The sequence below is a fragment of the Triticum aestivum genome, chromosome 1B (genome assembly GCF_018294505.1).
Source record: "Triticum aestivum cultivar Chinese Spring chromosome 1B, IWGSC CS RefSeq v2.1, whole genome shotgun sequence".
NCBI lineage: Eukaryota > Viridiplantae > Streptophyta > Magnoliopsida > Poales > Poaceae > Triticum > Triticum aestivum.
Genome location: NC_057795.1, coordinates 392,410,474 through 392,554,652, shown reverse-complemented (window position 1 = coordinate 392,554,652; position 144,179 = coordinate 392,410,474). Strand labels below are relative to the sequence as shown.

General features: G+C 45.9%; 1 protein-coding gene across 1 annotated transcript; it reads right to left on the bottom strand.

Moving 5' to 3' along the window:
• Positions 1–15,987: 15,987 nt before the first annotated feature.
• LOC123126762 (putative E3 ubiquitin-protein ligase RING1a) lies at positions 15,988–18,899 on the bottom strand. The gene is made up of 6 exons (XM_044546732.1): positions 18,543–18,899; positions 18,071–18,127; positions 17,147–17,376; positions 16,826–16,954; positions 16,658–16,717; positions 15,988–16,342 (listed from the first exon to the last, which is right to left on the bottom strand). Exons 1-6 carry the CDS (start codon positions 18,772–18,774, stop codon positions 16,172–16,174), a joined length of 879 nt encoding a protein of 292 aa, XP_044402667.1. The 5' UTR covers positions 18,775–18,899; the 3' UTR covers positions 15,988–16,171.
• Between the last annotated feature and the right edge of the window lie 125,280 nt (positions 18,900–144,179).

Here is a 144,179-nt window from a genome sequence, read left to right as displayed (position 1 = left end):
TCGGTGTAGGCACCACAGGAACATTTTCCTGAGCTGCACTACTTTCCGGTTCAAGAGGTAGTACTTCATCGAGTTGTACTTTCCTCCCACTTACTCCTTTCGAGAGAAACTCTTTTTCTAGAAAGGATCCATTCTTGGAAACAAAGATCTTGCCCTCGGATCTTAAGTAGAAGGTATACCCAATGGTTTCCTTAGGGTATCCTATGAAGACGCATTTTTCCGACTTGGGTTCGACCTTTTCAGGTTGAAGTTTCTTGACATAAGCATCGCATCCCCAAACTTTTAGAAACGACAGCTTAGGTTTCTTCCCAAACCATAATTCATACGGTGTCGTCTCAACGGATTTAGACAGAGCCCTATTTAAAGTGAATGTAGTTGTCTCTAGAGTGTATCCCCAAAATGATAGCGGTAAATCGGTAAGAGACATCATAGATCGCACCATATCCAATAGAGTGCGATTACGACGTTCGGACACACCGTTACGCTGAGGTGTTCCAGGCGGCGTGAGTTGTGGAACGATTCCACATTTCCTTAAGTGCATACCAAATTCGTGACTTAAATATTCTCCTCCACGATCTGCTCGTAAGAACTTTATCTTTCGGTCATGTTGATTCTCTACCTCATTCTGAAATTCCTTGAACTTTTCAAAGGTTTCAGACTTGTGTTTCATCAAGTAGACATACCCATATCTACTCAAGTCATCAGTGAGAGTAAGAACATAACGATATCCTCCGTGAGCCTCAACGCTCATTGGACCGCACACATCGGTATGTATGATTTCCAATAAGTTGGTTGCTCGCTCCATTGTTCCGGAGAACGGAGTCTTGGTCATTTTGCCCATGAGGCATGGTTCGCATGTGTCAAATGATTCATAATCGAGAGACTCTAAAAGTCCATCAGCATGGAGCTTCTTCATGCGCTTGACACCAATGTGACCAAGGCGGCAATGCCACAAGTATGTGGGGCTATCATTATCAACTTTACATCTTTTGGTATTCACACTATGAATATGTGTAACATTACGTTCGAGATTCATTAAGAATAAACCATTGACCATCGGGGCATGACCATAAAAATATCTCTCATATAAATAGAACAATCATTATTCTCGGATTTAAATGAGTAGCCATCTCGTATTAACGAGATCCAGATACAATGTTCATGCTCAAACTTGGCACTAAATAACAATTATTGAGGTTTAAAACTAATCCCGTAGGTAAATGTAGAGGTAGCGTGCCGACGGCGATCACATCGACCTTGGAACCATTCCCGATGCGCATTGTCTCCTTGTACTTCGCCAGTCTCCGCTTATTCCGCAGCTCCTGCTGTGAGTTACAAATATGAGCAACGGCACCGGTATCAAATACCCAGGAGTTACTACGAGTACTGGTAAGGTACACATCAATTACATGTATATCAAATATACCTTTAGTGTTGCCGGCCTTCTTGTCTGCTAAGTATTTGCGGCAGTTCCGCTTCCAGTGACCCTTCCCTTTGCAATAAAAGCACTCAGTCTCAGGCTTGGGTCCATTCTTTGACTTCTTCCCGGCAACTGGCTTACCGGGTGCGGCAACATCCTTGCCGTCCTTCTTGAAGTTCTTCTTACCCTTGCCCTTCTTGAACTTAGTGGTTTTATTGACCATCAACACTTGATGTTCCTTCTTGATTTCTACCTCTGCTGACTTCAGCATTGAAAATACTTCAGGAATAGTTTTCACCATCCCCTGCATATTGTAGTTCATCACAAAGCTCTTGTAGCTCGGTGGGAGCAACTGAAGGATTCTGTCAATGACCGCCTCGTCCGGGAGGTTAATGTCCAGCTGGGACAGGCGGTTGTGCAACCCAGACATTTTGAGTATGTGCTCACTGACAGAACTATTTTCCTCCATCTTACAACTATAGAACTTGTCGGAGACTTCATACCTCTCGACCCGGGCATGAGCTTGGAAAACCATTTTCAGCTCCTCGAACATCTCATATGCTCTGTGTTGCTCAAAATGCTTTTGGAGCCCCGGTTCTAAGCTGTAAAGCATGCCGCACTGAACGAGGGAGTAATCATCAGCACGTGACTGCCAAGCGTTCATAACGTCTTGGTTCTCTAGGATGGGTGCTTCACCTAGCGGTCCTTCTAGGACATATGCTTTCTTGGCAGCTATGATGATGATCCTCAGGTTCCGGACCCAGTCCGTATAGTTGCTGCCATCATCTTTCAGCTTGGTTTTCTCTAGGAACGCGTTGAAGTTCATGTTGACATGAGCGTTGGCCATTTGATCTACAAGACATATTTTGCAAAGACTTTAGACTAAGTTCATGATAACTAAATTCATCTAATCAAATTATTTAATGAACTCCCACTCAGATTAGACATCCCTCTAGTCATCTAAGTGTTACATGATCCGAGTCGACTAGGCCGTGTCCGATCATCACGTGAGACGGACTAATCATCATCGGTGAACATCTCCATGTTGATCGTATCTTCCATACGACTCATGTTCGACCTTTCGGTCTCTGTGTTCCGAGGCCATGTCTGTACATGCTAGGCTCGTCAAGTTAACCTAAGTGTGTAAAACTATCTTACACCCGTTGTATGTGAACGTAGGAATCTATCACACCCGATCATCACGTGGTGCTTCGAAACGACGAACTTTAGCAACGGTGCACAGTTAAGGAGAACACTTTCTTGAAATTATCATAAGGGATCATCTTATTTACTACCGTCGTTCTAAGTAAATAAGATGCATAAACATAATAAACATCAAATGCAATTATACAGTAGTGACGTGATATGGCCAATATCATATAGCTCCTTTGATCCATCTTCGGGGCTCCATGATCATCTTCGTCACCGGCATGACACCATGATCTCCATCATCATGATCTCCATCATCGTGTCTCCATGAAGTTGCTCGCCAACTATTACTTCTACTACTATGGCTAACGGTTTAGCAATGACGTAAAGTAATTACATGGCGTTAAATCATTGACACGCAGGTCATACAATAATTAAGACAACTCCTATGGCTCCTGCCGGTTGTCATACTCATTGACATGCAAGTCGTGATTCCTATTACAAGAACATGATCTCATACATCACAATATATCATTCATCATTCATCACAACTTTTGGCCATATCACATCACAAGGCAATTGCTGCAAAAACAAGTTAGACGTCCTTTAATTGTTGTTGCATCTTTTACGTGGCTGCAATAGGGTTCTAGCAAGAACGTTTTCTTACCTACAAAAAATCCACAACGTGATTTGTCAACTTCTATTTACCCTTCATAAGGACCCTTTTCATCGAATCCGCTCCAACTAAAGTGGGAGAGACAGACACCCGCTAGCCCTTATGCAACTAGTGCATGTCAGTCGGTGGAACCTGTCTCATGTAAGCGTACATGAAAGGTCGGTCCGGGCAGCTTCATCCCACAATACCGCTGAAGCAAAATAAGACTAGTAGCGGCAAGAAATTCGACAACATCTACGCCCACAACAGATTTGTGTTCTACTCGTGCAATAGAGAACTACGCATAGACCTAGCTCATGATGCCACTGTTGGGGAATGTTGCATAAAATAAAATTTTCCTACATTCACCAAGATCCATCTATGAGTTCATCTAGCAACGAGAGAGGGGAGTGCATCTACATACCCTTGTAGATCATGAGCGGAAGCGTTCAAGAGAATGGGGTTGAGGGATTCGTACTCGTCGTGATCCAAATCACCGGAGATCCTAGCGTCAAACGGACGGCACCTCCGCGTTCAACACACGTACGGTCAGCGTGACGTTTCCTCCTTCTTGATCCAGCAAGGGGGAAGGAGAGGTTGATGAAGATCCAGCAGCACGACGGCGTGGTGGTGGATGCAGCAGAGTTCCGGCAGGGCTTCGCCAAGCGACTACGGGAGGAGGAGGTGTAGCAAGGGGAGAGGGAGGCGCCAAGACTTCAGGGATGCGGCTGCCCTCCCTCCCCCCTCCTTTATATAGGCCCCCTGGGGGGGCGCCGGCCCTGGAGATGGGATCTCCCAAGGGGGCGGCGGCCAGGGGGGTGGAGTGCCACCCAAGGCAAGTGGAGGCGCCCCCCCCCCACCCTAGGGTTTCCAATCCTAGGCGCAGGGGGCAAGGGGGGTGCACCAGCCCACTAGGGGCTCGTCCCCTCCCCACTTCAGCCCACGGGGCCCTCCAGGATAGGTGGCCCCACCCGATGGACCCCCGGGACCCTTCCGGTGGTCCCGGTACAATACCGGTGACCCCCGAAACTCTCCCGATGGCCGAAACTGCACTTCCTATATATAATTCTTTACCTCCGAACCATTCCGAAACTCCACGTGACGTTCGGGATCTCATCTGGGACTCCGAACAACTTTCGGTTTGCTGCATACTCATATCTCTACAACCCTAGCGTCATCGAACCTTAAGTGTGTAGACCCTACGGGTTAGGGAGACACGTAGACATGACCGAGACGGTTCTCCGGTCAATAACCAACAGCGGGATCTGGATACCCATGTTGGCTCCCACATGCTCCTCGATGATCTCATCGGATGAACCACGATGTCAAGGATTCAAGCAACCCCGTATTCAATTCCCTTTGTCAATCGGTATTTTACTTGCCCGAGATTCGATCGTCGGTATCCCAATACCTTGTTCAATCTCGTTACCGGCAAGTCACTTTACTCATACCGTAATGCATGATCCTGTGACCAGACACTTGGTCACTTTGAGCTCATTATGATGATGCACTACTGAGTGGGCCCAGAGATACCTCTCCGTCATACGGAGTGACAAATCCCAGTCTCGATCCGTGTCAACCCAACAGACACTTTCGGAGATACCTGTAGTGCACCTTTATAGTCACCCAGTTACGTTGTGACGTTTGGTACACCCAAATCACTCCTACGGTATCCGGGAGTTACACGATCTCATGGTCTAAGGAGAAGATACTTGACATTGGAAAAAGCTCTAGCATACGAACTACACGATCTTGTGCTATGCTTAGGATTGGGTCTTGTCCATCACATCATTCTCCTAATGATGTGATCTCGTTACCAATGACATCCAATGTCCATAGTCAGGAAACCATGACTATCTGTTGATCAACGAGCTAGTCAACTAGAGGCTCACTAGGGACATATTGTGGTCTATGTATTCACACGTGTATTACGATTTCCGGATAATACAATTATAGCATGAATAAAAGACAATTATCATGAACAAGGAAATATAATAATAATCCTTTTATTATTGCCTCTAGGGCATATTTCCAACAGCCTATTCACCCCCCCCCCTCTAGTCAACTATATTGATCCTTTCAAATGGAAATTGCAATGATCTGAGCCAATGTGAAGGAGTCGGATAAAAAGACCATGGCTCGTTAAACCATCTAATCAAGTGGATTGAGGATTTTCAACCATACAGTAACTTTCTTGAGTTGGTACATCAAGCCACAAAGTGAAGAAACAAGTACCAGAAGATGTCAAGTGCTTCAAGTACTCTACTTGTCATCAAGAACCTAAGACACCAACACTCAAGCTCCCCCGAGTGTGATGCCTTATACTTAAGCTACCCTCTAGTGGTGGTCATTCAAGCTCCAAGGCACCGCTAACTATACCAATTACCAATATTCCAAGGGACTCAAACGACAAGACAATCAAGGTTGAATGATTCATTTGCAAATGCCCCGGCCGCGAGTGATTTGAGTGCCCTGGTACGAGTCTTTGAGTGGAGCAATCGAAGCTTTGCAATAAGTTGCTCGTCATCGCCATCTCAATCAAGACAAACATGATCAAGTGTTGTGTGACACTGATAGGAGCCCTAATCTCGTTATCTCAAAAATCTTGACACTTCAACAACACAATGATGATGACCAACATGTCCATATCATCCACACAAAGCGAGCATTCATGGAAGGTCCATCAAAGTCATAACTGATGGAGGAAGCTGCCAGAATTTGGCAAGTGAAGAACTATGATCCAAGTTGCATCTTCCAAAGAAGCGCCATCCTAGACCATAAAAGGTCCAATGGTTGAGTGATTCCGGTTGTATCAAAAGCGAACACACAGTTGAAATTACTTTCAAAATTAGAGCATATGAGGCTACCGTGAATGAGATGTGGTGCCCATGACCGTTTACCACCTTCTCTTGGGACACCCTTGGCTTTATGACCGTGAAATCATGCCAACCACTATAGCTTCAAGTGGAGGGGTGTTGGAATAAGGGGACAACCCTCCCTCTCCCGGGAGATCCGGAGTGTAGAACCAAGCCGTTTGCCAGCTCCATACTAACTTCAGGAGGCCGAGCCCCAAGCAATCAGACTACAAGCATAGCTGGATGTTAGCACCTCCGCGGTCACAGACGGCTTTGTTGTTCTTCTTGAATTTAACATGGAAGAAGTACCGCCACAACTTGAAATGTGGCTCCTTCTCAAGGAAGCATTCACATAGTGTGATGAAATTGGCTATGTGGGAAACCACATTGGGCGAGATGTGGTGCCGCTGGCGCCCGTAGAAATGAAGAAGGACGTGCACAAAGTTGTGCAGTGGCAGGAAGAGCCCTCTGCACACGAACATAGTGTGGATCACATGGTACTGGCCCTCGGCCTGACCTTTCTTCGCTGGCGACCAAGGAAACACATTTTTCCTCGACAAGAATCCCTTTTGTCGGGGATATACCCCGCGGCGTAAACCGGCCGGAAGTTTAACCCGGCCGGACTTGGCGGTTTATCTGAAGACCCGGCTGGCACTTGGCGATTCACCGGGCGACCCGTTTGGACCTGGCGGTTCACGACTCATTGGTAACCCGGCAGGTGGGTGCGAGGAGCGACAAGACTTGGTGGCCCAACGGGCGGTTCATGAAGGCCGGTTCATACTATGGTGGGCTGGTTTAAGAGGAAAGGCATAAGGAATATTTGTCTTACAAGGAGTTAGGACCTGGACTTGTATCCGGTTTGTATTAGAGATAGAGTAGTCCTAATCCTAATAGGACTCCACATGTAACCCGCCCCTTCAACATATATAAGGAGGGGCAGGGCTCCCCAAAGAGGGACAAGGGACAAGCTACAAGCAAGAAGAAACAATCTTAGGGCTAGACACAAAGAGGAGAGCCGGTTTACGGTGACTCCCTCGTGATGATAATGAGACCTAGCCTCAAACAACATGTAGGGTTTTTACCGGATGATGTTTCCCGGGGCCCGAAGCTGTCTAAATCCCTATATTGTGTTGCATCTCTCGATTCCACTCAACCCCTCTCAAGCTACCACATAGATGCGTTGGCCTCGCGACTAAGTCCTGACACTAAGGACATCTGACGTGGCAAATCCACGACAGTTGGCGCCCACCGTGGGGCCTGTGCACGATGGTGATGAGTTCTTGGAGGGATCTCAACTAGGGTTCGAGAAGTTCGCAATTTTCCGGCTCAAACCGGCGTGGAAGGATTCATCAGTCAAGATCAAAGAAGTCATCGGCGGCGGCATATACAAAATTGAGATCGCAAAAGATTAGGGTTACAGTTTTTGTCAGTCGTTGTCTCGTGATTGGTTTGTTTTCAAGTCGCCAAGACCGGCAATAATTGTTTCTCGAAGCGCTGAGACGAACGGATTTCTGAAGAAAACGCATCAACTCTGAGTCGGCCCCATGGCCTATGTCGTCAAGTTACTGTCACCGCCTCTGGCTCTGCTAGTCTCCGTCTCGGTCCCCGCAAACAAGTCGCCAGGCTACACCTCTTGAGCCGCCTGTTATTTTTTGATTCGCCGTCGCCGCCGAGCGTGGCTGGATTTTTTCTGCTGCGGCACATGCGCAACAACGGGTTAGATACTGTTCCACTGCTATTCCTTGGCATGACAACCGAAGGCTACAGATCAATCGACAAATCTGGATGGAAGAAAAGTCAAAGTTGAATCGGGCTGCCGCGGACGCCGTCCACCTCCGCTATGAATCGGGCTGCCGTCCACCTTCTGCTTGCCTAACTACTGTCGCGAAATCGCCAAGGGCTCCGTTTCACCTATGAGTCGCCGCCCCCGCCGCTGTGGTTAAACCGGCCCCGCTTCTACTTCCGTGGCCGAACCAACCCGGATTCGCCTTCACCGAGCCGTCGCCATAACCCGCCCGGTCTACGGGCCTCTGCCGCGTTAAACCGCCGCAAACCATAGCAGCTCTCTCTACTCCAAGTCGCCTCGCCAGGAATGTTTTGAGTCGCCAGCGATCAACCCGCCCCTGCTCCGCTGTGCCACGCGCCTAGACCAGCCCATAAGTCGCCACCAACACCGCTGGCATCTCCCTTTGCAGCAGCATCGGGTCTGGACTGACCCGTCACGCCTGAAGTCGCCCTTGCCGGTGTGCCGAGCCGCCGCTTTGGCCTGCCTTAACCTCACGCTTCTGCCGGCGCGGCCGCATCGAGTCTTCCTCAAAACGTAGCAATGGGAAAACCGACCTCGCTGCAGGCTCCGACCGCGCGGCGCCCGACGCCATGAGCTGCCCGTCGCGCCGGCCCCGCCTCCTGCTGCGCGCTGCTGCTGCCCTGAGTTGATTTGAGCCGGCCATGTTGCTAGGCCGCCTCCACGACTGCCGCGCCGCATCGCCGGGTTACCGCTGTTGCGGTCACGGATGCGCCATAAACCGCCTTGAGCTGGCCAGGCCGCTTGTGCTCCACCTCACCTGCGGACTCTGCCCCACTATGCCACGCCCGCCGGCTCCGGTCGCATTACTCCTGCCTTCGAGCTGCGTCGGGCCTCGCTTCTCTGCTAAACTTGGTTGCCGGGTTGAGCTGCCGTCCTCTTGAACAAAATGGGTTCTTCCAAAACCAAAACAAACGCCACGGCTGCATCTCTCTAACCCGTCGCTCGAGCCTGCAGTGCTGCTTCTAAGTCGCTCTTGACGACCTCACCTGAGTTGCCGTGTTCTTGCTGCCAAAACCGCCCCTGCTGGTTTCTGCTGTTCCCAATAGCCGTTGTTGAATCGCCGGCCCCGAGCCGTCCGGATCACCCCCATCTCCGTCGAGTTACCTCCACTGCTGCTGCTCTCGCCCGTCAATCCACCTGGAGATTTGTTGACCCGCCGTGCGGAGATGGAGATTGGCTCCTCTGCAATCTGCCAAGATGGACGCATATTTACAAATCGCCTTGGTACACACGCGCCTTGCCTGCTGCAAGCTTGCCGGCGCTCCGAGCTGCTGCCGCGTCCTGCCTTAACTCGCCGTGCCGCCCGGTTTGACCGTGCTACCGCACTCTCTACGGTTTGTCGCTGCAAGCGCCGGGCTGGGCTCGCCTCTGCCGCGACCCGCCCACGTGTGCCGTCCTCTAGCCCTGCTCACCTGAAGAAAGAGTAAAGGGAAAAATAGCCGGATGCTTATGAAAAAAAAGGTTGTATATACTTGTCGTATGGACAGAACTGGATATTCAAGGTCATGGCACACAACCTTTGTTGATGTCAAACTCCATATCAATCATCATCAACCATGCGGTTGAATATCATCTCATGAAAAATTCTAGGTGATATTTACCTTGTCTATTTTTTTGGTGCATATTTATTCTTTAAAAAGAACAATTACTTTGGTCTGCATATTTTTATGTGCAGGGCAATGATTCATTATAAGGGTGGTGGCATGCTATGCCTATGAAGTGTGTGTCAGCATCATCATGCGTTTGCATCTGCACTCGTTTGTTGTTGAATGGGTGTGTGATAGCCACCGCCCGTGCAGCTCGATCCACCTCAACTCGCTCGGACCACACCCGCGATTGATTCACCGTCCGTGCGGTATACCGCGTCTGCAATTGACTCATCTGCCTGCTGACGCGGCCGACTCGGACATGATTGATTTCAACTTAACCTAGTGATCATCAACTTCATGGCGGATTATTTCTGGCCTGGCACATTAGGTGATATCCATTTTAAATATATTTTATTGGCACATATTATTTTTGTCAAAAAGCAGTTTATCTTTGCCTTGGTCTGCAATATTGTTAATGCAGGACAATTGTTCACTACATCAAAACGACGCGATTAACTCGCCCGTCCGTGCCGGTTTACGACACCGGTGCCGATCTTCCCCGTCCGCACCGGTTTACAATGCCACGGCCGACTCATCTATCCGAGCTACCTTTGATGTTGCGGTCGTTTTTGTCGTCCGTCTCTCGCGGCCTGGTCTACATCAACATACCGGGCCGCACCTATCTGCATGAGCTTTTTATTGAGTATGAGCAAGTCACAGCTTGGGTAGCCCGGTTTTTCTTTCAACAAAAAGGAGGCAAATTATCATATACTATCAACCGCCGTCTACACTGGATGGCTCAATGGGCAGGCGCACAAGTCGCCGCCACTACAGTTTGGTTAACTTCAAATCACCAGTTGGAAGGAACCATTGGCCGAGTTGCTGACACGGCTCATACGGGATCATTTATAACTCACCGCAGTCACCTCAACCTTCTGTGGATTTACATCGTGCTATCAACACCAATGATATACAAGTTATGTCGGTATATATCATGGTCAAATATGAAGAGTTTCAAGCCAACTCCTCGAGTCACCTTGAGACTCGGGGGCTACGATGACACGACTCAGCAAATCTTGCTAGTTTCAGCAAATTTAAGAACCCTAGGACGATGGAGGGAAAGATAACCCGGTCCAGGAGGCTACTGTTATTTGAAAGCCGTCAGAAAATTTCCGGCTTAGAAAGTATATGACAGTTACAAAATCCCGGCTCAATGAAGAAGATCCGGGTCATCAGAAAGGATTCCGGTTTAAAATCCGGCTCAAGGGAAGTCAGTCTCATTGAAGCTCTCAAATATCTGGTTTATAATCCGGTTCAAGGGAAATCTGTTCTCCCACAAAGCTCTGAAGTGCCCAAATCCGGTTTAACAATGTCCGGTTCAAAAAGGAATTAACTTCTCGCAAGTTCGAGTTTAAAGACCGTCAGAAAATTTCCGGCTGAAAATGAAGATTCCGGTTTAAAATCCGGGTCAAGGGAAAGATGTCTCCCACAAAGCTTTGAAGCTCTCAATATCCGGTTCAAGATCCCAGTTCAAGAAGAATTTATCTCTTGCAAGAAAGTTAAAAATTGCCGAAGAGGACCTGCTGCCATGATGCGCGGTTCAAACATGGGTATCCTGCCTTATTGGCCTAACATATTATTGATCTCATGGGGGCTTCTGCTTCATAAAGCGGGGTCTCTGTTCTTTTTTACATCATGCGTGGTTACATGGAGTGGTTCTGTTTTAAAGCGGCCTCCGATTTACCCCTTGAAATTTGCTTTTCAAAAAAGCTTTGTGATATCACTTGGGGCCTTGGTCGTGTCCGAACCAATGCGACACCTTTTGATAGGCGAAAGCCACCAGATCACTTGGGGACATGGTCAAGTCTGAACCAGTCACGCCTCTTAATCGGCCTAAGGCCACAGAATCACTTGGGGGCTTGGTCGAACCCGAACCATTGCCACGCCTTTTGATCGGCATAAATGCCACGGTTTCATTTGGGGACCTGGCTGACTTGAACCATTGTCACTCCTATTGGGGGCTTGGTCCTGTCCGACCGTGGTAACACCATCTGATCAGCTCAGTAAAGCATGTTTTTGCAAACGGTTTTTATTATTGCCTTTGCTTCTATATTGTTTCATAACTGTTATTTGATTTTTTGTTGCGTTTTTTAAACCGACATTGTTAATCCGGTTCAAACTATCAATTACAAATTGGCGGAACACGGTTAAATCCTAATCCGGAGACTATCTGCCCGGTTTGATTTTATGTTACCATCTTATTATGGAGTAAACCGGTGTTCATTAACCCGGCTTGACTTTCAATTACAAATTGTCAGCACATGATCAAATCATAATCCAGAGACTATCCGCCCGGTCTGGTTTGACTATGAGTCGCCAGTATTATATATGGTTAAACCGGTGTTTATCACAACCCGGTACGGTTTTATCATAAACCGGCACAATGTGAAAGGAGGTATCATTACTCAAGATTGGAGTTATCACCATTACTACAAAAAGTTGGTAAACCAATGATGTGATTCAATGTCACAGGTATGATATATTTCATTGGTTATTCTTAAGTGCAGCTTGGTTACAAACCTGGGTTATATGTTGGGCATTATGACCCGTCCGGCGGTAAACCGCCAGGACACTTTAAACTTGTTGTATGCAGAGACAGGTTGAATAAAGCATGATGATAAATTATCCGGTGTTTGTTAACCCGGCCTGGCTTTGGACTATAAGTCGCCAGTACATATTTGGATTGCGCCATTGGAATCATGCGCTTATAAATCATTGGGTTATATTATTCAAATAGCCAAACTTGGCTGAATTTTCATTATGATATTGAATGAATAAGGTTTTTCATACCAGATTATATTATCTTGAATAGCCAACACGGCTGGATTTTTATTATGGTTATCAATAACCAATATGATAATTGAGGTTTTAAAAGTCGCTTTTAGAGCAATGGTTATCATATTAATAATGGATATGATTTATTCTACAATTGAAGGAATAGTCCCGAGTCGCTGCAGGCTTACGACCCGGCACTTGGGGGCTACATTATTTAAATTGAGATTACATCAAATGTGCAAGTCTCATGTCGCTACAAGCATGCACCATGACACTTGAAGGTACAAAGCTTTTTATTCATTATATTGAAGGGTCCACTGCTCAGTTGGTAAAGCACAAGGCTCTTAACCTTGTGGACGTGGATTCAAGTCCCATGATGGGGGTTACATCATATGATGTTATTTTCATTGAAGTATATATTAAGTCCCAGCTCAAAATTATCTTACTGAGCCGGCTCTTGGGGGCTACACATCATTGCTCAAATCTACATGATTATACCTACAAAGTCCCTGCTCATTATTGCATAATGACCCGGCCCTTGGGGGCTATACTGGTTGAAGTTTTTATGAGTATAAGACAATTACAAGTCCCAGGTTGCTGCAAGCATGACAACCCGACACTTGGGGGCTACATAGTATGGAGTATTCAGCTTTTACTAGTCACTGGGATGAACAACATGGATTTCTTTGAAAGTGGCAGTATTTATATTAAAGCAAAAGTCTTAAGCCACCACTTTGTTCTGCTCAAAGACTTGGGGGCTACAGGTATTATATTATTATGGAATAAATATTTTCAAATTCTCTGATTGAGCAAACTAGGTTGAACCGGCGTCACCAATCATTATGACTCTGTGGCTGCAACCCGACAGTCTTTGGCAATGATAAAACCGGCAAGTTCTGCATCTTCAAACCGGTTGAATATTAGATGAATATTTCAAGACCAATATTTCTTAAACCGGTGTTTTGGAAGCCGACTCAAGTGGATTATTTTTCACAATATTTTTTCTATAAGAAGCCAACATCAGGTTATTGACCCGGATTTTCTAGGAGGAAATGACAAGGACTAAGGATGATCAGATGCCGATTTACAAGAATTCTTAATCCGGAGCACAACCTGTCAAATTTGTTCTTGTGTTTATTTTGCAGCATAGTTTACCATGGATAAATCCAAGCTAAACTTGGGGGCTAATGTCAGGGATATACCCCGCGGCGTAAACCGGCCGGAAGTTTAACCCGGCCGGACTTGGCGGTTTATCTGAAGACCCCGCTGGCACTTGGCGATTCACCGGGCGACCCGTTTGGACCTGGCGGTTCACGACTCATTGGTAACCTGGCAGGTGGGTGCGAGGAGCGACAAGACCTGGTGGCCCAACGGGCGGTTCATGAAGGCCGGTTCATACTATGGTGGGCCGGTTTAAGAGGAAAGGCATAAGGAATATTTGTCTTACAAGGAGTTAGAACCTGGACTTGTATCCGGTTTGTATTAGAGATAGACTAGTCCTAATCCTAATAGGACTCCACATGTAACCCGCCCCTTCAACATATATAAGGAGGGGCAGGGCTCCCCAAAGAGGGACAAGGGACAAGCTACAAGCAAGAAGAAACAATCTTAGGGCTAGACACAAAGAGGAGAGTCGGTTTACGGCGACTCCCTCGTGATGATAATGAGACCTAGCCTCAAACCGCATGTAGGGTTTTTACCGGATGATGTTTCCCGGGGCCCGAAGCTGTCTAAATCCCTGTCTTGTGTTGCGTCTCTCGATTCCGCTCAGCCCCTCTCAAGCTACCACATAGATGCGTTGGCCTCGCGACTAAGTCCTGACACTAAGGACATCTGACGTGACAAATCCACGACACCTTTGCCACAAGATCCGTCAGGTGCTTACACTTGGTGGTGGAAGAGAGACACTTCCATTTCGTACTGTTGGCAACACCCTCCTTTTTGGCCTTGCCAACAACGCTGCTCCGTCCACCGCTTCCTCGGTCCACGCCGCTTCTGTCCCTGTTGTCGCATCTGTGACCCCTCGCTACACATCATTGAATGGCTTTGGCTTGGTTGTAGAGGAATAAGAGGAAACGGAGCAGCTCAAGAGCTAGCAACAATGATGGGAAGGCTCACGGGGAGGAGGAGAAGATAGAGGACGGGCAACGAAATGTGGAATGAGCCTGCATTTGTTGTGACCTCCCCTTTATAGCCGCTCAGGACGCCCAAGCGCCGGCTTGGGCGTGGTGGCACATGCCTACTGCATCGATAGATTCGCCCACTACACGTGTTGCAGGCGCAAAGATCAAGGCGCCATCATAGCCAAAAGGAAACTAAATCGACAGCATTTGGTTGTTCTCCTACACTTACGACGGCAATGCTGGGATATGACCATCGTGAAGCCCTAGGACACCTTGATCCCTGCGTGGGGCCAGACCCGTTTGATCTGGGTAGATACGACGTATCTCTTTTGACCGGATGGTCAAGCCTAGCTGCGAGGGATGACGTCACGCCACCCACAACGCTTCGCGGCATGTCCATATGGGAATCTTACAGGTCATCGTCCTCGTCAGAAGGGATATCAGAATGATTGCAAGTCGGATGATCGTTCAATTGAATAAGAAATCAGACTCCAACTAACCCGTCGATTTTCGGTCCTCGAGCTGTTAGAGAAACCAAATTAAGATGAAGCAGCTTTATCTACTCATCTAGCGAAAGGAGAAAAAGGAGACCGTCAAGATTTGCCCTGGGCGATGCAGAGAGGGTGCACGGTCAAATTCAGGACAAGCCCGAAAGCTACCGACGATACATAGTACCAGGGGTGGCCTGTTAACTGAGAAGTCGGTGCCGAGGCATAGCCCGGGCCCCTCTTCCCGCGTGAAGCGCGCCTTACAAAAAATCTATCATCTTTACATACAAATTAGGTCTACTCTAGTGCTCTATGCCGGTTAGTCGATCAGGTCTTGTCCCACTTTATAAGGGGGGTCTACGGGATAGTAGAGACAGAACAATCTCCATCCATCAGCAGTTCACCAGCTCGTGTGCTATCCCCTCTGGTACTACCAGACTCGCCCACCTTGTTAGTACAAGTATCATCAACATGCTCTCGCAATGCTATCCCCTCTGGTACTTCCAGACTCGCCCACACCCTATCAGTACTATTGCCCACATCTATGAAGCTTGATTGGCCATTCACCCTACGTGAGGGCTCCAATGAGGGTTCCCCACTTTGGACACCCATGCACCCGAACCAGTGGTTGGGGGTCAGGGGTGTTGTTGTATATACCATTGACCCTAAAGTCTCCTAACGAGAACTCCAAAGCTCAAAATATATTCCATTCTTCACAAAATTTTGCACACATTTAGAAGACATAAACATGTTTTATGTAATAAAAAAAGAGAGCTAAATTTCATTTAAGCTCATGGCCGAGAATGCCTTCCCCCAACAAATAACTGCAACACGAAGATCAAAAGCAAGCATGAAGAACCAAAGCAGACACAAAAATCATGAGCAGCATACGAGGGTGAAACTTCAACCGTGTCAAACCTTACAAATTACTCCCTCCGTCCCAAAATATAAGATCATTTTTTACACTATCGATGGTGTAAAAAATGATCTTATATATTAGGACTTAGTGTCAAAAATGATTTTATATTTTGGGACGGAGGGAATAGCAAACTTATAACAAGTTGCATGCACGATTCGATGTCCACTTTCTAGTTGTCGTATTTCCTTTCAATTTAATCTCTCAGCTTTCATCAGCTACACTTGGATCAAAAAGGAAGGCAAAACAGAAGCAGTAAAACCGCAGAAAGCTCCTAAAAATTACAACAATATAGGAAGAAATAACACGCAAGAAATATTTCTGCAGCACCCACTTATTTTTCAGTCTTGCGCCTTTTCTTAGCAGCAGTTTCAAGATTCGGCATTTTCTTAGCAGCAGTTTCAATATTCGGTATTTTCTTATCAGCAGTTCCATTGTTCGGCCTTGCACCTTCCTTTCCAGAGTTGTGTCTCTGGTCTTTGTCCTTGAGACGATTCTGCGACCTCTGTAAGAAACAACCAGTGCAAAGAATATCAGGATAGTGGGTGTGGAAGCACCAAGCAACTTTAAGAACTAAGACCAATACAGGACAAACAAAATTGGACTATTGTGGTTTCTCAAAAAAAAATGAATATATATCCGTTCGCCAAAAAAATCGGATTATTCTGTGTCCATCATCTTTTACTGTAACCTCCATGATGGCATGCTGCTGGAGATCATTTCAGCGCAGTCCAGTCTGCCTTTTAATATGGCGCCTAAAAGCCTTCGATGTGTATTGTGCCTAGATGCTAATACAACTATGGAGGATGTGATCCCATACCTTCTGTCTTCTCCGATTTTGTCGCTGCCTGCCTGAATCCTTCTTGGGCTTTTGTACTTGCTGAACATTTAGCAGGTATAAACAGATTAAATTCCATATGAAATACAAATCCAGATTTAGAAAACATTTCTGTTGCACAAAATCAGTAATTTCAACGAGTGCCAACACCTGAGCAAGAGCTATAGTTCGGGCATGTCGTTCAGCATGTGTCTCTGCCTCCTCCTCCAGCTCACCATCACTGTTGAGCACCATCTTAAGCCTACCTTCTCCCAGTAGTTTCTTTGATCGAGCATGTCTCTAAAATAGAAAAAAATAAAATGAAGAAATGTGGCAACAGTAGCATTCACAAGTGACAGCAAGTAACTCTTATGAATTTTCAACAAAGAGAGGTAACTCTTATCATTTGTCTTATATATGTAGAACAGCAAGCCTTCTTCATTTGACGTCTAACAGGTGGGAAACATTATAGTAGCTTTCTGAGTTACATACCTTTGATTCAAGATGTACCCTGACCATCTCCTCACTTAAGCACATGATTCTGGGACAAAGCTTGCACTTATACACAGATTTGCACTTCAGAATGTAGTTACTGAAATCGACCTCAACAGCGTCATCCTTGTTAACAGCACCTTTGGCAGAATCAGCATCACCACTTGATGCTTTCTTAACAGGCAAACTGATTGCTTGGTATTGTTCATACACCAGACTGCTGTTCTCATCTGAAAGTAAACCTATAGTTAGTCGTTAAAGTTGCTTGAAGAGAGTACAATCATGTGATAACACTAATTAACCAATAGAGCGACTTATGCTAATATTGAAACATTACATGGTATGTTTAGGTAATGATACTTCACATTGAAGTTGTCTAACTCTATGTTCAATCCTCCAATACCCCAACACAGTATACTGAGATCAAATTCCACACCCTACGGTCATTGACTAGTAAACTTAGAACCCATTGGTAACATCCTAAGGTAACACAGAGCAGTTCTTAGTTGCCAAACAACAAGGTGGAGGCAGCATAGGAAGACAATTGTGCTTCTCTTAGCATGAATGTAGTTTTGTGAGATGACACTAAAAGGCTAGTGTTCCTATGTTCGAAAAATACAAACAAAAGGTCCCTCAAGCCTCAAAGACACTAAACAAGGCAGTGAAACACCTGGAAAGGCAAGAAAAAGGGTGATACCACGGACCACGACAATACTTAACTCCCAACATCTCGTACGACAGAATCTAATACGGAAGACAGAAGTGTCCTGGTATGTAATCAAAGACAGTATTAGCTATACTTCACTACAAGAGAGAGGGTAACTTAGCCCAAATCACAGCTTTCTTCGAACCTCCTTTCCATCAAAAAATACAATCTCTACTAATCCAAATTGAAGGGGACATGAAAGCGAGAACGAAGAATACCTGCACAAGGACTATCAACATGATGTCCAGAGCTATCCTCACTTTGGTATCCTGAACCTGATAGACAGGAGCAACCAATGAGAAAAAGAACACATTACAATATCTGCACATTAATGTATTATAGTGATTCGTGAACCATCAAAACCAACAACATGCAACAGATATACCATGCAAGAATATTAAACAAATACTGAGGCTTTGGCAGGACAGAGCAAATCAACAACAGCAAATGATGATTACTCTACTCCGGTGGTTTTAATATGACATCACCCTCTGAGGGTTGCACGCTCAGTATATGAAGCAATAATACAGGTCGAATATGTCCATGGAATCAAAGTCGAATATGTCCATGGAATCAAAGTGAGCAAATTCACTAGTACAAACAAATCGGCTACGCATGACGCATGGAGAATGACCTGAACAGCGCATGTAAATGGCACCAAGTAGATAGTAGTAATAAAGAAGAGCTCACCCTCATCTTCCGCCTGCTCATCTACTTCCGTTTCCTGTTCTTCCCCCGACTCCACCTCCGCTTCTTCATCATCATCTTCTTCTTCTTTTACTTGTTCTTGATCCTCTTCTACTTCCTCCTCCGAGACCTCTTCTTCCGCGGGGTCGCGGTCCGAATCTGAACCCGACGAGGAGGAGGACGAGGAGGCGCTATTGTCGCCGTGGTCTTGCCTGAAGTAGCGCCTCTTGATCATCTTGCCCGATGCCGCCGCCGCCGCCGCCGCCTGTTCTCTCGGGTGAGGTGGTTTTGGGGGTTATGCTGGACGAAGCAGAAGACGGCGTAGGAGGGAGGGCTGTGTAGGCGCAGAGAAGCCCAGGCCGTTCGATCTAGGTCATACGCCAGTTCCTCTTCTTTTTATTCCGTGCGTTGGGGCTCAACAGCTCGTCCGATGGACCGCCAAGCTGAAGCTGGTTCCTTTTGCCGATTGGGTCTTCTTTCCGGTTGGGTGTGTACAGCGCTCTGCTTCTCGCCCAGGCGGCCCAGCTCGCCCGCTCGACCGCCTACGCCGGGGGGTTTTCCCGGTTGGGTGTACAGCACTCGGCTTCCTTCCTGTGCCGTTTTTCTCTATTTGCTTTTCTTTTTATAATTTATTTATTTATTATTATTTTTGTGGGTTTTTTCTATTTTTTACAAAAAATCTGTGACCACTTTCAAAATTGGAATGAATCATTTTTAAATGCTTGTACACTTCTAAATATGTATAGGGGCGTGGCCCATCACGGATCAAAAACCATGTTTGACGAAACAAAGTAAAAAATAAAACAAAAATTCTAGCCAGCTATCTACGGTAGGAAAGATGTTTCCCGGCAACGGCGCGAGGAAAAAAAGGTTGATTACCTTTGATCTGATCTCGGATATAAATAGTATTTACCTTTTCCCCCCCATAAGTAACCCTGAGTGGTTGTTTGGATACAGGGAATTAGATGTGAGATTTAGAAAACAAGTTTTTGGAGGATTTATAGGAATATCAGTTTTAGAGCATCTACAGCCGGGCGCCTCAAACCAGCTTTATACGCCCCAATGGGTCGCCCGGTTACTGTCCGGTCGCAACGGTTGCAGTTTAATTTAGGGAGTCCCAACCCTGTGAAGCTTAACACACAAAGAAAACGATAGAGACTTTCGAATATAGAGTGACGACCTTAATGAATCAAGTATTCAGGTGGCAAAGTTTTTAGACCTAGACAGGCGCCTCAAACGGGCCTCAAACGCCCGGACTGACCGGCACCCCTCATATCGAGCCCAAATATGGGGCGGATATGGGGGCGCCCGGGCACGCCTGCCACGTCGAACCAGGCCCACGCCGGCCGACCTGACCCCACATATATTCCTCCCCATCCGCTCATCGGACCAAACCCTAGCTACTTCACTCCACTCCACTTCGCCACCCAAGCTCATCCCCGGCATCGTCCGGTCGTCTCCGGCATGGCGGGCAGTGGATACGAGTCCTTCACCTCCAGATCCGTCGACCCCGAGCTCATCCCACGTGAGGGAGTCCTGGATAAAGGGTGTATCCGGACAGCCGGACTATGTACTTTGGCCGGACTGTTGGACTATGAAGATACAAGATTGAAGACTTCGTCCCGTGTCCAGATGGGACTCTCCTTTGCGTGGAAGGCAAGCTTGGTGATTCGGATGTTAGATCTCCTTCTTTGTAACCGACTCTGTGTAACCCTAGCCCCCTCCGGTGCCTATATAAACCGGAGGGTTTAGTCCGTAGGACAACAACAATCATACCATAGGCTAGCTTCTAGGGTTTAGCCTCTACGATCTCGTGGTAGATCAACTCTTGTAATACTCATATCATCAAGATCAATCAAGCAGGAAGTAGGGTATTACCTCCATCGAGAGGGCCCGAACCTGGGTAAAACATCGTGTCCCTTGCCTCCTGTTACCATCAACCTTAGACGCACAGTTCGGGACCCCCTACCCGAGATCCACCGGTTTTGACACCGACATTGGTGCTTTCATTGAGAGTTCCTCTGTGTCGTCGCTGTAAGGCTCGATGGCTCCCTCAACCTTCAACAACGCAGTCCAGGGCGAGACTTTTCTCCGCGGACAGATCTTCGTATTCGGCGGCTTCGCACTGCGGGCCATCTGGAGCAGATCGACAGCTACGCCCCTGGCCATCAGGTCAGGTTCGGTAACTTGAATTAAACGGCCGATATCCGCGGAGACTTGATCTTCGACGGATTCAGGCCCATATTAGGAGCGCCGAACAGTCGCGACGAGCACGACTTCAATCTGCTGTCGGATAGTACTTGGGATATCGCCCCTGCAGCTACTCCGGACCTAAATCCGGGGCTGATCGCATCGTCCGAGGACGGGTGGATGGACCCCACCATGGAGGCCGCATACTCTTCGGCGGTAGAGCCGAACACATACTCCACCGTTAAGGGAATCTGCGTCACCAGACCCCCGGACTTGTGTCCGGATTCGGGTTCCGAACCGCGCGCGTCCGGGCCCATCGAGTCCGATTGGGCTCCAGTAATGGAGTTCACCGCCGTGGATATCTTTCAGCACTCCCCCTTTGGCGATGTGCTAAATTCATTAAGGTCTATCTCTCTCTGACAGGAGATTCCTGGCCGAACTATGTCCAACTCGAATGGGAAGCAGGCGACGAAGAAATTCGTTACCCACCCACCACCCACTTAATAGCCACTATCGATGATTTGACCGACGTGCTTGACTTCGACTCCGAAGACATCGACGGTATAAACGACGATGCGGGAGAAGAACAGGAACCACCGCCCACAGGACGCTGGACAACCACCTCTTCGTATGATATATACATGGTGGACACCCCCAAAGAAAACAATGGCGATGAGGCAACAGAAGATAACCCCTTAGGGAAGAAACCAAAGCATGGGCGTCATCGGCGCCGGTCCGAGCCCCGTCATAGCAATACCGGCACAGGAGAAAACAACCCAGATGGTGCCGAAGAGGAATACAATCCTGATCAGCCTACCTTTGAACAGGCCGAACAGGAATACGGGCAGATCAGCCCAGAGGAACAGGCGACGGACGGATACGTGGATGATGACAACTATATGCCTCCCTCCGAAGACGAGGTGAGCCTCGGCGACGATGAATTCGGCATACCCGAAGATTCAATAGAGCAGGAGCGCTTTAAGCGCCGGCTTATTGCCACTGCGAGAAGCCTGAAAAAGAAGCAGCAACAGCTCCAAGCTGATCAAGATCTGCTCGCAGACAGATGGACCGAGGTCCTGGCGGCCAAGGAATACAGACTCGAGCCCCCACCAAGGGTTACCCAAAGCACAAGTTGCTACCTCAACTAGAGGAGGAGGCCGTAGAGCCTACACTACCAACACAAGACGAGGCTGACCGGCCACCTCGTGGCCGGGATAAAACAGCGTATCAGGCCGAATACCAGCCCGCACCCCCACGCCAGTTCACCGCGGCCCGGGGCAATACACAGGACCTACGAGACATATTGGAAAATAACGCAGGACAACCAAGATTGATCTACGGATCACGGGGGCGCGCCACAGCACATGATGATGACCGTCATGCCGGATACACCAATAATAAGTCCGGCCAGGCCGAACATAACCGACCAGACTTAGTCAGACTGCGTCGTGACATAGCCCGGCATAGAGGCGCCGCACACCCTCTCTGCTTCACCGATGAAGTAATGGATCATGAATTCCCAGAAGGGTTTAAACCCGTCAACATTGAATCATACGATGGCACAACAGACACCGCGGTATGGATCGAAGATTTCCTTCTCCACATTCACATGGCTCGTGGTGATGATCTACATGCCATCAAGCATCTCCCCCATAAGCTCAAAGGACCAGCTAGACATTGGCTGAATAGCCTGTCGGCGAACTCCATCGGCAGTTGGGAAAATCTTGAGGACGCATTCCTCGACAACTTCCAAGGTAGTTACGTGCGACCACAGGATGCTGATGACTTAAGTCACATTACCCAACAGCCCGGAGAGTCAGCCAGGAAACTCTGGACTTGGTTCCTAACTAAAAATAACCAAATTGTCGACTGTCCGGACACCGAGGCCCTGGCGGCCTTCAAGCATAATATCCGCAACGAGTGGCTCACCCGACACCTCGGCCAAGAAAAGCCAAAGTCCATGGCGGCCCTCACGACACTCATGACCCGCTTTTGCGTGGGCGAGGACAGCTAGCTGGCTCATAGTGGCACCACGCCAAGAAACCCCGGCACTTTAGATGTCCGCGACAGTAACGGAAAGCCACGGCGCAATAGACATAAGCGTCGAAATAATGGAGACAACACCGAAGATACGGCAGTCAATGCCGGATTCAGCAACTCAAAATCCGGTCAGTGGAAAAAGCCGTTCAAAAGAAACAATCCAGGACCGTCCAGTCTGGACCGCATACTCGACCGCTCGTGCCAAATTCACGGCACCCACGACAAACCAGCCAATCACACTAACAGAGATTGATGGGTGTTCAAACAGGCCGGCAAATTGAATGCTCAAAACAAGAACAAGGGGCTACACAGTTGATGTAGGGCAGAACCCTAAGTGGTCGATCTTTCACGTTTGGAGGGATCCTACGGGGAATCACGAAGAACACGCGGAAGAACTAGAGGGAAAACACGGGGAGAACAAGAGAAACACTCAACCGACATAGAATCAATCACACGAGTGCTAGATCACCGAACACAAAGAGATGCATATGATCCACAATCAACAAAGGTAAGGATACAAAGGACAGTTCATCTCCTAACGGAGGTCTTGGGGGTCTTCCCTAGAAAGGGGGCTTGAATCCGCTTGGGGGATCTTCTCCGAAGAGGTCCTGAACTCCGAGGAGAAGTATCCAAGTGGATGAGCAAAGGCTCTCTCACAAATATGAGCTAATCCAGTGCTAACCCTAATACGAAGCTAGGAGACGAGTATATATAGTGCTAAGTCACGAAGGGGTAAGTGCACTTCGCGCAGGCAGGCCGGTAGTACCGGTCATGGGGCCGGTAGTACCGCTGAGAGCTCCTGAGGGGCGGTAGTTCCGGTCGTGGAAGGCGGTACTACCGCTGGGTGTCGGGCGCTGGCTTATGGATGTGGGCGTCGAAGGAGTCAGCGGTTGTACCGGAAGTTGGGGCGGTTGTACCGGTCTTCGGGCAGAAAACGGTAGAACCGGTGCTGTACCGGCCTTGCACCGCTTGCTCATAGAATAGCGGCCGGTTGTTGGGCGGTGGCTGGCCGGTTGTTCCGCCCGGGCGGTGGTGGGGCGGTTGTACCGGTCCTCCCAGGCTGGGTGGAATGCCTCCTTGATCTCGATGTCCATCTTGCACCACTCCTCCTAAGATGCTTTCATGGTACCTGAGCACACAAAGTGTCTCCGTTTGAGGTAGTAGCCATGTCTCAATTGGGTCAAAGGGAAATTCAACAAGGAGAGAGTTAACCTCGGATTGGATGGCACGTGCTCGGGCTCTTGTCATGGGTCCTCTTGGAGCAAGTGTGGTCGAAGTAGAGTCCATGGGGATGATGGAAGGATGCTCCGCATCATCTCCCCTCCCTTGGGAAAGATCCGACCTCGGATCAAAATCTGCATCACCATGGAAAGGCGCGAGGTCTTTGACGTTGAAGATGTCGCTCACGGTGTACTTGTCTCGTGGGAGTTCAATCTTGTAGGCGTTGTCGTTGTAGCGTGCTAGCACCTTGAAGGGTCCGTCGGCTCGAGGGAGAAGCTTGGACTTGCGTTCGTTGGGGAAGCGGTCTTTGCGAAGGTGTAGCCACACGAGGTCTCCAATGTTGAATACCATGGGTTGCTTGTTGATGTTGAGCTTGGTCGCTAGTCGTTGTACTTGGCGCTCGATGGTGTGTCTTGTATCTTCATGCATCTTCTTGATGTAGCTTGCCCGTGCACTCGCATCCATGTTGGTGCGCTCTTGTAGAGGAAGAGGTAGAATGTCCAATGGTGACAACGGGTTGAAGCCATAGACGACCTCGAAAGGGGACTTGCCGGTAGTCGAATGTCTTGCACGGTTGTAGGCGTACTCGGCGATGGGTGGACACGCCTCCCACTCCTTGATGTTCTTCTTGATCAACACGCGAAGTAGAGTGGATAGTGTCCGGTTCGTCACCTCCGTTTGGCCGTCGGTTTGAGGATGGTATGCGGATGAGAACAAGAGCTTGATTCCGAGCTTGGCGCATAGCGTCTTCCAAAAGTAACTCAAGAACTTGACATCACGGTCGGAGACGATCGTCTTTGGCAATCCATGAAGTCACAAGATTTCCCTACAAAAGAGATTAGCAATATGTGAAGCATCGTCTATCTTGTTGCAAGGAATGAAATGTGCCATCTTAGAAAATCTATCGACAACAACAAAGACGGAATCCTTGCCATTTTGAGTTCTAGGCAAACCAAGTATAAAATCCATGCTAATGTCTTCCCAAGGTTGGTAAGGAATGGGAAGGGGCATGTAAAGACCATGGGATTGAGCTTTTGACTTAGCTTTGCGACATGTAGAGCAATGGTTGGTGAAGCGTGAGACATCACGAAACATCTTGGGCCAAAAGTAGTTCTTGGAGAGCGTGGCGAAAGTCTTGTCTCGTCCAAAGTGTCCCATGAGTCCGCCTCCATGAGCCTCTTGCAAAAGGAGCAAACAAAGAGAAGACTCGGGAATGCAAAGTTTGTTAGCTCTCATAAGATAATCATCCTTTAGGTAGTATCGTTCCCAAGACGTGTGTGTCAAACACTTAGCGTAAGGAGTAGCAAAAGAAGGATCATGCTCATACAAGTCTTTTATGTACTCAAAACCAATAACATTCAACTCAAGTTGAGTGACAAGCATGCATATGCGTGAAAGCGCATCCGTAACAACATTTTCTTTACTCTTAATATACTTGATCACATAAGGAAAAGATTCAATGAATTCACTCCATTTGGCATGACGCTTGTTCAATTTAGTTTGACCTTTTAGGTACTTAAGCGTTTCATGATCGGTATGTATGACAAATTCATGAGGTCTAAGATAATGTTCCCAAACATGTAGCACATGCACTAAATCATACAATTCTTTGTCATAGATGGGATAATTAAGTTGAGCACCGGAGAGTTTTTCACTAAAAAAGCAACGGCTCGTTTTTCTTGCATCAAAACTCCGCCAATTCCGGTACCACTTGCATCACAATGAACCTCAAAAGTTTTGTCAAAATTGGGTAAAGCAAGAATCGGAGCATGAGTAAGCAAAGTCTTGAGCTCATCAAAAGCGGTGGATTGCAAAGATCCCCAAACAAAAGGAGCATTCTTCTTACTCAAGGTATGCAAAGGAGCGGCAATTGTGCTAAAGTTTTTCACAAATCGGCGATAAAATCCTGCGAGACCAAGAAAACTACGCGCTTGTTGCAAATTGGTTGGTTGGGGCCAAGTTTTAATTGCCTCAATTTTAGTTTTGTCAACATGAACACCTTTTGAAGAGACAACAAAACCCAGGAAAACCACTTTGTCAACGCCAAAAGTGCATTTTTCAAGTTTGCATAAAGGCGTTCCTTGCGAAGAGTTTGCAACACAGATTTAACATGATTAATATGCTCTTTCATGGTTTTGCTAAACACAAGGATATCATCAAAGTAAACCACAACGAAGACTCCAATGTAAGGTCTAAGCACATGATGCATAAGACGCACGAATGTTCCGGGTGCTTCCGACAAACCCATAGGCATCACTAACCACTCATATAAGCCAAATTTGGTTTTGAAAGCGGTTTTCCATTCATCACCTTTTTGAATGCGGATTTGATAATAGCCACTTTTAAGATCTATTTTTGAGAAAAAGTTGGCTCCGCTAAGTTCATCAAGCATATCATCTAAGCGAGGAATGGGATGCCTATAGCGAACGGTAATAGCATTTATAGGTCTACAATCGGAACACAAGTGGAAACTTCCATCGGGCTTAGGCACAAGTATAACGGGAACGGCACAAGGGCTTAAGCTTTCACGTACATGACCGTTGTCGATGAGTTGTTGTACTTGCCGTTGGATTTCCCTTGTCTCTTCGGGGTTGACACGGTATGGAGCTTTGTTTGGAAGTGGCGCTCCGGGGATGAGGTCGATTCGATGCTCAATGCCTTGAAGTGGAGGTAGACCCGGAGGTAGCTCATCGGGGAAAACATCTTGGAATTCCTGCAAAAGAGATTGAAACACTAAAGGTAGCTCGTGAGAAGTGTTAGATTTTGGTTCTCCATCCTTGCACACAAGGACAAAGTGCATCACACTCGATGGGTTCTCATACACTTCTCTGATCTCACTTTTGGTGGCAAATAGGATGAGGTTTTTCTCTTTTGGCGAAGAGGCGCTCATATTTGGCTTGTGGCTCTCACTCGCTTTTGGGTGGGTCACTTTCTCACTCTTCTCGCCATGGTGGGTGGCTTGCTTGTCGGCTATCACTTGACTAGGAGACATAGGTCGTAGCACATACTCCTTCCCTTTCATCTTGAAGCTATAGTGATTGGTGCGCCCATTGTGGATGACACCACGGTCGAATTGCCATGGTCGACCAAGAAGGAGGTGGCAAACGGTCATTGGGACCACATCACATTCCAAAGTGTCTTCATAAGCACCTATTTTGAAAGAGACTTGGACCGTATGCTCGACTCGTATAGTGCCGGAGTCACTTAGCCATTGAACCTTGTAGGGGTGCGGGTGCTTCCTCTTGACCAATTGAAGCTTGGAGCATAGTTCTTCACTTGCCAAGTTGTGGCAACTACCTCCATCGATGATGACCTTGACGGACCTTCCATTGATGCCGGCCTTTGTGTGGAAGATGTGGCATCTTTGGTCTTCTTCTTGTTGATGTTGAAGTGTCAAGACTTTGGAGACAACGAGAGCGGGGCTCGAATCCTCATCACAAAAGACTTGATCATCTTCATATTCGTTCACGCGCCGGTGCATGGCCACTTGCTCAAGGGCTTCCATCTCCTCTTCACTCATTGAGTCATATGTGCCGTCGTCGTTGAGGATCATGGTGCGCTTGTTCGTGCATTCATAGGACTTGTGGCCTCGGCCGCCGCAAGTGAAACACTGGAAGGAGCTTGTTTTGACGGTCTCATCGGTCGGAGTAGATGATGAAGCACGCGGCTTGAATTTTCTTGTAGTAGGAGGAAGATGACTTGAACTTGTCGGATTTTTCTTGTAACTTGACTTGTCGTCATTGCTTGGAGAAGGTTTTGTTGACGTAGATGTTGGAGGAGTCGTTGAAGCTTGGATGTTGGAAAGCCGTAGGTCTTGGATGAGTACTTGGCGTACTTGAAGTCATCTTGCACTTGACGTTCCGCCTTGGTTGCTTGATGCACGAGCTCAATGAGGTTGGAATATGGTTGGAAGTCGGCGATCTTTTTGATGGGATGATTGAGTTCATTCAACAAATGTGCCATTGTTTGCTCATCATCTTCCTTGACATTGGCTCGAATCATGGCAATCTCCATTTCCTTGTAGTATTCTTCAACACTCTTTGTTCCTTGCTTGAGGAGTTGTAGCTTCTTGAAGAGATCGCGGTTGTAGTAGGTTGGTACAAAGTGTGCCCGCATGACATCCTTCATTTGAGTCCAAGTGGTGATTGGAGGTTCACCTCTTGCTTCACGACGTTCAAGGACTTGTTCCCACCATATGAGCACATAGTCTTGGAACTCAAGTGATGCCATAGCGATCTTCTTCTCTTCCTCATAGTTGTGCAAACGAAAGATTTTGTCGACCTTCAATGCCCATGAGAGGTACTCTTCCGGATCATTGCTTCCTTTGAACTTGGGCATTGTGAACTTGAGCTTGCCATAGCGTTGCTCTTCATTGTGTTGTTGGCGATGGTGATGATGACGTCCTTGACGTGGAGGGTAGTCATCCTCATGTTGCTCTTGGCGCGTAGGAAGTCCATGATCAACTTGCTCTTGTTGACCTTGAGGTTGAAGTGGAGCTTGACGAGCTTGTGGAGGGGCTTGAGGAGCTTGACGTTGCACACGCGGTAGGTAGTTCCTCTCTTGGATTTCTTCTCGAAGAGCTTCCTCTTGATTGCACCGTTCGCGGTTGCGGTTGGCGATGGCTCGACTTGATTCTTGAAGGGCACGTTGCACCTCAAGCGCTTGCGCCTCTCGTTGTTGTTGTTGAAGACGTTGAGCCTCGGCGTCTTGTTCTTCTTGGTGTAGACGCGCTCGTTCTTCTTCTTGGCGCCGTAGTCGTTGTCGTTCTTGAGCTTGAGCAAAAGCCACTTGGTTTGATTGAGGACGAGGGACTTGCTCATCGTCTTGCTCTTGTGAATGCTTGTCTTGTAGTGGGTTCCGAGATGCATGACGGTCTTGACGCGCGGCTCGTCAAAGAATGGTCGATGACGGTGTACTTGAGCCGGAGAAGGTATCGTCGGAGTGTCGACTTGAGCGGCTCCGTCTTGAGGATGAAGAAGTGGAATGATGCCGGTTCCTCATCAAGGCGCGGATCTCATCCATTCTTGCATCATTTTCTTTCTTGTGAGAGTCGAACTTGTCGTCGAAGTAGTCTCTTGTACGTTGCTCGGAGAGTCGCAAGTCGGTGGCGAGGTTGTCGATGCGGTCGCTCATAGCTTGTTGCTCTTGGTGTAACGCCCTTTGAGCACCAAAGAGGTGGCTCTTTGTGATGAATGATGACATGTCGTCGCCATTCTCGAGGAAAGGTGGATTTGTATAAGAACTTGGCCTATCCATCATACCAAGCAAAATGTAAGTGGTAGAAGGAAAAGAACGTGTAGCAAATGTACCTTGACCGATGTTGAAGATGAATCAAGTTCACTCAAATGCGGACAATGAAATAGCACTGTTGGTACCAATTCTTGTCGGTTCTCACACCTACACAAGTAAAAGCTTATGGTGGAGCTTGGTTAGGATGGTGGCACAAAATTGATTGCAATCGTTAGTTTGACTCAAAGATGTTGAAAAAGATTCGCAAATTCGCAAATGTAACAAGTAGACCAAGCAAGTAATGGTACACGGAAACACACACGCAAATAGATAAGTGGGATTGTGCAAACCAAAAGTGAGCCAAAATGTGGAAACCACGAAATGCTCTTGTTGCACAATACTAGAGAGACACTAGCACGATTGCACAATAGGCGGATACGCAAACTTGTGCACAAGCTACTAGACAAAAATGCTACGATCTCTGTCCCAAGTATGCTATATGTATGATATTTCGGTGCTATGACCCAAGATGATCGGATATGACAATCTTAATGTTGTATGATGCTATGGTTCTCGCTTATAAGCTCTTTGCTTATCTTTCTCTTTTGCTTAAAAGCTTTGGTTGCTCTTCACTTTTGAGATCTTTTGTCATGCAAAACTTCACGAACCAAGATAGCAATTGCGTATGCTATGACAACTTTGTGACACACAAGTTGATCTCAAGATATGCACCACTATGGTATGATATGTATGCTATGTTGTATGATCACTAATGTGCACAAGTCACGTTGCCGGCAATACTCAATGGCTAGTCTCGATGGGTAAGCAACGCAAAAGTAAGGCTATGTGGTTATCAATGCAATTGCAAGAGATGACAAAGATGTCGTCGATGTTACCGTCCTTGACGATGATGAGTCCTTGGCGAAGATGAGCGGTGGTGATGTTGACGACGAACCGTACCTATATAGCCGAAACACAATAGGACACGGGAACCACAACTCAAATTCTCAAAGACCAAAACAACAATGGTGGAAGCGGAAAGTGGAGGTGGATGTGGGAGTTATGCTGGAAATTGCTTGGGCGGTAGTACCGCTCAGAAGGCCGGTTGTACCGCTTGTGGTACTCAGCGGTGGTACCGCTCGGACGGGCGGTTGTACCGCTCGTGTCGGGATTCGACACAGGATGAAACAGGGCGCGATTTTGGGGCGGAATTGGATGGTTTCGGGGGCAAAATTCGGAGGGTTTCGTGGATGGAAAGAGGGGAAACTTGGGGGAATGCTAAATCTACTTGAAACCAAGCAAATCCACGGATCAAAATCAACAAAACATCATCAAACCAACAAATCACAAAAAAAATTGGGGCTATTTTTGGTGGGGATTTTCGAATTTAGGACGAAAACAACAAAATCAAGCTAGAAAACACGGGGTAGGGGCTCCAAAAACGTGATCAACGTGGCTCATGATACCAAGATGATGTAGGGCAGAACCCTAAGTGGTCGATCTTTCACGTTTGGAGGGATCCTATGGGGAATCACGAAGAACATGCGGAAGAACTAGAGGGAAAACACGGGGAGAACAAGAGAAACACTCAACCGACATAGAATCAATCACACGAGTGCTAGATCACCGAACACAAAGAGATGCATATGATCCACAATCAACAAAGGTAAGGATACAAAGGACAGTTCATCTCCTAACGGAGGTCTTGGGGGTCTTCCCTAGAAAGGGGGCTTGAATCCGCTTGGGGGATCTTCTCCGAAGAGGTCCTGAACTCCGAGGAGAAGTATCCAAGTGGATGAGCAAAGGCTCTCTCACAAATATGAGCTAATCCAGTGCTAACCCTAATACGAAGCTAGGAGACGAGTATATATAATGCTAAGTCACGAAGGGGTAAGTGCACTGCGCGCAGGCAGGCCGGTAGTACCGGTCATGGGGCCGGTAGTACCGCTGAGAGCTCCTGAGGGGCGGTAGTTCCGGTCGTGGAAGGCGGTACTACCGCTGGGTGTCGGGCGCTGGCTTCTGGATGTGGGCGTCGAAGGAGTCAGTGGTTGTATCGGAAGTTGGGGCGGTTGTACCGGTCTTCGGGCAGAAACCGGTAGAACCAGTGCTGTACCGGCCTTGCACCGCTTGCTCACAGAATAGCGGCCGGTTGTTGGGCGGTGGCTGGCCGGTTGTTCCGCCCGGGCGGTGGTGGGGCGGTTGTACCGGTCCTCCCAGGCTGGGTGGAATGCCTCCTTGATCTCGATGTCCATCTTGCACCACTCCTTCTCCTAGGATGCTTTCATGGTACCTGAGCACACAAAGTGTCTCCGTTTGAGGTAGTAGCCATGTCTCAATTGGGTCAAAGGGAAATTCAACAAGGAGAGAGTTAACCTCGGATTGGATGGCACGTGCTCGGGCTCTTGTCATGGGTCCTCTTGGAGCAAGTGTGGTCGAAGTAGAGTCCATCGGGATGATGGAAGGATGCTCCGCATCAACAGTGATGATGACGAGGAGCCCCGGCGTCCGAACACCGAGGGACAGAAGAAATTCCCCCCCCCCCAGGTGAAAACGGTAAACATGATCTACGCCACCCACATTCCCAAACGGGAATGAAAGCGTGCACTTAGGGATGTCTACATGATGGAGCCAGTCGCCCCAAAGTTCAACCCATGGTCATCCCGTCTGATCACCTTCGATCATAGGGACCATCCTACCAGCATCCGTCACGGCGGCTCAGCCGCATTGGTCCTTGACCCAATAATCGACAGATTTCATCTCACGCGAGTCCTTATGGACGGTGGTAGTAGCCTGAACCTGCTCTATCAGGACACAGTGCGCAAAATGGGCATCGATCCCTCACGGATCAAACCCACAAAAACCACCTTTAAAGGTGTAATTCCAGGCATAGAGGCCCGCTGTACGGGCTCAATAACACTGGAAGTGGTCTTTGGATCTCCGGATAACTCCCGAAGCGAGGAATTAATCTTCGATATCGTCCCTTTCCGTAGTGGCTATCATGCACTACTTGGGCAAATCGCGTTCGCTCCATTCAATGTGGTACCTCACTATGCATACCTTAAGCTCAAGATGCCAGGACCTCGTGGGGTTATAACAGTCAACGAAAACATAGAACGCTCCCTCCGTACGGAGGAGCACACTACGGCCCTCGCAGCAGAAGTACAAAGTAGCCTTCTTCGGCAGACAGCCCATTCGGCAACGACAACCCCGAACACCATCAAGCGAGTCTGGAGCACCCTGCAACAGGATCGTCAGGCACGCCAAGAGCTCGATTAGCAATCCAGCCTCCGCCCCATCCCCATTCAGGCGGCATTCGTGCCACGCGTACACAACTACGCACTCAAAATACCATGGGCATAGGTGGAGGCGAGTCGACGATGCAGGCCACACCGTGGTTTAGCCGTCACGAGGCCCGCATACACTTCTTCTTTCTTTCTTTCAGGACCCTACTTTCGGGCAGCCCCTTCAGAGAACCGGACCATCGGACTCATCACAGGAGGGAACACCAAGGAGGCAAGAGGCTTGCACACAAGGGAATACCCAGGTGGTCTCTGTCAATGATCGTTATACCTGTTTTCCATACGTGCATGCAGCCTGCCCTTGGACAGGACATGTCAAATAGTCCTATTTGTTTCTGCTTAATGCATTAATTGTACACATACGCCTTGCCATATTATACAAACAACAACAGGAAATAGTATACAACGTCAGCATTTTATTGCTATCTTCATATTTCCCCTTGAATATTTATTTAATATTGCATCTGTACACCTTGGTACGATCAGTTTGCCAGGGGCTTCTTATTGAGCCCCATAATATGGCAAGAAAAGTCCGAACACTTTCAACAGTGCGGCACCCCGAACTTATATCATTATATGCATCAGCTCCGAATCATGTCTTGGGTCAATAGTTGGGTTAGCCCGGCTCCCTTGTTTTGGTACCTTATGTTCCGTTATATCGGCTAAGGTAGCGCAGGGAGAACTACTGTGATTGTGTCTCGGTTCTTCCGGACGAGCACCTCAGTAGAGAAAGCCGAAAGCTGACTGTCATGATGCGGCAAGAGCTGGTCGCTGTTCGAGAGGTACTAAATCCCTAAAGATTTTTTTCGCTTAAGGCGAGGAATCGGCCTTGTTCGATTTAAGGCGTGTATAGCGCCCCAGTTCGGCCTTCCGAATACTAGGGGCTTCACCAAAATTTAAAATTATAGACTTCTATGGCCAAGTGAGAGTTATAAAGCCGTATAGTCCGATTGCCTCGTTCGCTGCGCCAAACACCTTCTTAAAGGACCAAAAACTTGGATAAAGAGTGTTTGGGTTTTCCACGAACACCCCAGTACTAGTTACACGGGGGCGGAAGCCAACAACTGGCCTACTTTCAGAATTTTATAAACGGCCGCACAGAAGGTAATATTTTAAATCAACAAAGCGTTATATAGCACAAACAAACTCGTTCTTATATTACAAAGACGACATGAGTACATTCACTCAAAGATCATGTTCTTAGTGCATTCATCGGCCATAAGGCGAGCGCCTTTCATAACACCATCATAATATTTTTTGGGTTAGCGATGCTCCTTACCCTCCGGGGGTCCGTCCTTCACCAGCTTCTCAGCATCCAGTTTGGCCCAATGCATCTTCGCGCGGGCAAAGGCCCGGCGGGCACCCTCAATGCAGACGAATTGCTTGATAACCTCAAGTTGCGGACATGCACTTACCATTCGCTTTATAAGGCAAAAGTAGCTATTGGGAAGAGGCTCTCCAGGCCACATCCGGACTATCAAGCCCTTCATGGCCAGTTCGGCCGCCTTATGGAGTTCGACCAATTGCTTCAGTTGGTCACTCAAGGTCATCGGGTGATCGGTTCCGGCATACTGGGACCAAAACAACTTCTCCGTTGAGCTCCCTTCTTCGTCACAATAGAACTCCATGGCATCCGATATGTTGCTTCGCAGATCTGCGAATGCCCCTGGAGAGCTCCGAATTCGGTTAAGTAAAAGAAAGGTCTCCTCCACATGCTTGCTCTGTGTTGGCCAAAGGCTATCTTCTTGGCCGCCTGGATTTCCTGGAGGGCCTTTTGGGCTTCGGCCTTGGCATCTTTCACGCTCTCGTGGGCTATGGCAAGCTCGGACCGCTTGCATCTTGAAGTCATGCTCCAAGGACTCGAACTTCTTGCCGAACTCCTGGAGTTCTTGCTGTACCTCCCCCACCCGAGCATCTTGCTTTTCACGCTCGGTGCGCTCGGTGGCCGCCTTGGCTTCGGCCTCAGACAACGCTTTCTTCAGGGCCGCCACTTCGATCGCAGCCCCTATTAAAAATCATGATGCTTTTTGTTAGCATCATCAATTTTTCTCCTCTACATGACACACGGACGGGGTATAACTTACCCTTGTCCTCCTCGAGCTGCCTCTTCACGAGGCCGAGCTCTTCTTTAGCCCGCCCCAGGTCCTGCCTGAGTCCGGCGACCTCAGCTGTGCGTGCAGTGGCGCTCAGCAGTAACGCCTGCTTATTAACATAGACAAGTACTGTCAGACTCCTGCGGATTAATAATTGACCCTCCGTTTGGCTTTTCTTTCCGAACACCAAACAGAGTATCAGGGGATGCAGTCTATCGGGTGATATTTTCTCACACCTTTTTACTTACCTCAAAGCCTGCTAGGAGGCTGGTGCAAGCTTCGATCAATCCACCTTTGGCGGACTGGACCTTCTCAATCACCGTACTCATAAGAGTATGGTGATCTTCGTCAATGGAAGCACCGCGAAACACTTCTAGCAAATTATCCGATGCCTCCGGCTGGGCGGAGGTCATCGGCACGTCCGACTCGCTCTCCTTAGCGAGGGGTTGCCCACTTGAATTCGGGACCTGTGGAGGATCCGATACAGTAACCGGTAGGGAGCCAGACTTGCTGTGGCTCCCGTCCGCGTAATCCATGGGGATCTTACCCCCCATGTGCCCGGATTTTGGGATTTTGCCTTGGGGCATCTCTAGAACCATCGCCCCCTGCTCTGGTATCCTTTGGGACAACACCTTGGTGTCATCCGCAGGTCGTGGGGAGGTGGCCGTCGGGAGTGAATTCATCTCCGACTCACTCAAGGACCCATCCGAAGAGGATACCCCGAGATTAGACTGGGCCGGACTACATACATGTGTTCGGCGTTATTACAAACTATGAAGTTAAAGTCGCACGAAAGGTATTACAGAGTGTGGATACTTATGACCTCGCCCGGGGCTTGCCCCTGGGCAGCCACTCCTCCTTGCTGTAGGAGGCCGTGGTGGAGTGATCTGGAAGGGATGCCTTTCCCTTCTTCGGCGTACTAGCCTCCCCTTGTGGGGCAGCTTTCCTTTTCTTCTCCTCCCCAGTGCGGGGAGGGGGCATTTCTTCATGTTTCCTCCCGTCTCCATGGGAGGAAACTGCCTCGGCATCCTCGGACGACGAGTCTATCACGGCCTTGCGCTGGAGACCTTTCCTGGTCCCCGCGGTCGCTTTCTTGGACCTTTCGGCCTCCTCGGATGGGGCGACCTTCCTCTTCTCCTCCCCTTCATGGGAGGAGTGCGCCTCATCGTCTTCGGGCGAGGCGTCCGGTGCAACCTCACGCCGGAGACCCTTCCTGGTCCTCGTGGCCTTCTTTTCGGCCTTCTTCTCCAGCACCTTGTAAAGCGCCGGAGCCAACATCTCCGTCAGGAGTGTCGTCGCTGGATCTTCAGGTAGCGGAGCCGGACAGTCGATTCGCTCCACCGTCTCCACGTAATCATGTTTTGTCAGTATGATGACTTAAAGTCCTCCCACGAATGCGTTGGGAAAGATACACCTTGCGATACTCAGAGGACTTACCGAATTGACAAGGCGCTTTGCACTGAGTCCACGGTCCTCGGAAGTAGGGGGAGGAACTCCGCCGGCCTTGAACAGCACCTTCCAAACGTCCTTATGCGTCATGTTGAAGAGCTCATGCAGCGTCTGGTGTTCGGACGGATCGAACTCCCACATATTGAATGCCCGTCTTTGACACCGGAGTATCCGGCGGACGAGCAAGACCTGGACCACGTTGACGAGCTTAATCTTCTTGTCCCTCATACCTTTGATGCATGTCTTGAGTCCGGTCAGCTCCACAGGTTCGCCCCAGGCCAGACCCTTCTTTTCCCAAGAAGTGAGCCGCGTGGGGATTCCGGATCGGAATTTGGGGGCCGTCACCCAATCGGCGTCGCGTGGCTCGGTGATGTAGAACCACCCTGATTGCCACCCTTTCACAGTCTCCACGAAGGAGTCGTGAAGCCAGGTAGCATTGGGCATCTTGCCCACCATGGCACCTCCGCACTCCGCCTGCTGGCCACTCATGATCTTCGGCTTCACACAAAAGATTTGCAGCCACAGGCCAAAGTGGGGCCTAATGCGGAGGAAGACCTCGCACACGATGATGAACACCGAGATGTTGAGGACAAAATTTGGGGCCAGATCATGGAAATCTAGACCGTAGTGAAACATTAGCCCGCAGACGAACGGGTGAAGTGGAAATCCTAGTCCATAGACGAAATGAGAGAGGAACACTACTCTCTCCTGAGACTTTGGAGTGGGGGTGATCTGTCCCTCCGCTGGTAGCCTATGCGTGATGTTTGCGACCAGGTATCCGGCCGCCCAAAGCTTGGTAATGTCATCCTCCGTGACGGAGGAGGCCATCCACTTGCCTCCCGCTCCAGACATGCTGAATGGTCCTACGGAGAAGGTGAGAACTTGGGCGTTGGGGCTCGAGAGTGCAAGGATGGATGAACAAAGGAGGAAGAAGGCGTGGGTAAGAATGGGGGATTCTTGTCCCTTTATAAAGGCAGTAAAAACTGTGCGCCTCCCCACTTTCTTGTTAAAATCGCTTATTTTCCAAGCACCATGTGAAAAAACACGGTTGGGTTACCCGTGCCCTTATTAATGAGAATCTCGTGACAAGGGGACACGATCTCTGATTCGACAAGACGTGCCGAGGAAACCGCCTCGATATGTGCGGTGGCCGGCTGTGAGAAAACGGCTCGAATGATGACTCGGCCATGGTGTGATGTCATGATGTCAGCAGATTTGATTTGTGAAATATTTATCTCTCTACGGTGGTATGTGAAATTTGTCTTGCAGAGCTGGACATGATCCTTGTGTTCGGAATTTATCTTGAAGTATTCGGAGATGGAACCCGCCTTGCAATGCCGAAGACAATATGCGTGCCGGACTCATCGTCATTGAAGCCTGGTTCAGGGGCTACTGAGGGAGTCCTGGATAAGGGGGTATCCGGACAGCCAGACTATGTACTTTGGCCGGACTGTTGGACTATGAAGATACAAGAGTGAAGACTTAGTCCTGTGTCCAGATGGGACTCTCCTTTGCATGGAAGGCAAGCTTGGCGATTCAGATGTTAGATCTCCTTCTCTATAACCGACTCTATGTAACCCTAGCCCCCCTCCAGTGCCTATATAAACCGGAGGGTTTAGTCCGTAGGACAACAACAATCATACCATAGGCTAGCTTCTAGGGTTTAGCCTCTACGATCTCGTGGTAGATCAACTCTTGTAATACTCATATCATCAAGATCAATCAAGCAGGAAGTAGGGTATTACCTCCATCGAGAGGGCCCGAACCAGGGTAAAACATCGTGTCCCTTACCTCCTATTACCATCAGCCTTAGACGCATAGTTCAGGACCCCCTACCCGAGATCCGCCGGTTTTTACACAGACACCACGTGGCCCCAAAGAGGAGATGGCCGTCGGCTTGCGCTCCGCCGCGCCAGGGAGGAGGCCCGTGCACGGCAGTGGTCGGACTCCTTCCGTCGAGAATCCATTGCGTCCGCCCAAATGGCGCATGGTCCAGTGCTAGGGCAGTCGTTGTTGCCTCACCAGAGGCGGTGCGGTCCATCTAGCATCCGAACGCGGTGGTGGACCTACAACCCCCTTGCCCCGTTGGCGCGCCGAGGCCATGGACGTACCATGGGTGTTGTCCGACGCAAACATGGCGAGGCATGCCCGCCGTGCGCGTCAGCGGGCACGGGACGTAGCGGCAGCGCTCACTGCAGTAAACGTCGGCAAGGTAGAGTCGCATTCTCTGGCGCCCCATACGGTGCACCAGTCCGGGCGCTGCAACCGCGTCGTGGTGGATGTCGCCGGCTTGTCCCAGGACGAATTCATCATCGATCTGTCATCCACCAGCACCCAACCCGTTCTCGGCTCCGACAAGGAAGAGTAGGGCATGGGAGACAGTGGCGTCTTGAGTCCCGTGAACCGGCTCGTGTCCCATGCCACTACAAAAAAACAAACATCCGTGACATTATGGCCCGAACGAAAAAATAATCTGTCGTGCTTATGACACTTCTATGACGATAATTGCGACAAAAACACGTATCATCATAGATGTGGTGGGCTCCTACTTCTATGACAAAAAATCATGACATAAATTGGGCTTTTCTTCCTAGGCGGGCCGGAGACGCACCTGCATGACATTCTTTGGGCCGTCCATGATGGAAAAAGTCATGGTAGAAGCAAGGGCGAGGAAAATATCGGGGAGTTCCCGGTAACGGTGGGTGGTCGGGGACGAGCGATGCACTATGGTTTGCGCATTTCTCTCGTACCCTCGTGGGTGTGAGGCGTTGGCTAACTGAACCCGAGCAACCGCACTAGCTACGTTACTGAACCCGAGCAATCGATCCTTTGCCTGTTAACTGAACACGAGCGATTCATTTGCTGTTGATTGAACCCGAGCGGTTCCTTTGTTGTTGTTGCTAACTGAACCCAAGCAATCGATCACTGTTGCTGCTTACTGAACCCGATGGAGCCCCCGTGTGAGACGTATCCAGCCAGTGTTGGGTTGCCTCTCAATGAACAATAATAGTTACTACCGTGTGCTTGATATGTAGAACGAGTCGAGACGTGGTGAGTCGAGCCGGTTGGTTATGGGGTTGGATGAACATGACCCTGTGGTAGTAGGTGGTTGTCGCTGGATGAACAGGACCCCGAGGAGGCTGCCACACCCCAGTCGGTTGGGGGTGGATGAACAGTATCCCATGGAGGTTGGATGAATAGTAGCCGGTGGAGGCAGGATGAACAGTAGCCCATGGATGAATAGTAGCTGGTGGATGCAGGAGAAAGTCGTGGTGGATCAAAAGTAGTAGGTGGAGGCTGGAAGAAGTTGACGATGGATGAACAGTAGCTCGTGGAGGCTAGAGCGATGCAGTAGATGGTGGATGAACAATAACCCGTGGAGTCCCATTTTGCGGTACGCCACACCCCTCCCAATGAACAAGACCCCGTTTCAATCACAGGTGCTCCAACAGAAGTCTGTTTCCTTGTTTTACGTTACACCGCATCCCTCTCGATCAATAGGAGTGATACGTCTCCAATGTATCTACTTTTCCAAACACTTTTGCCCTTGTTTTGGACTCTAACTTGCATGATTTGAATGAAACTAACCCGGACTGACGCTGTTTTCAGCAGAACTGCCATGATGTTGTTTCATGTGTAGAAAACAAAAGTTCTCGGAATGTCCTGAAAATCCTCAAAGGCACTTTTTGGAAAATATAAAAAATACTAGAGAAAGAATCAAGACTAGGGGGCCCACACCCTGTCCACAAGGGTGGGGGGCGTGCCCCCTGTCTTGTGGGCCCCCTGAGGCTCCGCCGACCTCAACTCCAACTCCATATATTCCGTCCCGCAGAGAAAAAAATCAGAGAGAAAGTTTCATCGCGTTTTAAGATACGGAGCCACCGCCAAGCCCTAATCTCTCTCGGGAGGGCTGATCTGGAGTCCGTTCGAGGCTCCGGAGAGGGGGATTCGTCGCCGTCATCATCATCAACCATCCTCCATCACCAATTTCATGATGCTCACCGCCGTGCGTGAGTAATTCCATCGTAGGCTTGCTGGACGGTGATGGGTTGGATGAGATTTACCATGTAATCAAGTTAGTTTTGTTAGGGTTTGATCCCTAGTATCCACTATGTTCTGAGATTGATGTTCCTATGACTTTGCCATGCTTAATGCTTGTGACTAGGGCCCGAGTGCCATGATTTCAGATCCGAACCTATTATGTTTTCATGAATATATGTGTGTTCTTGATCCTATCTTGCAAGTCTATACTCATCTATTATGTGTTATGATCCGACAACCCCGAAGTGACAATAATCGGGATACTTCTCGGTGATGACCGTAGTTTGAGGAGTTCATGTATTCACTATGTGTTAATGCTTTGGTTCGGTTCTCTATTAAAAGGAGGCCTTAATATCCCTTAGTTTCCGCTAGGACCCCGCTGCCACGGGAGGGTAGGACAAAAGATGTCATGCAAGTTCTTTTCCATAAACACGTATGACTATTTACGGAATACATGCCTACATTACATTGATGAATTGGAGCTAGTTCTGTGTCACCCTATGTTATAGCTATTACATGAGGAATCGCATCCGACATAATTATCCATCGCTGATCCATTGCCTACGAGCTTTTCACATCTTGTGCTTCGCTTATTTACTTTCCCGTTGCTATTGTTACAATTACTACAAAACCCCAAAACATTACTTTTGCTACTGTTACCTTTATTATCATATTACTTTGCTACTAAATACTCTGTTGCAGATACTAAGTTATCCAGGTGTGGTTGAATTGACAACTCAACTGCCAATACTCAAGAATATTCTTTGGATCCCCTTGTGTCAAATCAATAAATTTGGGTTGAATACTTTACCCTCGAAAGCTGTTGCGATCCCCTACACTTGTGGGTTATCAAGACTAATTTCTGGCGCCGTTGCCGGGGAGCATAGCTCTATTCTCTGAGTCACTTGGGATTTATATCTGTTTATCACTATGAAGAAATTGAAAGACGCTAAAACCAAGATCTATCCCTCAACTACGAGGGTAGGTAAGGAACTACCATCTAGCTCTGCACTAGATTCTCCTTCTGTTATGACTAAGTTTGCGACACCTAAACCTGCTACTGTTATGAATTATGATATGTCACATGTTATTGATGATGCCACTTCTGCGTTGCATGATACTTATGATGAAACTACTTCTGTGCGTGATACTACTTTGCCATTAGGTGAATTTCTTGATGAACAACTTGCTAGGGCTAGAGAGAATGAAATTATTGAAGATGCTATTATTGATGATAGTGATGATGAAAATTCTCCCAATGATTATGTATTGCCTGTTGTTCCTGAGGGTTATGTTATGAATGAAGAAGCTGCTAGAGCTATCTTTGCTTGCAATGATAGATATGATCTTAAGAAATTATTAACTAAATGGAAGCAGCAGTCTCTTAATGCTAAAATGAAACCAGACCCTGCTTTTGCTACTTCACCTATCTGTGTTACTGATAAGGATTATGAATTCTCTGTTGATCCTAAAATTATTACTTTAATTGAATCTGATCCTTTTTATGGCCTTGAATCTGAAACCATTGTGGCACATCTTACCAAGTTGAATGATATAGCTACCCTGTTTACTCGTGATGATAAATCTCGCTACTTTTATATCCTTAAGATATTTCCGTTCTCATTAAAGGGTGATGCTAAGACTTGGTATAATTCTCTTGCTCCTGGTTGTGTGCGTAGTCCCCAGGATATGATTTATTACTTCTCTGCTAAATATTTCCCTACTCATAAGAAACAAGCTGCCTTGCAGAAAATATATAACTTTGTGCAAATCGAAGAAGAGAGTCTCTCGCAAGCTTGGGGGAGGCTTCTCCAATTACTTAATGCTTTGCCTGATCATCCTCTCAAGAAAAATGAAATACTTGATATCTTTTATAATGGACTAACTGATGCTTCCAAGGACTACTTGGATAGTTGTGCTGGTTGTATTTTCAGGGAAAGAACAGTCGACGAAGCTGAATTACTATTGAAAAATATGTTGACTAATCAAAATAATTGGACTCTTCTTGAGCCAGTTCCTGAGGCAATTCCTGAACCAATTGAGCCAACTCCTGAGCCTATTCCTAAATCCACTCTGAAGAAGAGAGGTGTTTTATTTCTCAGATATGCAAGAGGCAAAGAAATCAATGAAAGAAAAAGGTATAAAAGCTGAAGATGTTAAGAATTTACCATCTGTTGAAGAAATACATGGTAATATACCGCCTGTTGAAGAACCACATTGTCTTGATAACCCGACACATGTAGTAAAGGTAAATTCTCTCTATACATATGATAAAGTTGAAATCCCCTCTACTAAATTTCATAGCCCATGCTTAGATGAATTTGATGACTTTATGGCTAGACAAGAAAGTTTTAATGCTTATGTCGCTAGAGAGTTAAAAAATAATGCTTTCAAGATAGGACGCGTGAGCGATAATATGGCTAGAGTTAAAGGTGAACTTAAACTCATTAGCAAATATGCTTCTATGGTTGCTACTCAAGCTGAGCAAGTACTTAAAGCTCAAAATGATTTGCTTGATGAATTAAATAATAAACCTGACTTTGCTGTTAGAGTGGCTACTAGAACTGGTAGAATGACTCAGGAACCTTTGTATCCTGAAGGCCACCCTAAGAGAATCGAGCAAGATTCTCAGGGAAATAATTTAGAGGCACCTAGTTCTTCTAAAAAGAATAAAAAGAAAAACGATAGGACTTTGCATGCTTCTAGTGAACCTGTTGTAGACACACCTGAGAATCCCAATGATATTTCTATTTCTGATGCTGAAACACAATTAGGTGATGAACATGAACCTAGTGATAATGTTAATGATAATGTTCATGTTGATGCTCAACCTAGCAAAAATAATGAAGTAGAGATTGAACCTGCAGTTGATCTTGATAACCCACAATCAAAGAATCAACGTTATGATAAGAGAGATTTTGTTGCTAGGAAGCACGGTAGAGAAAGAGAACCATGGGTTCAGAAACCCATGCCCTTTCCTCCTAAACCATCCAAGATAAAGGATGATGAGGATTTTGAGTGCTTTGCTGAAATGATTAGACCTATCTTCTTATGTATGCGCTTAACTGATATGCTTAAAGTAAACCCTTATGCTAAATATATGAAGGATATCATTACAAATAAAAGAAAGATACCGGAAGATGAAATTTCCACCATGCTTGCTAATTACACTTTTAAGGGTGGAATACCAAAGAAACTTGGAGATCCGGGTGTACCAACTATACCATGCTCCATTAAAAGAAATTATGTTAGAAGTGCTTTATGTGATCTTGGAGCCGGTGTTAGTGTTATGCCTCAATCTTTATATCATAGACTTGAATTGAATAAGTTGACACCTACTGAAATATCTTTGCAAATGGCTGATAAATCAACTGCCATACCTGTTGGTATTTGGGAGGATGTGCCTGTTGTAGTTGTAAATGTCACCATCTTAATGGACTTTGTTATTCTTGATATTCCCGAGGACGATAGTATGTCGATTATCCTTGGTAAACCTTTTTTGAACACTGCAGGGGCTGTTATTGATTGCAACAAAGGCAATGTCACTTTTCATGTTAACGGTAATGAGCATACGATACACTTTCCGAGGAAACAATCTCAAGTTCATAGCATCAATTCTATTGGAAAAGTTCCAACTATCATTATTGGAGGTTTTGAATTTCCTCTCCCTACTGTCGAGAAAAAGTATGATATTCTTATTGTTGGGGATTTTCATATCCCCGTTGAGGTAACTTAGTGTTATTCGAAATTTCTCCGGTTCCGTGTTATTCGGAATGAGTTTGTTAATAAGACTTGATCAACCTTGTTAGTGGATTCATTTTGACGATCATGAGATGGATGAAACTAGAAGGCACAACCTTCTGTACCCTCTTTTTACTTTCTGTTATTTAGAATAAATAAAGCAAAAATAATTTTATCCGTTTGTTTTCTGAATTATCCGTGCAATAAAAAAATATCCCGAAAATAAAAGTGCTCCAAATGCCCTGCAAATTTTGTATGATTTTTATGGAATATTTGAGGATTTTAGGCACTGAAATCACTACAGGTGGGGCAAGCATCAGGCCACGAGAGTGGAGGGCGCGTCCACCCCACCTGGGCGCGCCCCCCTGTCTCGTGGGCCCCTGGTGGCCCCCCTCCACTTATGCCAGCACGCACACACTTCATCTTCTACCCAAAAAATCCCCATCCAGCTCAAGCACGAGTTCTAGCTCATTTTGCTGCAATTTTCGATCTCCGGGCTCAAAGCTCCATTCACAAAATTGCTTTGGGAGATTGTTGCTTGGTATGTGACTGGTCCAAATAGTTTTTGTTCTAGTGCTTTATTCATTGCAATTTTTTGCTGCATAGGTGACCATGTTCTTGAGCTTGCATGTTAAATTTATCAGGTCCCAAGCATTTCTAATGCATGATATAAGCTCTAGGCACTTGTAGGAGTAGTAGCTACCATTCTTGTTAAGTTTTATTCACTTTTATTTTGAAGTTACTAAAATTTTAGAAACTTTTCAGAAAAAGAATTATGTCTAGGAGAATGTACCAAGGTGGTTCCTCGGTAAAGAAAGGGCCCAGGATTGCTATGCGTGAGCAAGATGTTGAATTACCGAGGGACGCGGATGTACGAGCTTGTGAGTGGCCATCCGATGATTTTATGGTCAAAGCAGGCTTTAAGGAGGAATTTGATGCGTATGTGCATAATGCTGAGCTGGAGGACTTCTTACAAGATAAGTGTCCTCAGTACTATCAATTGACTGATTCCTTTGTGGGGAGATTTAAATATAACTGTACGCGTAATTCTCCTAGTGTCCTATTTGATATTTATGATACATCTTACACCATGGACTTAGAGGATTTTACAACTGCTTGCAAACTTCCGCAGTGGGGTAATATTAATGATCCCCATAAATCTAAATTTAGAGATTTCCTTCCTAGTATTACTACGGGAGAATCCAGGGACATAGCACAAGCTACCATAGGGAGCATTCATTTTCCTGCTATACATTATCTCGTTCTCTTCATTGGTAGATGCATTAATGGTAAAGATGAAGCATGTCATATGTGTGTTCCTGATCTTTGTGTCCTCATGAGTGATGTGTTAGGTTATAAAGGTTATAACTTGGGGGCAATAGTTGCACTTAGGTTGCAGAATAATGGTAGAGCTGGAGATTTATTTGGAGGAATTTATGCAACTCGTGTGGCTAATTATCTTGGTATAGCCCCACGAGAGGGGGATATGATGATACCTCCTGCTTATTTAGATTATGACGCTATGGTCAATCATCATTTTCTTAGGAGGAATGAACAATTCATCCATTATCGACTAATCTATAACAGATGCAACATCGTCCATGTTACTCTTCCTGCTCCTCTCCTTTTTGATTATCAGGCAAAAGGAAGATATGTTGTTACCAGGGAGGAAGCAGCTGAACACGAGGGGAGAGCAGGGGCAGCTCGCCAACATGCCGCAGCTCAGGAGGCGGTTGCCGCTACATCTCAGTACGACCCCAGTTACAACTACGGATATCAGCCAGGCTATCCTTGGCATTAGACCAACTTAGGCCAAAAGCCTAAGCTTGGGGGAGTACGTATTTCTCACCGACTTTACATTCATGTTCACACACTAGTCATCGGTGCTCATACTCTTTCATTGTATTATCCATGCGAGTTTAGATTTCTTTTTTTAGTTTTCTTCTTGTGTGTTTGATAAACCTTAAGAAAAACCAAAAAAAATTAGTTAGTTTAATTTCCATGCTTGCAGTAGAATTAAAATTAAAACCCAAAAAGATTTCTCATTCTTCTTCTTACTTGTTGGGAGCTTTCCCATGTAAATAGTTTTATTTTCTTTTCTTTCCTTTGGGGGTCGAGAAAACCATATTGAAAATGCTTAGTGGCTCTCGTATGCATGATTGTTTATTTAACTTAGAGCCCATATTATCTTGTCTTCTCTTTTGAGTTGAATGCTTGCAGATTCCAGCTTAGTCCAATGCACGTGCACTATTATTATTATACACATCGTTCGGTCGTGCAAGTGAAAGGCAATAATGATGATATATGATGGACTTATTGAGATGAGAAAAGCTGGTATGAACTCGACCTCTCTTGTTTTTGTAAATATGATGAGTTCATTGTTTCTGATTTAGCTTATTATGAAGTAAACATATTTGCAATGACATTTAGAGATTATAGTTGCTTGTGCCATGCTTGATTAGCTATGAGTTATAATGGTTTACCTTGCGTGCCAACATGCTATTAGAATGATTATGATGTGGTATGATGGGATGGTATCCTCCTTTGGAGTGACTCTACTTGGCACATGTTCACGCATGTAGTTGAAACAAATCAACATAGCCTTCATGACATTTATGTTCATGGTAGATTATATCCGACTCATGCTTGTACTCGGTGTGAATTAATTTTAATGCATGTTTATGACTGTTGTCGCTCTCTCAGTTGGTCGCTTCCCAGTCTTTTGCTAGCCTTCACCTGTACTAAGCAGGAATACTGCTTGTGCATCCAAACTCCTTAAACCCCAAAGTTGTTCCATATGAGTCCACCATACCTTCCTATATGCGGTATTTACCTGCTGTTCCAAGTAAATTTGTATGTGCCAAACTCCAAACCTTCAAATGAAATTCTGTTTTGTATGCTCGAGTAGCTCATGTTTCAACTAGGGCTACCTATATCTTCCATGCTAGGTGGGTTATTCTCAAGAGGAGTGCACTCCGCTCCTCATTCACGAGAAAGGGCCGGTAACCGAGATGCCCAGTCCCATGATCCAAAAAGATCAAAGCAAATCAAAATAATTAAACAAAACTCCCCCAAGGGTGTTATTAGTTGGAGGCACTCGTTGTTTCGAGCAAGCCATGGATTGATGCTTGTTGGTGGTTGTGGGAGTATAAACCTTTACCATTCTATTTGGGAACTGCCTATAATGCATGTAGTATGGAATATATAGCCATCTCATAGTTGTTGCGTTGACAGCAAAAGTATGCCGCTCAAATTGTTATTCAATCTCTATTTTAAAATCGAGCTCTGGCACCTCTACAAATCCCTGCTTCCCTCTGCGAAGGGCTTATCTATTTACTTTTATGTTGAGTCATCACCCTTCTTATTAAAAAGCACCCGCTGGAGAGCACACTGTCATTTGCATTCATTATTATTGGTTTATATTGGGTATGACTTGACTGGATCTCTTTTACCATGAATTACAATTTTTAGTCAGTCCTTGATCTTTAAAGGTGCTCTACATTTATGTTTTGCGGAGATACCATTTTGTTATATCATGTTATGATTGTTTTGAGAAAGTGTTGTCATCCGAGTATTATTATTATGGCTCGCTAGCTGATTATGCCATTGATATGAGTAATTATGAGACTGAGGTGTTATTGTGAGTATGGTTAGTTCATAATATTTGCTGAAACCTGAATGCTGGCTTTGCATGTTTACAACAACAAGAGCAAACAGAGTTTGTAAAAGTTTTTCTTTATCACTTTCAGTTTATCAACTGAATTACTTGAGGACAAGCAAAGATTTAAGCTTGGGGGAGTTAATACGTCTCCAACGTATCTACTTCTCCAAACACTTTTGCCCTTGTTTTAGACTCTAACTTGCATGATTTGCATGAAACTAACCCGGACTGACGTTGTTTTCAGGAGAACTGCCATGATGTTGTTTCATGTGTAGAAAACAAAAGTTCTCGGAATGTCCTGAAAATCCTCGGAGGCACTTTTTGGAAAATATAAAAAATACTGGAGAAAGAATCAAAACCAGGGGCCCACACCCTGTCCACGAGTGTGGGGGGCGCGCCCTCCCCCCTGGGCGTGCCCCCCTGTCTCGTGGGCCCCCTAAGGATCCGCCGACCTCAACTCCAACTCCATATATTTCGTCTCGTAGAGAAAAAATCAGAGAGAAAGTTTCATCATGTTTTACGATATGGAGCCGCCGCCAAGCCCTAATCTCTCTCGGGAGGGCTGATCTGGAGTCCGTTCGAGGCTCCGAAGAGGGGGATTCATTGTCGTCGTTGATACGTCTCCAACGTATCTATAATTTTTATTTTTCCATGCTATTATATTACCTGTTTTGAATGATTATGGGCTTTATTATACACTTTTATTTTACTTTTGGGACTAACCTATTAACCGGAGGCCCAACCCATATTGCTGTTTTATTGCCTGTTTCAGTATTTTTAAGAAAAGGAATATCAAACGGAGTCCAAATGGAATGAATCCTTCGGCAACGTGATTTTTTGGAAGATTATCATCCTGGAGACTTGGAGTTCATGTCAGAAGATACTCGAGGAGCCTAGGAGATAGGGGGGTGCCCCCCCCCCACTGGGCGCACCCCCCTGTCTCGTGGACCCCTCGAGCACCCCCCGACCGACTTCTTTCGCCTATATAAGCCTACGTACCCTAAAACCATCGAAAATCAAGATAGATAGGGAGTTCCGCCGCCGCAAGCCTCTGTAGCCACCAAAAACCTCTCGGGAGCCCGTTTCGGCACCCTGCCGGAGGGGGAACCCATCACTGGTGGCCTTCTTCATCATCCCGGCGCTATCCATGACGAGGAGGGAGTAGTTCACCCTCGGGGTTGAGGGTACGTACCAGTAGCTATGTGTTTGATCTCTCTCTCTCTCTCTCGTGTTCTCCCTCGTGTTCCCTCTATGGCACGATCTTGATGTATCCCGAGCTTTGCTATTATAGTTGGATCTTATGATGTTTCTCCCCCTCTACTCTCTTGTGATGAATTGAGTTTCCCCTTTGAAGTTATCTTATCGGATTGAGTCTTTTATGAGAACACTTGATGTATGTATTGCCGTGCTTATCTGTGGTGACAATGGGATATCATGTGCCACTTGATGTATGTTTTGGTGACCAACTTGCGGGTTCCGCCCATGAACCTATGCATAGGGGTTGGCACACGTTTCTTGACTCTCCGGTAGAAACTTTGGGGCACTCTTTGAAGTACTTTGTGTTGGTTGAAGATGAATCTGAGATTGTGTGATGCATATCGTATAATCATGCCCACGGATACTTGACGTGACAATGGAGTATCTAGGTGACATTAGGGTTTTGGTTGATTTGTGTCTTAAGGTGTTATTCTAGTACGAACTCTTGAATAGATTGATCCGAAATAATAACTTTGAGGTGGTTTCATACCCTACCATAATCTCTTCGTGTTCTCCACTATTAGTGGCTTTGGAGTGACTCTTTGTTGCATGTTGAGGGATTGTTATATGATCTATCTATGTTATTATTGTTTAGAGGACTTGCACTAGTGAAAGTATGAACCCTAGGCCTTGTTTCCTATCATTGCAATACAGTTTACGCTCATTTTACCACTTGTTACCTTGCTGTTTTTATAATTTCACATTACAAAAACCTATATCTACTATCTATTTTGCACTTGTATCACCATCTCTTCGCCGAACTAGTGCACCTATACAATTTACCATTGTATTGGGGGTGTTGGGGACACAAGAGACTCTTTGTTATTTGGTTGCAGGGTTGTTTGAGAGAGACCATCTTCATCCTATGCCTCCTACGAATTGATAAACCTTAGGTCATCCACTTGAGGGAAATTTGCTACTGTCCTACAAACCTGCGCACTTGCATGCCCAACAACGTCTACAAGAAGAAGGTTGTGTAGTAGACATCAAGCTCTTTTCTAGCGCCGTTGCCGGGGAGGTGAGTGCTTGAAGGTATATCTTTAGATCTTGCAATCGAATATTTTTGTTTCTTGTTTTATCACTAGTTTAGTTTATAAAAGAAAACTACAAAAAAATGGAGTTGAGTTTGTCTCATTCGCTTCATCTTTTTAATATCTTTCGTGAGTTTGATGAAAAGAAAAATTGTGCTCAAGTGCTAGAAGAAGAAATCTATAGAATGTTTGATACTAAATCTTTGAATGATGATCATTATTGCAATGTTGTTAGTATGAATTCCTTTAATATCCATGATGCTAATGATATGCAAAGCCACAAGCTTGGGGAAGCTATGTTTGATGAATATGATATTTTTAGTCCCCCAAGTTTTGATGAGAATATTTATTATGATGAAAGCATGCCTCCTATTTATGATGATTATTAATGAAAGTGGGTTTGGAAGAATGTAAACTTTAGGAAGTAGTGATCCCACTATTTTGGAGGATGTTGAATCTTATTGTGATGAACATGAAAGTGGATTTGGAAGAGTGTCAACTTTATTTAGTGATGATTCCACTATTTCGGAAGAGGTTCCAATTGATTATGAGAACAAAGTTGCTATCTATGATGATTATTGTGATGACTTGTATGCTATTAAGAATAATGATAACCATGAAACTTGTCATCATGATTTTAGTTTTCAATTGGATTATGCTTCACATGTTAGTTATTTTGTTGAGTTTGCTCCCACTACTATTCATGAGAATAAAATTGCTTATGTGGAGAGTAGTAAATTTTCTATGCTTGTAGATCATGAAAAGAATGCTTTAGGTGCTGGTTATATTGTTGAATTCATTCATGATGCCACTGAAAATTATTATGAGGGAGGAACTTATGCTTGTAGGAATTGCAATAATATCAAGTTTCCCCTCTATGTGTTGAAATTTTTGAAGCTATGCTTGTTTTACCTTCCTATGCTAGTCGATTATTGTTCCCATAAGTTGTTTTCTCACAAAATCCCTATGTGTAGGAAGTGGGTTAGACTTAAATGTGCTAGCCATATGCTTCATGATGCTCCCGTTATGTTTCAATTCTTATCTTTTATGTGAGCATCATTGCCATCATCATGCCTAGCTAAAAAGGCATTAAAGAAAAGCGCTTGTTGGGAGACAACCCAATATTTACCCTTACTGTTTTTGTGTGTCCACATGATTATGCTACTGTAGTAATCATATTTTATAGCTTTTGTTTCAATAAAGTGCCAAGTAGAACCTTTGGGAAGACTTGGGTGAAGTCTATATGATCTTGCTGTAAAAAACAGAAACTTTAGCGCTCACGAGATTAGCTGTCATTTTTTACTGGAGAGTTATTTTAGGTTGATTCTTTTTGAATATGATTAATAGACAAATTTCTCAGGTCCATCAATTTATTTCAGAATTTTTTGAGTTCCAGAGGTATACGGTTGATACAGATTACTACAGACTGTTCTGTTTTTGACAGATTCTGTTTTCTATGTGTTGTTTGCTTATTTTGATGAATCTATGAGTAGTATCAGAAGGTATGAACCATAGAGAAGTTATATTACAGAAGATATTACAACAATATGAATTTAGAATGAGTTCATTACAGTACTAAGTGGTGGTTTTATTTTCTTATACTAACGGAGCTTACGAGTTTTGTTTTGAGTTTTGTGTGGTTGAAGTTTTCAAGTTTTGGGTAAAGATTCGATGGACTATGGAATAAGGAGTGGCAAGAGCCTAAGATTGGGGGTGACCAAGTCACCCCAAGGTAATATTCAAGGACAACCAAGAGCCTAAGCTTGGGGACGCCCCGGAAGGCATCCCCTCTTTTGTCTTCGTTCATCGGTAACTTTACTTGGAGCTATATTTTTATTCGCCACATGATATGTGTTTTGCTTGGAGCATCATTTTATTTTGTTAGTATTTGCTTTATGTTATTTATAATAATGTTTTCCATCTTTAGTTTCAATAAAAATGTCAAGGATAGCCTTTACCATGCTTATTTTGCTAGTATACATGTTGCTGTTTGAAAACAGAAAGTTTACCGCTGTTGCAAAAATTCCCTAGAAAATTAAGATCATGGTATAATGTTGAATATTTTTTCATATTGATCTCTGATAAATTTATTACAGTGGGAATTTTCTCTCATAATTTTTGGAGTTAGGGAAGTATTGATACTCTTGCATTCTTTACAGACTATACTGTTTTGGCAGATTGCTGTTATGGTTGCATTGTTTGCATATGTTCGCTTGTTTAATGATTCTATTTGAGGATATGAGTGTTAAATATGCAGAGGCATTTAGTATGCAATGTTGAATAATAATTTTAGTGATTTCCTACAGTAGAAAATGATAAGGTTTTGCATTGGTTTATACTAACCTATCTCACGAGTTCTTGTTGAGTTTGTTGTGAATGGAGCTTTTGATAAAACGAGAAACCATGATATGAGAGGAATTAAGGAGACATAAAAGCTCAAGCTTGGGGATGCCCAAGGCACCCCAAGATAATATTTCAAGAAGTCTCAAGCATCTAAGCTTGTGGATGTCCCGGTAGGCATCCTACCTTTCTTCTTCAACAACTATCGGTTAGTATCGGTTGAGCCTAAGTTTTTGCTTCTTCACTTGAGTTGTGCTATCCTTGCAATGTCATTTTATTTTGTTTTGCTTTATATTTGAATACAATACCAAGATCTGAATTCTTAAATGAGAAAGAGTCTTCGCATAGTTGCATAATTATTTAGCTACCCATTGATCTTCACTTATATCTTTCGGAGTAGTTTGTCGTTTGCTCTTGTACTTCACTTATATCTTTTCAGAGCATGTCGGTGGTTTTATTTTGTAGAAATTAATGAACTCTCATGCTTCACTTATATTATTTTGAGAGTATTAAACAGCTTGGTAATTTGAATGAAAACTATCATAGGAAGTGAATTGGATGCTATGATCAATTTGATACTTGATAATTGTTTTAAGATATGGAGGTAGTGATATTAAAGTCATGCTAGTTGGGTGATTATGAATTTAAGGAATGCTTGTGTTGAAGATAGCAAGTCCCGTAGCATGCACATATGGTTAAAGTTGTGTAACAAATTTGAAACATGAAGTGTACCTGGCTTGTGCATCCTTATGAGTGGCGGTCGGGGATGAGCAATGGTCTTTTCCTACCAATCTATCCCCCTAGGAGCATGCGCATAGTGCTTGATTTTTGATGACTTCTAAATTTTTGCAATAAGTATATGAGTTCTTTCGATTAATGTTGAGTCCATGGATTATACGCACTTTTACCTTTCCACCATTGCTAGCCTCTTCGGTACCGTGCATTGCCCTTTCTCACCTTGAGAGTCGGTGCAAACTTCGCCGGTGCATCCAAACCCCGTGATATGATACACTCTATCACACATAAACCTCCTTATATCTTCCTCAAAACAGCCACCATACCTACCTATTATGGCATTTCCATAGCCATTCCGAGATATATTGCCATGCAACTTTCCACCGTTCCGTTTATCATTATGACACGCATTACTTTTGTCATATTGCCATTGCATGATCATGTAGTTGACATCATATTTGTGGAAAAGCCACCATGCATAATTTTTTCATACATGTCACTCTTGATTCATTGCACCATCCCGGTGCACCGCCGGAGGCATTCATATAGAGTCATATATTGTTCTAGTTTCGAGTTGTAATCCCTATGTTGTAATGAATGAAAGTGTGATGATCATCATTATTAGAGCATTGCCCAAAATAAAAAAAGAAGAAGAAAGGCCAAAAAAAAGAAAGGCCCAAAAAAAGAAAAAAAAGAAAAAAAGAAAAGAAAAAAAAAGAAAAAGAAAAAAAGGAAAATAAATAAAAAGGGCAATGTTACTATCTCTTTTTCCACACTTGTGCTTCTAAGTAGCACCTTGTTCTTCATGTAGCGAGTCTCATATATTGTGCTTCAAAGTAGCACCATGTTTTTCATATAGTGAGTCTCATAGGTTGTCTTTTTTCATACTAGTGGGAATTTTTCATTATAGAACTTGGCTTGTATATTCCTACGATGGGCTTCCTCAAATGCCCTAGGTCTTCGTGAGCAAGCAAGTTGGATGCACACCCACTAGTTTCCTTTTGTTGAGCATTCATTTATAGCTCTAGTGCATCCGTTGCATGGCAATCCCTACTCCTCATGTTGACATCAATTGATGGGCATCTCCATAGCCCGTTGATTATCCTCGTCAATGTGAGACTTTCTCCTTTTTTGTCTTCTCTACACAATCCCCATTATCATATTCTATTCCACCCATAGTGCTATATCCATGGCTCACGCTCATGTATTGCGTGAAGGTTGAAAAAGTTTGAGATTATTTAACTATGAAACAGTTGCTTGGCTTGTCATCGGGGGTATAGAAGTTGGGAACATCTTTGTGTGACGAAAATGAAGCATAGCCCAACTATATGATTTTGTAGGGATGAACTTTATTTTGCCATGTTATTTTGAGAAGACATGATTACTTTGATTAGTATGCTTGAAGTATTACTATTTCTTTTATCAATATGAACTTTTATCTTGAATCATTTGGATCTGAACATTCATGCCACAATAAAGAGAAATACATTGAGAATCATGCTAGGTAGCATTCCACATCAAATTTTTTGTTTTTATCATTTACCTACTCAAGGACGAGTAGGAATTAAGCTTGGGGATGCTTGATACGTCTCCAACGTATCTATAATTTTTGATTGTTCCATGCTATTATATTACCTATTTTGAATGATTATGGGCTTTATTATACACTTTTATTTTACTTTTGGGACTAGCCTATTAACCGGAGGCCCAACCCATATTGCTGTTTTATTGCCGTTTCAGTATTTCGAAGAAAAGGAATATCAAACGGAGTCCAAATGGAACAAAACCTTTGGCAATGTGATTTTTTGGAAGATTATCATCCTGGATACTTGGAGTTCACATCAGAAGATACTCGAGGAGCCTAGGAGATAGGGGGGCGCGCCCCCCCTATTGGGCGCGCCCCCCTGTCTCGTGGACCCCTCGAGCACCCCCCAACTGACTTCTTTCGCCTATATAAGCCTACGTACCCTAAAACCATCGAAAATCAAGATAGATCGGGAGTTCCACCGCCGCAAGCCTCTGTAGCCACCAAAAACCTCTCGGGATCCCGTTCCGGCACCCTGCCGGAGGGGGAACCCATCACCGGTGGCCATCTTCATCATCCTGGCGCTATCCATGACGAGGAGGGAGTAGTTCACCCTCGGGGCTGAGGGTATGTACTAGCAGCTATGTGTTTGATCTCTCTCTCTCTCTCTCTCTCGTGCTCTCTCTCGTGTTCCCTCTATGGCACGATCTTGATGTATCCCGAGCTTTGCTATTATAGTTGGATCTTATTATGTTTCTCCCCCTCTACTCTCTTGTGATGAATTGAGTTTCCCCTTTGAAGTTATCTTATCGGATCGAGTCTTTTATGAGAACACTTGATGTATGTCTTGCCGTGCTTATGTGTGGTGACAATGGGATATCATGTGCCACTTGATGTATGTTTTGGTGACCAACTTGCGGGTTCCGCCCATGAACCTATGCATAGGGGTTGGCACACGTTTTCTTGACTCTCCGATAGAAACTTTGGGGCACTCTTTGAAGTACTTTGTGTTGGTTGAATAGATGAATCTGAGATTGTGTGATGTATATCATATAATCATGCCCACGGATACTTGAGGTGACAATGGAGTATCTAGGTGACATTAGGGTTTTGGTTGATTTGTGTCTTAAGGTGTTATTCTAGTACAAACTCTTGAATAGATTGATCCGAAAGAATAACTTTGAGGTGGTTTCGTATCCTACCATAATCTCTTCGTTTGTTCTCCGCTATTAGTGGCTTTGGAGTGACTCTTTGTTGCATGTTGAGGGATTGTTATATGATCTATCTATGTTATTATTGTTGAGAGAACTTGCACTAGTGAAGTATGAACCCTAGGCCTTGTTTCCTATCATTGCAATACCATTTACGCTCACTTTTACTACTTGTTACCTTGCTGTTTTTATAATTTCAGATTACAAAAACCTATATCTACTATCTATTTTGCACTTGTATCACCATCTCTTCGCCGAACTAGTGCACCTATACAATTTACCATTGTATTGGGTGTGTTGGGGACACAAGAGACTCTTTGTTATTTGGTTGCAGGGTTGTTTGAGAGAGACCATCTTCATCCTACGCCTCCTACGGATTGATAAGCCTTAGGTCATCCACTTGAGGGAAATTTTCTACTGTCCTACAAACCTGTGCACTTGCAGGCCCAACAACGGCTACAAGAAGAAGGTTGTGTAGTAGACATTAGTCGTCATCATCAACCATCCTCCATCACCAATTTCATGATGCTCATCGCCGTGCATGATTAATTCCATCGTAGGCTTGCTGGACGGTGATGGGTTGGATGAGATTTACCATGTAATCAAGTTAGTTTTGTTAGGGTTTGATCCCTAGTATCCACTATGTTCTGATATTGATGCTGCTATGACTTTTCTATGCTTAATGCTTGTCAGTAGGGCTCGAGTGCCATGATTTCAGATCTGAACCTATTATGTTTTCATGAATATATGTGTGTTCTTGATCCTATCTTGCAAGTCTATAGTCACCTATTATGTGTTATGATCCGACAACCCTGAAGTGACAATAATCGGGATACTTCTCAGTGATGATCGTAGTTTGAGGAGTTCATGTATTCACTATGTGTTAATCTTTGGTCCGGTTCTCTATTAAAAGGAGGCCTTAATATCCCTTAGTTTCCGCTAGGACCCCGCTCCCACGGGAGGGTAGGACAAAAGATGTCATGCAAGTTCTTTTCCATAAGTACGTATGACTATTTACGGAATACATGCCTACATTACATTGATGAATTAGAGCTAGTTTTGTGTCACCCTATGTTATAGCTATTACATGAGGAATCGCATCCGACATAATTATCCATCGCTGATCCATTGCCTACGAGCTTTTCACATCTTGTGCTTCGCTTATTTACTTTCCCGTTGCTATTGTTACAATTACTACAAAACCCAAAAACATTACTTTTGCTACCGCTACCTTTATTATCATATTACTTTGCTACTAAATACTCTGTTGCAGATACTAAGTTATCCAGGTGTGGTTGAATTGACAACTCAACTGCTAATACTCAAGAATATTCTTTGGCTCCCCTTGTGTCGAATCAATAAATTTGGGTTGAATACTTTACCCTCGAAAGCTGTTGCGATCCCCTACACTTGTGGGTTATCAAGGACCCCGTTTCGACTATAGGTGGTCGAACAGAAGTCTGTTTCCTCCATTTTGTGGTACGCTAGACCCATCCCGATGAACAGGATCCCGTTTTGACCGTAGGCGGTCGAACAAAAGGCTGTTTCATCCATTCTATGGTACGCCAGGCCCGTTTTGGCTGTTCCATCCAAGCCGGTTGACTCGCGATGAACAGGACGCATTCTGTTGCCTCCCGATGAACACCATGTTGTTTCTCCGTTCCGACCCAGCCGGTTGGCTGCGGATGAATAGGGCGTCGTTGCTGCCGTCCGTTGCCTCTCCATGTACACGAGCTCTAGCCGCATGTATGCGCGAGTACACGTTCGAGACCCCCGCCCGTATGTATGTACGTGGCCGTATTATTTGGCATGTGGCTGTATGTACGTGTACACGGTTTAGAATGGACTGCCTGAACTAGTATGTCGGGGGCTCTACTATAACACGTGTCGTTGCTTCCTCAGCCATGGTTCATCGTCGCAGAGAGACCGATCAACCAGTATGTACGTACACGCTCGTGACCAGACATACAACGCTACGTACGCTTCGACCGAGTGGGTCCCATCTGTTAGGGAGAATAAGGACGCACTTCCTTAATTACGTGCGAAGATATAGCTGTTGGGTCCCAGCTATCAGGGGAGGAATCATTTTTATTTTGCGAATAAAGAGGCACTTCCTTGTGTTGGAAGATGTAGCTGGTGGGTCCAGCTGTCAGCCTCACCGACTAAAGTCCTCTTCCAATGACTGTCGTTCGTTGACCTCGTTGACCATGCCACACCGAGAGCATCAAGGCAATGGACGATGGTGAGGCCTAGGAAGGGAACGACGCGGAACCAGGGAATACGAGCTAGGTGGATGCCCACACAGAGGGGAGTACGAGGGTTCACTGGTTTGGCTGCGGTGTAAGGCTACCCTCGCCGAAGAATAACAGGGGTGTGGGTGAGTAGAGGGAAGGCCTGGCCAATGGTGGGAGTAGGGTGGGGCGGTGAGGCCTGCGTGGCAGCACAGCCAGCCACCAGAGGCAGGAGCAGGCGGTACGGCCGACGCTAGTTTGGGCTGCTGGAGCAAGAAGATCAGAGGTTGAAGAAGTAGCATGGCTGTTGGATTAGCATCCAACGGTCACTGCTGCTAGAATCATTTGTTGACTAAGTTTACAAAGCCCTGCGTACGAGTCACCTTAGTAGGCCCACAAGTCAGCCACCTAACCTGGTGGGACCTAGCTAGCTGCAGGAGGAATCATTTTTCTTGCGCGTGATAAAGAGGCACTTCTTTGTGTGCAAATATGTAGTTGATGGGTTTCAGCTGTCAAGAAGAGGAAACTTTTTTCCCCGCGTAATAAGGAGGCACTTCCTTGCGTGCAAAGATGTAGCTGGTGGGTCACAACTGTCGGAGGAGCAATCATTTTAGTTTGCGTAATAAGGAGGCACTTGCTTTCCTGTGGCCATGGACCATGCGGGTCCCTAATGTCAGGCTCTCCACTTACATCCCTCTTCTGATGGCTGTCGTTTGTTGACCACATTGACCACGCCGCGCCGAGAGCATCAACGCGGTGGACGATGGCGAGGCCCAGGAAAGGATTGACACAGAGCCGGCGAAGCCACAATAGTGGATGCCCACGCCGAGGGGGTATGAGGGTTGTGACTAGTTCGGCTGCGGGGTGAGGCTGGCATCTCTGAAAAATAATAGGAGGTGCGGGTGGGTAGAGGGATGGCCTAACCAGCGATGGGAGTAGGGTGGGCCGGTGAGGCCTACGCAGCAGCACAACCGACCACGGGAAGAAGGAGCAGGTTGTCCCGCTGGTGCTGGTTTGGGCGGCTGGAGCAGGAAAATCAGACATTGAAGAAGCACGACGGCCATTGGATGGACATCTGACAGTCCCTGCTCTTGTGTCTTGACTAAGTTATCACAGCCTTGCGTACACGTCACCCTTTTTTCTAGGAAAGCGTACGCGTCAACCAAGTAGGCCCACAAGCCATCCTCAAATCTATGGAAAACAATATGCAACCCCATCTACCATTATTTCTAATAATTTACATCTCATTTGCTAATTCTTAAGGATTTTTTTGAGACCATATTTTTTTAGCTTTACAGCCCATATTGTGGCCACGATTAAAAAACTCAAGGAAATTCTGCATATTTCGGTGCATTCTGAACTGTTTTTAATCCCGAAATTTTGAGTCACATTCAAACTAATTTGAAAAATAAATTTATATCAATTTAAAATCCAAATAATTTTCCCCGCATAAAAATCAATGAAATTTAAAATGTCAAAATGCAAAAAAAGAAATTTGAAACTAATTATCGGTTTGTTGTGTTTAAAAAATGTACAACCGATTTCTCATTACTGATAGCCCATTTTCTGCGCAAGCCGAATGCATCCCATGCAGCCCAGTAGGGCTGATAGAAGCAAGTAGGCCTTGGTTGGGTATTCTTCAAAAAGAAACAAAAAAACTGGGCTAGCCATTTTCAGAAAGAAAAAAAAACAACTGGGTTGGTCTTGTGGTAAACATAAAATAAAAGGCTAGCTAGACTGGCAAGAGTGCCCCGCATAGCCCATTTAATACCCTGCTCCATCTCAAAAACAAAAAGAACTGGGCAAGCTGATGGGTCCCTGGTGTCAGTCGCTCATTGTGTAATTCTCTAGTTTATTGACTACGTTGACAATGGCATGGGGCCTAGATGTCAGGAATCCATTAGCAGGAACCATTTTTTGGCTTGAAATAAGGAGGCACTTGCTTGCGTACTGCCATGACCCTGGTGGGTCCCTGCTGTCATCCTCTCCACATACAATCATCTCCTGATTGTATAGGCGTCAACCTAGTAGGCCCACAAGTCAACCTCTAAAACCGTGGCGGACAAATACAACCCATTCCACACGTTCATACGGAAAGTTCAATATTCAGAGCAAAGTAACAGGTCTGATCCAAAGATAGAGTACTGAACTTCTGTTGGAAATATGCCCTAGAGGCAATAATAAAATGGTTATTATTATATTTCCTTGTTCATGATAATTGTCTATTGTTCATGCTATAATTGTATTAACTGGAAACCGTAATACATGTGTGAATACATAGACCACAACATGTCCCTAGTGAGCCTCTAGTTGACTAGCTCGTTGATCAATAGATGGTTATGGTTTCCTGACCATGGATATTGGATGTCATTGATAACGGGATCACATCATTAGGAGAATGATGTGATGGACAAGACCCAATCCTAAGCATAGCACAAGATTGTATAGTCCGTTTGCTAAGAGCTTTTCTAATGTCAAGTATCATTTCCTTAGACCATGAGATTGTGCAACTCCCGGATACCTTAGGAATGCTTTGGGTGTACCAAACATCACAACGTAACTGGGTGGCTATAAAGGTGCACTACAGGTATCTCCGAAAGTGTCTGTTGGGTTGGCACGAATCGAGACTGGGATTTGCCACTCCGTATGACGGAGAGGTATCTCTGGGCCCACTCGGTATTGCATCATCATAATGAGCTCAATGTGACTAAGTAGTTAGTCACGGATCATGCATTACGGAACGAGTAAAGTGACTTGCCGGTAACGAGATTGAACGAGGTATTGGGATACCGATGATAGAATCTCGGGCAAGTAACATATAGATTGACAAAGGGAATTGTATACGGGATTGCTTGAATCCTTGACATCGTGGTTCATCCGATGAGATCATCGTGGAACATGTGGGAGCCAACATTGGTATCCAGATCCCGCTATTGGTTATTGGCCGGAGAACGTCTCGGTCATGTCTGCATGGTTCCCGAACCCGTAGGGTCTACACACTTAAGGTTCAGTGACGCTAGAGTTGTTATGGGAAATAGTACGTGGTTACCGAAGGTAGTTCGGAGTCCCGGATGTGATCCCGGACATCACGAGGAGTTCCGGAATGGTCCGGCGGTGAAGATCGATATATTGGACGAAGGGTATTGGAGTCCGGAAGTGTTCCGGGGGTACAAGGCTATGGCAAGTGTTGGAGGGCCTCATGGGCCAAAGGGGAAGGGGAAAACCAGCCCACTAAGGGGTGGTGCGCCCCCCACACCCTTTCCCATGTTATTTGGGGAGGTGGGGCGCCTCCACCTGGCTTGGGAGGCAATCCTCCACCTGCTTGGCTTGGGGGGGCAAGTCTCCCTAGGATTTTCCCTAGGGGGATCCAATCTGCTTGGCCGCCGCCCCCTAGGGGAAACCCTAGGGCACCTCTCCCTCTCCCCTTGCCCCTATATATAGTAGAGGGGTGGGAGGGCAGCCGCACCTCTTCCCTGGCGCAGCCCTCTCCCTCCTCCAACACCTCCTACTCCTCCGTAGTGCTTGGCGAAGCCCTGCTGGAGAACCACGAGCTCCACCACCACCACACCGTCGTGCTATCGGAGTTCTCCCTCAACTTCTCCTCTCCCCTTGCTGGATCAAGAAGGAGGAGACGTCCTCGGGCTGTATGTGTGTTGAACGCGGAGGCACCGTCCGTTCGGCGGTAGATCGGATCTTCCACGATTTGAATCGCCGCGAGTACGACTCCATCAACCGCATTCTTGTAACGCTTTCGCATCACGATCTTCAAGGGTATGTGATACGTCTCCGTTGTATCTACTTTTCCAAACACTTTTGCCCTTGTTTTGGACTCTAACTTGTATGATTTGAATGGAACTAACCCGGACTGACGCTGTTTTCAGCAGAATTGCCATGATGTTGTTTTATGTGCAGAAAATAAAAGTTCTCGGAATGACCTGAAACTCCACGGAACATCTTAGAAAAAACAATAAAAAATCCTCGCCAAAGATGAAGACCAGGGGGCCCACACCCTGTTCACGAGGGTGGGGGCGCCCCCCTAGGGTGCGCCCCCTACCTCGTGGGCCCCCTGGTGGCCCTCCGACGCCAACTCCAACTCCATATATTGGCTTTCGGGGAGAAAAAAATCAGAGAGAAGAAATCACTGCGTTTTACCATACGGAGCCGCCGCCAAGCCCTAATCTCTCTCGGGAGGGCTGATCTGGAGTCCGTTCGGGGCTCCGAAGAGGGGGATTCGTCGCCGTCGTCATCATCAACCGTCCTCCATCACCAATTTCATGATGCTCACCACCGTGCGTGAGTAATTCCATCGTAGGCTTGCTGGACAGTGATGGGTTGGATGAGATTTATCATGTAATCGAGTAAGTTTTGTTAGGGTTTGATCCCTAGTATCCACTATGTTCTGAGATTGATGTTGCTATGACTTTGCTATGCTTAATGCTTGTCACTAGGGCCCGAGTGCCATGATTTCAGATCTGGACCTATTATGTTTTCATGAATATATGTGAGTTCTTGATCCTATCTTGCAAGTCTATAGTCACCTACTATGTGTTATGATCCGGCAACACCGAAGTGACAATAATCGGAACCACTCCCGGTGATGACCATAGTTTGAGGAGTTCATGTATTCACTATGTGCTAATGCTTTGTTCAGGTTCTCTATTAAAAGGAGGCCTTAATATCCCTTAGTTTCCAATAGGACCCCGCTGCCACGGGAGGGTAGGACAAAAGATGTCATGCAAGTTCTTTTCCATAAGCACGTATGACTATATACGGAATACATGCCTACATTTCATTGATGAATTGGAGCTAGTTCCGTGTCACCCTATGTTATGACTGTTACATGAAGAACCGCATCCGGTATAATTATCCATCACCAATCCGGTGCCTACGAGTTTTCCATATACTGGTTCTCGCTTATTTACTTTTCCGTTGCTACTGTTACAATAACTACAAAATACCAAAAACATTACTTTTGCTGTCTTTACTTTTGTTACCGTTACCACCACTATCATATTACTTTGCTACTAAACACTTTGTTGCAGATACTAAGTTTCTAGGTGTGGTTGAATTGACAACTCAGCTGCTAATACTTGAGAATATTCTTTGGCTTCCCTTGTGTCGAATCAATAAATTTGGGTTGAATACTCTACCCTCGAAAACTGTTGTGATCCCCTATACTTGTGGGTTATCAAGACCTTTTTTTGGAACCGTTGCCGGGGAGCATAGCTCTATTCCTTGAGTTACTTGGGATTTATATCTGCTAGACACTATGAAGAACTTGAAAGACGATCGAACTACTATTTTGCCCTCAACTACGAGGGGAGGTAAGAAACTGCCATCTAGCTCTGCACTAGATTCTCCTTCCGTTATAAGTAAGCTTGCGACACCTAAACCTGCTACTGCTATGAACTCTGATATGTCGCATGTTATTGATGATGCCACTTCTGCTATGCATGATACTTGTGATGAAACTACTTCTATGCTTGATAATACTGTGCCTCTTGGTAAATTTCTCGATGAGCAAATTGCTACGTCTAGAGAAAGAGAAATTATTGAATCTGAATACGATGATGAGAGTGATGCTGAAAATATGCCTGCTATTCCTGAGGGTTATCTTTTTGATGCAGAATCTTCTGCAGCTATTTTTGCTTGCCAGGATAGATACGAACTTAAGAGGTTGCTAGTTAAATGGAGTAAAGAATCTCTTAGAGATAGAATGAGGCCCGACCCTGCTTTTGCTACTTCACCTATCTGTGTTCCCGATAAGGATTATTATGAATTTTCTGTTGATCCAGATATAATTACTTTGGTTGAATCTGATCCTTTCTATGGCTATGAATCTGAAACTGTTGTGGCACATCTTACTAAGTTGAATGATATAGCCGCCCTGTTTACTAATGATGAGAGATCGCGCTACCTTTATTTACTCAAAATATTTCCGTTCTAATTAAAGGGTGATGCTAAGATATGGTTTAATTCTCTTGATCCTGGTTGTGTGCAAAGTCCCCAAGATATGATTTATTACTTCTCTGCTAAATATTTCCCTGCTCATAAGAAACAAGCTACTTTGAGGGAAATATACAACTTCGTGCAAATTGAAGAAGAGAGTCTCCCACAAGCTTGGGGGAGGCTTCTCAAGTTACTTAATGCTTTGCCTGATCATCCTCTTAAGAAACCTGAAATACTTGATATCTTTTATAATGGACTAACCGATGCTTCCAGAGATTACCTAGATAGTTGTGCTGGTTCTCTTTTCAGGGAAAGAACACCGGACAAAGCTGAAATTCTATTGAATAATATGTTGACAAATGAAAATAATTGGGCACCTCCCGAGCCACCTCCCGAGCCAGCTCCTGAGCCAATTACTGAGCCTATTCCTAAACCAACTCCGAAGAAGAGAGGCGTTCTATTTCTCAGTCCCGAAGATATGCAAGAAGCAAAGAAATCTATGAAAGAAAAAGGTATTAAAGCTGAAGATGTTAAGAATTTACCTCCTATTGAAGAAATACACGATCTTAATTTACCGTCTGTTGAAGAAGTATATGATCTCAATTCCTTATTCACTGAAGAACCTCCTAATCCCGATATCCCGACATAGGTAGTAAAGGTAAATTCTCTCTATAGATATGATAAAGCTGAAGTTCCTCCTACTAAAATTGCTAGTCAATGCTTGGATGAGTTTGATGACTTTATGTTTAAGCAAGATGACTTTAATGCTTATTTTGGTAGACAATTAAAACAAGATGCTTATATGATTAAACGCTTGGGTGATTATATGGCTAATATTAGAGGTGAACTTAAACTTGTTAGCAAACATGCTTCTATGGTTACCACTCAAGTAGAACAAGTACTTAAAGCTCAAAAGGAAGTGCTTGATGAAATGAATAGTAAGAAAAATGATTATGCTGTTAGAGTGGCTACTAGAACTGGTACAATGACTCAGGAACCTTTGTATCCTGAAGGCCACCCTAAGAGAATCGAGCAAGATTCTCAGAGGAATAATATCAATGTAACTAGTTCTTCTAAAAGGAAGAACAAGAAAAATGATAGGACTTTGCAAACTTCTGGTGAACCTATTACTGAACCACCTGAGAATCCAAATGATATTTCCATGTCTGATGCTGAAACACAATTTGGTAATGAATATGAACCTGGTGATAATGTTAATGATAATGTTCATGATGATGCTCAACCTAGTAATGATAATGATGTAGAGATTGAACCCGCTGTTGATCTTGATAACCCACAATCAAGGAATCAACGTTATGATAAAAGAGACTTCGTTGCTAGGAAACATGGTAAAGAAAGGGAACCATGGGTTCAGAAACCCATGCCTTTTCCTCCGAAACCATCCAAGAAAAAGGATGATGAGGATTTTGAGCGTTTTGCTGAAATGATTAGAACTATCTTTTTGCGTATGCGATTAACTGATGTGCTCAAAACAAATCCTTATGCTAAGTATATGAAGGATATCATTACTAATAAAAGAAAGATACCTGAAGCTGAAATTTCCACCATGCTTGCTAATTATACTTTTAAGGGTGGAATACCAAAGAAACTTGGAGATCCCAGAGTACCTACTATACCATGCTCCATTAAGAGAAATTATGTTAAAACTGCTTTACGTGATCTTGGAGCCAGTGTTAGTGTTATGCCTCTTTCTTTATATCGTAGACTTGACTTGAATAAGTTGGCACCTACTGAAATATCTTTGCAAATGGCTGATAAATCAACTGCTATACCTGTCGGTATTTGTGAGGATGTGCCTGTTGTGGTTGAAAACGTTACTATTTTAACAGACTTTGTTATTCTTGATATTCCTGAGGATGATAGTATGTCTATTATTCTTGGAAGACCCTTTCTTAATACTGCAGGGGCTGTTATTAATTGCAACAAAGGCAATGTCACTTTTCATGTTAATGGCAATGAGCACACGGTACACTTTCTGAGGAAACAACCTCAAGTTTATAGTATCAACTCTATTAGAAAAATTCCATCGATTATATTTGGAGGTTTTGAATTTCCTCTCCCTACTGTCAAGAAAAAGTATGATATTCTTATTGTTGGGGATTTTCATATCCCCGTTGAGGTAACTTAGTGCTATTCGAGATTTCTCCGGTTCCATGATTATCGGAATGAGTTTGTTAACAAGACTTGATCAACCTTGTTAGTGGATTCTTTTTGATGAGCATGGGATGGATGAAACTAGAAGCACAACCTTCTGTACCATCTTTATATTTTCTGATATTTAGTAGAAATAAAGTAAAATAGTATTTTTTGTCTGTCTCCCGACTTATCCGTGCAATATAAAAGTATCCCAAAAATAAAAGTCCTCAGAATGCCATGCCAATTTAATATGATTTTTTTGGGAATATTTGAGGATTTACTGTGCAAAAATTACCGCGGGGGGAGCTGCCACCTGGCCACGAGGGTGGAGGGCGCCCCCCTAGGGCGCGCCCCCTGCCTCATGGGCCCACGGTGGCCCTCATCCACTTATCCCTGCACCCATCTTCTTCCTTTGTCTCACACAAACACGAAAAACCAACTCAAGCACGAGTTCCAGCCCCCGTTGCTGTGATTTTCCATCTCCTTGCTCAAAGCACCTCTCGCAAAACTGCTTGGGGAGATTGTTCCTTGGTATGTGACTCCTCCATTGGTCCAATTAGTTTTTGTTATAGTGCTTTATTCATTGCAAATTTATGCTGCATAGGTGACCATGTTATTGAGCTTGCATGTCAAATTTATATGGTTCCAAGTAGTTTTAATGCTTGATATAGGCTCTAGGCACTTGTGGGAGTTGTTGCTATCAATTTTATTGAAGTTGGTTCACTTTTATTTGAAGTTACTAAAAATTTCAGATTGTTTCAGAAATAATGAAGAGACTGTTGAGGGGCTCGTCGAGCCGAAGCTCGAAGGAAAAACAAAAGGAAGAAGAACAGAAGCCCAAATTTAATTTGCCTCGCACCGTGGAGGTCCGGCTGTGTGAATGGCCTTCCGATGACTTCTTGAGGAGAGCCGGGATTTATGAGGATTTCTATTTATTGATTGAGAATGCTGGCCTCACCGACTTCCTGTGCGACCAACGTCATCAGTATCTCTTACTCACAAATACTTTTGTGCAAAACTTCTACTTTTTCCCTAAGAAATCACCTCCATCAGTAGAGTTTCATTTATATGACGTTGTTAAGAGAATGCCATTAGCTGAATTTTGTGAGGTTTGCAAAATACCCTTTGAGGGCACCTTGGATGAACCACACCGTAACGAAGTAGAAGCTTTTATTAACACCATCATGGTAGGAGAAACCAGGAAGGTTTTTGATGCAAGAATCACTAGCATACATTTTCCTATTTTATGCTACTTTGCCTTATTTGCTAGTCGTTGCTTGATTGGTCGCGGGAACTGTGGAAACCTCAGCGTTCCTGATATTAGCATTTTGTTCCATGGTTTATACTGCAATAACTCTGTTAGTATGGGTGGAATTGTTGCTAGATGGTTATGTCTGAACCGTACTAAGGGCCCCATCTTTGGAGGCATTTATGATTCACACCTAGCTGAATATTTTGAAATACCTATTAGGCATGAGGAGGAAGAGGAAACATCACTGCCCCATGCTTATTTAGATTATAAGAGCATGCTAGCACATGATTTTCTTGTTAAGAGTCGTGAAGGGGAGCTCAAATATAAATTGTACTTTGATAAACATCACCCTGAGATTATTACTTTGCCTGCTCCCTCCTTGTTTAACTTGTCTGCAGGTCCTCACATTGTTCCGTTGGCGGCCGTTCAAGCGTATCGGAATCCTGCACCTGCCTCGGAATCGGAGCCACAAGATGAGCCTCCACGACAGTCTGTTTATTCTTGGGATCTAGAGGTGGTTGCCAGCCAGTGGCAGTCAGAGTCTTCTGCATCACAGTATGACCCTAGCTTCACCTACGGAGATCCGCCAGGTTATCCCTGGCAATAGACCAACTTAGGCCAAAAGCCTAAGCTTGGGGGAGTACGTATTTCCCACCGACATTACATTCATGTTCACACACACTCATTGCTAGATGTCGGTGCTCATACTCTTTCACTATAATATCCATGCTAATTTATTTTCTTTTTCCTGCCTTCTTCTTGTGTGTTTAATAAACCTTAAGAAAAACAAAAACAAATAGTAGTAGTTTATTTCCTTGCTGTAGTTATTAAAAGAAAAAACCCAAAAATATTTCCCGTTCTTCTTTTGTTTGTTGGGCGCTTTCCCGTGTAAATAGTTTTTATTTTCTTTTCTTTCTTTTGGGGGTCAAGAAGACCATATTGAAAATGCTTAGTGGCTCATATATGCATGAATGATTATTTTAACTTAGAGCCCATATTACTTGTCTTCTCTCTTGAGTTGAATGCTTGCAGATTCCAGCTTAGTCCAATGCACGTGCACTCTTATTATTATACACTTCGTTCGGTCATGCAAGTGAAAGGCAATAATGATGATTTATGATGGACTTATTGGGATGAGAAAGGCTGGTATGAACTCGACCTCTCTTGTTTTTGTAAATATGATAATTCATCGTTCCTGAGTTAGCTATTATGAAGTAAACATATTTGCAATGACATTTAGAGATTATAGTTGCTTGTGCCATGCTTGATTAGCTATGAGTTATAATGGTTTACCTTGCGTGCCAACATGCTATTAGAATGATTATGATGTGGTATGGTATCCTCCTTTAAATGAATTGAGTGACTAGACTTGGCACATGTTCACGCATGTAGTTGAATCAAATCAACATAGCTTTCATGATATTTATGTTCATGGTAGATTATATCCTAGTCATGCTTGTATTCGGTGTAAATTAATTTTAATGTATGTTTACGATTATTGTCGCTCTCTCAGTTGGTCGCTTCCCACTCTTTTGCTAGCCTTCACCTGTACTAAGCGGGAATACTGCTTGTGCATCCAAACTCCTTAAACCCCAAAGTTGTTCCATATGAGTCCACTATACCTACATATATGCGGTATCTACCTGCCGTTCCAAGTAAATTTGTATGTGCCAAACTCCAAACCTTCAAATGAAATTCTGTTTTGTATGCTCGAGCAGCTCATGTTTCAACTAGGGCTGCCCTTATCTTCCATGTTAGGCGGTTATTCTCAAGAGGAGTGGACTCCGCTCCTCATTCACGAGAAAAATTGCTTGTCTCCAGGATGCCCAGTCCCATGCTTTATGCAAACTAAATCATAATAAGCAAACAAAACCCCCCTGGGACTCGTTGAATGTTGGAGGCACTCGTTGTTTCGAGCAAGCCATGGATTGATGCTTGTGGAGGAGGGGGAGTATAAACTTTACCATTCTGTTTGGGAACCGCCTATAATTTGTTTAGCCTGGAAGATATCGTCATCTCATAGTTGTTGCGTTGACAGCAGAAGTATGCCGCTCAAAATGTTATTCAATCTCTATTTTAAAATCGAGCTCTCGCACCTCTACAAATCCCTGCTTCCCTCTACGAAGGGCCTATCTATTTACTTTTATGTTGAGTCATCATCCTTCTTATTAAAAAGCACCCGCTGGAGAGCACACTGTTGTTTGCATTAATTATAATTGGTTTATATTGGGTATGACTTGACTCGATCTCTTTTACCATGAATTACAATGTTTAGTCAGTCTGAGGGAGTTCCAAACTAGGGGGTGTCCGGATAGCCGAACTATCATCATCGGCTGGACTCCAAGACTATGAAGATACAAGATTGAAGACTTCGTCCCGTGTCCGGATGGGACTTTCCTTGGCATGGAAGGCAAGCTTGGCGATACGGATATGTAGATTTCCTACCATTGTAACCGACTCTGTGTAACCCTAGCCCTCTCCGGTGTCTATATAAACCAGATGGCTTTAGTCCATAGGACGAACAACAATCATACCATAGGCTAGCTTCTAATGTTTAGCCTCCTTGATCTCGTGGTAGATCCACTCTTGTAACACACATCATCAATATTAATCAAGCAGGACGTAGGGTTTTACCTCCATCAAGAGGGCCCGAACCTGGGTAAAACATCGTGTCCCTTGTCTCCTGTTACCATCCGCCTAGACGCACAGTTCGGGACCCCCTACCCGAGATCCGCCGGTTTTGACACCGACATTGGTGCTTTCATTGAGAGTTCCTCTGTGCCGTCACCGATAGGCTCGATGGCTTCTTCGATCATCATCAACGACGCAGTCCAGGGTGAGACCTTCCTCCCCGGACAGATCTTCGTATTCGGCGGCTTCGCACTGCGGGCCAATTCGCTTGGCCAACTGGAGCAGATCGAAAGCTACGCCCCTGGCCGTCAGGTCAGATTTGGAAGTTTGAACTTCACGGCTGACATCCGCGGGACCTGATCCTCAATGGATTCGAGCCACAGCCGAGCGTGCCGCACTGTCACGGCGAGCATGATTTAGCTCTGCAGCCGGACAGTACCCTGGAGGCCGCACTCGAAACCGCTCCGATCTTCAATTCGGAGCCGGCTGCGCAGATCGAGGACGGATGGCTAGACACCGCCTCGGGGGCTGCAACCTCTACGGCGATAGAGCCGAACACTGACCTTGTCCCTCATAAAGCTCATGACTCCGAGGTGCCGGACTCCTCGCCGGACTCCGAACCTCCCGCGCCCTTCCCGATCGAATCCGATTGGGCGCCGATCATGGAGTTCACCGCAGCGGACATCTTTCAACACTCACCTTTCGGCGACATCTTGAGTTCGCTAAAGTATCTCTCGTTATCAGGAGAGCCCTGGCCGGACTGCGGTCAGGACGGTTGGGATGCGGACGACGAAGAAATTCAAAGCCCACCCACCACCCACTTGGTAGCCGCTGTCGACGATCTAACCGACATGCTAGACTACGACTCCGAAGACATCGACGGTATGGACGACGATGCCGGAGACGACCAAGAACCAGTGCCTACTGGGCACTAGAAAGCCACCCCAACTCACGACGTATGCATGGTGGATACACCAAAGGGAAGCGACAATGAGGAAAAACGGGACATGGCGAAGGACAACTCCCCCAACAAACAACCAAAACGGCGACGCAAGCGCCGCCCGAAGACCGGCCTCGATAAAAACGGCACCCATACGGACCCGGCCCTAGAGCAGGGCAAAGCAGTGGACGACGCACATGCCACCAAGCAGCCATCCGAACATGATGAACTGGACAAGCAACCCATCCCCGGCGAAGACGATCTCACATCACCAGAGCATACGAACCTTCATAAAAGGCTCGTCGCCACTGCAAGAAGTTTGAAGAAGCAAAAGCGGAAGCTCAAAACAGCGGAGGACGCACTCAGAATGAGATGGAGCAAAGTACTCAACACCGCAGATAAATATGGCGCTAGTCACCAGACAAAGAGCTACCCGAAGCGCAAGCTGTTGCCCGAATTTGACGAAGAGGCCTTAGAGCCCCCGCAGTCAAAAAAGAAAGAAGCCGCCTGGCCGGATAGACGACCAGATGACAGGCCAAGAGCAACAAGGGGTGCCGCACACAAGGCGGCACACGATCAGCATACAGATCCTCGGAAAAAGGATGACCCAGCCAGGTCTATCTATGGGCCAAAAAAGAAGACTCTAGGAAGCAACATAACCCGCCAAGCATTTGAAGACAACGGCACACCCAAATACAGGGGCGGCGCACACCCACTATGTTTCACCGACGAGGTACTGGATCATGGATTTCCAGCGGGATTCAAACCCGTAAACATAGAGGCATACGACGGAACAACAGAACCCGGAGTCTGGATTGAGGATTATATCCTACACATACATATGGCCAGAGGAGACGATCTCCATGCCATAAAATACCTACCCCTCAAGCTCAAAGGGCCAGCTCGGCATTGGCTTAAAAGCCTCCCAGAAAATACCATTGGAAGTTGGGAAGAGCTTGAGGATGCGTTTCGAGCAAATTTTCAGGGGACTTATGTCCGGCCTCCGGATGCAGACGATTTAAGTCACATAACTCAACAGCCCGGAGAGTCAGCACGCAAATTCTGGAACAGGTTCCTCACTAAAAAGAACCAAATAGTCGACTGTCCGGACGCTGAAGCCTTAGCAGCCTTTAAACACAACGTCCGAGACGAATGGCTCGCCAGACACCTCGGCCAGGAAAAACCAAGAACAATGGCCGCACTAACAAGCCTCATGACCCGCTTTTGCGCGGGGAAGACAGCTGGCTGGCTAGATGCAGCACCAGCGACCCGAGTACATCCGAAATCAGGGATGGAAATGGGAAATCACGACGCAGAAAAGATCAGCGCCGGAATAAGGAAAATGGCCCAAATAGTACGGCGGTCAACGCCGGATTCAAAAGCTCTCGGCCAAACAACAAAACACTGCCCCTCAAGGACAACAGTGACGAGCTATCCAACCTAAACAAGATTCTGGATAGACTGTGTCAAATACATGGTACCTCCGGGAAGCCTGCAAACCATACCCACAGAGATTGTTGGGTCTTCAAGCAGTCCGGCCAACTTAACGCCGAACACAAGGGGCTCGACACACCAAGTGAAAGTGACGAAACCCAAAAGCAGCACTCCGGAAAACAAAAGACTTTCCCACTAGAAGTCAAAACAGTGAACTCACTTCATGTGATAACACACAGCGCGGCACCTGCCATACCAGGACACCGTCCGCAGACTGGGGATAGAACCTACCAAAATTTGCTATAGCAGCACTTCCTTCAAAGGAGTGATGCCAGGCCTTTAAGCCAATTATACAGGCTCTGTACCACTAGAGGTTGTGTTCGGTTCATCCGACAACCTCCGTCGCGAAAAGCTCACTCTCCATCGCCCCATTTAGCAGTAGCCCTTAAGCACTACTGGGGCGCGAAGCTTTCGCCCGCTTTAATGCAATACCACATTACGCGTCTCTTACGCTTAAAAATGCCCGGTCCACGTGGCATAATCTCAAAACTCCAAGTGTCCCTCGACCACGGAGAATGTGCGGCTGCCTCGACAGCCACACACTCATCAGACCTTGCAGGTCAAAGCCCCTAAAAACAGGTCATTTAGACCTCGGACATGGTTAGACGAGTCCGGCGTAACTTAACAAGGGGCTTCCCAGCCGCATACCCCCTTTTTATAAGGGGCCGCGCGCATAAATGATGAAAGCCAATAAAGCTCAACTTTCTTCATCTTCAAAATTATACTTTATTTTAATACAACTTTTGCACGATATTTCTTAGAAACTAAGTCCTTCTCTTTTACAGATGAAGCACGTGCTACACCCGTCCAGGATACAACACAACCGAGACACAGGCGCAGACGTGCAGTAGGGACCCGTTGCAAGGATTCTTTTCAGATTAAGACCCTGCGTAAACCTTTCTCACTGTCTCTTGTTGATACACATCCCCCGGTTTCCTACCATAGCCGAGGAGGAGGCTGGCGTTTTGGCATCGGCCGCGTCAGAAGTTCCCGCCTGTACCTGGACACTAGGGGCTTAGGGCATTGTTCTGCCCGGTATTATAAAGACCGAACACCTCAGGGAGTGTTCAGCGTCTCGAGTTAGGCCTTATATGCATCAGCTCCGAATCATGTCTTTGGTCAAATGTTGGGTTTGCCCGGCTCCTGTGTTTTGCTGCCTTACGTTCCGTATCATCGGCTAACGCGGCACCAGGAGAACTACTGCGATTGTGCCCCGGTTCGGCCGGGCGAGCACCTCAGTAGAGAAAGCCGAAAACTGACTGTCATGATATAGCGAGAGACTGGTCAACCACTCGATCGACCATTGGAATGTTTAGAATTCCTCCGCTTTGACGAAGGACCGCTTCCCGGTCAGGCACATACGCGCCCCGAGTTCGGAGAAGAGCGGTGCCACCAGGGGCTATATAGTAGCCCCACATTCGAGCTCCTATGGCTAAGTGAAAGTGATAAAGCATTATAGTCCGGTTGCCTAGTTTGCTACGCTATCACCTACTTAAAAGGACCAAGACGTTGGATTAAGTGTGAAAAAGCGCTTTTCTTTTTGCAAACACCCCCGCACCATGTGCGTGGGGGCTGAAGCCAAAGACTGCCATCTTTCAGATTATACATACATATACGGCCGCACAGGAGATAGTTCAATACTTGAACGCACAAGTATAAAAAGCTATTGCATTATAAACATGATCTCAGAAATCATAAATGTCATTCAAACATAACATCTTTCGAGCACTGCGACTCTATTAAACGAGCGCCCTGCAGGACTTCCTCAAAATAGTGCTCGGTGGGGAATCGGCTTTTGTCCGAACCCCGGGATGCAACAGCGGTGGCATCCATCTCCGCCCAGTATGTCTTACCACGGGCGAGAGCCATCCGTGCACCTTCTATGCATGCCGACCGCTTCATCGCCTCAACATGCGGCACCGCCCCAAGGAATTGCTGCAACAAGCCAAAATAACTCTTCGGCTTGGGCCTTTTCGGCCACAGATGAGTGACCACGTCCGTCATGGCAAGTCCAGACAATCTATTCAGCTCAGCCCACTCAACCAACCGATCACTCAACGGAAGTGGACGCTCCGGACTATGGAATTGAGACCAGAACAGCTCTTCCATTTCGTGATCCTTCTGGCTTTGGAAGTGCACGACTACGTCCGCCGCACTCGCTGCTAAGTCCAGATAAGGATCCTCCGCACCGTACAACGACCCAGCTGAGCATACTTCGGATCCATGAACTTCCTACGTAGCATAAAGGGCTTTCCAGCCACAATGTCTCCGATCTGACGCAGTTCCTCCTTCATAGCCCGCATCGCACTACGGGCATCCTTGGCTTCGGCGTCGGCCTTCTTCAGGTCCTCTCGCTCCACTCGGCGCTCTCTTTCAAGAACCTCCTGGCGGTCGGTAGCAAATTTTAATTTCGCGGCCATTCCGGCCATCTCCTCCCTGCTTCGGCAGTGAGCAGCCTTCTCGGCTTCTAGCTCTTCCATTGCCTTCGAGGCAGCGGCCTCGCTTTTTCTGGCTTGCTCCTTGGCCCGAGCGAGTTCTGCTCGAAGGTCTTCCACAGCAGCAGCGCCATCTGCATCAAGCATACAAATTGTAAGGAATGGGCGTCAGCTCCCTTACTAGGCGACTGCGGAGCAACCACATACCTTGTGACTCATCAAGTCGTTTATTGACCAGCGAGATGTCCGCATCCGCAGCGTCAAGTTGCCTCTTCAGCTCGGCGACTCCATCAGTCCGGCTGGCCACCGAACGTTCTGCCACCTGCATAGGAAAGGCGACAATTAATAACTGAGATTATGATCCTAGGCACGCTGTCGCTTTCGACAGCATACCAAGTCTCAGGGGCTACTATCTATACAGGGCGCACTTTATGTGCAAAACTGTCAAAAGGTATGTCATTTTTTGCGTACCTCAAACCCCGTCAGTAAACTTCCGACGGCCTCATACAACCTGCTTTCGGCGGACGAGATCCTCTCAATCACATTACCAATTAATGTGCGGTGATCTTCTGAGATAGACGCCCTCTTGAGCAAATCCTGCAGCTCCATCGGCCGTACTCCAACGGGTGCCGAACTCTCCGACCCCGCCGGACTAGGGGAGACCCTCCGTGACGACACCTCAGGGTCGCCTGCCCCGCACGACGGGGCGGAAGATGGAGGCGTTTCGCTCTCCATCATCTCCAGACGAAGGTCTCCCGACGATGAGCTGTGCTGAGATGGGCTGAGATCTAAACTACAAGGTGAAAACTTCGGTTACCTTTAGACATTAAGTAGGGGTGTCTACTATTACAAAATTCCCCCTTTTTTACTTACGGCTCGCTAGAGGGCTCATTCCTCCGAGGAGACAGTACAGCCTGGGCTCTTCCCGGCACAGGACCTTCCGGTACAGATTTTTCCCCCCGCTTTGAGGCCTTGGCCTCCGGGTCTTCGGAAGCGGTCCTCTTCTCCCCCTGGAAGGAGGGACTCTCGATTCCTCCCTTACTAAAAGCCTCCTTGGCAGAGGTGGTAGTTTCCCTGTGCCCCCCTTCACCCTCCTTCGAAGGTGCAACCTCCAACATTTTGATTAACACGGGATCCTGCGTGGTCTCAGGGAGGGGGCGGACACCGTATCAGTTTTGCTTGCGCTATCCACTCCTGTCCAGGGATAGCTGTTAAAAGGCAAACCCACGATAAATAAATGGACGGTGTGTCCAGACACATGGCTACTTACTTGAGTATCCGGGTGATTGCAGCTTAGGCCAGCATCCTTGGTCAATTCCGGACGCATCTCTTGCGATCCGAAGAACAGATTGTACATCTCCGCGGGTGTCAAACCCATGAAGTGTTGAAGAGCTCGTGGCCCCTCCGGATTAAATTCCCACAGGCGGAGGGGGCGACATTTGCAGGGCAGTAGGCGCCGGATCAACATAACCTGTACCAATGCGACCAGATTGATCTCCCTTTCTTGGAGGCCTCGAATTTGGTCCTGCAACAGGGGTACGTCTTTGGGCGTCCCCCAGTCACGCCCCTTGTTGACCCATGATGTCAGCTGTTGTGGAGGGCCCGAGCGAAAGACGGGTGGCGGCCTCTGCCTGCTGCCCCTGGGAGCGGTGATATAGAACCACTCCTGTTGCCACAAGCCGAGCTCCTCCTGAAAAGAGCCCTCGGGCCATGGAGCTTCGGCCCTCTTGCTTATAACCGCCCCGCCGCACTCTGCCTGACGCCCCTCAATCATCTTCGGCTCCAGTTGAAGGTTTTGAGCCACAAGCCGAAGTGAGGGGTAGTGCGGAGGAAGGCTTGGCAGACGACAATGAATGATGAGATATGGAGGATGGACTCCGGAGCCAAGTCGTGGAATTCCAGCCCATAGTAAAACATGAGCCCCTCACGAAGGGATCCGTCGGGAAGCCTAAACCCCAATGGAGGTGAGACACGAACACGACGCTCTCGCCAGGATCAGGAGTAGGGATAACTTGCCCTCGGGCAGGCAGCCTATGCGAAATCTCGTAGGTTAAGTATCTGGCGTCTCTCAGCTTTAGCACGTCCTCTTCCGTGGCGGAGGAGGGCATCCACCGGCCTCGTAGGTCAGGGCCGGACATTGCCAAAGATCGAAGATACCCGAATCTAGAGCCCTGGGTGTTGGAACTCAGGGCGAGGGGCAGATTCGATAGAGGATTGAATAAAAAGAACGGGCCTTGGTCTCATTATAAAGAGGAAGAATACCAAGAGCCGTCCCCGTGGCCGTTTGGAACCCGCCTTCGATGGAGGGGGCGTGGCAACGAGCGCGGTTGGGTTACCCACGTCCGTATTGATGGGAATCCCAGAATAAGGGGAACACAATCTCTGCCTCGACAAGATGTGCCAAGGAAACTGCTTCGCTAAACGCGCTGAGGTGGAACAATAAAAACAATTTGAGTAAAGGCTTGGTAGTGGTGTGACGTCACGCCACAAAACACGTCAGCAGATTGAACTTGTGTAATATTATTCTCTCTACGGTGGTACGTGGAATTTATTTTTGCAGAGCCGGACACTATCCTGGTGTTCACAATCTTCTATAAATTATTCGGAGGAAGAACCCTCCTTGCAATGCCGAAGACAACATGCGCGCCGGACTCGTCGTCATTGAAGCCTGGTTCAGGGGCTACTGAGGGAGTTCCGGACTAGGGGGTGTCCGGATAGCCGAACTATCATCATCGGCCAGACTCCAAGACTATGAAGATACAAGATTGAAGACTTCGTCCCGTGTCCGGATGGGACTTTCCTTGGCGTGGAAGGCAAGCTTGGCGATACGGATATGTAGATTTCCTACCATTGTAACTGACTCTGTGTAACCCTAGCCCTCTCCGGTGTCTATATAAACCAGATGGCTTTAGTCCATAGGACGAACAACAATCATACCATAGGCTAGCTTCTAGGGTTTAGCCTCCTTGATCTCGTGGTAGATCCACTCTTGTAACACACATCATCAATATTAATCAAGCAGGACGTAGGGTTTTACCTCCATCAAGAGGGCCCGAACCTGGGTAAAACATCATGTCCCTTGTCTCCTGTTACCATCCGCCTAGACGCACAGTTCGGGACCCCCTACCCGAGATCCACCGGTTTTAACACCGACACAGTCCTTGATCCTTAAAGGTGCTCCGCATTTATGTTTTGCGGTCTCAGAAAGGGCTAGCGAGATACCATTTTGTTATATCATGTTATGATTATTTTGAGAAAGTGTTGTCATCCGAGTTGTGCTATTATGGCTCGCTAGCTGATTATGTTATTGATATGAGTAACTGTGAGACCTTTGTGTTATTGTTAGTATGGTTATTTCATAATATTGCTGAAACATGAATGCTGGCGTTTCATGTTACAACAACAAGAGCAAACAGAGTTTGTAATTTTTTTTCTTTTTCTCTTTCAGTTTGTCAACTGAATTGCTTGAGGACAAGCAAGGGTTTAAGCTTGGGGGAGTTGATACGTCTCCGTCGTATCTACTTTTCCAAACACTTTTGCCCTTGTTTTGGACTCTAACTTGTATGATTTGAATGGAACTAACCCGGACTGACGCTGTTTTCAGCAGAATTGCCATGATGTTGTTTTATGTGCAAAAAAAAGTTCTCAGAATGACCTGAAACTCCATGGAACATCTTAGAAAAAACAATAAAAAATCCTTGCCAAAGATGAAGACCAGGGGGGCGACACTCTGTTCACGAGGGTGGGGGGCGCCCCCCCTAGGGCGCGCCCCCCTACCTCGTGGGCCCCTTGGTGGCCCTTCGACGCCAACTCCAACTCCATATATTGGCTTTCGGGGAGAAAAAAAATCAGAGAGAAGAAATCATCACGTTTTACGATATGGAGCCGCCGCCAAGCCCTAATCTCTCTCGGGAGGGCTGATCTGGAGTCTGTTCGGGCTTCGGAGAGGGGGATTCGTCGCCGTTGTCATCATCAACCATCTTCCATCACCAATTTCATGATGCTCATCACCATGCGTGAGTAATCAATTTTAGGCTTGCTGGATGGTGATGGGTTGGATGAGATTTATCATGTAATCGAGTCAGTTTTGTTAGGGTTTGATCCCTAGTATCCACTATGTTCTGAGATTGATGTTGCTATGACTTTGATATGCTTAATGCTTGTCACTAGGGCCCGAGTGCCATGATTTCAGATCTGAACCTATTATGTTTTCATGAATATATGTGAGTTCTTGATCCTATCTTGCAAGTCTATAGTCACCTACTATGTGTTATGATCCGACAACCCCGAAGTGACAATAATCGGAACCACTCCCGGTGATGACCATAGTTTGAGGAGTTCATGTATTCACTATGTGCTAATGCTTTGTCCCGGTTCTCTATTAAAAGGAGGCCTTAATATCCCTTAGTTTCCAATAGGACCCCGCTGCCACGGGAGGGTAGGACAAAAGATGTCATGCAAGTTCTTTTCCATAAGCACGTATGACTATATACGGAATACATGCCTACATTACATTGATGAATTGGAGCTAGTTCCGTGTCACCCTATGTTATGACTGTTACATGACGAACCGCATCCGGCATAATTATCCATCACCAATCCGGTGCCTATGAGTTTTCCATATACTGGTTCTCGCTTATTTACTTCTCCGTTGCTACTGTTACAATAACTAAAAAATACCAAAAACATTACTTTTGCTGTCTTTACTTTTGTTACCGTTACCACCACTATCATATTACCTTGCTACTAAACACTTTGCTGCAGATACTAAGTTTCCAGGTGTGGTTGAATTAACAACTCAGCTACTAATACTTGAGAATATTCTTTGGCTCCCCTTGTGTCGAATCAATAAATTTGGGTTGAATACTCTACCCTCGAAAACTGTTGCGATCCCCTATACTTGTGGGTTATCAGTATGAAAATGCACTCCCTCTCTCTCTCGTTGCTAGTATCTCCATAGATTGATCTTGGTGATGCGTAGAAATTTTTCAATTTCTGCTACGTTCCCCAATAGTGGCATCATGAGCTAGGTCTATTGCGTAGATTCTATGCACAAGTAGAACACAGGTAGTTGTGGGCGTTGGTTTGTTCAATATGATTACCGTTACTAGTATTATCTTGATTTGGCGGCATCGTGGGATGAAGCGGCCCGGACCGACCTTACACGTATGCTTACGTGAGACATGTTCCACCGACTGACATGCACTTGTTGCATAAAGGTGGCTAGCGGGTGCCAGTCTCTCCCACTTTAGTCGGATCGGATTCGATGAAAAGGGTCCTTATGAATGGTAAATAGCAATTGGCATATCACCGTTGTGGCTTTGCGTAGGTAAGAAATGTTCTTGCTAGAAACCCATAGCAGCCACGTAAAACATGCAACAACAATTAGAGGACGTATAACTTGTTTCTGCAGGGTATGCTATGTGATGTGATATGGCCCAAAAGAATGTGATGAATGATATATGTGATGTATGAGATTGATCATGTTCTTGTAATAGGAATCACGACTTGCATGTCGATGAGTATGACAACCGGCAGGAACCATAGGAATTGTCTTAATTTATTGTATGACCTACGTGTCATTGAATAATGCCATGTAATTACTTTACTTTATTGCTAAATCGTTAGCCATAGTAGTAGAAGTAATAGTTGGTGAGACAACTTCATGAAGACACGATGATGGAGATCATGATGATGGAGATCATGGTGTCATGCCGGTGACAAAAGTGATCATGTCGTGCCTCAAGATGGAGATCAAAGGCGCAAGATGATATTGGCCATATCATGTCACTTTATGATTTGCATGTGATGTTTGTCATGTTTACATATTATTTGCTTGGAACGACGGTAGCATAAATAAGATGATCCCTCTTAAAATTTGAAGAAAGTGTCCCCCCTAACTGTGCACCGTTGCGAAAGTTCATTGTTTCGAAGCACCACGTAATGATCGTGTGTGATAGATTCTAACATTCACATACAACGGGTGTAAGCCAGATTTACACATGCAAAACACTTAGGTTGACTTGACGAGCCTAGCATGTACAGACATGGCCCGGGAACACAAGAGACCGAAAGGTCGAACATGAGTCGTATAGTAGATACGATCAACATGAAGATGTTCACCGATGATGACTAGTCCGTCTCACGTGATGATCGGACATGGCCTAGTTGACTCGGATCATGTATCACTTAGATGACTAGAGGGATGTCTATCTAAGTGGGAGTTCATTAAATAATCAGATGAACTTAATTATCATGAACATAGTTAAAAGGTCTTTGCAAATTATGTCGTAGCTTACGCTTTAGTTCTACTGTTTAAGATATGTTCCTAGAGAAAATTTTAGTTGAAAGTTGATAGTAGCAATTATGCGGACTGGGTCCGTAAACTGAGGATTGTCCTCATTGCTGCACAGAAGGCTTATGTCCTTAATGCACCGCTCGGTGTGCTGAACCTCGAGCGTCATTTGTGGATGTTGCGAACATCTGACATACACGTTTTGATGACTACGTGATAGTTCAGTGCGTAATGTTAAAAGGTTTAGAATTGAGGCACCAAAGACATTTTTTGATACGTCACAGAACATATGAGATGTTACAAGAGCTGAAATTGGGATTTCAGGATCATGCCCACGTCAAGAGGTATGAGACCTCTGATAAGTTTCTTGACCTGCAAACTAAGGGAGAAAAGCTCAATCGTTGAGCATGTGCTCAGATTGTCTGAGTACTGCAATCGCTTGAATTGAGTGGGAGTTAATCTTCCATATGACATAGTGATAGTTCTCCATAGTCACTGCCACCAAGTTATTAGAGCTCGTGATGAACTATAACATATTAGGGATAGACATGATGATCCTTGAGCAATTCACAATGTTTGACACCGCGAAAGTAGAAATCGAGTAGGAGCATCAATTGTTGATGGTTAGTAAAACCACTAGTTTCAAGAAGGGCAAGGGCAAGAAGGGATACTTCATGAAACGGCAAATCAGTTGCTGCTCTAGTGAAGAAACCCAAGGTTGAACCCAAACCTAAGACTAAGTGCTTCTGTAATGAGGGAACGGTCACTGAAGCAGAACTACCCTAGATACTTGGTAGATGAGAAGGCTGGCAAGGTTGACAGAAGTATATTGGATATACATTATATTAAATGTGTACTTTACTAGTACTCCCAGTAGCACCAGGGTATTAAGATACCGGTTCGGTTGCTAAGTGTTAGTAACTCGAAATAAAAGAGCTACGGAATAAACAGAGACTAGCTAAAAGTGAGATGACGATGTGTGTTGGAAGTGTTTCCAAGGTTGATGTGATCAAGCATCGCATGCTCCCTCTACCATCAAGATTGGTGTTAAACCTAAATAGTTGTTATTTGGTGTTTGCGTTGAGCATAGACATGATTGTATTATGTTTATCGCAATATGGTTATTCATTTAAGGAGAATAATGGTTACTCTATTTATTTGAATAATACCTTCAATGGTCTTGCACCTAAAATGAATGGTTTATTGAATCTCGATCGTAGTGATACACATGTTCATGCAAAAAGATATAAGATAGTAATGATAGTACCACATACTTGTGGCACTGCTGTTTGAGTCATATTGGTATAAAACGCATGAAGAAGCTCCGTGTTGATGGATTGTTTGGACTCACTCATTTTTCAAAAGATTGAGACATGCGAACCATGTCTATTGGTACATATGCATGAAGAAACTCCATACAGATGGATCATTTGGACTCACTTGATTTTGAATCACTTGAGACATGCAAATCATACCACATGGGTAAGATGACTAAAAAGCCTCGTTTTCAGTAAGATGGAACTAGAAAGCAACTTGTTGGAAGTAATACATTTTGATGTGTGCAGTCCAATGAGTGCTGAGGCGCGCAGTGGATATCGTTATGTTCTTACTTCACAGATGATTTGAGTAGATGCTGAGTATATTTAGTTGATGAAACATAAGGCTGAATTATTGAAAGGTTCAAGTAATTTCAGACTGAAGTTGAAGATCATCGTGACAAGAGGATAAAATGTCTATGATTTGATCATAGAGATGAATATCTGAGTTACGAGTTTGGCACACAATTAAGACATTGTGGAAATTGTTCCACAACTAATACCACCTGGAACACCATAGTGTGATGGTGTGTCCGAACATCATAACTGCACCCTATTGGATATGGTGCATACCATGATGTCTCTTATCGAATTACCACTATTGTTTACGGGTTAGGCATTAGAGACAACCGCATTCACTTCAAATAGGGCACCATGTAATTCTGTTGAGATGAGAGCGTATGAACTATGGTTTAGAGAAACCTAAGCTGTCATTTCTTAAGAGTTTGGGGCTGCGACGCTTATGTGGAAAAGTTTTAGCCTGATAAGCTCAAACCCAAAGCGGATAAATGCATCTTCATAGGACACCCAAAACAGTTGGGTATACCCCTATTTCAGATCCAGAAGCAAAAGTGATTGTTTCTAGAAATGGGTCCTTTCTCGAGGAAAAGTTTCTCTTGAAAGAATTGAGTGGGAGGATGGTGGAGACTTGATGAGGTTATTGAACCATCACTTCAACTAGTGTGTAGCAGGGCACAGGAAGTTGTTCATGTGGCGCCTACACCAATTGAAGTGGAAGCTGATGATATTGATCATGAAACTTCGGATCAGGTCACTATCAAAACTCGTAGGTTGACAAGGATATGTACTACTTCAGAGTGGTACGTAATCCTATCTTGGAGGTCATGTTGCTAGACAACAATGAGCCTACGAGTTGTGGAGAAGCGATGGTGGGCCCGGATTCCAACAAATGCCTCGAGGCCATAAAATCCGAGAGAGGATCCAAGTATAAAACAAAGTGTAGACTTTGGAAGAACTACTAGATGGTCGTAAGGCTGTTGGGTGCATATGGATTTTAAAAGGGAAGACGGACAATGATGGTAAGTGTCACCATTAAGGAAGCTTGACTTGTCGCTAAGATGTTTTCCAACAAGTTCAAGGAGTTAACTACGATGAGACTTTCTCACTCGTAGCGATGCTAAGAGTCTGTTGAAATTATATTAGCAGTTCCTACATTATTTATGAAATCTTGCAGATAGGATGTCGAAACATTGTTTCCTCAATGATTTTCTTGAGGAAAGGTTGTATGTGATACAACCAGAAAGTTTTTGTCAATCCTAAAAGATGCTAACAAGTATGCAAAGCTCTAGCAATCCTTTAAGGACTGTAGTTAGCATCTCAGAGTTGGAATATACGCTTTGATGAGATGATCAAAGATTTTGGGTTTATACAAAGTTTATGAGAAACTTGTATTTCCAAAGAAGTGAGTGGGGGCACTATAGCATTTCTGATGAGTATATGTTGTTGACATATTGTTCATCGGAAATGTTGTAGAATTTCTGGAAAGCATATAGGTTATTTGAAAAGTGTTTTTCAATGGAAAACCTGGATTAAGCTACTTGAACATTGAGCATCAAGATCTATAAGGATAGATCAAAACCGCTTGATAGTACTTTCAAATGAGTACGCACCGTGAAAAGATTTTGAAGGAGTTCAAAATAGATCGGCAAAGAAGGAGTTCCTGGCAGTGTTATAAGGTGTGAGTATTGAGTAAGACTCAAGACCTGACCACGGCAGAAGAGAGAGAAAGGACGAAGGTCGTCCCCTATGCTTTAGACGTAGGCTCCATAGTATGCTATGTTGTGTACCGCACCTAAAGTGTGCCTTGCCATGAGTCAGTCAAGGGGTACAAGTGTGATCCAGGAATGGATCACTAAACAACGGTCAAGGTTATCCTTAGTAACTAGTGGACTAAGGAATTTTCTCGATTATGGAGGTGGTAAAAGAGTTCGTCGTAAAGGGTTACGCCGATGCAAACTTTGACACTAATCTGGATGACTCTGAGTAGTAGAGTGGATTCGTATAGTAGAGCAGTTATTTGGAATAGTTCCAAATAGCGCGTGGTAGCTGCATCTAGGAGATGACATAAAGATTTGTAAAGCACACACAGATCTGAAAGATTCAGACCCGTTGACTAATAACCTCTCTCACAAGCGAGATATGATCAAACCCAATGGGTGTTGGATTCATTACAATCACATAGTGATGTGAACTAGATTATTGACTCTAGTGCAAGTGGGAGACTGTTGGAAATATGCCCTAGAGGCAATAATAAAATGGTTATTATTATATTTCCTTGTTCATGATAATTGTCTATTATTCATACTATAATTGTATTAACTAGAAACCGTAATACATGTGTGAATACATAGGCCACAACATGTCCCTAGTGAGCCTCTAGTTGACTAGCTCGTTGATCAATAGATGGTTATGGTTTCCTGACCATGGATATTGGATGTCATTGATAACGGGATCACATCATTAGGAGAATGATGTGATGGACAAGACCCAATCCTAAGCATAGCACAAGATTGTATAGTTAATTTGCTAAGAGCTTTTCTAATGTCAAGTATCATTTCCTTAGACCATGAGATTGTGCAACTCCTGGATACCGTAGGAATGCTTTGGGTGTACCAAACGTTACAACATAACTGGGTGGCTGTAAAGGTGCACTACAGGTATCTCCGAAAGTGTCTGTTGGGTTGGCACGAATCGAGACTGGGATTTGTCACTCCGTATGACGGAGAGGTATCTCTGGGCCCACTCGGTATTGCATCATCATAATGAGCTCAATGTGACTAAGTAGTTAGTCATGGGATCATGCATTACGGAACGAGTAAAGTGACTTGCCGGTAACGAGATTGAACGAGGTATTGGGATACCGACGATCAAATCTCGGGCAAGTAACGTACGGATTGACAAAGGGAATTGTATACGGGATTGCTTGAATCCTTGACATCGTGGTTCATCCGATGAGATCATCATGGAACATGTGGGAGCCAACATGGGTATCTAGATCCCGCTGTTGGTTATTGGCCGAAGAACATCTGGGTCATGTCTGCATGGTTCCCGAACCCGTAGGGTCTACACACTTAAGGTTCGGTGACGCTAGAGTTGTTATGGGAAATAGTATGTGGTTACCGAAGGTAGTTCGGAGTCCTGGATGTGATCCCAGATATCACGAGGAGTTCTGGAATGGTCGAGCAGTGAAGATCGATATATTGGACGAAGGGTATTGGAGTCCGGAAGTGTTCCGGGGGTACCAGGCTATGGCCAGCATGACCGAAAGGTGTTTCGGGAGCCCCGCCAAGTGTTGGAGGGCCTCATGGGCCAAAGGGGAAGGGGCAAACCAGCCCACTAAGGGGTGGTGCCCCCCCACACCCTTTCCCACGTTATTTGGGGAGGTGGGGCGCCTCCACCTGGCTTGGGAGGCAATCCTGCACCTGCTTGGCTTGGGGGGCAAGTCTCCCTAGGATTTTCCCTAGGGAGATCCAATCTGCTTGGCCGCCACCCCCTAGGGGAAACCCTAGGGCGCCTCCCCCTCTCCCCTTGCCCCTATATATAGTGGAGGGGTGGGTGGACAGCTGCACCTCTTCCCTGGCGCAGCCCTCTCCCTCCTCCAACACCTCCTCCTCCTCCGTAGTGCTTGGCGAAGCCCTGCTGGAGAACCACGAGCTCCACCACCACCACGCCGTCGTGCTGTCGGAGTTCTTCCTCAACTTCTCCTCTCCCCTTGCTGGATCAAGAAGGAGGAGACTTCCCCGGGCTGTACGTGTGTTGAACGTGGAGGCGCCGTCCGTTCGGCGCTAGATCAGATCTTCCACGATTTGAATCGCCGCGAGTACGACTCCATCAACCGCGTTCTTGTAACGCTTCCGCATCGCGATCTTCAAGAGTATGAAGATGCACTCCCTCTCTCTCTTGTTGCTAGTATCTCCATAGATTAATCTTGGTGATGCGTAGAAAATTTTGAATTTCTGCTACATTCCCCAACAACTTCCACGTTGACAACCATCATAGCCAACTTAACTATCTACTCCCACTAATACTCTAGTGTACAAGCACTAACTTACTCTTAGCTAACTAAACGATGCCCGCCACTGATGACCCACAAGTATATGAGGTCAATTGTAGCCTTTTTGATAAGTAAGAGTGTCGAACCCAAGGAGGAGCAAAAGGAAATGACAGGCGGTTTTCAGTAAGGTAATGTCTGCAAGTGCTGAAATTGTAAGTAACGGAGTAGTTTGATAGCAAGATAATTTGTAACGAGCAAGTAACGATAGTAGTAAAAAAAGTGCAGCAAGGTAGCCCAATCCTTTTGAGGCAAATGACAGGCCAAAACAGGCTCTTAGGATAAGCAAAGTATTCTTGAGGGTACACAAGAATTTCATCTAGTCACTTTCATCATGTTGGCTTAATTCATGTTCGCTACTTTGATAATTTGGTATGTGGGTGGACCGGTTCTTAGGTGATGTTCTTACTTGAACAAACCTCCTACTTATGATTAAACCCCTCGCAAGCATCCGCAACTACGAGAAAAGTATTAAGAATAAATTCTAACCATAGAACTAAACTTTTGGATCCAATCGGTCCCTTATGGAATAGCGCATAAACTAGGGTTTCAGCTTCTGTCACTCTCGCAACCCATCATCTAATAACTACTCCACAATGCATTCACTTAGGCCCAAATATGGTGAAGTGTCATGTAGTCGACGTTCACATGACACCACTAAGGGAATCACAACATACATATCATCAAAATATCAAACACATAACAAGTTCACATGATATCTCCCGTGACCTTAAGAACAAAAGTAACTACTCACAAATGATAATCATGCTCAATATCAGAGCTGTATTAAATAGCATGATGGATCTTAACATATAACCTTCCACCAAATAAACCATATAGTAATCAACTACAAGATGTAATCAACACTACTAGTCACCCACAAGCACCAATCTATAGTTCTGGTACAAAGATTCAATACACAAGAGATGAACTAGGGTTTGAGAGGAGTTGGTGTTGTTGAAGATGTTGATGAAGATAGCCTTCCCCAAGATGGGAGAGTTGTTGGTGATGATGATGACGATGATTTCCCCCTCCGGGAGGGAAGTTCCCCCGGCGGAATCGCTCCGCCGGAGGGCAAAAGTGCTCCTACCCAGGTTCCGCCTCGGGACGGTGGCGCTTTGTCCCGAAAGTGCTCTCCTTAATTTTTCTAGGTCAAAATGGCTTATGTACCAGAAGAGGGGCATCAGAGGTGGGCCTGGATGAGCACAACCCACCAGGGAGCGCCTGGGAGCCCAGGCGCGCCCTGGTGTCTTGTGCTCACCAGGGTGGCCCCCTCCGGTACTTATTTGCTCTAGTATTTCTTATTTATTCCATAGAAAATCCTCATGAAGTTTCAGCTCATTTGGAGTTGTGCAGAATAGGTAGCCTGACGTAGCTTTTTTAGGTCCAGATTTCCAACTGCCGGAATTCTCCCCCTTTGTGTGTATCTTGCATATTATGAGAGAAAAGGCATTAGAATTGCTCCAAAAAGCATTATTATGCAATAAAACAACATAAATAACAGTAGGTAAACATGATGCAAAATGGACGTATCAACTCCCCCAAGCTTAGTCCTTGGTTGACCGATTCGGCGTTGCAACTAGGGTTTGCATGTGTTGTGAATAGCCACCTACACTCGCCGCCGACTGTGTGAGCGGACCTAGCAGTCCGCCGCACGGTGTTCCTCCTGCACGCGCGGATACCGTTAGAGGCGGTGCACTTGCGCCGCTCCGGCGAACTTGTACGTCGGATCGGATGACCGACTGTTCGAGGGAGATCGGACGAGGAGGAGACGATCCACGTGGACGCGCTGCCCCAACTCTTCTTCCGCTGCACGGCACTGCACTTCTAGTGGTAACGAACTGTGATCCATCTCCCGTAGCATGTTCCTGTTGTTCTGCGCGTAGGAAAATTTTAATTTGCAGTCGACGCACCCTACCGTAGAACCCAACAGTAACCATGCCGGACCTCTTCGTGCCACCGCCCCCGCCTCCGCCGCCTCCACCAGCCAGCGAGCCACGGGACGAGCAGCGGGTAGCGCCGCTGGTGCCACCGGTCGACAACACGGTGGTGACGGACCTGATTCCTATGGTCCGCACACCAATGCGCCGCCGTCTGGAGAAGGCGGCCTCAGCGTCGCGGCCGCAGGAGGTCGACGCCTCAAGCTCGTTGGTCCCCGACACCAAGGCGACCAGCGCCGCACCCGTGGGTTGGATACACGGGGGCGGGACGGGCGTCTTGAACCAGGCGTCTCTTGACATCCAGGCCAAACTCCGGGCAGAAGTGGAGGCCCTCAAGCGCTGCAACGAGGCCTTCTTGGAGTCGCGAACCGCCATCCGCGTAAGTTATCTTTGGCTTTCTTCTTTGGATGATCCTTTTGCTTCTCACATGGGGGCGCGCAAGCGCACCCACTGGGTGTAGTTCCCAAGTTCCGGGCCGGCTGCTAAGCAGGCGGGTCGGAACTTTATCTTGCAATTTGTCGACTGTTGATTTTGTCTGATGTCTTTCCCGCAGGACTATCACAATCTCTGCGCGACCGCCTACAACTCTAGGGTTCGGGAGCTGGAGACGCAGACTGCCCATCTGGCCGAGAGCCAGAGTAAGTTTCTATCTTCCTTTCTTCGCGGGACCGCCGTGTGCGTAGCGCCGTGTATTTCGTACCCGACACACAAACCGGTAGAATGCGATTCTATGCATAACCTTGTTTTGCAGGTTTGATGTGAATAGTATGGCTCATGTGTATGTGATGCATGTGTGTAATTTATACGTGGCCTGCGTGTCATGTTTGTCAGCCGGCAGGAGCCAAAGTGCTGTCATTATATTGTATAACGACCTGCGTGTTGACTTGTGATTCTCTATGTAAAATTCATTACTAGTTGTAGTAGTTGGATAATAGAGATCAGGTTGGTGGCTTGGCGTCCCGGCGTGACAAATAAGATGGAGTTCCTAGATGGTCATCGGAGTCGGAGCCGACCTGGAAGAACGTCCATGAAGGATCCATACTATTTCACAATGTGTGTTTATTTGTGATTGTTATGCTTCTTTGTTTCTATGCATGTTAGAATGGTGGAAAGATCCCTCATGAATATCAAGCGAATTGCCATCCCCGATGTTGCACCTTCGCACGTCAAGCACATCTAGTAGTGGGCTCATAAAATTGGGGTGCTGCTGGGTGTCCTTGAACAGAAGGGTTCGTGTCGGACACGGACATGCACTGCATTAGGTTAACTTGACAAGGCTATCAAAATGGTTTTGGGCCTTGTGGCAAAGAAGGTTGGGAGCCGGGGTATGAGATACCTTCCCGACCGACAGGAGTCGTATAGAGATACGATTAGCAAGGAGTTGCTTACCGGATAGGTATGTTGGCTAGCAGTGATGCTAAAGCTCACTAGTCGCATGCGCTAGTCGGATCCTGAATCGCTGAGAGTTTGCGGAGGGATGCTAACTTCAGTGGGAGTATTTCTATTTAGGCGAATTACTCTACATAAACACATTGCTTAGTGATTGCATATTTTCTGTTGTAGATCAATGGCACCACCTGCTCAACCCAACTTTGCATTGAAATCAATTCTGGAAAAGGATAAACTGAATGGAACAAACTTTACCACCTGGTATAGAAATCTGAGAATTGTTCTCAAGCATGATAAAAAGGAACATGTTCTAGAGGATCCACTTCCAGAGGAACCTGCAGATAATGCTAATGCCACAACTAAGAATGCCTACCAGAAACTCATTGATGAATCAATGGAGATCAGCTGTCTGATGCTGGCTTGTATGGAGCCCGATTTGCAACAGCATTTCAAAAATGTTGAGGCTTAAGATATGATCGAGAGTCTTAAGAGCATGTTTCAGACACAGGCTAGGACCGAAAGGTTCAACGTCTGGCGATCCTTGATGGATTGCAAGCTGAAGGAAGGTGATCCACTAAGCCAACATTTGATCAAGATGACCGGATATGTGCAAGCTTTGGATCGTTTGGGCTTCCCGCTCTTGGATGAGCTGGCTACTGATGCTGTTCTGGGTTCTCTTCCGCCCAGCTATGGGACGTTCATCTCGAACTATCATATGCATGGCATGGACAAGAAGCTCACTGAATTGCATGGGATGCTCAAAGTGGCAGAGCAAGATATTAAGAAAGGCACGTAACAAGTGTTGATGGTGCAGAAATCGGCTAAGTTCAAGAAGAGTTTGTCCAAGAAAAAGGCTAAGGCAAAGGGCACGGAGACGGTAACCTCCGCCGCTGCGCCGAAGTCTGGACCGGACTCGAAGACCATTTGCTATGATTGCAAGGAAACTGGTCACTGGAAGAGGAATTGTAGCAAGTGGCTTGTAGAGCATGGCAAGAAGGCCGGAAATGCTTCTTCAGGCAAATTTACACTTGTTGCATATGTTATAGACATTTACCTTGCTGACATACCTAGTAGCTCTTGGGTATTTGATACCGGATCGGTTGTTCATATTTGCAACTCGATGCAGGGGCTGGTAAGAACTAGGCGTGTGGCACAAGGGGAGATTGACATCAGGGTCGGCAACAAAGCAAGAGTTGCTCCGTTGGAGGTCGGCACGATGCAGCTCCAGCTTCCTTCCGGATTCATTATGGAATTGAATAATTGTTATTACATTCCTGCACTTAGTCGGAACATTATTTCTGCCTCATGTTTGATGAGTCAAGGTTATGAATTCAATTTAAAGGACAATGGTTGTTCGATATTTTTGAATGGTATGTTCCACGGCCATGCACCCATTGTTGATGGGCTATTTATATTGAATCTAGAACAGGAACCGGTCTATAACGTGAATGTCAAGAGGCATAAGCCTAATGAGATAAATCCGACATACTTCTGGCATTGCCGGCTTGGACACATTAGTCTGGAACGCATGAAGAAGCTCCATGATGATGGGCTCCTAACTTCGTCCGACTTCGGGTCATTCGAGACATGTGAATCATGCTTGCTCGGTAATATGACTAAGTCTCCTTTCGCAAAGAGTTGCGAGAGGGCGTCCGAGCTGTTGGAGCTTATACACAGTGATGTGTGTGGTCCAATGAGCACAATTGCCAGAGGTAGCTATTACTACTTCGTGACTTTTACCGATGACTTGAGTAGATATGGATATATCTATTTGATGAGGCACAAGTCGGAGACTTTTGAAAAGTTCAAAGAGTTTCAGAACAAGGTTGAGAATCAGCTCGGCAAGACTATAAAGCTTCTGCAATCTCATCGTGGAGGTGAGTACATGAGCCAGGAGTTTGATGATCATCTGAAAAGTCGAGGTATAGTACCTCAGCTCACACCTCCGGGTACGCCACAGAGAAATGGCGTGTCGGAATGGAGGAATAGGACCTTGTTGGACATGGTCCGGTCTATGATGAGCAAATTGGATTTACCCTTGTCATTCTGGGGATACGCTCTAGAAACTGCAGCTTTCACACTTAACAGGGTACCATCAAAAAGCGTAGACAAGACACCACATGAGATGTGGACCGAGAAGAGTCCCAGTTTGTCTTTTCTAAAGATTTGGGGATGTGAGGCATTTGTGAAGCGACTTATGTCAGACAAGCTTACACCCAAGTCGGATAAATGCATATTCGTGGGATATCTGAGGGAAACCTTGGGATATAGCTTCTACAACCGGGAAGAGAACAAAGTGTTTGTTGCTTGGAATGGGGTTTTCCTTGAGAAAGAGTTTCTCAGTCGGGAGGCCAGTGGGAGGACGGTTCGACTCGAAGAAATTCGAGGACCACTCGGGGACGGCTCGGCTGGTGATGAGATCATACCGGAGTCAGTCAGGGAACCTGTAGTGGAAGCGGCACCGGAACCACGGAGGTTGGAAAGATTGCACAGAGTGCGTGATGTATTGTTGCTAGAAAGCGACGAGCCGGCCACGTATGCGGAAGCGATGGTGAGCCCAGATTCCGAGGCATGGCTGGAGGCCATGAGATCCAAATTAAAGTCCATGGATGAGAATCAAGTCTGGGACTTGGTTGATCCGCCGCTTGGCATAACAGCCATTGGTTGCAAATGGGTCTTTAAGAAGAAAACCTATGTGGATGGAAATGTTTAGATCCACAAAGCTCGGCTTGTTGCTAAAGGTTATGGACAAGTTCAAGGAATTGACTACGACGAGACTTACTCGCCGGTAGCGATGCTGAAATCGGCTATAGCTGCATATTTCGATTACGAGATATGGTAGATGGATGTCAAAACGGCTTTCCTTCACAGAAATTTAACCGGGGACGTGTATATGATACAGCCCGAGGGTTTTGTTGATCCGACTAGCACTAGTAAGGTATGCAAGCTCAAGAGATCCATTTATGGGTTGAAGCAAGCATCTCGGAGTTGGAACATTCGTTTTGATGAGGTCGTCATCGTCTCGGTTTCATCAAAAGCGAAGAGGACTCTTGTTTATACAAGAAGTTAAGTGGGAGCTCGATAGTGTTTTTGATCTTGTATGTTGATGACATATTGTTGATCGGGAACAATGTTTCGATGCTAAAATCGGTCAAGGAATCATTGAATGGCAAGTTTTCGATGAAGGACCTTGGTGAGGCAGTCTATATTTTAGGCACTAAGATCTATAGAGATAGATCGAGGAGGCTGCTCGGCTTAAGCCAGAGCACGTACATAGATAAAGTGTTGAAGCGGTTCAACATGAGTGAGGCAAAGAAAGGGTTCTTGCCACTCTCACATGGTATAAGGCTAAGCGAGACTCAGAGTCCTTCGACATCTGATGAGCGAAGCAAGATGAGTAGGATTCCATATGATTCAGCAATCAGATCCATCATGTATGCCATGATATTTACAAGTCATGATGTTGCTTTTGCAATAAGCCTAACAAGTAGATACCAGGCCAACCCAGGTGAGAGTCATTGGGAAGTGGTAAAGAATATTTTGAAGTACCTAAAAAGTACTAAAGAGATGTTCCTAGTTTATGGAGGTGAGGAAGAGCTCGTCGTAAGGGGTTACGCCGATGCTAGTTTCCAAACCGACAGAGATGATTGTTGATCACAGTCCAGATTCGTGTATGCCCTGAATGGAGGAGCAGTGCACTGGATGAGTTCCAAGCAGGATACGGTGGCCGATTCTACCATAGAAGTCGAATACATTGCGGCTTGTGAAGCTGCAAAGGAAGGTGTTTGGATCCGACATTTTCTGGATGATCTTGGTATTTTCCCAGTCTTGGTGAAACCGTTGGACCTTTATTGTGATAATTCTGGTGCCATCGCACAAGCCAAGGAGCCGAGGAATCACCACAAGGTCAGACACATAGATCGGAAATATCAGCTGATACGAAAGATCGTAAAGAATGGTGATGTAGAGTTATGCAAGATTCACACGGATGCAAATGTTGCAGATCCGTTGACTAAGCCGCTTCCACAACCCAAGCATGAGGGGCACGTTAGAGCTATGGGCATTCGATGTCTATTTGATTGACTCTAGTGCAAGTGGGAGACTGTTGGAGATATGCCCTAGAGGCAATCATGTATGATGATATTTCCTATGTGTTTATGAATAAAGATAGTCCTTGGACATTATCAATGATGTATATCAGCAAGTACATGACTTGTTTGTGGGACTATGCATTGTATGATGACTGTCCTAAAAGGTCCCTAGTCGAAAAGGCTGTGTGGACGCGCAGCCGACTAGACTAGCATATGACATGGTCGATGGCTTGGTCTCACTAGCCATGGAGCATTGGATGCTAACCGGATAATATGGACTTGGAAAGGTCTGGTCAGATTTGACGTAGTTCAAGGAATTGACCCAAGTCGGATAAATGCATATTCGTGGGATATCCGAGGGAAACCTTGGGATATAGCATCTACAACCAGGAAGAGAACAAAGTGTTTGTTGCTCGGAATGGGGTTTTCCTTGAGAAAGAGTTTCTCAGTCGGGAGGCCAGTGGGAGGACGGTTCGGCTCAAAGAAATTCGAGGACCACTCGGGGACGGCTTGGCTGGTGATGAGATCATACCGGAGTCAGTCAGGGAACCTGTAGTGGAAGCGGCACCGGAACCACGGAGGTCGGAAAGATTGCGCAGAGTGCGTGACGTATTGTTGCTAGAAAGCGACGAGCCGGCCACGTATGCGGAAGCGATGGTGAGCCCAGATTCCGAGGCATGGATGGAGGCCATGAGATCCTAATTAAAGTCCATGGATGAGAATCAAGTCTGGGACTTGGTTGATCCACCGCCTGGCATAACAGCCATTGGTTGCAAATGGGTCTTTAAGAAGAAAACCTATGTGGATGGAAATGTTCAGATCCACAAAGCTCGCCTTGTCGCTAAAGGTTATGGACATGTTCAAGGAATAGACTACAACGAGACTTACTCGCCGGTAGCAATGCTGAATTCGGTGAGGATCATACTAGCTATAGCTGCATATTTCGATTACGAGATATGGCAGATGGATGTCAAAACGGCTTTCCTTCACAGAAATTTAACCGAGGACGTGTATATGATACAACCCGAGGGTTTTGTCGATCCGACTAGCACTAGTAAGGTATGCAAGCTCAAGAGATCCATTTATGGGTTGAAGCAAGAATCTCGGAGTTGGAACATTCGTTTTGATGAGGTCGTCACTGGTCTCGGTTTCATCGAAAGCAAAGAGGACTCTTGTTTATACAAGAAGTTAAGTGAGAGCTCGATAGTGTTTTTGATCTTGTATGCCGATGACATATTGTTGATCGGGAACAATGTTTCGATGCTAAACTCGGTCAAGGAATCATTGAATGGCAAGTTTTTGATGAAGGACCTTGGTGAGGCAGTCTATATTTTAGGCATTAAGATCTATAGAGATAGATCGAGGAGGCTGCTCGGCTTAAGCCAGAGCACATACATAGATAAAGTGTTGAAGCGGTTCAACATGAGTGAGGCGAAGAAAGGGTTCTTGCCACTCTCACATGGTATAAGGCTAAGCGAGACTCAGAGTCCTTCGACATCTGATGAGCGAAGCAGGATGAGTAGGATTCCATATGCTTCAGCAATCAGATCCATCATGTATGCCATGATATGTACAAGGCCTGATGTTGCTTTTGCAATAAGCCTAACAAGTAGATACCAGGCCAACCCAGGTGAGAGTCACTGGGCAGCGGTAAAGAATATTTTGAAGTACCTGAAAAGGACTAAAGAGATGTTCCTAGTTTATGGAGGTGAGGAAGAGCTCGTCGTAAGGGGTTACACCGATGCTAGTTTCCAAACCGACAAAGATGATTGTCGATCACAGTACAGATTTGTGTACGTCCTGAATGGAGGAGCAGTGCACTGGATGAGTTCCAAGCAGGATACGGTGGCCGATTCTACCACAGAAGCCGAATACATTGCGGCTTGTGAAGCTGCAAAGGAAGGTATTTGGATCCGGCATTTTCTGGACGATCTTGGTATTTTCCCAGTCTCGGTGAAACCGTTGGACCTTTATTGTGATAATTCTGGTGCCATCGCACAAGACAAGGAGCCGAGGAATCACCACAAGGTCAGACACATAGATCGGAAATATCACCTGATACGAAAGATCGTAAAGAATGGTGATGTAGAGTTATGCAAGATTCACACGGATGCAAATGTTGCAGATCCGTTGACTAAGCCGCTTCCACAACCCAAGCATGAGGGGCACGTTAGAGCTATGGGCATTCGATGTCTATTTGATTGACTCTAGTGCAAGTGGGAGACTGTTGGAGATATGCCCTAGAGGCAATCATGTATGATGATATTTCCTATGTGTTTATGAATAAAGATAGTCCTTGGACATTATCAATGATGTATATCAGCAAGTACGTGACTTGTTTGTGGGACTATGTATTGTATGATGACTGTCCTAAAAGGTCCCTAGTCGAAAAGGCTGTGTGGACGTGCAGCCGACTAGACTAGCATATGACACGGTCGATGGCTTGGCCTCACTAGCCATGGAGCATTGGATGCTAACCGGATAATATGGACTTGGAAAGGTCTGATCGGATTCGATGTAGTCGGATCCGAGTCGAGATAAGGTCCGAGTTGGACAGACCCAACTATGAGACGCAGCGATATGTCATCTGTGAGTCTCTAGTACAACATACATTCTATGTCCTAAGACCTGAGCTAACGCATGTACTCGGGATGGTGACAGACTTGCTTTGGGCCGACCAAATGCTACTCCGTGACTGGATAGTTACAAAGGTAGGTTTCGGGTTTTGTCTAGTCCCATGCTGCGAGACATGGTCGAGCAAGATGGGATTTGCCCCTCCGATAAGGAGAGATATACTCTGGCCCCCTTGTGTGATCCGACCAGGATAAGCATGGCCATGCGACAAGGATTATGAGATAATCCGGTTTGTGGTCGGTATCACTAGAACGAGAAAGAGATCGGGCTATCACAAGGATGACAGTCTCGCCTTGAGCCCGACAACATATATCGTGAGGCAAAGGGAACATAAGTGTGACACGTTGTACATGTTCGCCTAACCAGCTTCATAGTCTGCTTGATGGTCGGCACACCTTGCTAGAGGCCACCACCAACCGTGCAGGTCGGCGGTGATCCGAACTATGACCAAGCTGACTTGAACCTAAGGGGTCGCATGCTTAAGGGAAGGAACCTACGAGGTCGGTTCGTTGGACACTGGTCGGATGTCATCCGAACTGGACTAGGAACGTGACCGAGTAGACTTTGGGCTTTAGGGTCCGTGCGAGGCCCAAGTGTTGAGCCCGCAACGGACGCCTATATAAGGTGGAGGTGCAGCGCACTTATTTGGTTGATCGCTTCGGCGTTGCAACTAGGGTTTGCATGTGTTCTGAATAGCCACCTCCACTCGCCGCCGACTGTGTGAGCGGACCTAGCAGTCCGCCGCATGGTGTTCCTCCTGCACACGCGGATACCGTTAGAGGCGGTGCACTTGTGCTGCTCCGGCGAACTTGTATGTGGGATCGGATGACCGGCTGTCCAAGGGAGATCGGACGAGGAGGAGACGATCCACGTGGACGCGCTGCCCCAACTCTTCTTCTGCTACACGGCACTACGCGTCTAGTGGTAACAAACTGTGATCCATCTCCCGCAGCATGTTCCTGTTGTTCTCTGTGTAGGAAAATTTTAATTTGTAGTCGACGCACCCTACCGTAGAACCCAACAGTAGCCATGCCGGACGTCTTCGTGCCACCGCCCCTGCCTCCGCCGCCTCCACCAGCCAGCGAGCCATGGGACGAGCAGCCGGTAGCGCCGTCGGTGCCACCGGTCGACAACACGATGGTGACGGACCTGATTCCTACGGTCCGCACACCCACGTGCCGCCGTCTGGAGAAGGCGGCCTCAGCGCCGCGGCCGTAGGAGGTCGGCGACTCAAGATCGTCGGTCCCCGACACCGAGGCGACCAGCGCTGCACCCGTGGGTTGGATACACGGGGGCGGGACGGGCGTCTTGAACCAGGCGTCTCTTGACGTCCAGGCCAAGCTCCGCGCAGAAGCGGAGGCCCTCAAGCACTGCAACGAGGCCTTCTTGGAGTCACGAACCGCCATCCGCGTAAGTTATCTTTGTCTTTCTTCTTCGGATGATCCTTTTGCTTCTCACATGGGGGCGCGCAAGCGCACCCACTGGGTGTAGTCCCCAAGTTCCGGGCTGGCTGCTGAGCAGTCGGGTCAGAAATTTATCTTGCAATTTGTCGACTGCTGATTTTGTCTGATGTCTTTCTCGCAGGACTATCACAATCTCCGCACGACCGCCTACAACTCCAGGGTTCGGGAGCTGGAGACGCAGACTGCCCATCTGGCCGAGAGCAGGAGTAAGTTTCTATCTTCCTTTCTTCACGGGGGCGCGCTGTCGCACCCATGGGCTGTAGTCCCCGAGGTTCAGGCCGAATGTCGAGCAGTCGAGCCGAAACTCCTTAGTTGTTTCTTTCCTTCGTCAACTACTTCTTTTCCGCGGGGGCGCGAAGGCGCGCCCGCCGGCTGTAGTCCTCGAGGTTCGGGCCGACTGCTGAGCAGTCGGGCCGAATCTCCTCAGTTGTTTCTTTCCTTTGTCTTGTCCGCTTGACTGATGCCTTTTTCTTATGTTTCTTTCTTTAGAGGCCAATGCCGCCCTGCAGCAGCAGCTGGGCAAAGCCAGCACCGCCCTGCGTGGCAAGGAGGCGGAGTGCAGCGAGCTGGCAGAGGAGCGGGATCGTCTGGTCGCCCAACTTGCTGAGCAGGCGGAAACCCTCAAGGCAGCCCAGCTGAAGGTGAAGATGACGGAGACCAACCTCCTCGCCGAGTTTGAGGTCGAGCGCTCTGCCTGGGCCGATAAGGAGGCCCAGATGACTGCTTGCTTCAGCAGCATCAAAGACTTGGTCGATGGTAAGCCTCATTCTCTTGGTTTCTTGTTTTGAACTGTCGGCCCTTGCTTATAGCCTTGGCCTTTTTCTTCTTCCGCCCGGACAGAATTCTTCCCGGGCCATTCTGTAGCCGCAATCCAAATGATCGAGGCCCAGCGCGAGGAGCGAAGGGCAGAGGGTGCACAAATTGCCGCCGATGCTCCCCGGACTCTTGGCGAACAGGTCCTCAGCATTCAGGCCCGGCTTCGGCCTGCTCATCACACGCTACGCCGCCTCCAGCGCATCGGAGCCCAGGCGGTCTCCGCCCTCTGGCCGGGCCTGCCGGCTCCACACACCCCAAGTCGGACTGCCGATTGGCTGGAGGTGGTGGTCGGCCGCCTGGAAACCTGGAAAGGCTCAGCAGCCCGGGCAGGGGCACGCCGGGCCTTGGAATTCGTCAAGGCATGGTACCCTGGGCTAGATCTAGCCCAGTTGACCATGTTCCAGCTGAAAGCGCAAGAGCTGGCGGCGGTGGAAGCTGAGCTCATCAACAGGGCAACGGCGATCGCCGACTTCACCGACACTAGCGTCTTTGTCCCGGAGGTGGTCGAGGAAGGCGGCGAAGCTCCGCAAGAGTGGCTCGGGTTAAACCCAGAGGACAACGAGGATTCAGCCGAAGTCATCGACTCCAGCGACGAAGGGGTAGACGGGGAGGAGAAAGAGGAGGAGGAGGAGGAGGAAGATGAGGAGAGCGACGTCGATCTGCCGGAGGTCGGGGTGGACGGTCAGCCCCAACTTGACCGGGCCTCAAGCAATGAGCCACGCACCGAGGTGCCGACCGCTACCAGAGGCATCCAGGTGGAGGCCGACCAGCCACCCGTTCCTTCGACGGGCGCCACCGACTCCGTCCTCCAGCCCTCCGCCGCCCCCTGCAGCTGGTGATTCCTCTGCTCAGATGGAGCCGCCTATCGCGCCAGGCGGTGCGGCCGACTCCAGCGTACAGCCAGAGTCTTCTGCCACACCGTCCAGCGCTGCCCAGCCGGATCCTTCTGCTGCGCCAACCGGCGCCGCCCAGCCGGAGTCTTCTGCTGCTCCTTAGGGTTTTATCTGCTTTCTGCTTGCTGCTCTGAACATTTTGTTAAATTTGCGCAATTCCACCCGCGGGGTGTATATCAAAACTCCGTTTGAATGCCGGCCAGAGGCCTTTATCCATGTAATTATATATCATTGCTTACGCTTGCTGTGCCGACCTCCAGCCTTTTTTTCCTTTTTCTCCTTGGTTTTTTCCTTTGCCGCCCTCCCTTGGCTATGCCCTTACTAGCCGGGCAGCCGCTCTGCGAACTGTGGCTGATTTGAGCACTTTAGCCGTTTGTGTGTGTGGGGGGGGGAGGGGGCTAGTACTTAGCCATTCGGAGTTTTTTTGGTAATAAGAGCGGAGGCCGGCCGTCCGACTGCCAAGCAGCCGGACGGCTAGGCGCGATGCCTCCCTCTACTATATGTGTTTTTCTTCCTTAGTCGTTTTTTCGTGTGGGGCACTGTTTTGCAACCTCTGCCCGCCATACAGTCGCTCTGCGAGCTGTGGCTTCTGACAAAGGAAGTTTTTCGTGCCAGCACACTACTTGTCCGGCTGCAGGAGGCGGCATACTGTAGAAGGCGGCGAGGCTCCGGGCCGACTGGTGGAACCCGGCGCCAGGCGGAAGAAATAAAACTACACATTCTCATAGGCATGATACTTATCATATAGATAAAAGAGGGCAGTCCCCGAGTTCTTCTCAGGGGACCCAGAGTCTTTATATGTAGTACAAAAGGTAGCGTGATACATACTGCTTTCAACTGTAAAACCTTCGGAGGAGGTTTGTGTTCCATGGCCTCTCCGTTTCTTTGCCTGAATCATCTCTCTTGCGTGCTCTGGGCTTCTGGGCATCGATCAGATAGTAGGCATTGTTGCCCAACACCTTACTGATGATGAAAGGGCCTTCCGAAGGTGCCGAGAGCTTGTGTTGTCCGGCTATTCGCTGGATCAGCCGGAGCACAAGGTCTCCCTCCAGGAAGGACCTTGGCTTCACCTTGCGATTGTAGTATCGACGCAGACTCTACTTGTAGATGGCCGACCGGCTGAGTGCCAACAGCCGGCCTTCCTCCAGCAAGTCGACGCCGTCTTCTCGCGCCTCCTTGGCATCCGCCTCAGTGTACATGGTGACTCTTGGGGAGTCGAACTCAATATCTGTCGGGATGACGGCATCGGCACCGTGGACGAGGAAGAAGGGCGTGAAGCCGGTTGACTTGTTCGGAGTTGTGCGCAGGCTCCAGAGGACGCCCGGCAGCTCGTCGAGCCAGCAGCCGGCCGAACGCTCCAGAGGCTCGACCAGTCGGGGCTTGAGGCCGGACAGAATGAGGCCGTTTGCACGCTCCACTTGGCCATTTGACTGTGGGTGGGCAATGGACGCTAAGTCCAGGCGGATGCCCTGTGTTGCATAGAAATGAGCCAAGGCTCCTTTGGCGAAGTTGGTGCCATTGTCGGTGATGATGCTGTGTGGGATGCCGTATCGCGTGGTGATGTCGGCGATGAAGGTCACGATAGTCGGCCCATTCAGTTTCTTGATTGGTTTTGCCTCTATCCACTTGGTGAACTTGTCCACAGCAACAAGCAAGTGAGTCATGCCACTGCGGGCCGTCTTGAATGGTCCTACCATATCCAGTCCCCAAACAGCAAAGGGCCAGGCTATGGGAATGGTCTTGAGTGCAGAAGCCGGCAGGTGTGGCTTGGAGCGGAACATCTGACACCCTTGACACTTCTGAACTAGTTCTTTGGCCTCTTCCAGGGCAGTCGGCCAGAAGAACCCATGGCAGAAAGCCTTGGCCACAAGTGATCTTGAAGCCGCGTGGTGGCCGCACTCGCCCTGATGGATATCCCTGAGTATTGCTTGGCCTTGGTCCGACTCCGCACAACACTGATAAACACCTGTGACACTTCGTCGCACCAGCTCTCTATTGACTATGGCGTAGGCAGCTGCTCGCCTCTGCACTTGTCGGGCTGAGATCTCATCAGTCGGCAGCTCTTTATTCACCAAGAACTTGAGGATTGGCTGAGCCCATGAAGGCGCCACAATTTCTTCGACTGCCACCACTGCAACTTGTATGAGGGCGGTTGGGCCGGGAGGCGGTGGGTTGGTAGCTGCTTCTGCCTGCTGCGTTGAAGAAGTCCCCGGGCCGACTGTTGAAGTCCCCGGGCCGACTGCTGAAGTCCCCGGGCCGGGCTCTGAAGTCCCCGGGCCGGGTGTGGCTGTAGCAGTCCCCGGGCCGCCTGTCGAAATCCCCATGCCGGCCTCTGGGATTGTCAAGTCAGATCCGACTGCTTCGGGGGGGAGGGGGGTCGGCACAAAGATGGAGTCTGAATCAGGAGACGGCTTGACAGACGGCTTCAGAAGGCGGCGTAGGGTGACGCCGGCTGGTATTGCTTGTCGGGTGGAGGCAATTCATGCCAAGGCATCTGCTTGCTCGTTGTCGTTTCTTGGCACGTGAAGGAACTCGCACCCATCAAAGTATTCGCTGAGTTGTTGCACGAGGAAGCAGTAGCTTGCCATGTTTGCATCCTTGGCGTCCTAGTTGCCGGACGACTGCTGGACCACCAAGTCGGAGTCACCATAACACAGGATTCGGCGGATGCCGAGTTCCTTGGCAAGCCGGAGCCCGTGTATGAGTGCCTCATATTCTGCTACGTTGTTGGAGGCGGCGAAGTGGACTTGCAGTACATATTTGAGATTGTCGCCCTTGGGAGAGGTGAGGATGACGCCGGCTCCCAGACCAGTGCGCATTTTTGAGCCATCAAAATGCATCCGCCAATGAGTGGAGTCTGGTGCAGGCGGCAAATACTGTGTCTCGGCCCAGTCGACGAGGAAGTCGGCCAGCACTTGTGACTTGATGGCGGTGCGAGGCTGATAGTAGATGGTGTAAGGGGCCAGATCAATAGCCCACTTGGCCACTCGGCCAGAGGCGTCTCGGCTCCCAATGATCTCAACAAGCGAAGCCGTGCTGATACGTCTCCAACGTATCTATAATTTTTGATTGTTCCATGCTATTATATTACCCTTTTTGGATGTTTATGGGCTTTATTCTACATATTTATATCATTTTTGGGACTAACCTATTAACCGGAGGCCCAACCCATATTCCTGTTTTTTTGCCTATTTCAGTATTTTGAAGAAAAGGAATATCAAACGGAGTCCAAACGGAATGAAACCTTCGGGAGCGTTATTTTTGTAACAAATTTGATCCGGAGGGCTTGGAGTGCAAGTCAAGAAGCACCCAAGGGCCCCACGAGATAGGAGGGTGCACCCCCCCTGTAGGGCGCGCCCCCTGTCTCATGGGCCCCTCGGGCATCCACCGACGTACTTCTTCCTCCTATATATACCTACGGACCCCGAAAACATCCAGGAGCACCACGAAACACAATTTCCACCGCTGTAACCTTCTGTATCCGCGATACCCCATCTTGGAGCCTTCGCTGGCACTCTGCCGGAGGGGGAATCGACCATGGAGGGCTTCTACATCAACACCATAGCCTCTCCGATGAGTTGTGAGTAGTTTACCACAGACCTACGGGTCCATACTTATTAGCTAGATGGCTTCTTCTCTCTTTTTGGATCTCAATACAATGTTCTCCCCCTCTCTTGTGGAGATCTATTCGATGTAATCTCTTTTTGCGGTGTGTTTGTCGAGATCCAATGAATTGTGGGTTTATGACTGAGTTTATCTATGAATAATATTTGAATCTTCTCTGAATTCTTTTATGTATGATTGAGTTATCTTTGCAAGTCTCTTCGAATTATCAGTTTGGTTTGGCCTACTAGATTGATCTTTCTTGCCATGGGAGAAGTGCTTAGCTTTGGGTTCAATCTTGCGGTGTTCTTACCCAGTGATAGAAAGGGTTGCAAGACACGTATTGTATTGTTGCCATCGAGGATAAAAAGATGATGTTTATATCATATTGCATGTGTTTATCCCTCTACATCATGTCATCTTGCTTAAGGCGTTACTCTGTTCTTATGAACTTAATACTCTAGATGCAGGCAAGAGTCGATCGATGTGTGGAGTAATAGTAGTAGATGCAGGCAGGAGTCGGTCTACTTGTTATGGACGTGATGCCTATGTACATGATCATGCCTAGATAATCTCATAACTATGCGCTTTTCTATCAATGGCTCGACAGTAATTTGTTCACCCACCGTAATACTTATGCTATCTCGAGAGAAGCCTCTAGTGAAACCTATCGCCCCCGGGTCTATCTCTTATCATATTTTCTTTCAATCTATCTTTATTTGCATCTTTACTTTTTGCATCTATTTTACATAATACCAAAAATATATTATTATCTCTCTATCAGATCTCACTTTCGTAAGTGGCCGTGAAGGGATTGACAACCCCTTTATTGCGTTGGTTGCGAGTTCTCAGTTTGTTTGTGTAGGTGCGTGGGACTTTTGAGGAGCCTCCTATTGGATTGATACCTTGGTTCTCAAAACTGAGGGAAATACTTACGCTACACTTGCTGCATCACCCTCTCCTCTTCGGGGAAAACCAACGCTAGCTCAAGACGTAGCAAGAAGGATTTCTGGCGCCGTTGCCGGGGAGGTCTTCGCTCGAGTCAAGACATACCAAGTACCCATCACAAAGCCATCTCCCTCGCATTTACATTATTTGCCTCTCGTTTTCCTCTCCCCCACTTCACCCTTGCCGTTTTATTCGCCTTCTCTTTCCCAATCTCCTCCTCTCTTTTCGCTTGCCGTTTTTCTGTTTGCTCGTGTGTTGTATTACTTGTTGCCATGGCATAAGATAATACCAAGTTGTGTGACTTCTCGAATACCAATAATAATGATTTCCTTAGTACTCCGATTGCTCCTCTTAATGATGTTGAGTCTTGTGAAATCAATGCCGCTTTGCTGAATCTTGTTATGAAAGATCAATTTGCCGGCCTTCCTAGTGAAGATGCCGCTACTCATCTAAACAATTTTGTTGATTTGTGTGATATGCAAAAGAAGAAAGATACGGATAACAATATTGTCAAATTGAAGTTATTTCCGTTTTCACTTAGAGATCGTGCTAAAATTTGGTTTTCGTCTTTGCCCAAAAATAGTATTGATTCTTGGAACAAGTGCAAAGATGATTTTATCTCTAAGTATTTTCCTCCCGCTAAGATCATCACTCTTAGGAACGATATTATGAATTTTAAACAACTTGATCATGAGCATGTTGCCCAATATTGGGAAAGAATGAAATTGATGCTTCGCAATTGCCCTACTCATGGTTTGAATTTATGGATGATCATACAAAAATTTTATGCCGGTTTGAACTTTGCTTCTAGAAATCTCTTAGATTCGGCCGCGGGAGGCACTTTTATGGAAATTATGTTAGGAGATGCTACAAAATTGCTTGATAATATTATGGCTAATTATTCTCAATGGCACACCGAAAGATCTTCTAGTAAAAAAGTGCATGCTATAGAAGAAATCAATGTTTTGAGTGCAAAGATGAATGAACTTATGAAGATGTTTGCTACTAAAAATACTCCTCTTGATCCCAATGATATGCCTTTGTCTTCCTTGATTGAGAATAATAATGAATCTATGGATGTGAATTTTGTTGGTAGGAATAGTTTTGGAAACAATGCTTATAGAATAAATTTTAATACTAGACCGTTCCCTAGTAATCCCTCTAATAATTATGGAAATTCCTACAATAATTCTTATGGTAATTTTAATAAGATGCCCTCTGATTTTGAGAATAGTGTGAAAGAGTTTATGATTTCTCAAAAGAATTTTAATGCTTTGCTTGAAGAAAAATTGCTCAAAGTTGATGATTTGGCTAGGAACGTTGATAGACTTTCGCTTGATGTTAATTCTCTTAAACTTGGATCTTCTTCTCCTAAGCATGATATCAATGAGTCTCTCAAAGTAATGAGAATTTCCATTAACGAGTGCAAGGAAAGAACCGCTAGATTGCGTGCTAAAAAAGAAAGCTTTATAAAAGCGTGTTCTTCTATTCTCCATGAAAATAATGACAAGGATCTTAAAGTTATTGATGCGCCTCCGATTAGATCTATGTTTTGCAAGATGAATTTTGATGATTATGGGAGCGATGATGAATCAACTTTGCCTAGAAGGCGTCCCAAAAATTCGGAATCTTTAGGTCTTGATGTTAAATTTGGTAAAAGGGAGATTGGAGAATCCTCAACTTCTAATAATGTTGAACCTACTATCTCGGGTTTCAAGGAATTTGATTATGATAATTGCTATTTAAAAGGTTGTATTTCCTTGTTGCAATCCGTTGTTAATTCTCCTCATGCTTATAGTCAAAATAAAGCTTTTACCAAACATATCGTTGATGCCTTGTTGCAATCTTATGATGAAAAACTTAATTTGGAAGTTTCTATACCTAGAAAACTTAATGATGAGCGGGAACCTACTATAAAGATTAGAATTAAATATTATGAGTCTTTTGCCTTGTGTGATTTGGGTGCTAGTGTTTCCACGATTGCGAAAACTTTATGTGATATTCTAGGTTTCCATGATCTTGATGATTGCTATTTAAATTTGCACCTTGCGGATTCCACCATTAAAAAGCCTACGGGAAGGATCAATGTTGTTCTTATTGTTGCAAATAGAAATTTGGTGCCCGTAGATTTTATCATTGTTGATATAGATTGCAATCATTTTTGCCCTATTATTCTTGGTAGACCTTTCCTTAGAACGATTGGTGCGATTATTGATATGAAGGAAGGGAACATTAGATTCCAATTTCCTTTAAAGATAGGCATGGAGCACTTTCCACGGAAGAAAGTCAAATTACCTTATGAATCTATCATGCGTGCTACTTATGAATCTAGTGCCAAAGATGGCACTAGTTAAATCTATCCTTGCTTTTATGCCTAGCTAGGGGCGTTAAACGACAGCGCTAGTTGGGAGGCAACCCAATTTTTCTTTATGTTTTTTGTTTTTGCTCATGTTTAGGAATAAATCTTGCATCTACTCTCTGTTTATATGTGTTTTTATCTTTTAATTAGTGTTTGTGCCAAGTAGAATCTATAGGATAACCTACAATGATAGTTGATTTGATTCTGCTGAAAAACAGAAACTTTGCACGCACGAATATAATTTTTTTTAAATCACAGGAACGTGATTTTGCGTTAATTCTTTTTGATGCTGTTCAATAGACAAATTGTCCAGGACTTCCTAATTTAGTATGATTTTTAGAGTTCCAGAAGTTTGAGTTAGTTACAGATTTCTACAGACTGTTCTGTTTTTGACAGATTCTGTTTTTCGTGTGTTGTTTGCTTATTTCAATGCATCTATGGCTAGTAAATTAGTTTATGAACCATAAAGAAGTTGGAATACAGTAGGTTTAACACCAAAATAAATAAAGAATGAGTTCATTGCAGTACCTTATGTGGTGGTTTTGTTTTCTTTCACTAACAGAGCTTATAAGATTTCCTGTTGAGTTTTGTGTTGTGAAGTTTTCAAGTTTTGGGTAAAGCTTTTATGGACTATGGAATAAAGGGTGGCAAGAGACTAAGCTTAGGGATGCCCATGGCACCCCAATATATTTAAGAGTATCCAAAAGCCTAAGCTTGGGGATGCCCCGGGAAGGCATCCCCACTTTCGTCTTCGTTCATTGGTAACTTTACTTGGAGCTATATTTTTATTCGCCACATGATATGTGTTTTGCTTGGAAGTCGTGTATTATATTAGTCTTTGCTTTTTAGTTTACCACAATCATCCTTGCTGTACACACCTTTTGGGAGAAGCCTATTTTATTAGAATTTGCTAGAATACTCTATGTGCTTCACTTATATCTTTTGAGCTTGATAGTTTTTGCTCTAGTGCTTCACTTATATCTTTTAGAGCACGGCGGTGTCTTAATTTTGAAGAAATTGCTAGTCTATCATGCTTCACTTATATTACTTTGAGAGTCTTTTAGAACAGCATGGTATTTGCTATTGTCACAAGGTTGGTCCTAGAATGATGAGCATCCAAGTTGGGTATAATAAAAACTATCATAGGAAGTGAATTGGATGCTATGATCAACTTGATACTTGATAATTGTTTTGAGATATGGAGGTAGTGATATTAAAGTTATGCTAGTTTGGTGATCATGAATTTAAAGAATGCTTGTGTTGAAGTTTGTGATTCCCGTAGCATGCACGTATGGTGAACCTCTTTGTGATGAAGTTGGAACATAATTTTATTTATTGATTGTCTTCCTTATGAGTGGCGGTCGGGGACGAGCGATGGTCTTTTCCTACCAATCTATCCCCCTAGGAGCATGCGCATAGTGCTTTGGTTTTTGATGACTTCTAATTTTTTGCAATAAGTATATGAGTTCTTTTGACTAATTTTGAGTCCATGGATTATACACACCCTTTCACCCTTCCACCATTGCTAGCCTCTCTTGTGCCGTGCAATTTTCGCCGGTACCATACACCCACCATACTCCTTCCTCAAAACAGCCACCATACCTACCTATTATGGCATTTCCATAGCCATTCCAAGATATACTGCCATGCAACTTTCCACCGTTCCGTTCTTATGACACACATTACTTTTGTCATATTGCTCTTTGCATGATCATGTAGTTGACATCGTATTTGTGGCAAGGCCACCTTCATAATTTTCATACATGTCACTCTTGATTCATTGCATATCCCGGTACACCGCCGGAGGCATTCATATAGAGTCATATCTTGTTCTAGCTTTGAGTTGTAAATCCAATAAAGTGTAATGATCTTCATTATTAGAGCATTGTCCTTGTGAGGAAAGGATGATGAAGGCTATGATTCCCCCACAAGTCGGGATGAGACTTTGGACTTTAAAAAAGAAAAAAAAATGAGAAAGGCCAAAAAGAAAAAAAAGGCCAAAGAAAAAAAAGAAAAAAGAAGAGAAAAAGAAAAAGAAAAATAAAATGAGAGAAAAAAGAGAGAAAGGACAATGCTGCTATCTCTTTTTCCATACTTGTGCTTCAAAATAGCACCTGATCTTCATGATAGAGAGTCTCATATGTTGTCACTTTCATATACTAGTGGGAATTTTTCATTATAGAACTTGGCTTGTATATTCCAATGATGGGCTTCCTCAAAAGTGCCCTAGGTCTTTGTGAGCAGGTGAGTTGGATGCACACCCACTTAGTTTCTTTTGTTGAGCTTTCATATATTTATAGCTCTAGTGCATCCGTTGCATGGCAATCCTTACTCACTCACATTGATATCTATTAATGGGTATTTCCATAGTTCGTTGATACACCTAGTTGATGTGAGACTATCTTCTCCTTTTTGTCTTCTCCACAACCACCATTCTATTCCACATATAGTGCTATGTCCATGGCTCACGCTCATGTATTGCATGAAAGTTGAAAGAGTTTGAGATTATTAAAGTATGAAACAATTGCTTGGCTTGTCATCGGGGTTGTGCATGATTAAGTACTTTGTGTGATGAAGATAGAGCAACAGCCAGACTATATGATTTTGTAGGGATAACTTTCTTTAGCCATGTTATTTTGAGAAGACATGATTACTTTGATTAGTATGCTTGAAGTATTACTATTTCTTATGTCAATATGAACTTTTATTTTGTATTCATTTGGATCTGAACATTCATGCCACAATTAAGAAAATTACATTATGAATTATTCTAGGTAGCATTCCACATCAAAAATTCTCTTTTTATCATTTACCTACTTGAGGACGAGCAGGAATTAAGCTTGGGGATGCTTGATACGTCTCCAACGTATCTATAATTTTTATTGTTCCATGCTATTATATTACCCCTTTTGGATGTTTATGGGCTTTATTCTACATATTTATATCATTTTTGGGACTAACCTATTAACCGGAGGCCCAGCCCATATTGCTGTTTTTTTTGCCTATTTCAGTATTTCGAAGAAAAGGAATATCAAACGGAGTCCAAACGGAATGAAACCTTTGGGAGCGTTATTTTTGGAACAAATCTGATCTGGAGGGCTTGGAGTGCAAGTCAAGAAGCACCCGAGAGCCCCACGAGATAGGAGAGTGCCCCCCTTGTAGGGAACGCCCCCTGTCTCGTGGGCCCCTCGGGCGTCCACCGATGTACTTCTTCCTCCTACATATACCTACGGACCCCAAAAACATCGAGGAGCACCATGAAACACAATTTCCACCGCCGTAACCTTCTGTATCCATGAGATCCCATCTTGGAGCCTTCGCCGACACTCTGCCGGAGGGGGAATCGACCACGGAGGGCTTCTACATCAAAACCATAGCCTCTCCGATGAGTTGTGAGTAGTTTACCACAGACCTACGGGTCCATAGTTATTAGCTAGATGGCTTCTTCCCTCTTTTTGGATCTCAATACAATGTTCTCCCTCTCTCTTGTGGAGATCTATTCGATGTACTCTCTTTTTGCGGTGTGTTTGTCGAGATCCGATGAATTGTGGGTTTATGATCGAGTTTATCTATGAATAATATTTGAATCTTCTCTGAATTCTTTTATGTATGATTGAGTTATCTTTGCAAGTCTCTTCGAATTATCAGTTTGGTTTGGCCTACTAGATTGATCTTTCTTGCCATGGGAGAAGTGCTTAGCTTTGGGTTCAATCTTGCGGTGTTCTTACCCAGTGACAGAAAGGGTTGCAAGACACGTATTGTATTGTTGCCATCGAGGATAACAAGATGGGGTTTATATCATATAGCATGTGTTTATCCCTCTACATCATGTCATCTTGCTTAAGGCGTTACTCTGTTCTTATGAACTTAATACTCTAGATGTAGGCAGGAGTCGGTCGATGTGTGGAGTAATAGTAGTAGATGCAGTCAGGAGTCAGTCTACTTGTTATGGACGTGATGCCTATATACATGATCATGCCTACATAATCTCATAACTATGCGCTTTTCTATCAATTGCTCGACAGTAATTTGTTCACCCACCGTAATACTTATGCTATCTCGAGAGAAGCCTCTAGTGAAACCTATGGCCCCCGGGTCTGTCTCTTATCATATTTGCTTTCAATCTATCTTTATTTGCATCTTTACTTTTTGCATCTATATTACAAAATACCAAAAATATATTATTATCTCTCTATCATATCTCACTTTCGTAAGTGGCCGTGAAGGGATTGACAACCCCTTTATTGCGTTGGTTCCGAGTTCTCAGTTTGTTTGTGTAGGTGTGTGGGACTTTTGAGGAGCCTCCTACTGGATTGATACCTTGGTTCTCAAAACTAAGGGAAATACTTATGCTACACTTGCTGCATCACCCTCTCCTCTTCGGGGAAAACCAACGCTAGCTCAAGACGTAGCACGTGCAGACGACGGTTATTGGGTGCTCTTGAAAGTAAGGCTTCAGCTTCTTGGCGGTAAAATGCACGCCATAACACATCTGCTGGTAGTGTGGGTAGTTTTGCTTGGAGGCGGACAGTACTTCGCTCAAGTAATACACCGGTCTCTAGACCGGCAATGCTCTGTCCTCCTCCTTGCGCTCTACCACCATAACCATGCTAACAACCCGACTGGTGGCTGCAATGTAGAGGAGAATGGGCTCCTTCTCAGTCAGAGCCGCCAGGATAGGTGGGGTTGCAAACATCTTCTTGAGTTGGAGAAATGCTTCGTCCGCCTTGTTGTTCCACTTGAAAAAAGTGGTCTTCTTCATGAGTTGGTACAAGGGAAGAGCCTTCTCGCCCAGCCGGCTGATAAAACGGCTGACTGACGCCAAGCAGCCGGTGAATTTCTGCACGTCCAACAGTCTGGTGGGTACTTTCATCATCTCAATTGCCTTGATCTTCACAGGGTTGCACTCTATGCCGCGCTCTGAGACCAGGAAGCCGAGAAGCTGGCCGGCTGGCACCCCAAAGACGCTTTTCTCCGGGTTGAGCTTGATCTGGAATCGGTGCAGGTTCTCAAAGGTTTCCTTGAGATCTTCTAGCAGAGTGCCACGCTTCTCCGTCTTCACCACCACATCATCCACATATACATGGGCATTTCTGCCGAGCTGCTTGAGGAGACACTTCTGCATGCAACACTGAAAGGTGGCGTCGGCATTGCGCAAGCCGAACGTCATCGTCAGGTAGCAGAAGGCTCCAAATGGCGTGATGAAGGCGGTCTTCAGCCTATCGGCCGGGTTCAGCTTTATCTGGTGGTAACCTGAGTATGCATCCAAGAAACTCAAAAGCTCGCATCCGGCTATGGAGTTTATCACTTGGTCAATCCTTGGTAGAGCAAACGGATCTTTGGGGCAGGCCTTGTTAAGGCTCCTATAGTCAATGCACATACGCCACTGCTTGTTCTTCTTCAGCACCAGGACTGGGTTGGCTAGCCATTCTGGAAAAAACACCTCCATGATGAATCCGGCTGCCAGAAGTCGGGCTATCTCTTCTCCAACAACTCTTCTCTTCTCCTCCGACAGGCGGCGCAAGGGCTGCCTGACCGACTTGACGTCAGGTTGGACATGTAGTTTGTGCTCGGCGAAATCCGTCGGAACACCCGGCATATCTTTGGGAGACCATGCAAAAATGTCCCGATTCTCACGGAGGAAATCGACGAGCTCGCTTTCCTATTGATGTCTAGGTTCGTACCTACGACAGCGTGCCTCTCTGGGTGCTCCGGGTCCAAGGGTATCTTCTTTGTTTCCTTTGCTGGCTTGAATGAGCCCTCTACATCCGACTCCTTGGGGGTGGGTGACATTTCTGGCTTCTTGCCTACCATCGCCACCACCCGCTCTAGGAGCCGCTTCTCGGCTGCAATCACGAGGGACTCGGCCAGCCGGCTACTATCCGCGGCGCAAGCGGCCAACTTCTTGTAGTCTCCGACTACAGTCAGGATTCCCTTGGTACTTGGCATCTTCATCTTGAGGTAGGCGTAGTGGGGGACCGCCATGAACTTGGCCAGGGCGGGCCGGCCAAGCAGCGCATGGTAAGGGCTCTCCAAGTCCACCACCTCAAACCAAACTGGCTCTCGGCAGAAATGATTCTTGTCTCCAAAGAGGACATCAATCTGAGTCTTGCCGATTGGTGAGCAGGAAAGGCCAGGGACTATGCCATGGAATACAGTCCGACTGGGGAGGAGCTGCTTCTATTTGATTCCTAGCTTCTCCATTGTGTCACGGTACAGGATGTTTATGCTGCCGCCGCCGTCTATCAAGACCCTGGAGAAGAGAGCCGCCCGCCTCTCCGTTGCAAGGGTTGCATCTAGGACTAGGGCATAGGAACCGGGGGACGACATCACTTCTAGGTGGCCGGCCCTGCTACAACTGATGGGCTTTTCTGACCAGTGCATGAACTCTGGGGTGCTTGAGGCCACTGCATTCACCTCTTGCTATTGTTGCCATCTACTGCGCCTATCATCCACCACACTGGTGAACACAACATAGGCTCTGTGCTCTACGGGATACTCGTCTTGAATGGCGCCGACTGGTCGGGCCGCCGGCTACTGGGGCGGAGGAGACGACGGACCGACAGGAGGAGGAGGTAGGAGGGCATCTCCCTTAGCAATCCTGGTGAGCCAGTGACACTTCCGAGTGGTATGATTGGACGGCTTCGCGCCACTGTGGAACTTGCAGGGGCGTCAAGGGTCTGCTCGTATGAGAAGGCGGGCAGCGAGTTGGGCTTGCCGCCCCTCTAACGCTTGGGCGCTGGCTGTCCCTCCGGCTGCTGATCCTCGACTATCGCCACCTGTCGGCTGCTCGAAGCCGGCTGAGTAGCCTTCCGCTTGTTGTCGTTTGGGGGCTGTCTCTGACTGGTCTCGCCAGCCGGAGTCCGAGGAGCTTGAGGCGCTACCTTGCCAGATGCATCGACTAAGATCTCTGCCTTCATGGAGGAGTCGGCCATGGCGTGCTTGTCGGTGATGATCAGCAGCTCGTCGAGGGTCTCGGGCTCGTCGCAGAGGAGTCGATGCTTGAGGAGGGTGCCCTCTCGGCACCCGGCGGTGAAGTACTCGATGGCCTGCACCTCGTGCACGCCCTCGCAGGAGTTGCGCAGCTTGGTCCAGCGCATGAGGTAATCGCGAGTCGACTCCGTGGGCCCTTGGACGCACAAGGAGAGCTGTCGGGGCTTAGGAGCCCGCTTGTAGGTGCTGGTGAAGTTGCGGATGAAGACCTCAGTGAAATCAACCCAGCTATTGATGCTACGGGGCTTCAGGCTGTTGAGCCACGTCCGGGCAGTGCCTTGAAGCATGAGCGAGACGTATTTCACGGCAACGCGCTTGTTGCCGTTTGCTATACTGACGGCCGTGGAGTAATCGACCAGCCAGTCCTCCGGCTTCACAGAGCCGGTGTACTTGGGAGTGTCTCACGGGAGGGTGAACCCCTTGGGAAAGGGCTCATCTCGGATTCGGGGGCCGAAACAGGGCGGGCCCAGCACATCTTCTTCTTCTAGCGCCAGGGATCGGTTGAGACGATCGATCCAATGGCGAGCATCGTTCTCTCGGACTCCCTCTTGGTGCCCAAGGTGGTCGCCGAGTGTCAGATGCGTGACAGGAGGCGGAGTGGGGTACCTCGCTCCACGAGGCGGGGGAGGAAGCTGGTCGCCTCGTCGCTCTACTGCATGAGGGCGCCTGTCCTCGTCCCGCTCGATGGAGAGGCGCGTCTGGCTGTGGCTGGCAGCCGGCCCGTTGTCCTTTCCTCCGCGGGCGCCACCGGTCGGTGTCCGGGATGTCGCCCCATGATCTTGGCGTGGGGGCGGCTCGTCATTTCGTCGGGCTGGGACTTCAGCGTGGCAGGCGGCCTCGTGCTGCACGGCAGCCGCGTCTAGGAGCTGCTGGACTCGCTCTGTCATGTGGTGGCGCTCGTCGCCGTCGTATTTGTCCAGCTCATCCATCACCACCTGGGCGGCCCGGATGTTCTCCGCAGGCATGGCGTAGACGGGGCGCTCTGCCCCGAACATGCTGGCGATAGTCGCGCCACGCTGCCGAACCGTGCCGAGGCGGCTAGGCCCCTCAGGAGCCGGCGTGCCGCCTACGGCCCGGTCCATCTTGCGCCGGTAGGCGTCCGAAAGCCGGCGCATGCTGGCCAGGAAGCCAGCATTTTTGAGAAGCTGGAGGCGGCGTGCCTCCAGCGCCTCAGCGTCCGTGCCCTCGGGAATGGGCGACGTGAGGTCGCGCAGAGTTGCATCGAGGGGATCCTGAGCATGCTCGCCGGAGTGCTCTCCACTGTTGATGACGAGCACCTCCGTGACGGTGCTCCCGCCACTGTGCTCGCGAGGAGGCGGCTCGTCATAAACCACCACGTTGGTGGGGAACGCGTCGAGCGACATCGTGTCGGAGTCGACGATCATCGGATCGGTGGAGCCGACGGACTCTAGGTCCACAGCAGGCTTGCTGGCGACATGGAGCTGGTCGAGGAGGCTGACGAGGTGGCTCTTAGGGCAGCTAGTGCCCGCGTCAGAGGCCGGCTCGTCGGAGAGGTCGATCTCGCCGACCTTGTCGGCGAGGCAGCTCGCTGCGCAGGCAATCTCCACGACGTGCAGCATGTCGAGGCTGACGCTATCGAGCGTGTTGGGCTGCCTTCGCTCGCCAGGAAGGAACAGGGTTCCCGTCTAGAGCAGATCTGTGGGAGATGGTGCACCTCGCCCCACGGTGGGTGCCAAATGTCGGGGGTTGGGTACGACATATGCCAATGGATGGCTTATCATGGTGGGAGCGAGTTGAACATCGCCGGTGCCTAGAAGCAGGATAAGGCGTAGACACATACGTGGGTGAACTTTACCCAGGTTGGTGGCTCTCCGTGGAGATAATACCCCTACTCCTGCTCTGCGGGGTCTCCGCATGATCACTAAGGCACTAGTGGTACAAGTCGCTCCTTGAGCTGTGTCTAGAGGTAGGAGAAGGCAAGGCTAGCTCTTCCCTGCCCTAGGTAACTGGCTACTTCTATCAGAGTTGGAACCCTTTGCATGGGTGGCCTGGGGGGTTTATATAGGCCTACCCCCAGGGGTACAATGGTAAACCGTCCGGGTGCTGGGCCCGGCTGTTAGTGTCTCCAGCCTCCGGCTTCTCCGCCGACCGTTGGGGCCCGTCGCCTGGTTGGTGGCTGCTTATTGTAGCCGTGTTGTTGATGTCTGGGGCTTGGTCATCTTAGTGTGCCTACAGTCCCGCCACCTGGTAGGAGGCCACTGTAGCCACACCTGGTCTTATCAGCTTAATGGCGTGCTTGCCTCGGGGCAAGGGACGACCGCCTGCTGGAGGCCGGCCCCTCCCGAATCCGTCTGGTTGAGCTTCCGCCGTCTTCCTCGGGGTCACTGCCCGATAGGGCCCACCACCGGTAGGCCGTACCGACAGGTCGTCGTGGGGAACAGGTCTTCGCCTGCTCTGAGCGACGTCAGGGAGACATGGCACAATGCCCGTCGTGCGGAGATCTCCGCTTGTATGGAGCACTGTAGCCATGCCTGCCCCGAGCGTCGGAGGCGACATGCTTCACTATAGCCATGCTCTATCTTGTACTCTCGATGGGGGCTCGGCCGCACCGGAGTTGCGAGGTGGCCACCTTATAACTCACAAGTATAGGGGATCGCAACAGTTTTCGATAGGTAAGAGTGTCGAACCCAACGAGGAGCTAAAGGTAGAACAAATATTCCCTAAAGTTCTATCGACCACCGATACAACTCTACGCACGCTTGACGTTCGCTTTACCTAGAACAAGTATGAAACTAGAAGTACTTTGTAGGTGTGATAGGATAGGTTTGCAAGATAATAAAGAGAGCGTAAACAAAGACTAGGGGCTGTTTAGATAAAAACACAACTAAAGTAAATATGGCGAGTGTGGAAAAGTGGTGGTAGGAGTTGCGAAATTGTCCCTAAGAAATTGACTATGTTACTAGACCGGTAATCACTATCGCAATTCTATTTGAGGGAGAGGCATAAGCTAACATACTTTCTCTACTTGGATCATATGCACTTATGATTGGAACTCTAGCAAGCATCCACAACTACTAAAGATTCATTAAGGTAAAACCCAACCATAGCATTAAAGTATCAAGTCCCCTTTATCCCATACACAAACAACCTACTTACTCGGGTCTGTGCTTCTGTCACTCACGCCACCCACCATAAGCAAATCATAAACATATTGCAAACCCTACAGCGGGAATCCCTCACACTTGTGCGACACGGAGGGCACAATAGGACAACACCAATAAAACGTGCAACTCAAACCAATCATAGCAATTCATCAATCACCGATAGGACAATAGAAATCTACTCAGACATCATAGGATGGCAACACATCATTGGATAATAATATGAAGCATAAAGCACCATGTTCAAGTAGAGGGTACAACAGGTTGCGGGAGAGTGGACCGCTGTAGATAGAAGGGGGAAGGTGATGGAGATGTTGGTGAAGATGGCAGAGGTGTTGGTGAAGATCACGGTGATGATGATGGCCCCCGGCGGCGTTCCGGAGCCACCGGAAGCAAGGGGGAGAGAGCCCCCCTTCTTCTTATTCTTCCTTGACCTTCTCCCTAGATGGGAGAAGGGTTTCCCCTCTGGTCCTTGGCTACCATGGCTTGGGAGGGGCGAGAGGCCCTCCGAGATTGGATCTATCTCTCTGTTTCTGCGTTCTCTGCGTTGGCAGATTCTACCCCTTCACCGTTTCCTTTATATCCAGAGATCCGTAACTCTAATTGGGGTGAGTCTTTCGCCCAGATCTTTCTCATAAAATTATCTTTCTTGCGCCAGAAGGAGAGCGTCAACCGCCTTACGGTGGGCTCACGAGGGTCAGGGGCGCGCCTGGGGGGGGGTAGGGCGCGCCCCCTACCTCGTGCGCACCTCGGATACCGTTTCGCGTTGATTTTACTTCCAAAAAATCATAAATATTCCAAAAAAAATCTCCGTCCATTTTTTTTGTTTGGACTCCGTTTGATATTGGGTTTCTGCGAAACAAAAAACATGCAACAGACAGGAACTGGCACTGGGCACTGGATCAATATGTTAGTCCCAAAAATAATATAAAAAGTTGCCAAAAAGTATATGAAAGTGAATAATATTGGCATGGAACAATCAAAAATTATAGATACGACGGAGACGTATCAGCATCCCCAAGGTTAATTCCTGCTCGTCCTCGAGTAGGTAAATGATAAAAAGAATAATTTTTGATGTGGAATGCTACCTAGCATAATCTTGATCATATGTCTAATCATGGCATGAATATTAAGACACGAGTGATTCAAAGCAATAGTCTATCATTTGACATCAAAAATAATAATACTTCGAGCGTACCAATAAAGCAATCATGTCTTTTCAAAACAACAAGGCCAAAGCAAGCTTATCCCTACAAAATCATATAGTTTGGCCATGCTTCATTTTCGTCACACAAAATGCTCCCATCATGCACAACCCCGATGACGAGCCGAGCACTTGGTTCATACTTTTAAATGCGCTTCAGCTTTTTCAACGCTCACGCAATACATGAGCGCAAGCCATGGATATAGCACTATAGGTGGAATAGAATATAATGATGGAGGTTATGTGGAGAAGACAAAAAGGGAGAAAGTCTCACATCGACGCGGCTAATCAACGGGCTATGGAGATGCCCATCAATTGATGTCAATGCGAGGAGTAGGGATTGCCATGCAACGGATGCACTAGAGCTATAAGTGTATGAAATCTCAACAAAAGAAACTAAGTGGGTGTGCATCCAACTTGCTTGCTCATGAAGACCTAGGGCATTTGAGGAAGCCCATCGTTGGAATATACAAGCCAAGTTCTATAATGAACTAGTATATGAAAGTGACAACATAGGAGACAATCTATATGAAGAACATGGTGCTACTTTGAAGCACAAGATATGAGACTCACTACATGAAGAACATGGTGCTACTTTGAAGCACAAGTGTGGAAAAAAAGATAGTAACATTGCCCCTTTTTTTCGTTTTTTTTGGTGGGCTTCTTTGGCCCCCCTTTTTTTATTTAGGCTTCTTTGGCCTTTCCTTTTTTTATGCGGCAATTTTCTATAGTGATGATCATCACACTTTTATTTACTTACAACTCGATATTACAACTTGATACTGGAACAAAGATATGACTCTATATGAATGCTTCCGGCGGTGTACCGAGATGTGCAATGATCTAGCGTAGCAATGACATCAAAAAACGGACAAGCCATGAAAACATCATGCTAGCTATCTTACGATCATGCAAAGCAATATGACAATAGATGCTCAAGTCATGTATATGATGATGATGAAAGTTGCATGGCAATATATCTCGGAATGGCTATGGAAATGCCATAATAGGTAGGTATGGTGGCTGTTTTGAGGAAGATATAATGAGGCTTATGTGTGATAGAGCGTATCGTATCACGGGGTTTGGATGCACCGGCGAAGTTTGCGCCAACTCTCGAGGTGAGAAAGGGCAATGCGCGGTACCGAAGAGGCTAGCAATGATGGAAGGGTGAGAGTGTGTATAATCCATGGACTCATATTAGTCATAAAGAACTCATATACTTATTGCAAGAATTTATTAGCCCTCGAAGCAAAGTACTACTACGCATGCCCCTAGGGGGATAGATTGGTAGGAAAAGACCATCGCTCGTCCCCGACTGCCACTCATAAGGAAGACAATCAAAGAAACACCCCATGCTTCAAATTTGTCACACAACGGTTACCATACGTGCATGCTATGGGACTTGCAAACCTCAACACAAGTGTCTCTACAATCCACAACCACCAACTAGCATAACTCTAATATCACCATCTTTATATCGCAAAACTATTGCAAGGAATCAAACATATCATATTCAGCGATCTACAAGTTTATGTAGGATTTTATGACTAACCATGTGAATGACCAATTCCTGTCATCTCTCTAAATTGATATAAGTGAAGCAAGAGAGTTTAATTCTTTCTACAAAAGATATGCCCCCACTCTAACAAATATAAGTGAAGCAAAAGAGCATTCTACAAATGGCGGTTGTCTATATGAAGAGAAACATGCAATCCAAACTTCAAATGATATAAGTGAAGTACGTGAAGCATTCTATAAAGCCACACTCAAAAGATTTAAGTGAAGTGCAATGAGCATTCTATAAATCAACCAAGGACTATCTCATACCAGCATGGTGCATAAAAGAAAAATAAAAACTAAATGCAAAAGACGCTCCAAGACTTGCACATAATGCATGAACGAAACGAATCCGAAAACATACCGATACTTGTTGAAGAAAGAGGGGATGCCTCCCCAGCATCCCCAAGCTTAGACGCTTGAGTCTCCTTGAATATTTACTTGGGGTGCCTCGGGCATCCCCAAGCTTGAGCTCTTGCCTCTCTTCCTTCTTCTCACATCGAAACATCCTCGATTAGACACTACATCCACACAAAACTTCAACAGAAAACTCGGTAAGATCCGTTAGTATAATAAAGCAAATCACCACTCTAAGTACTGTAGCAAACCAATTCATATTTTGTTTTTGCATTGTGTCTACTGTAATATAACTTTTCCATGGCTTAATCCACTGATATAAATTGATAGATTCATCAAAACAAGCAAACTATGCATCAAAAACAGAATCTGTCAAAAACAGAACAGTCTGTGGTAATCTGAACATCCACCATACTTCTGGTACCCCAAACATTCTACCAAAATTAGGAAAAATAAACAAGTTGTAAAGCAAGACAGTGCAAAAGGAATCAGAACCAATTGGCGTTCCAGTTAAAAATGTAAAATCGCGCACTACAGCCAAAGTTTCTGTCCTGCACCGTACAAACCGACAAGCATTGTAAACATCCTAAAGGCAAACCTTGGCACATTATTTTTATAATACAATGCAATTATACAAGGGGATAATTATTTTTGATGAAAAGTTTCTGTAATCAAGATTCACAAAGTTTCCGTGAGCATGAACAAAGTTCAAGGAGCTCTCCCACTTCAACAATGCTTGTCTCTCTCACTTTCACTTTCCTTTTTGAGAAGTTTTAAGGTTCCCCTCTTTAATTTTTTTGTTTTTAAACTATATGAAAGCACTCAACAGAAATAAATGACTCTCTAAAACTTCTGGGTTGTCTCCCTGGCAGCGCTTTCTTTAAAGCCATTAAGCTAGGCATTTAGTGCTCAAGTAATGGATCCACCCGGATCCCAAGGTATATCAAAGCCAATCTTAATTAACAATGATTTGTAATTTAGTAGTGAGAACAAAGTAACATATATCATGCAACAACGAAGCCTAACTCTCTTCCTATGTATCGGCATGTCATAAAATAACAATTCATGCACACATAGTATAGGCCAATGCATAGTATAAACAGTTTCTTGCAATTTTATCATGTTGGAAACATAGAGAGGCGGAGAAATAGTTCCTCTCTCATAATAATTGCAAGTAGTAGCAGCAAGCACATGCATATTACATTCATCAAAATCATCATGTGCAATGGTAAAAGGCAACCCATCAATGTAATCCTTAATAAGTGCAAACTTCTCCAATATAGTGTAATTGGGAGAATTCAAAAAGATAATAGGACTATCATGCGTGGGTGCAATAGCAACAATTTCATGTTTAACATAAGGAACTATAGCAAGTTCATCTCCATAAGCATCATTCATATTGGCATCTTGGCCACAAGCATTGCAAGCATCATCAAGAAGGGATATTTCAAGAGAATTAATGGGATCATAATAGTCATCATAGAAATCATCCTTCAGTAAGCACGAAGGGGAATTAAATAGTGTATGAGTTGAAGAGTTACTCTCATTAGAAGGTGGGCACGGGTGATCAATCCGCTCTTCCTCCTTTTGTTCTTCGCTCTCCTCATCATCTTTTTCATCCAATGAGCTCACAATTTCATCACTTTCTTCTTCCATAGCTTCCTGCAAAATATTAGTATCTTCTTGGACAGCGTTGACTTTCTTCATAAAAGCATTAATATAGTAATTGTATTCATAATTTTCATAGCAATATCCAAGTATAGCAAGATTTTCTGGCCTATAACCATCATCATCAAAAGCTTCATACTTTTCAAACAAAGCTTCAATATCATAGGCAGCCTTAAAAGCAACAAATTCTTCTATTTGTTCCACATCATAGTAATCATATATACCATTAGCATAAGAAGCTAAGGTTTCATTATCGCTAAATTTGCATGAAAAGGGGAGGTGTGGAGCCTCCATCCTAGAGCAACAAGTAATATCATATCTCATGTATAGATTCCAGGCATACCAACGCAACATAATAAATTGATCCCATAATAGTTTCCCTTTTTGTGTCGAGCGATAATCCCTAGAGTATTCACGTTGATCCAACGTGTCTCCCATTATAAAGTTGAATGGGGTTTTCTCAGGCTTATCAAAGTAGTATATGATATCTCTCGCATAATGAGAATCGAGGGTTTTAGGAGTTACCCCAACCTCATGAGTAGCAAGTATAGCTAATTTTTTTTGGTATTTTGCATTCCATATCCATAACTAAAGATAAAGAACAACTAAGAACAGTAAATAAAAATTACTTAGTGATAAAGCAAACAAGCACACACGAGAATATTCACCCCACGCTATTGCTCCCCGGCAACGGCGCCAGAAAAAGGTCTTGATAACCCACAAGTATAGGGGATCGCAACAGTTTTCGATAAGTAAGAGTGTCGAACCCAACGAGGAGCTAAAGGTAGAACAAATATTCCTAAAGTTCTATCGACCACCGATACAACTCTACGCACGCTTGACGTTCGCTTTACCTAGAACAAGTATGAAACTAGAAGTACTTTGTCGGTGTGATAGGATAGGTTTGCAAGATGATAAAGAGAGCGGTAACAAAGACTAGGGGCTGTTTAGATAACAACACAACTAAAGTAAATATGGCAAGTGTGGAAAAGTGGTGGTAGGAGTTGCGAAATTGTCCCTAAGCAATTGACTATGTTACTAGACCGGTAATCACTATCGCAATTCTATTTGAGGGAGAGGCATAAGCTAACATACTTTCTCTACTTGGATCATATGCACTTATGATTGGAACTATAGCAAGCATCCGCAACTACTAAAGATTCATTAAGGTAAAACCCAACCATAGCATTAAAGTATCAAGTCCCCTTTATCCCATACACAAACAACCTACTTACTCGGGTCTGTGCTTCTGTCACTCACGCCACCCACCATAAGCAAATCATAAACATATTGCAAACCCTACAGCGGGAATCCCTCACGCTTGTGCGACACGGAGGGCACAATAGGAGAGCACCAATAAAACATGCAACTCAAACCAATCATAGCAATTCATCAATCACCGATAGGACAATAGAAATCTACTCAGACATCATATGATGGCAACACATCATTGGATAATAATATGAAGCATAAAGCACCATGTTCAAGTAGAGGGTACAGAGGGTTGCGGGAGAGTGGACCGCTATAGATAGAAGGGGGAAGGTGATGGAGATGTTGGTGAAGATGGCGGAGGTGTTGGTGAAGATCGCGGTGATGATGATGGCCCCCGGCGGCATTCCGGCGCCACCAGAAGCAAGGAGGAGAGAGCCCCCCTTCTTCTTCTTCTTCCTTGACCTTCTCCCTAGATGGGAGAAGGGTTTCCCCTCTGGTCCTTGGCTCCCATGGCTTGGGAGGGGCGAGAGCCCCTCCGAGATTGGATCTATCTCTCTGTTTCTGTGTTCTTTGCGTTGGCAGATTCTACCCCTTCACCGTTTCCTTTATATCCGGAGATCCATAACTCAAATTGGGGTGAATCTTTCGCCCAGATCTTTCTCATAAAATTAGCTTTCTTGCGCCAGAAGGAGAGCATCAACTGCCTTATGGTGGGCTCATGAGGGTCAGGGGCGCGCCTGGGGTGGTAGGGTGCGCCCCCCTACCTTGTGCCCACCTTGGATACCATTTCGCGTTGATTTTACTTCCAGAAAATCATAAATATTCCAAAAAAAATCTCGGTCTGTTTTTTTTGTTTGGACTCCATTTGATATTGGGTTTATGCGAAACAAAAAACATGCAACAGACAGGAACCGGCACTGGGCACTGGATCAATATGTTAGTCCCAAAAATAATATAAAAAGTTGCCAAAAAGTATATGAAAGTGAATAATATTGGCATGGAACAATCAAAAATTATAGATACGACGGAGACGTATCACCGCCTGCCTGATGCCGCCCTCTCCGGAGGCCGGCCGGCAGGAGCCGGTCACTCGGAGCGCCATGGTCTTGGGTCGGCCGCCCTCTGGCAGCCGGCCACTGAACTAGCCGGCACCAGAGGGTGGAGCTTCAGCTCGGGGTCTAGCTAGGCGGAGCTGGCCCAAAAGTCTTGATAAATCCAGGGACTCGGGTGAGCCTACCCGTGGCCCATTACTCTGACATGGATGAAAGAAGGGAAATAGATAAAGTGTTCCTTCAACAGGAACCTATTCTAAAACACAACCTACCTGTTGAAATCCTAGGGGATCCCCCTCCACCCAAGGATGATCCCGTGTTTGAACTCAAACCATTACCTGATAATCTTAAGTATGCTTATCTTGATGAAAACAAAATATATCTTGTCATTATTAGTGCTAACCTTTCAGAGCAAGAAGAAGAAATATTATTGAAAACTCTGAAGAAGCACCATGCTGCTATCAGATATACTTTGGATGATCTCAAGGGCATTAGTCCCACTCTATGCCAACACAAAATTAAATTGGAGGAAGATTCCAAACCAGTTAGAGATCCTCAACGACGATTGAATCCTAAGATGAAAGAAGTGGTAAGAAAGGAAATACTAAAGCTCCTTGAGGCAGGTATAATTTACCCCATTGCTGATAGTGATTGGGTAAGCCCTGTCCATTGTGTTCCTAAAAAGGGAGGTATTACTGTCGTTCCTAATGATAAAGATGAATTGATCCCGCAAAGAATTATTACAGGTTATAGGATGGTAATTGATTTCCGTAAATTAAATAAAGCTACTAAGAAAGATCATTACCCTTTACCTTTTATTGATCAAATGCTAGAAAGGCTATCCAAACACACTCATTTCTGCTTTCTAGATGGTTATTCTGGTTTCTCTCAAATACCTGTGTCAGCGGGGGATCAATCAAGAACTACTTTTACTTGCCCTTTCGGTACCTTTGCTTATAGACGTATGCCTTTTGGTTTATGTAATGCACCTGTTACCTTTCAAAGATGTATGATGGCTATATTCTCTGACTTTTGTGAAAAGATTTATGACGTATTCATGGATGATTTCTCCGTTTATGGATCCTCTTTTGATGATTTCTTGAGCAACCTTGATCGAGTTTTGCAGGGATGCAAAGACACTAGTCTCGTCTTGAATTGGGAAAAGTGCCAGTTTATGGTTAACGAAGGCATTGTCTTGGGGCATAAGATTTACGAGAGAGGTATTGAAGTTGATAAAGCTAAAGTTGATGCTATTGAAAAGATGCCATGTCCCAAGGACATAAAAGGTATAAGAAGTTTCCTTGGTCATGCCGGTTTTTATAGGAGGTTCATTAAGGACTTTTCTAAAATCTCTAGGCCTCTAACTAATTTATTGCAAAAAGATATTCCTTTTGTCTTTGATGATGAATGTGTAGAAGCATTTGAAATACTTAAGAAAGCTTTGATCACTGCACCTATTGTTCAGCCACCTGATTGGAATTTACCCTTTGAAATTATGTGTGATGCTAGTGATTATGCTGTAGGTGCTGTTCTCGGGCAAAGAGTTGATAAGAAATTGAATGTTATCCAATATGCTAGTAAAACTCTTGATATTGCCCAGAGAAATTATGCTACTACTGAAAAAGAGTTCTTAGCAGTTGTGTTTGCTTGTGATAAGTTCAGACCTTATATTGTTGATTCCAAAGTTACCATTCACACTGATCATGCTGCTATTAAATATCTTATGGAAAAGAAAGATGCTAAGCCTAGACTTATTAGATCGGTTCTCTTTCTCTAAGAATTTGATTTGCATATTATTGATAGAAAGGGAGCTGAGAACCCCGTTGCAGACAACTTGTCTAGGTTAGAGAATGTTCTTGATGACCCACTGCCTATTGATGATAGCTTTCCTGACAAACAATTAGCGGTCGTTAATGCTTCTCGTACTGCTCCTTGGTATGCTGATTATGCTAATTACATTGTTGCTAAATTTATACCACCTAGTTTCATATACCAGCAAAAGAAAAAGTTCTTTTATGATTTAAGACATTACTTCTGGGATGACCCACACCTTTATAAAGAAGGAGTAGATGGTGTTATTAGACGTTGTGTACCTGAGCATGAACAGGAACAGATCCTACACAAGTGTCACTCTTAATCATATGGAGGACACCACGCTGGAGATAGAACTGCACATAAGGTATTGCAATCTGGTTTTTATTGGCCTACTCTCTTCAAAGATGCTTGTAAGTTTGTCTTATCTTGTGACGAATGTCAAAGAATTGGTAATATTAGTAGACGTCAAGAAATGCCTATGAATTATCCTCTTGTTATTTAATCGTTTGATGTTTGGGGCTTTGATTATATGGGACCTTTTCCTGCCTCTAATGGTTACACACATATTTTAGTTGTTGTTGATTACGTTACTAAGTGGGTAGAAGCTATTCCAACTAGTAGTGCTGATCATAACACTTCTATTAAGATGCTTGAAGAAGTTATTTTTCCGAGGTTTAGAGTCCCTAGATATCTTATGACTAATGGTGGTTCACATTTTATTCATGGTGCTTTTCGTAAGATGCTTGCTAAGTATGATGTTAATCATAGAATTGCATCCCCTTATCACCCGCAGTCTAGTGGTCAAGTAGAGTTGAGCAATAGAGAGCTCAAATTAATTTTGCAAAAGACTATGAATAGATCTAGAAAGAATTGGTCCAAGAAACTTGATGATGCATATGGGCCTATAGAACTGCATACAAAAATCCTATGGGTATGTCTCCGTATAAGATGGTTTATGGAAAAGCATGTCACTTACCTCTTGAACTTGAACATAAAGCATATTGGGCTATTAAAGAGCTCAACTACGACTTCAAACTTGCTAGTGAGAAGAGGTTATTTGATATTAGCTTACTTGATGAATGGAGAACCCAAGCCTATTAGAATGCCAAGCTATTCAAAGAAAAAGTCAAACGCTGGCATGATAAAAGGATACAAAAGCGTGAGTTTAACGTAGGTGATTATGTGTTATTATTCAAATCTCATTTAAGATTTTTTTGTAGGGAAACTTCTCTCTAAATGGGAAGGTCCTTATGTTATCGAGGAGGTCTATCGTTTTGGTGCCATAAAAATCAACAACTTCGAAGGCACGAGTCCGAGGGTGGTGAACGGTCAAAGAATTAAACATTATATCTCAGGTAATCCTATCAATGTTGAAACTAATATTGTTGAGATCGTAACCCCGGAGGAATACATAAGGGACACTTTCCAGAATGTTTCAGACTCCGTAAAGGAATAGGTATGTGGTACGGTAAGTAAACCGACTCCAAAACAATTCTAATGGCAGTTTTTATCCATTTTAGAATATTTAAGAATTTTGGAAAGAAAGAAGTAGTCTAGGAAGGACACGAGGCCTCCACGAGGGTGGAGGGAGCGCCCACCCTTCCTGGGCGCGCCCCCCTGTCTCGTGGCCACCTCGTGTGCCTCCCGGACTCTATTTTCTTGCATGTTATGTATTTTGGTTGGTAAAAATTCATTATATAATCTCCCGAAGATTTTGACCACCGTATCACAGAAATATCCTCTATTTTTGTTTTGAGCTGTTTCTGTTATAGATTAAGAGCAACATGTCTTCTCAACAGTCGGTCGGGGAGAGTTGGGTGTCTCACCCGACACCAGGTCCAAGAGCAAATAGCGATGCTTATCACTTTGGGCCATCAACGGAGGATGAGATGGAGGTCGACTTGAAAAGGATAGATGCCATGGAGTAAGATCAAGAAGTTACCTCCCACCTCCAAGCAGGATTTATGATGGGGGAACTACATAGCTCGGCTATTCCAAATTCGGTCATCCCTTCCAACGTTAAATTTCTTTCTTAATGAAAACATGAAAAAGAGTGTCACTTGTTCTCCAGAAGCTATGCAACATCCTTGGGTAAAGGGAGCTTTAGCCATTACGGGAAAGCTCCGCAAAGAAATTATGGACCTCAAACAACAAGTCAATAAGCTCGAGGAGGAGAATCATATCCTGAGGGGCATCATCGCCAAGAAGATCACAACACCAACTATGAAGAAGGATACATAATCACATGGGTATGGGCACTCCCCTTGGCAACTGCCAAGCTTGGGGGAGGTGCCCCGGTATGGTATCACCATCACACCCCTATCTTTACCATTTTATTTAGTTCTATTATTTTAGTAGTATCTTGATCTAGTAGATTGAAGTTTTGGTATCATTGAGTTTTGAGTTTTACTTTGTGATCTCTTTATGTAATCGAGTCCGTGAGCTATCTATAATAAAGATTAGTGTTGAGTCAAGGGCTTTGCTATCTTGCCATGATCTTGAGGAAGTAGAAAGAATAAAAAGAATAAAAGAGTTCATATTGATCTTATGGATAGTAATGACTTCACACATAAAAAGTATGAGGCATAAAAGTTGTTGAGAGTTGACAAACATAGTTTTGGTCATCGTTGCAATTAATAGGAAGTAATAAGGAAAGAGAGGTTTTCACATACAAATATATTATCTTGGACATCTTTTATGATTGTGAGCACTCATTAAGTATGACATGCTAAAAGAGTTGATGTTGGACAAGGAAGACAACATAATGGTTTATGTTTTCTCACATCTCAGTTAAAGTATATTGTCATTGATCTTCCCAACATGTTGAGCTTGCCTTTCCCCCTCATGCTAGCCAAATTCCTTGCACCAAGTAGAGATACTACTATGGATTGAGTAAGATCCTTCAAGTAAGTTGTCATGTTGCAAGCAATAAAAAATGCTCTCTAAATATGTAGGACTTATTAGTGCAGAGAAAATAAGCTTTATACGATCTTGTTATGGAAGCAATAAAAGCGACGGACTGCATAATAAAGGTCCATATACAAGTGGCAATATAAAGTGACGTTCTTTTGCATTAAGATTTTGTGCATCCAACCCTAAAAGCACATGACAACCTATGCTTCCCTCTGCGAAGGGCCTATCTTTTACTTTATATTTTTACTTTATGTTTTTACTTTATGCTTGAGTCAAGGTGATCTTCACCTTTCCATTTTTCATTTTATCCTTTGGCAAGCTCCTCGTGTTTGAAAGATCTTGATATATATATATATATCCAATTGGATGTAAGTTAGCATGAATTATTATTGTTGACATCGCCCAAAGGTGAATACGTTGGGAGGCAACACAATAAGCCCCTATATTTCTCAGTGTCCGGCTGAAACTCCATAACCACAAGTACTGCGTGAGTGTTAGCAATGGTAGAAGACTATATGATAGTTGAGTATGTGGACTTGCTGAAAAGCTCTATTCTTGACTCTTTCTGATGTCATGATAAATTGCAATTGCTTCAATGACTGAGATTATACTTTGTTAGTTCCCAGTGAAGTTTCTGAACCATACTTGACATTGTGAATTGATTGTTACTTGAGCATAAGAAATCATATGACAATATCTATATATGTTGCTGTTATAAGAATGATCATGATGCCCTCATGTCCGTATTTTATTTTTATCGACACCTCTATCTCTAAACATGTGGACATATTTTTCAATTACGGCTTCCGCTTGAGAACAAGCGAGGTCTAAGCTTGGGGGAGTTGATACGTCCATTCTGCACCATGCTTTTATATCAATATTTATTGCATTATGGGCTGTTATTACACATTATATCTCAATACTTATGGCTATTCTCTCTTATTTTACAAGGTTTACCATGAAGAGGGGGAATGCCGACAGCTGGAATTCTGGCTGGAAAAGGAGCAAATATTGGAAACCTATTCTACACAGCTCCAAAAATCCTGAAACTCCACGGAAGTCAGTTTTGGAATTAATAAGAATTATTGAGCAAAGAAAACACCAGAGGGGACCCACACCCTGGCCAGGAGGGTGGGGGCACGCCCACCCCTACTGGGCGCGCCCCCTGTCTCTTGGGCCCCCTGGTGGCCCTCCGGTGCCCATCTTCTGCTATATGAAGGCTTTTACCCTGAAAAAAATCAGAGGCAAGCTTACGGGACGAAACTCCGCCGCCACGAGGCGAAACCTCGGCGGAACCAATCTAGGGCTCCGGCAGAGTTGTTTTGCCGGGGAAACTTCCCTCCAAGAGGGGGAAATCATCACCATCGTCATCACCAACAATCCTCTCATCAGGAGGGGGTTAATCTCCATCAATATCTTCACCAGCACCATCTCCTCTCAATACCCTAGTTCATCTCTTGTATCAAAACCACAAATTGGTACCTGTGGGTTGCTAGTAGTGTTGATTACTCCTTGTAGTTGATGCTAATTGGTATACTTGGTGGAAGATCATATGTTCAGATCCTTAATGCATATTATGACTCCTCTGATTATGAACATGAATATGCTTTGTGAGTAGTTATGTTTGTTCCTGAGGACATGGGTGAAGTCTTGCTATTAGTAGTCATGTGAATTTGGTATTCGTTTGATATTTTGATGAGATGTATGTTATCTTTCCTCTAGTGGTGTTATGTGAACGTCGACTACATGACACTTCACCATTGTTTGGGCCTAGAGTAAGGCATTGGGAAGTAATAAGTAGATGATGGGTTGCTAGAGTGACAGAAGCTTAGACCCTAGTTTACGCGTTGCTTCGTAAGGGGCTGATTTGGATCCATATGTCTAATGCTGTGGTTAGGTTTACCTTAATACTTCTTTTGTAGTTGCGGATGCTTGCAATAGGGGTTAATCATAAGTGGGATGCTTGTCCAAGTAAGGGCAGTACCCAAGAACCGGTCCACCCACATATCAAATTATCAAAGTACCGAATGATAATCATATGAGCATGATGAAAACTAGCTTGACGATAATTCCCATGTGTCCTCGGGAGCTCTTTTCTCATTATAAGAAATTGTCCAGGCTTGTCCTTTGCTACAAAAAAGGATTGGGCCACCTTGCTGCACTTTATTTACTTTCATTGCCTCTTACCCATTACAATTTATCTTATCACAAAACTATCTGTTACCTATAATTTCAGTGCTTGCAGAGAAAACCTTACTGAAAACCGCTTGTCATTTCCTTCTGTTCCTCGTTGGGTTCGACACTCTTACTTATCGAAAAGACTACGATAGATCCCCTATACTAATGGATCATCACCTTGTGCTACCAAACGAGCCTTGTTGTGAACGATAATCCCATGAACATCTTGCTTGTTCTTGAACATCCACTTGGTTCCAATGACATTATGGTTCCAATCTCCACACCTTGTTTTGCTCGAAGTTGTTGAGTTCTTCACATGGCGTTGAGTCAATCCGGATCCTCGAGCACCTCATAGACCTTTTTGGGTTCAACACAAGAAACAAAAGTGTGATCTTTGATGACCCACAACTATAGGGGATCTATCGTAGTCCTTTTGATAAGTAAGAGTGTCGAACCCAACGAGGAGCAGAAGGAAATGACAAGCGGTTTTCAATAAGGTATTCTCTGCAAGCACTGAAATTGTAGGTAACAGATAGTTTTGTGATAGGATAATTTGTAATGGGTAACAAGCAATGAAAGTAAATAAAGTGCAGCAAGGTGGCCCAATACTTTTTGTAGCAAAGGACAAGCCTGGACAATTTCTTATAATGACAAAAGAGCTCCCGAGGACACATGGGAATTATCGTCAAGCTAGTTTTCATCACGCTCATATGATTTGCGTTCGGTACTTTGATAATTTGATATGTGGGTTGACCGGTGCTTGGGTACTGCCCTTACTTGGACAAGCATCCCACTTATGATTAACCCGTATTGCAAGCATCTGCGACTACAAAAGAAGTATTAAGGTAAACCTAACCACAGCATTAGACATATGGATCCAAATCAGCCCCTTACGAAGCAACGCGTAGACTAGGGTCTAAGCTTCTGTCACTCTAGCAACCCATCATCTACTTATTACTTCCTAATGCCTTCCTCTAGGCCCAAATAATGGTGAAGTGTCATGTAGTCGATGTTCACATAACACCACTAGAGGAGAGACAGCATACATCTCATCAAAATATCGAACGAATACCAAATTCACATGACTACTAATTGCAGGACTTCACCCATGTCCTCTGGAACAAACGTAACTACTCACAAAACATATTCATGTTCATGATCATAGGAGTATTATATGCATTAAGGATCTGAACAAATGATCTTCCACCAGATAAACCAATTAGCATCAACTACAAGGAGTAATCAACACTACTAGCAACCCACGGGTACCAATTTGAGGTTTGCGTACAAATATTGGATACAAGAGATGAACTAGGGTTTGCGAGGAGATGGTGCTGGTGAAGATGTTGATGGAGATTGACCCCCTCCCAGTGAGAGGATGATTGGTGGTGACGATGGTGATGATTTCCCCCTCCTGGAGGGAAGTTTCCCCGGCAGAACAGCTCCGCCGGAGCCCTAGATTGGTTCCGCCTTGTGGCGGTGGAGTTTCGTCCCGTAAGCTTGCTTCTGATTTTTTCCAGGGTAAAAGACTTCATATAGATGAAGATGGGCACCGGAGGGCCACCAGGGGGGCCACGAGGCAGGGGGCATGCCCTGTAGGGGTGAGCGCGCCCCCACCCTCGTTGCCAGGGTGTGGGCCCCCTCTGGTACTTCTTTTGCTCAATAATTCTTATTAATTCCAAAAATGACTTTCATGGAGTTTCAGGACTTTTGGAGCTGTGCAGAATAGGTTTCCAATATTTGCTCCTTTTCCAGCCCAAAATCCCAGCTGCCGGCATTCTCCCTCTTCATGACAAACCTTGTAAAATAATAGAGAATAGCCATTAGTACTGTGACATAACGTGTAGTAACAGCCCATAATGCAATAAATATCGATATAAAAGCATGATGCAAAATGGACGTATCAATGATAACCCACAAGTGTAGGGGATAATTGTAGCCTCTTTCGATAAGTAAGAGTGTCGAACCCAATGAGGAGCTAAAGTTAGAACAAATATTCTCTCAAGTCCTATCTGCCACTAATACGACTCTACGCATGCTTAGTGTTTGCTTTACCTAGAACAAGTATGAAACTAGAAGTACTTTGTAGGTGTTGTTGTATAGGTTTACAAGATAATAAATAACACGTAAATAAAAAGTAGGGGCTATTTAGATAAAGATGCAATAAAGTAAATATAACGAGTGTGGAAAAAGTGGTGGTAGGAGTTGTGAAATTGTCCCTAAGCAATTGACTACCTTACTAGACTGATAATCACCATTGCAATTTTATTTGAGGGAGAGGCATAAGCTAACATACTTTCTCTTCTTGGATCATATGCACTTATGATTGGAACTCTAGCAAGTATCCGCAACTACTAAAGATCATTAAGGTAAAACCCAACCATAGCATTAAAGTATCAAGTCCCCTTTATCCCATACGCAAACAACTTACTTACTCGGGTATGTGCTTCTGTCACTCACGCCACACACCATAAGCAAATCATATTCATATTGCAAACCCTACAACGAGAATCCCTCACGCGTGCGTGACACGGGGGGGCACAATAGAACAACACCAATAATAAAACATGAAATTCAAACCAATCATAGCAATTCATCAATCACCGGTAGGACAACGAAAATCTACTTAGACATCATAGGATGGCAACACATCATTGGATAATAATATGAAGTATAAAGCACCATGTTCAAGTAGAGGGTACAGTGGGTTGCGGGAGAGTGGACCGCTGAATATAGATGGGGAAGGTGATGGAGATGTTGGTGAAGCTGATGGAGGTGTTGGTGAAGATCACGGTGATGATGATGGCCCCCGGCAGCATTCCGGCGCCACCGGAAGCAAGGGGGAGAGAGCCCCCCTTCTTCTTCTTCTTCTTTCTTGACCTTCTCCCTAGATGGGAGAAGGGTTTCCCCTCTGGTCCTTGGCTCCCATGGCTTGGGAGGGGCGAGGGCCCCTCCGAGATTGGATATGTCTCTCTGTCTCTCTCTGTTTCTGCGTTCTGGAATTCTGCCCTGGCATCGTTTCTTTTATATCCGGAGATCCGTAACTCCGTTTGGATTGAAACCTTCGCCCAGATATTTTTCCGAAAGTTAGCTTTCTTGCGGCCAAAGAAGGGCATCAACTGCCTTACGAGGGGCCCAGGAGGGTGGGGGGCGCGCCCACCTGGAGTGGGCATGGGCCGCTGTCTCGTGGCCACCTCGGGCACCGTCTCGCGTTGATTTTACTTCCCAAAAATCACAAATATTCCAAAATAATTCTCCGTCCGTTTTTATCTCGTTTGGACTCCGTTTGATATGGAGCTTCTGCGAAACATAAAACATGCAACAGACAGGAACTGGCACTGGGCACTGGATCAATACGTTAGTCCCAAAAATAATAAAAAAAGTTGCCAAAAGTATATGAAAGTTGAATAATATTGGCATGGAACAGTCAAAAATTATAGATACGACAGAGACGTATCAGCATCCCCAAGCTTAATTCCTGCTCGTCCTCGAGTAGGTAAATGGTAAAAATGATAGTTTTTGATGTGGAATGCTACCTAGCATAATCTTGATCATGTAATCAAAGCATGGCATGAATATTAAGACACGAGTGATTCAAAGCAATAGTCTATCATTTGACATAAAAACAATAATACTTAGGGCATCCCAACAAACAATCATGTCTTTCAAAATATCAATGCTTCCAGAACGTTATCCCTACAAAATCATATAGTCTTGTATGCTCCCTTTTCTTAACACAAGGTACCCCTCATGCCTATCCCGATGTCAGCCAAGCAATTGTTTCATACTTTAGTATTCTCAAACTTTTTCAACTCTCACGCAATACATGAGTGTGAGCCATGGATATAGCACTATGGGTGGAATAGAATATGATGGTGGAGGTTATGTGGAGAAGATAAAAAGGAAGAAAGTCTCACATTGACGCGGCTAATCAACGGGCTATGGAGATGCCCATCAATTTATGTCAATGCGAGGAGTAGGGATTGCCATGCAACGGATGCACTAAGAGCTATAAGTGTATGAAAGCTCAAACTGAAAACTAAGTGGGTGTGCATCCAACTTGCTTGCTCATGAAGACCTAGGGAATTTGAGGAAGCCCATCGTTGGAATATACAAGCCAAGTTCTATAATGAAAATTCCCACTAGTATATGAAAGTGACAATATAGGATACTCTCTATATGAAGAACATGGTGCTACTTTGAAGCACAAGTGTGGAAAAAGGATAGTAACATTGCCCCTTTTCTTTTCTTTCTTTTTTTTCTTTTTTTGGGCGGGCTTCTTCGGCCCCCTTTTTTTGTTTAGGCTTCTTTGGCCTCTCGTTTATTTTATTTTTATTTTTTATGGGGCAATGCTCTATAATGATGGGGCAATGCACTCAATATTACAACTCTATACTAGAACAAAGATATGACTCTATATGAATGCCTCCGGCGGTGTACCGGGATGTGCAATGATCTAGCATAGCAAAGTTATCAAAAAACGGACAAGCCATGAAAACATCATGCTAGCTATCTTACGATCATGCAAGGCAATATGACAATGAATGCTCAAGTCATGTATATGATGATGATGGAAGTTGCATGGCAATATATATCGGAGTGGCTATGGAAATGCCATGATAGGTAGGTATGATGGCTGTTTTGAGGAAGATATAAGGAGGCTTATGCGTGATGGATCGTATCGTATCATGGGGTTTGGATGCACCGGCGAAGTTTGCACCGACTCTTGAGGTGAGAAAGGGCAATGCACGGTACCGAAGAGGCTAGCAATGATGGAAGGGTGAGAGTGCGTATAATCCATGGACTCAACATTAGTCATAAAGAACTCACATACTTATTGCAAAAATTTATTAGCCCTTGAATCAAAGTACTACATGCATGCTCCTAGGGGGAGGTTGCTAGGAGTTAACCATCACGCGCCCCCGACCGTCACACAAAGATAAACAATCAAAATACAATGCACGCCAATTGGTTACATAGTTAGTAGACCATACGCGCATGCTTCGGGAATCACAAACCTTAACACCAACATCCTTACTAAACACAACCATCTACTAGTACCTCCCACATATTATCATCACTATATCGCAAAAACTATTGCAAGGAATCAAACATATCATATTCAGTGATCCACAAGTTTATGTAGGATTTTATGACTAACCATGTGAATGACCAATTCCTGTCATCTCTCTAAATAGATATAAGTGAAGCAAGAGAGTTTAATTCTTTCTACAAAAGATATACCCATGCTCTAACAAATAGAAGTGAAGCAAAATAGCACTCTACAAATGGCGGTTTTCTATGTGAAGAGAAACAAGCAATCCAGACTTCAAATGATATAAGCAAAGCACATGAAGCATTCTATAAAGCCATACTCAAAAGATTTAAGTGAAGTGCAATGAGCATTCTATAAATCAACAAAGGACTATCTCATACCAGCATGGTGCATAAAATAAAAATGAAAACTAAATGCAAAAGACGCTCCAAGACTTGCACATATCGCATGAACGAAACGAAAACGAAAACATACCGATACTTGTTAAAGAAAGAGGGGATGCCTTCCGGGGCATCCCCAAGCTTAGGCGCTTGAGTCTCCATGAATATTTACTTGGGGTGCCTCGGGCATCCCCAAGCTTGAGCTCTTGCCTCTCTTCCTTTTCCTCATATCGAGACCTCCTCGATCAAACACATCATCCTCACAAAACTTCAACAGAAAACTCGGTAAGATCCGTTAGTATAATAAAGCAAATCACTACTCTAAGTACTGTAGTAAACCAATTCATATTTTGTTTTTGCATTGTGTCTACTGTAATATAGCTTTTCCATGGCTTAATCCATTGATATAAATTGATAGTTTCATCAAAACAAGCTAACTATGCATCAATATTACAACTCGATTGGGCGGGCTTCTTTGGCCCCCCTTTTTTTTATTTAGGCTTCTTTGGCCTCTTTTTTTTTATGGGGCAATGCTCTATAATGATGATCGTCACACTTTATTTACTTACAACTCAATATTACAACTCGATACTAGAACAAAGATATGACTCTATATGAATGCCTCCGGCAGTGTGCCGGGATGTGCAATGATCTAGCATAGCAAAGTTATCAAAAAATGGACAAGCCATGAAAACATCATGCTAGTTATCTTGTGATCATGCAAGGCAATATGACAATGAATGCTCAAGTCATGTATATTATGATGATGGAAGTTGCCTATTGCACGGGCTCAATCACACTGTAAGTGGTCTTCGGATCTCCGCACAACTTCCGAAGTGAGGAGTTAATCTTCGATATCATCCCCTTCCGCAGTGGCTACCACGCACTGCTCGGACGAACCGCATTTGCTAGATTCAATGCGGTACCACATTATGCATACCTCAAGCTCAAAATGCTAGGACCTCACGGGGTTATAACAGTTAATGGAAACACAGAGCGCTCGCTCCGTACGGAGGAGCACACTGCGACCCTTGCAGCAGAGGTACAAAGCAGCCTTCTCAGGCAGACCACCAATTCGGCGATAAAGCCCCCGGACACCGTCAAGCGAGTCTGGAGTACCCTACAACAGGATCGTCCGGCACGTCCAGAGCTCGCCTAGCAATTCGGCCTCCGCGCTAGTCCCAGTCAAGCGGGGAAATTTGTGCCGCACGTACATAATTACGCACTCAAAATACCATGGGCATTGGCGGAGGCATGGCTATGACACGGTCCACAATGCGGCTCAACCGCCCCAGGATTCGCGTATCTTTACCCCCTTTTCTTTTTTAGGTCCCTATCTTCGGGAGGCTCTTCCGATAGCCCGACTATCGGACCCATGGCGGGACGGACACACCAAGGAGACAAGAAGCTTTGGCATATAGGGAATCCCTAGGTGGTCTCTGATAACGATCGCTATACCTGTTTTACATACCCGTACTCTTGGTCAGGACGTGTCAAACAGTCATGTTCCGCTTATCGCACTACTTGTACACATACGCCTCGACGTATTATTCAAATAACAATGGAAATTAATGTACAGCGTCAGCTTACTATTACATTTCTTTATCCTTTTCCTTTACTGTTTATTTATTCAAATTGCACCCATACATTTTGGTACGTCCGGCTCGCCAGGGGCTTTAGTGTACCCTATAACACGGCAAGAAAAGTCTGAACACTTTCAACAGTGCGGCACCCCGAACTTATAGCATTATATGCATCAGCTCCGAATCATGTCTTGGGTCAATAGTTGGGTTTGCCTGGCTCCCATGTTTTGGTACCTTAAGTTCCGCTATATCGGCTAAGGTAGCACAGGGAGAACTACCGCGATTGTGTCCCGGTTCTTTCGGACGAGCACCTTAGTAGAGAAAGCCGAAAACTGATTGTCATGATGAGGCGAGAGCTGGTCGCTGTTCGAGAGGTCTCAAATATTTAGAGATTTTTTCCGCTTTGGGCGAGGAATCGGCCTTGTCCGATATAGGCGTATATAGCGCCCCAAGTTCGGCCTTCTGAATACTAGGGGCTTCGCCAAAATTTTAAATTATAGACTTCTATGGCCAAGTGAGAGTGATAAAGCTGTATAGTCCGATTGCCTTGTTCGCCATGCTAAAAACCTCCTTAAAAGGACCAAAAAATTGGATAAAGAGTGTTTATATTTATCCCGAACACCCCAGTACTAGTTACATGGGGCAGAAGTTGACAATTGGCCAACTCTCAGATTTTATAAACGGCCATACAGAAGGTAATATTTTAAATCAACAAGCGTTATATAGCGCACATGAACTCGTTTTCATATTACAGGATGACATGAGTACATTCATTCAAATGTTACATCCTTAGCACATTCATCCACCACAAGGCGGGCACCCTTCAGGACACCATCATAATACTTTTCGGGGTGGCGATGCTCCTTGCCCTCCGGTGGCCCCTCCGTCACCAACTTCTCGGCATCCATCTTCGCCCAGTGCACTTTCGCGCGAGTGAAGGCCCTGCGTGCACCTTCAATGCAGACAGACCGCTTAATGACTTCAAGCCGTGGACAAGCATTTACCATCCGCTTTACAAGGCCGAAGTAGCTGCTGGGCAGGGGCTCGCCAGGCCACATCCGGACTATGAGGTCCTTTATGGCCAGTTCGGCCGCCTTATGCAGTTCGACCAGTTGCTTCAGCTGGTTGCTCAAGGGCATCGGATGTTCGGTCCCAGTATATTGAGACTAGAACAACTTCTCCATCGAGCTCCCTTCTTCGGCTCAGTAGAACTCCGCAGCATCCGATATGCTGCGCGGCAGATTTGCGAACGCTCCTGGAGAGCTCCGAATTCGGGTAAGTAAAAGGAAAGTCCCCTTCACATGCTTGCTTTGCATAATGAATGCCTTACCCGCTGCTATCTTCTTGGCCGGCTGAATCTCCTAGAGTGCCTTTTGGGCTTCGGCCTTGGCGTCTTGCACGCTCTGGAGGGCCTTCGCAAGCTCGGACTCTTGCGTCTTGGAGTCACGCTCCAAGGACTCGAATTTTTTTACGAAGTCCTAGAGCGGCAGCGGCCAGCAGCGACGCCTACTTATTCACATAGACATAATATGATTAGACTCCTATGGATGTTATTTGATCCTCTGTTCGACCTTTCTTTCCGAACACCAAATAGAGCATCAGGGGCTATTGTCTATACTATGACATTTTCTCATAATTTAATTACTTACCTCAAAGCCTATTAGGAGGCTGGCGTGGGCTTCGGTCAATCCTCTTTTGGCGGACCGAACCTTCTCAATCACCGTACTCATAATAACAGTGTTCTTCATCAATGGAAGCACCCTGAAGCGCTTCTAGCAAGTTGTCCGATGCCTCTAGATGGACAGAGGGCATCGGCACAAGTGGCTTGCCTCCCTTAGTGAGGGGCTTCCTGCCTGAATCCGGAACCACTGGAGGTTCCGAGACAATATCCAGCTGGGGGCAAAACTTGCTGCGGCCCCCCTCATCAGAATCCATGGGGGTCTCCCCCCCCCCCATGTGCCCGGCGTCGGGGATTTCGCCTTGGGGCGCCTCCAGAACTGTCTCCCCCTGGCCCGGTATCCTCTGAGACAACACCTCGGTGTCGTCTGCGGGCCAGGTGGTGGTGGCCGTCGGGAGCGAATCGTTGTTCATCGTTGACGCGCTCAAAGACCCATCCGAGGAGGATAAGTCGATGCGGGCTTTGGACGGACTACATGATCATATTTAACATGATAAGAAGCAATACATGTCGGAAGTATTATGGTGTCTGGATACTTACAACTTTGCCAGGGGCTTGTCCCTGGGCAACCACTCCTCATCGCTATAGGCGGCTGTGGTGGAGTGGTCCGGCAGGAGGGTCTTCCCCTTCTTCGACGCTTCGGCCTCCCCAGATGGGGCGGCCTTCCTTTTGTTCTCCCCCCCCCCCCCGGGTTGGGGGGAGGCTTTCCTCTTCCTCCTCTCGTTTTCATTGGAGGAGTGCGCCTCGGTGTCTTCGGACAATGAGTCTGACACAACCTTGCGCCGGAGACCTTTCCTGGTCCCTGTGGCCTTCTTCTTGGTCTTCTTCTCCGGCACCTCGTAGGGCGCCGGAAACAGCATCTCCGTTAAGAGAGCCGTTGTTGTATCCTCAGGTAGTGGAGCCGGACAGTCGATCCGCTCCGCTGTCGCTACCCAATCCTGTCAAATTGGTGCAGAGGCTAAGATCCCTCCCACAAATATATATACTGGGGAAAGGAACATCTTGTAAAATACAGAGAACTTATCGGATTAGCGGGGCGCTTTGCACTGAGTCCGCGATCCTCGGTGATGGGAGGAGGTACTTCGGCGGCCTTGAACAACACCTTCCAAACGTCTTTGTGTGTCGTGTCGAAGAGCTCTCATAGCGTCTGGTGTTTGGCCGGATCGAACTCCCGCATATTAAATGCCCGTATTTGACACGGGAGGATCTGACGGAAGAGCATGACCTGGACCACGTTGATAAGCTTGATTTTCTTGCTTATCATATTTTTGACATAGTTATGGAGTTCGGTCAGCTCTACTGACGCACCCCAGGTTAAGCCCTTCTCTTTCCAGGAGGTGAGCCGCATGGGGATGCCAGATCGGAATTCGGGGGCCGCCGCCCAGTTGGCGTCATGCGGCTCGGTAATCTAGAACCACCCTGATTGCCACCCCTTCACGATCTCCACGTAGGAGCCTTCGAGCCAGATGACGTTGGGCATCTTGCCCACCATGGCGCCTCCGCACTCCGCTTGCTGGCCGACCACTATCTTCGGTTTCACGTTGAAGGTATTTAGCCACAGGCCGAAGTGGGGCTTGATGCGGAGGAAGGCCTCGCACACGACAATAAACACCGAGATGTTGAGGATGAAATTGGGGGCCAGATCGTGGAAATCCAGCCCGTAGTAGAACATGAGCCCACGGACAAATGGGTGGAGGGGGAATCCCAGTCCGCGGACGAAGTGGGCAAGAAATACAACCCTCTCATGGGGTTCTGGAGTACGGACGATCTGCCCTGCGTCTAGGAGCCGGTGCGCAATGTTTGCAGCCAGGTATCCGGCTTCCCGGAGCTTCGTAATGTTCTCCTGCGTAACGGACGAGACCATCCACTTGCCTCCCGCTCCGGACATGTTTGGAGTGGCTTTGCAGAGAAGGTGAGAACTTGGACGCTGGAGCTTGAGCGTGCGAGAATGGATGGGCAGGGGAAGAAGAAGGCGTGGGTGAAAAAGAGGAATCCTTATCCCTTTATAAAGGCGTTAGAAACTGTGCGCCTCCCCGCTTGCCCCGTAAAACTGCTTATTCCCCAAGCGCCGCGATTGATGGCGTGATTGGGTTACCCACACCCGTATCGATGAGAATCACGTGATAAGGGGACACGATCTCTGCTTTGACAAGACATGCCAAGGAAACCACCTCGCAATACATGCAGTAGCTGGTTGAGAAAAATGGTTCAAATAATGGCCGGGCTGTGGCGTGATGTCATGCTATGAAAAGTTGTCAGCAGATTAGATTTGTGGAATATTGTGCTCTCTACAGTGGTATGTGGAATTTGTTTTGCAGAGTGATAACCCACAAGTTTAGGGGATCGCAACAGCTTTCGAGGGTAAAGTATTCAACCCAAATTTATTGATTCGACACAAGGGGAGCCAAAGAATATTCTTGAGTATTAGAAGTTGAGTTGTCAATTCAACCACACCTGGATAACTTAGTATCTGCAGCAAAGTGTTTAGTAGCAAAAGTGGTAAGATAGTAATGGTAAAGGTAGCAACAGTAAAGGTAAATGTTTTTGGGTTTTTGTAGTAGTTGTAACAGTAGCAACGGAAAAGTAAATAAGCAAAGAACAATATGTGAAAACCTCGTAGGCAATGGATCAGTGATGGATAATTATGCCGGATGCGATTCCTCATGCAATAGTTATAACATAGGGTGATATAGAACTAGCTCCAATTCATCAATGTAATGTAGGCATGCATTCCGTAAATAGTCATACGTGCTTATGGAAAAGAACTTGCATGACATCTTTTGTCCTACCCTCCCGTTGCACCGGGGTCCTTTCGGAAACTAAGGGATATTAAGGCCTCCTTTTAATAGAGATCCGGACCAAAGCATTAACACATAGTGAATACATGAACTCCTCAAACTACGGTCATCACTGAGAAGTATCCCGATTATTGTCACTTCGGGGTTGTCGGATCATAACACATAATAGGTGACTATAGACTTGCAAGATAGGATCAAGAACACACATATATTCATGAAAACATAATAGGTTCAGATCTGAAATCATGGCACTCGGGCCCTAGTGACAAGCATTAAGCATAGCAAAGTCATAGCAACATCAATCTCAGAACATAGTGGATACTAGGGATCAAACCCTAACAAAACTAACTTGATTACATGGTAAATCTCATCCAACCCATCACCGTCCTGCAAGCCTACGATGGAATTACTCACACACGGCGGTGAGCACCATGAAATTGGTGATGGAGGATGGTTGATGATGACGACGGCGACAAATCCCCCTCTTCGGAGCCCCGAATGGACTCCAGATCAGCCCTCCCGAGAGAGATTACGGCTTGGCGGTGGCTCTGTGTCGTAAAACGCGATGAAACTTTCTCCCTGATATTTTTCTCCCCGAGACGGAATATATGGAGTTGGAGTTGAGGTCGGTGGAGGTCCAGGGGGCCCACGAGATAGGAGGCCGCGCCCTGGGGGGGCGCCCCCTCATCTCTTGGACAGCCTGTGGGCCCCTGGCATTGATTCTTTCGCCAAAAATTCTTATTAATTCCAAAAAGTGCCTCCGTGGATTTCCAGGACATTCCGAGAACTTTTCTTTTCTACACATAAAACAACATCATGGTAGTTCTGCTGAAAACAACGTCAGTCTGGGCTAGTTTCATTCAAATCATGCAAGTTAGAGTCCAAAACAAGGGAAAAAGTGTTTGGAAAAGTAGATACGTTGGAGACGTATCACAGAGTCGGGCACGATCCTTGTGTTTAAAATCTTCTATGGAGTATTCGGAGAAGAAACCCACCTTGCAATGCCGAAGGCAATCAGCGCGCCAGACTCATCGTCATTGAAGCCTGGTTCAGGGGCTACTGAGGGAGTCCTGGATTAAGGGGTCCTCGGACAGCCGGACTATATACATTGGCCGGACTGTTGGACTATGAAGATACAATATTGAAGACTTCGTCCCCTGTCCAGGTGGGACTCTCCTTTGCACGGAAGGCAAGCTTGGCAATTCGGATATGTAGATCTCCTTCTCTGTAACCGACTCTGTGTAACCCTAGCCCCCTCCGGTGTCTATATAAACCGGAGGGTTTAGTCCGTAGGACAGGAACAATCAGAATCATAGGCTAGCTTCTAGGGTTTAGCCTCTACAATCTTGTGGTAGATCAACTCTTGTAATACTCATATCATCAAGATCAATCAAGCAGGAAGTAGGGTATTACCTCCATCGAGAGGGCCCGAACCTGGGTAAACATCGTGTTCGCCGCCTCCTATTACCATTAGCCTTAGACGCATAGTTCGGGACCCCCTACCCGAGATCCGCCGGTTTTGACACCAACAACGGTTGTGTTTGCCTAAAACGGTGTGAGGACGAGATTGCAATATGGAAAGTACGCCGGACGAGCTACGTTTTGGGCAAAGAACTATGGAAGATCCACATGCAGCGACATGGGAAGACGGGCAGTGGAGCAAGGCTGGAGGGGATACCTGAAGGTCGTCGGGATGTAACAAGGTGAGCGGCGGCAGGCAGAATCTGCGAGCAGGTGGCGTAGGCCCTGCCACGCCGGAGCTTGGTCAGAGAGAACAATGTGTACCGCAGATCGGGACGTGCTGCCTCAGTGCCATCGAACGGA

Coding starts and splice junctions, on each gene's coding strand:
- LOC123126762 (XM_044546732.1), bottom strand. CDS start 18,774: ATGATCAAGAGGCGCTACTTCAGGCAAGACCACGGCGACAATAGCGCC. Junction 17,377..18,070: donor TGTTGATAGTCCTTGTGCAG/GTATTCTTCGTT, acceptor GTTTACTTTCAG/ATGAGAACAGCAGTCTGGTG. Junction 16,343..16,657: donor AAAATCGGAGAAGACAGAAG/GTATGGGATCAC, acceptor TGTTTCTTACAG/AGGTCGCAGAATCGTCTCAA.